General features: G+C 41.6%; 2 protein-coding genes across 2 annotated transcripts; one reads left to right on the plus strand and one right to left on the minus strand.

Moving 5' to 3' along the window:
* Positions 1-1083: 1083 nt before the first annotated feature.
* On the plus strand, positions 1084-80196 carry hk2 (hexokinase 2). Its single transcript, XM_014170942.3, has 18 exons — positions 1084-1392; positions 24415-24577; positions 43678-43826; positions 46535-46654; positions 46786-46881; positions 48960-49059; positions 51800-51983; positions 60609-60770; positions 61067-61300; positions 63346-63650; positions 64746-64894; positions 64992-65111; positions 66842-66937; positions 67184-67283; positions 67462-67645; positions 73506-73661; positions 73975-74211; positions 77387-80196. The coding sequence occupies exons 1-18, from the start codon at positions 1330-1332 to the stop codon at positions 77529-77531; spliced, it is 2763 nt and encodes a 920-aa protein (XP_014026417.1). The 5' UTR covers positions 1084-1329; the 3' UTR covers positions 77532-80196.
* A 33386-nt stretch (positions 80197-113582) lies between these two features.
* LOC106584930 (neuropeptide FF receptor 1) lies at positions 113583-122957 on the minus strand. Its single transcript, XM_045706611.1, has 3 exons — positions 122533-122957; positions 114856-114955; positions 113583-114603 (listed from the first exon to the last, which is right to left on the minus strand). Exons 1-3 carry the CDS (start codon positions 122906-122908, stop codon positions 113583-113585), a joined length of 1497 nt encoding a protein of 498 aa, XP_045562567.1. The 5' UTR covers positions 122909-122957.
* Between the last annotated feature and the right edge of the window lie 21222 nt (positions 122958-144179).

Genomic DNA, 144179 nt, shown 5'->3' on the forward strand with positions numbered 1-144179 from the left:
GTGCACTCCCATAGGGTTCGACAAGGAGTCATAGGAGGGAAAGTTTCAGATGGATGGAGAGGAATACAATGGATGGATGGAGAGATACAATGAGGATGAGAATTGGCAGAATGACCAGTACACGGCCTGACCACTGCGTAGGTACTGACAAAGAGATAGGCATACTTCAGCCAGTAGGTTTGCATTGCTCTGGTGTGACAATAGTGGCTGTTGGTGTGGCATTTCTTCTGGACAATAGCTGCTATGCAGCAGCAGTTTGGAGTTAGATCCCAATGTTCTGACCTTGTGATCTGTTTTATTGTATCCAACTCAGAGATTCTATGAGCAGCACTGTCTGAGTCACACCATTATCTGAAGGTTATATCTATAGTCCATGCTGAAATATCAAGATCACAAAAAACTTTCTGAATTGAAATATAACTGACCCCAACCCTCATCCTCTGAGACAGTAGCCTACTATTGGTCTAATAGAGAAGAATCCTCAGATCACTGTAATGCCTAGTCATTCAGCTTCATGGGAAGTGCAGATGTCAACCAAAGTATTGAGATCTTGTCAGTATGATTTCAGTTGTTACTTGTTGCAGAAAATAACTGACCTTGACTTGGTGCATATAATACATCAAACACACACACCTGAATGGGCTACATAATTGAATGTGGCACCTGAATAGTCTACAGCATGTGCTAAATTGGATATATTGCTACATTGTTGTTGCAATAATTCTCTCCTTCTGTCAATTTCCTGCCTTATTAAATTGTATTCTTCCCCATACAGTTTTTTTCTTCCTATGATGAGATTTTTTTTCTTCTGGCAGTTCTTGTCATTACAGGAACGTCATGTCAATAGATGGAACTGCTTTCTGAAATCAGTTTAATCTGTATTACAAACCAAACTCACTCCTGTTTTATATAAATACGATTATAGTTATATCTCTATGAATAAGATATACTAATATTATATATATATTTTAAAAAAAAGTTGCTCTGAGAGATCAAATAACAATATGTAAGGACATCTTGTGTTTAATTATAGTATTCATCATTATGATAATTTGCTTGTCCTTAGATAAGAAGAGAAGCCACACCTTCCTCGTGGCCAATCGCCAGCAATGACGCGAAGAATATTAAGAATTACTTGTTCGAAGTAGGTGGAAGTTATCGATGTGACTTCTGTAGCCTTCATCGCTATAAAGTTGTCATTACGAAGGCCAGAGAAGATTTTGTTCGACGTTATGATTAGTTTCCGACAACTTTAACGAACAAGCCCTCTAGGAAATAATTACATTGACATAGCTAACTAAGAGGTAGAGAAGGACATTTACAACGACAATGATAGCCTCTCATCTTCTGGCTTACTACTTCACGGAGCTCCACCATGACAAAGTTCAGCAAGTAAGTGCCTAGAAAACATAGCTACATGTCTTTGCTCTTTTTATGTTATAAAGGGACATATTTTACAAGTGATATTGGCCGTTGACCGGTTAGCTAACACTCGAAAGAAGAGGCTAGGTTACTTGAAGTACGCCACACGTGTCGTGTGATGACTCGGATCATATTGGCATTGCGTCAGTGGAGCGTCTAGTTAGTTTCCATTGTGTCGAATTTCCTCTAAGGAGTGGTAGTTAATTCGTTTTCTTTTCCGTCAAATGCCCCACAATGTATATCCAAACGAACTAAGTTGAAGTTGAAGACACTGACGAGATATGCCCAAGAATTATTCACTTTTACTGACTTGTTTAATATGCAATAATTGCGCATCTTCTTGTTTCCGCATTTCAATGCAATGCGAGAGCCGTCGGCCCTGTCCATGGATGGGCAGGGATTCCAAGAAATAGCAGCACTGACCAAGCAATGTTGTGAGAAATAGACGGTTGACATGTCAGCTTGGCTTAACCAGAAATGTAAGACTGTCTACATCACTGACCTAAACAAGACTATCCACATAATTAGACAGGATGCATGCACACTTATCATTACATCAGTAGTAGGATACATGGTTGTGAAAATGAGCCTATCATGAAGTGCTTCTACGTAAATCCAGCCTGGTCTCATAGACTACACGTAACATGGTAAGCGTAAATCCGGAAAAGATTAGTATATGATACATTTGGTATGGTTAAATAAGACAGATGGTTACTTAAGTAGGTTGGTTGGTCGGTCGGGGGTGTAAGTAAGAAACTCATCACGGACAACTTTTGCATTTGAACTAATTAACAACTTTTCAACTACTTACTACTTTTTAGATACTTTGCAACTATTTAGCATGTTAGCTAACCCTAACCATAACCCTTTTAGCGAACCCTTCTAGCCCTAACCTTAACCCTTTTAGCTAGACCTAACCCTTTAACCTAACTCCTAAACTTAACCCTAACCTTTAGCTTAGCTAACGTTAGTCAGTTAGCTAGAATTCCAAGTTAGCTTAGCTAACGTTAGTCAGTTAGCTAGAATTCCAAACATATATGGTTTCCAATTCATAACATATTGTAAGTTTTGTTAATTTGTTATATATATATATATATATTGTAATTAACCTCTATGGGCTAGGTGGGACGCTAGCGTGCCACCCGTGGTGCACTCCATCAACAGCAGGTGCATTTCAAGAGCGGCAAATTTGAATCCAAATAAATGTCAAAATTCAAATTTTTCAAACATACAACTATTTTACACCCTTTGAAAGATAAACATCTCCTTAATCTAACCACGTTTTACGATTTCAAAAAGGTTTTACGGCGAAAGCATAAATTTAGAGTATGTTAGGACAGTACATTTACAAGAGTTGTGTGTAATGTTTTGTCAATTCAAAGACAGGGTCACCAAAACCATAAAACCAGCTAAAATGATGCACTAACCTTTTACAATCTCCATCAGATGACACTCCTAGGACATTATGTTAGACAATGCATGCATTTTTAGTTCTATCAAGTTCATATTTATATCCAAAAACAGCGTTTTACTATGGCATTGATGTTGAGGAAATCGTTTCCCTCCAATAACCGGCAGTCAAGTCAACGTCACAAATTAAATAATTAAAATTAGAAAACATTGGTAAAATATTATATTGTCATTTAAAGAATTATAGATTTACATCTCTTGAACGCAATCAACTTGCCAGATTTAAAAATAACCTTACTGGGAAATCACACTTTGCAATAATCTGAGCACTGCGCCCAGAAAAATACGCGTTGCGATACAGACTAGACGTCATGTTGGGGAGATCTAAAATCGAAAATACTATGTAAATAATCCATTACCTTTGATTCTCTTCATCAGATGTCACTTCCAGGTATCACAGGTCCATAACGAATGTAGTTTTGTTCAAAAAAGCTCATCATTTATGTCCAAAAATCTCCGTCTTGTTAGCACATGATCTAAGCCAGCCGGACTTCTCGTCATGAACGAGGGGAAAAAATATATTTCCGTTCATTCAAACATGTCAAACGTTGTATAGCATAAATCATTAGGGCCTTTTTTAACCAGAACATGAATAATATTCAAGGTGGACGAATGCATACTCTTTTATAACGTATTGGAACGAGGGTACCCAACATGAACTCGCGCGCCAGGTGTCTAATGGGACATTATCGTTCCATGGCTCTTGTTCGGTCAGATCTCCCTCCAGAAGACTCAAAACACTTTGTAAAGGCTGGTGACATCTAGTGGAAGCAATAGGAAGTGCCAAAATATTCCTCAGCCCCTGTGTTTTTCAATGGGATAGGTTTAAAGGCAATACAACACATCAGGTATCCACTTCCTGTCAGAAAATGTCTCAGGGTTTTGCCTGCCAAATGAGTTCTGTTATACTCACAGACACCATTCAAACAGTTTTAGAAAATTTAGGGTGTTTTCTATCCATATGTAATAAGTATATGCATATTCTAGTTACTGGGTAGGAGTGGTAACCAGATTAAATCGGGTATGTTTTTTTATCCAGCCGTGTCAATACTGCCCCCTAGCCCTAACAGGTTAATAACATCATACAAAATGGGTGATGGACAATCACAAATTAATACATACCATATGAAATGTAACATATACTAATTGCTGGATCGAATCCCCGAACTGACAAGGTAAAAAATCGTCGTTTTGTCCCTGAGCAAGGCAGTTAACCCACTGTTCCCTGGGCACCGACGACGTGGATGTCGATTAAGGCAGCCCCCCGCACCTCTCTGATTCAGAGGGGTTGGGTTAAATGCTGGAGACACATTTCAGATGGAGGCATTCAGTTGTACAACTGATTAAGTATCCCCCTTTGCCTAAATGTATTGTCTTGGATTTACGTACAGAATATTACGAAATGATTTGAGACCAGGTTGGTAACTTATCTTTTGTTCACCCTTCTCCACCTCACTCACCTTTGGTTTAGGGTCACTACCCCAAACACACACACTCTCCCTCTCAGCTGTGCTGCATATGTGGCAAGGGCAGCATCAATGAGAGCTTTGTGTTGCTTGTAGCAGGACAGGGCTATTTTGTGTGAAATCTAATATTATGGGTTGCATACACGTATTGAGCAGATGTTGTTGCGGGTGTAGCAAAATGCTTATGTTCCTAGCTCCAACAGTGCAGTAATGTCTAACAATACATTTTAAAAGTAAAGAATGGAATTAAAAAATATAGGAATATTAGGATGAGCGATGTTGTAGTCCGGAGTATAAATACAGTTGAAGTCTGAAGTTTACATACACCTTAGCCAAATACATTTAAATTCAGTTTTTCACAATTCCTGACATTTAATCCTAGTACAAATGCCCTGTCTTAGGTCAGTTAGGATCACCACTTTATTTTAAGAATGTGAAATGTCAGAATAATAGTAGAGAGAATGATTTATTTCAGCTTTTATTTCTTTCATCACATTCCCAGCGGGTCAGACATTTACATGCACTCAATTAGTATTTGGTAGCATTGCCTTTAAATTGTTTAACTTGGGTCAAACGTTTTAAGTAGCCTTCCACAAGCTTCCCACAATAAGTTGGGTACATTTTGGCCCATTCCTCCTGACAGAGCTGGTGTAACTGAGTCAGGTTCGTAGGCCTCCTTGCTCGCACACACTCAGTTCGGCCCACAAATATTCTATGGGATTGAGGTCAGGGCTTTGTGATGGCCACTCCAATACCTTGACTTTTGTCCTTAAGCCATTTTCCCACAACTTTGGAAGTATGCTTGGGGGTCATTGTCCATTTGGAAGACCCATTTGCGACCAAGCTTTAACTTCCTGACTGATGTCTTGAGATGTTGCTTCAATATATCCACATCATTTTCTTTCCTCATGATGCCATCTATTTTGTGAAGTGCACCAGTCCCTCCTGCAGCAAGGCTCCCCCACAACATGATGCTGCCACCCCCGTGCTTCACGGTTGGGATGGTGTTCTTCAGCTTGCAAGCATCCCCCTTTATCCTCCAAACATAATGATGGTCGTTATGGCCAAACAGTTATATTTTTGTTTAATCAGACCAGAGGATATTTCTCCAAAAAGTATGATTTTTGTCCCCATGTGCAGTTGGAAACCATAGTCTGCTCCAAAACCGCCATAAAAAAGACAATGGCTTCTTCCTTGTTGAGCGGCCTTTCAGGTTGTGTCGATATAGGACTCGTTTTACTGTGGATATAGATACTTTTGTACCTGTTTCCTCCAGCAACTTCAAATCAAATTTAATTGGTCACATACACATGGTTAGCAGATGTTAATGCAAGTGTAGCGAAATGCTTGTGCTTCTAGTTCTGACCATGCAGTAATATCTAACATGTAATCTAACAATTTCACAACAACTACCTTATACACACAAGTGTAAAGGAATGATTAAGAATATGTACATATAAATATATGGATGAGCGATTGCCGAACAGCATAGGCAAGATGCAGTAGATAGTATAGATTACAGTATATACATATGAGATGAGTAATGTAGGGTATGTAAACATTATATAAGTGGCATTGTTTAAGTGACTAGTGATACATTTATTATATCCAATTATTAAAGTGGCTAGAGATTGAGTGGCTGCTGCCAACATACAGATTCAATGTTAGTGATGGCTGTTAACAGTCTGATGGCCTTGAGATGGAAGCTGTTTTTCAGTCTCTCTGTCCCAACTTTGATGCACCTGTACTGACCTCGCCTTCTGGATGATAGCGGGGTTAACAGGCAGTAGCTCGGGTGGTTGTTGTCCTTGATGATCTTTTTGGCCTTCCTGTGACATCGGGTGGTGTAGGTGTCCTGGAGGGCAGGTAGTTTGCCCCCTGTGATGTGTTGTGCAGACCTCACTACCCTCTGGAGAGCCTTACGGTTGTGGGCGGCGCAGTTGCCGTACCAGGCAGTGATGCAGGCCGACAGGATGCTCTCGATTGTGCGTCTGTAAAAGTTTGTGTGTTTTTGGTGACAAGCCAAATTTCTTCAGCCTCCTGAGGTTTAAGAGGAGCTGTTACGCCTTCTTCACCACGCTATCTATGTGGGTGGACCAATTCAGTTTTCCGTGATGTGTAGGCCGAGGAACTTAAAACTTTTCACCTTCTCCACTACTGTCCCGTCGATGTGGATAGGGGTGCTCCCTCTGCTGTTTCCTGAAGTCCACGATCATCTCCTTTGTTTTGTTGACGTTGCGTGTGAGGTTATTTTCCTGACACCACTCTCCGAGGGCCCTCACCTCCTCCCTGTAGGCCGGCTCGTCGTTGTTGGTAATCAAGCCTACCACTGTAGTGTCGTCTGCAAACTTGATGATTGAGTTGGAGGCGTGCATGGTCACGCAGTCATGGGTGAACAGGGAGTACAGGAGAGGGCTGAGAACACACCCTTGTGGGGCCCCAGTGTTGAGGATCAGCGGGGTGGAGATGTTGTTTCCTACCCTCACCACCTGGGGGCGGCCCGTCAAAGTCCAGGACCCGGTTGCACAGGGCGGGGTCGAGACCCAGGGTCCGGAGTAGAGGTCAACTGATTAATCGGAATGGCCGATTTCATTAGGGCCGATTTCAAGTTTTCATAACAATCGTAAATCGGTATTTATTTATATATATTTTTTACACCTTTATTTAACTAGGCAAGTCAGTTAAGAACACATTCTTATTTTCAATGACGGCCTAGGAACGGTGGGTTAACTGCCTTGTTCAGGGGCAGAACGACAGATTTTTACCTTGTCAGCTCGGGTATTCAATCTTGCAACCTTACGGTTAACCTCTATGGGCTAGGTGGGACGCTAGCGTGGTGCACTCCATCAACAGCAGGTGCATTTCAAGAGCGGCAAATTTGAAACCAAATAAATGTCAAAATTCAAATTTTTCAAACATACAACTATCTTACACCCTTTGAAAGATAAACATCTCCTTAATCTAACCACGTTGTCCGATTTCAAAAAGGTTTTACGGCGAAAGCATAAAGTTAGATTATGTTAGGAGAGTACATTGACAATAGTAATGTTTTGTCAATTCAAAGACAGGGTCACCAAAACCATAAAACCAGCTAAAATGATGCACTAACCTTTTACAATCTCCATCAGATGACACTCCTAGGACATTATGTTAGACAATGCATGCATTTTTAGTTCTATCAAGTTCATATTTATATCCAAAAACAGCGTTTTACTATGGCATTGATGTTGAGGAAATCGTTTCCCTCCAATAACCGGCAGTCAAGTCAGCGCCACAAATTAAATAATTAAAATTAGAAAACATTGGTAAAATATTATATTGTCATTTAAAGAATTATAGATTTACATCTCTTGAACGCAATCAACTTGCCAGATTTTAAAATAACCTTACTGGGAAATCACACTTTGCAATAATCTGAGCACTGCGCCCAGAAAAATACGCGTTGCGATACAGACTAGCCGCCATGTTGGGGAGATCTAAAATCGAAAATACTATGTAAATAATCCATTACCTTTGATTCTCTTCATCAGATGTCACTTCCAGGTATCACAGGTCCATAACGAATGTAGTTTTGTTCAAAAAAGCTCATCATTTATGTCCAAAAATCTCCGTCTTGTTAGCACATGATCTAAGCCCGCCGGACTTCACTTCATGAACGAGGGGAAAAAATATATTTCCGTTCATTCAAACATGTCAAACGTTGTATAGCATAAATCATTAGGGCCTTTTTTAACCAGAACATGAATAATATTCAAGGTGGACGAATGCATTCTCTTTTATAACGTATTGGAACGAGGGTACCCAACATGAACTCGCGCGCCAGAGTCTAATCGGCCATCACCGTTCCATGGCTCTTGTTCGGTCAGATCTCACAGTAAAAGACTCAAAACACTTTGTAAAGGCTGGTGACATCTAGTGGAAGCAATAGGAAGTGCCAAAACATTAATCAACCCCTGTGTGTTTCAATGGCATAGGCTTAAAGGTAATTCAACACATCAGGTATCCACTTCCTGTCAGAAAATGTCTCAGGGTTTTGCCTGCCAAATGAGTTCTGTTATACTCACAGACACCATTCAAACAGTTTTAGAAACTTTAGGGTGTTTTCTATCCATATATAATAAGTATATGCATATTCTAGTTACTGGGTAGGATTAGTAACCAGATTAAATCGGGTACGTTTTTTTATCCAGCCGTGAAAATACTGCCCCCTAGCCCCAACAGGTTAACTAGTCCAACGCTCTAACCACCTGCTTTACATTGCACTCCACGAGGAGCCTGCCTGTTACGCAAATGCAATAAGAAGCCAAGGTAAGTTGCTAGCTAGCATTAAACTTATCTTATAAAAAACAATCAATCAATCATAATCACTAGTTAACTACACATGGTTGATGATATTACTAGTTTATCTAGCCTGTCCTGCGTTGCATATAATCGCTTAGGTACACGTTGCATAAACATCAATGTCTATCTTAAAATCACTACACAAGTATATATTTTTAAACCTTATATTTAGTTAATATTGCCTGCTAACATTAATTTCTTTTAACTAGGGAAAATGTGTCACTTCTCTTGCAACAGAGTCAGGGTATATGCAGCAGTTTGGGCCGCCTGGCTCGTTGCGAACTGTGAAGACTATTTCTTCCTAACAAAGACAGCCGACTTCGCCAAACGGGGGATGATTTAACCTCTTACACCTGCTCCAATATCCAATGATAGGCGTGGCGCGAATTACATATTCCTCAAAAATACAAAAACTTCCATTTTTCAAACATATGACTATTTCACAGCATTTTAAAGACAAGACTCTCCTTTATCTAACCACACTGTCCGATTTCAAAAAGGCTTTACAGCGAAAGCAAAACATTAGATTATGTCAGCAGAGTACCAAGCCAGAAATAATCAGACACCCATTTTTCAAGCTAGCATATAATGTCACAAAAACCCAGAAGACAGCTAAATGCAGCACTAACCTTTGATGATCTTCATCAGATGACACACCTAGGACATTATGTTATACAATACATGCATGTTTTGTTCAATCAAGTTCATATTTATATAAAAAAAACAGCTTTTTACATTAGCATGTGACGTTCAGAACTAGCATACCCCCCGCAAACTTCCGGGGAATTTGCTAACAATTTACTAAATTACTCACGATAAACGTTCACAAAAAGCATAACAATTATTTTAAGAATTATAGATACAGAACTCCTCTATGCACTCGATATGTCCGATTTTAAAATGGCTTTTTGGTGAAAGCACATTTTGCAATATTCTAAGTACATAGCCCAGCCATCACGGGCTAGCTATTTAGACACCCGGCAAGTTTAGCCTTCATCAAAATCAGATTTACTATTATAAAAGTTTGATTACCTTTTGTTGTCTTCGTCAGAATGCACTCCCAGGACTGCTACTTCAATAACAAATGTTGGTTTGGTCCAAAATAATCCATCGTTATATCCGAATAGCGGCGTTTTGTTCGTGCGTCCCAGACACTATCCGAAATGGTAAATCAGGGTCGCGCGCATGGCGCAATGCGTGACAAAAAAATTCTAAATATTCCGTACTTTAAACAGTTTTAGAAACTTTGGAGTGTTTTCTATCCAAAGCCAATAACCTGTTAGGGCTAGGGGGCAGTATTGACACGGCTGGATAAAAAACATACCCGATTTAATCTGGTTACCACTCCTACCCAGTAACTAGAATATGCATATACTTATTACATATGGATAGAAAACACCCTACATTTTCTAAAACTGTTTGAATGGTGTCTGTGAGTATAACAGAACTCAAATGGCAGGTCAAAACCTGAGAGATTCCTTTACAGGAAGTGGCCTGTCTGACCATTTGTTGAACTTCTTTTCCATCTCTATCATTTACTAAGGATCTCTGCTCTAAGGTGACACTTCCCACGTCGTCCATAGGCGCTCAGAGCCCGGGAAAAAACAGAATGTCGTTGACATGCTTCGAAGTACGGTAATGGAATACTTAGAATTTTATTGTCACGAATTGCGCCATGCGCGCGACACTTCTTTACTATTTCGGATAGTGTCTGGAACGCACGAACAAAACGCCGCTATTCGGATATAACGATGGATTATTTTGGACCAAACCAACATTTGTTATTGAAGTAGCAGTCCTGGGTGTGTATTCTGACGAAGACAACAAAAGGTAATCAAACTTTTATAATAGTAAATATGATTATGGTGAGTGCTAAACTTGCCGGGTGTCTAAATAGCGAGCCCGTGATGCCCGGGCTATGTACTTAGAATATTGCAAAATGTGCTTTCACCAAAAAGCTATTTTAAAATCGGACATATCGAGTGCATAGAGGAGGTCTGTATCTATAATTCTTAAAATAATTGTTATGCTTTTTGTGAACGTTTATCGTGAGTAATTTAGTAAAATGTTAGCGAATTCCCCGGAAGTTTGCGGGGGGTATGCTAGTTCTGAACGTCACATGCTAATGTAAAAAGCTGGTTTTTGATATAAATATGAACTTGATTGAACAAAACATGCATGTATTGTATAACATAATGTCCTAGGGTTGTCATCTGATGAAGATCATCAAAGGTGAGTGCTGCATTTAGCTGTCTTCTGGGTTTTGGTGACATTATATGCTGGCTTGAAAATTGGGTGTCTGATTATTTCTGGCTTGGTACTCTGCTGACATAATCTAATGTTTTGCTTTCGTTGTAAAGCCTTTTTGAAATCGGACAGTGTGGTTAGATTAACGAGAGTCTTGTCTTTAAATGGCTGTAAAATAGTCATATGTTTGAGAAATTGAAGTAATAGGATTTTTAAGGTTTTGAAAATCGCGCCACAGGATAGCAGTGGCTGTTACGTAGGTGGGACGAATTCGTCCCGCCTAGCCTAGAGAGGATAATTATATGCATATTCTAGTTACTGGGCAGGAGTAGTAACCAGGTTAAATCGGGTACGTTTTTTTTATCCAGCCGTGAAAATACTGCCCCCTAGCCATAACAGGTTAACAAAAGCGCATTTGCGAAAAATGCACAATCGTTGCACGACTGTACCTAACCATAAACATCAATGCCATTCTTAAAATCAATACACAGAAGTATATATTTTTAAACCTGCACATTTAGCTAAAAGAAATCCAGGTTAGCAGACAATATTAACCAGGTGAAATTGTCACTTCTCTTGCGTTCATTGCACGCAGAGTCAGGGTATATGCAACAGTTTGGGTCGCCTGGCTCGTTGCGAACTAATTTGCCAGAATTTTACGTAATTATGACATAACATTGAAGGTTGTGCAATGTAACAGGAATATTTACTTATGGATGCCACCCGTTAGATAAAATACAGAACGGTTCCGTATTTCACTGAAAGGAAAAACGTTTTTGTTTTCGAGATGATAGTTTCCAGATTCAACAATATTAATGACCTAAGGCTCGTATTTGTGTGTTTATTATATTATAATTAAGTCTATGATTTGATAGAGCAGTCTGACTGAGCGGTGGTAGGCAGCAGCAGGCTCGTAAGCATTCATTCAAACAGCACTTTCGTGCGTTTTGCCAGCAGCTCTTCGCTGTGCTTCAAGCATTGCGCTTTTTATGACTTCAAGCCTATCAACTCCCAAGATTATGCTGGTGTAACCATTGTGAAATGGCTAGCTAGTTAGCGGGGTGCGCGCTAATAACGTTTCAAACGTCACTCGCTCTGAGACTTGGAGTAGTTGTTCCCCTTGCTCTGCATGGGTAACGCTGCTTCGAGGGTGGCTGTTGTCGATGTGTTCCTGGTTCGAGCCCGGGTAGGAGCGAGGATAGGGACGGAAGATATACTGTTACACTGGCAATACTAAAGTGCATATAAGAACATCCAATAGTCAAAGGTATATGAAATGCAAATCGTATAGAGAGAAATAGTCCTATAATAACTACAACCTGAAACTTCTTACCTGGGAATATTGAAGACTCATGTTAAAAGGAACCACCAGCTTTCATATGTTCTCATGTTCTGAGCAAGGAATTTAAACATTAGCTTTCTTACATGGCACATATTGCACTTTTACTTTCTTCTCCAACACTTTGTTTTTGCATTATTTAAACCAAATTGAACACGTTTCATTATTTGAGGCTAAATTTATTTTATTGATGTATTATATTAAGTTAAAATAAGTGTTCATTCAGTATTGTTGTAATTGTCATTATTATAAATAAATAAAAAAAATCGGCGGATTAATCGGTATCGGCTGTTTCGGTCCTCCAATAATCGGTATCCACGTTGAAAAATCATAATCGGTCGACCTCTCCGGCGCTTAGTGACGAGTTTGGAGGGTACTATGGTGTTAAATGCTGAGCTGTAATTGATGAATCAACATTCTTGCATAGGTATTCGTCTTGTCCAGATGGGTTAGGGTGGTGTGCAGTGTGGTTGCGATTGTGTCGTCTGTGGACCTATTGGGGCGGTAAGCAAATTGTAGTGGGTCTAGGGTGTCAGGTAGGGTGGAGGTGATATGATCCTTGACTAGTCTCTCAAAGCACTTCATGATGACGGAGGTGAGTGCTACGGGGCAATAGTCGTTTAGCTCAGTTACCTTAGCTTTCTTGGGAACAGGAACAATGGTGGCTCTCTTGAAGCATATGGGAACAGCAGACTGGGATAGGGATTGATTATGTCCGTAAACACACCTTTTACTGATATATTCACAAGGTCCTTTGCTGTTATTCTGGGATTGATTTGCGCTTTTTGAACCAAAGTACATTAATCTCTAAGAGACAGAACGCGTCTCATTCCTGAGCGTATGACGGCTGCGTGGTCCCATGGTGTCTATACTTGCGTACTATTGTTTGTACAGATGGACGTGGTACCTTAAGGCGTTTGGAAATTGCTCCCAAGGATGAACCAGACTTGTGGAGGTCTACAATTACTTTTCTTAGGTCTTGGCTGATTTCATTAAATTTTCCCATGATGACAAGCAAAGAGGCACTGAGTTTGAAGGTAGGCCTTGAAATACAGCCACAGGTACACCTCCAATTGACTCAAATGATGTCAATTAGTTTACCAGAAGCTTCTAAAGCCATGACATTTTCTGGAATTTTCTAAGCTTTTTAAAGGCACAGTGAACTTAGTGTATGTAAACTTCTGACCCACTGGAATTTACATTTACATTTTAGTCATTTAGCAGACGCTGTTATCCAGAGCGACTTACAGTAGTAAATGCATACATTTCATAAATTTTTTTCCCCCCGCACTGGTCCCCCATGGGAATCGAACCCACAACCCTTGCGTTGCAAACACCATGCGCTACCAACTGAGCCACACGGGACTGTGGCTCAATCTGTCTGTAAACAATAGTTGGAAAAATTACTTAGGACATCTACTTTGTGCATGACACATCTGACTTGCTATAACTATAGTTTGTTAACAAGAAATTTGTGGAGTGGTTGAAAAACTACTTTTAATGACTCCAACCTAAGTGCATGTAAACTTTTGACTTCAACTATGTGTGTGTATGTGATGTATAGACATGCACAGAATGTGGATAGAATATATAGTATATCTGAAGAATAAGTGGATAGAATTGTATATGTACAGCAATAGATTAATAGATGGCCAAGACTAGAATACAGTATACTATTAGATTACCTGTAGATTTTCATGTTGTCTGTCTGTAATTGAATATTGACTTACATTTTTACATTTTAGTCATTTAGCAGACGCTCTTATCCAGAGCGACTTACAGTAGTGAATACATACATTTCATTTCATGCATATTTTATTTTGTTTTGTTTTTTGTACTGGCCCCCCGTGGGAATCGAACCCACAACCCTGGCGTTGCAAAGACCATGCTCTACCGACTGAGCCACAGGGATGCTATTGGAAAAAAGATTTCAAATCTCAATTAGCCCTTCCTGGTTAAATAAAGGTTACGAAGAAATGTGTAAAACGGTATGTAAACGTTATTAAAGTGACCAGTGTTCCATGTCAATGTACAATAGCCAGCTAGTGACAGTGACTAAGTTCAGGGCTGGGTACTGGGTGGAGACTGGCTATTTTAGTCTGATGGCCTTGAGATCCCAGTATTAATGCACCTGTACTGACCTCACTGAGTCTTCTTCACCACAGTGTCTGTGTGGGTGGACCATTTCAGATTGTCAGTGATGTGTACGCAGAGGAACTTGAAGCTTTTCACCTTCTCCACTGTGGCCCCATCGACGTGGATGGGGGCGTGCTCTCTCTGCTATCTCCTGAAGTCCACGATCAGCTCCTTGGTTTTGTTAACGTTGAGGGAGAGGTTATTTCCCTGCCACCACTCTGCCAGGGCTCTCATCTCCTCCCTGTAGGCTGTCTCGTTGTTGCTATTGCACCAGTCCAGACAAACTCACCAGCTGTGAGTTTGACTTGCTAAGTCTGTAAGGTGTGGCCACAGACTGTACTACTAGCATCAGACTTAAAACATTTTACATTAGGTCAATAAATGTCACATACTTATCCTTTTTGATCTGCCTGCTCTGTCAATGGCTGCTACATTTGTCCTTTTCACCCTTCTGATCCTTTCTCTCTAGGCTAGTCTGCTTTACCCTACTTATGTCCTGACAAAATTGATTCCTGTCCATAGCAACGGGAAGTAGAGGTGCTGCAGCGCCCACTGATAAATTGAAATAATTTTGCCCAAATTATACAATTACTCCTGTCTGAACTCTGACCGAATTTGGGCAGCACTCACACCAAATAGCAAACAACTTGTGTTGCGGTAATAAGAATATAATCCATAGAAGGATTTTGGAACCTCTCACCTTGGAAATTTGACTGGTAAACTCATGGGTTCGCTCAAAATGGCTGCCAGTCCTGAATTTAATTTCTCTTTTCGGTGTCTGTGAATAGCAACATTTTAGCCCCTACAGGATTCGCTGATCACATTTTGTTTTTGCAAAATCAACAATTCCCTGCATATTATGCAAGTGCTTGCAAATTTGACAATCGCTGCATTATTTCTGCATAAAACAGTAAAATAATTTAACAATATCTCATGATACTGACCCATCACCGCAGTACAAAAAGAGGACTCGCAATTTCAACCAATCAGTGCTCATTTTCCGCATTATATGGTTCAATTAGGCCACACGTCAACAAAATGTTTCCCTCGTCAGCGCATTTCCGCTACAAATTCCACAAAATTCTTGCATATTGCCATGCAAAATGTGAGGATTGGCGCAGTAAAATCCAACATTTTTCCCACCAATATCACAAAAAATCCTGGAGGGACTAAAGTGCCTTTCACAAATGTCAAAATACCATCTTGGGAAATGTGTTTTCAAAGCAAATGCCTACTGCTGAAAAGAGAAATCTAATCTCAGTCAATAGAAGCAACAATTCGCAACTGATGAACAGCACTGTTTCAGTAGCTCAGGCCTGTCTTGGAGACGATCACCGGTATGGTGAGAAGCTTAGGCTACGCATATTCATGCCATCTTCATCGATTTAGTCAGTGCTGCTGGAAAGTTGATTTAGTAGCTTATTATTTATATATATATATCACACACACACAGTAACAGTCAAAAGTTGACACCTACTCATTCAAGGGTTTTACTATTTTCTACATTGTAGAATAATAGTAAAGACATCAAAACTATGAAATAGTCCATTGAATCATGTAGTAACCAAAAAATGTGTTAAACAAATCAAAATATATTTTAGATTCTTCAAAGTAGCCACCCTTTGCCTTGAAAGCTTTGCACACTCTTGCATTCTCTCAACCAGCTTCACCTGGAATGCTTTTCCAACAGTTTTGAAGGAGTTCCCACATATGCTGAGCGCATATTGTCTGCATTTCCTTCACTCTGCGGTCCAAACTAAATGCATGCTCTTCAACCGATTGCTGCCTGCACCTGCCCGCCCCACCAGCATCACTACTCTGGACGGTTCTGACTTAGAATATGTGGACAACTACAAATACCTAGTGTCTGGTTAGACTGTAAACTCTCCTTCCAGGCTCATATTAAGCATCTCCAATCCAAAGTTACATCTAGAATTGGCTTCCTATTATGCAACAAAGCATCTTTCACTCATGCCGCCAAACATACCCTCGTAAAACTGACCATCCTACCGATCCTCGACTTCGGCGATGTCATTTACAAAATAGCCCATCTATAATTTAGCCCAAACAACTACCTCTACCCCTACTGTATTTATTTATTTATTTATTTTGCTCCTTTGCACCCCATTATTTCTATTTCTACTTTGCACTTTCTTCCACTGCAAATCTACCATTCAAGTGTTTTACTTGCTATATTGTATTTACTTCGCCACCATGGCCTTTTTTGCCTTTACCTCCCTTATCTCACCTCATTTGCTCACTTTGTATATAGACTTATTTTTCTACTGTATTATTGACTGTATGTTTGTTTTACTCCATGTGTAACTCTGTTGTTGTATGTGTCAAACTGCTTGCTTTATCTTGGCCAGGTCGCAATTGTAAATGAGAACTTGTTCTCAACTTGCCTACCTGGTTAAATAAAGGTGAAATAAATAAAAACTCATCCCAAACCATCTCAATTGGGTTGAGGTCGGGTGATTGGAGGCCAGATCATCTGATGCAGCACTCCATTACTCTCCTTCTTGGTCAAATAGCCCTTACACACCCTGGAGGAGTGTTGGGTCGTTGTCCTGTTGATAAACAAATAATAGTCCCAATAAGCGCAAACCAGATGGGATGGCATATCGCTGCAGAATGCTGTGGTAGCCACGCTGGTTAAGTGTGCCTTGAATTCTAAATAAATCACTGGCAGTGTCACCAGCAAAGCACCATCACACCACCTCCTCCATGCTTCACAGTGGGAACCACGCATGCGGAGATCATCCGTTCACCTACTCTGCGTCTCACAAATCTCCAATTTGGACTCATCAGACCAAAGGACAGATTTCTACCGGTCTAATGTCCATTGCTCGTGTTTCTTTGCCCAAGCAAGTATTTTCTTATTGGTGTCCTTTGGTAGTTGTTTCTTTGCAGCAATTCCTGATTTACGCAGTCTCCTCTGAACAGTTGATGTTGAGATGTGTCTTCAACTCTGAAGCATTTATTTGGGCTATTTCTGAGGCTGGTAACTAATGAACTCATCCTCTGCAGAATAGGTTTTCCTTTCCTGTGTTGTCCTCATGAGAGACAGTTTCATAGTGCTTGAGGGTTTTTGCAATTTCACTTGAAGGAACTTCCAAAGGTCTTAATGTTCCGGATTGACTGACCTTCATGTCTCAAAGTCATGATGGACTGTCATTTCTCTTTGCTTATTTTAGCTGTTCTTGACATAATAGGGACTTGGTCTTTTACTAAATAGGGCTATCTACTTTATACCACCCCCTAACTGATTGGCTCAAATGTATTAAGAAGGAAAGAAATTCCACACATTTAACTTTTTAACAAGGAACACCTTTTCATTGAAATGCATTCCAGGTGACTACCTCATGAAGCTGGTTGAGATAATGCCAAGAGTGTGCAAAGCTGTAATCAAGGCAATGGGTGGCTACTTTGAAGAATCTCAAATATAAAATATATTTTGATTTGTTTAACACTTTATTGTGGTAACTACATGATCAGAAATAGTGTAGACATTGTTAATGTTGTAAATGACTATTGGAAATGGCTGATTTTTCAATGGGAATATCTACGTAGGCACATCAAGTCCTCAGCTGGCAGCTTCATTAAATAGTACCTGCAAAACACCAGTCTCAACCTCCAACAGTGAAGCAGTGACTCCGGGATGCAGGCCTTCTAGGCAGAGCTGCAAAGAAAAAGCAATATCTCAGACTGGCCAATAAAAAGAAAAGATTGACATGTGCAAAAGAACACACACTGGACAGAGGAACTCTGCCTAGAAGGCTAGCATTCCGGAGTCGCCTCTTCACGGTTGACATTTAGACTGGTGTTTTGCGGGTATTATTTAATGACGCTGCCAGTTGAGGACTTGTGAGGCGTCTGTTTCTCAAACTAGACACTAATGTACTTGTCCTCTTGCTCAGTTGTGTACTGGGGCCTCCCACTCCTCTTTCTATTCTGGTTAGAGCCAGTTTGCGCTGTTCTGTGAAGGGAGTAGTACACAGCGTTGTACGAGATCTTCAGTTTCTTGGCAATTTCTCACATGGAATAGCCTTCATTTCTCAGAACAACAATAGACTCACGAGTTTCAGAAGAAAGTTCTTTGTTTCTGGCCATTTTGATCATGCAATCGAACCCACAAATGCTCCAGATACTCAACTAGTCTAAAGCAGGCCAGTTTTATTGCTTCTTTAATCAGAACAACAGTTTTCAGCTGTGCTAACATAATTGCAAAAGGGTTTTCTAATGATCAATTAGCCTTTTTAAAATAATAAACTTGGATTAACTAATACAACATGCCTTTGGAACACAGGAGTGATGGTTGCTGATAATGGGCCTCTGTACGCCTATGTAGATATTCCATTAGAAATCGGACGTTTCCAGCTACAATAGTCATTTACAACATTAACAAAGTCTACAGTGCATTTCTGATCAATTTGATATTTTAATGGCCAAAATAATGTGATTTTCTTTCAAAAATAAGGACATTTCTAAGTGACCCTAATCTTTTGAACTGTAGTGTATATTAATGTGGACACCATTTCAAATGAGTGGATTCAGCTATTTCAGCCACACCTGTTGCTGACAGGTGTATAAAATCAAGTACTCAGCCACGCAATCTCCATATACAAACATTGACAGTAGAATGGCCTTACTGAAGAGCTCAGTGACGTTCAACGTGGCACCGTCATAGGATGCCACCTTTCAATCAAGTAAGTTTGTCAAATTTCTACCCTGCTAGAGCTGCCCCAGTTAATGGTAAGTGCTGTTATTGTGAAAACTAAATGTCTACGAGCAACAACGGCTCAGCCGTGAAGTGGTAGGCCACAGGAGCGAACAGAACGGGACCGAAGAGTGCTGTAGCTTTTGAAAATGTGTGTCTCCTCATTTGCAACACTCATTACTGAGTTCCAAACTGCCTCTGGAAGCAATGTCAGCACAATAACTGTTCGTTGGGAGCTTCATGAAATGGCTTTTCATGGCCGAGCAGTCGCACACAAGCCTAAGATCACCATGCGCAATTCCAAGCGTCGGCTAGAGTGGCGTAAAGCTCGCCGCCATTGGCCTCTGGAGCAGTGGAAACGTGTTCTTTGGAGTGATGAATCACTCTTCAGTTGAACGGACGAATCTCGGTTTGGCGGATGCCAGGAGAACGCAACCTGCCCGACTGCGTTGTGCCAACTGTAAAGTTTGGTGTAGGAGGAATAATGGTCTGGGGCTATTTTTCATGGTTCTGGCTAGGCCCCTTAGTCCCAGTGAAGGGAAATCTTAACGCTACAGTATACAATAACATTCTCAACAATAATGTGCTTTCCTGTTTCAGCATGACAATGCCCCCGTGCACAAAGCGACGTCCATACAGAAATTTTGTTGAGATTGGTGTGGAAGAACTTGACTGGCCTGCACAGAGCCCTGACCTCAACCTCATCGAACACCTTTGGGATGAATTGAAACGCCGAACACCAGGCCTAACATCAGTGCTCAACCTCTCTAATGCACTTGTATTTGAATGGAAGCAAGTCCCCGCTGTAATGTTCCAACATCTAGTGGAAAGCCTTCCCAGGAGAGTGGAGGCTGTTATAGCAGAAAAGGGGGGAACAAGTCAATATTAATGACCATGATTTTGGGATGAGATGTTCAACGAGCAGGTGTCCACGTACTTTTGGGTATGTATGTATGTATGTATTCTACAAGTGGTCTTTTGTCGTTTTTATTTATTATCTGTTTGACAGTGTCAGAGTAGATTTCTGTCATTTGTGTAGTATTTAAAAAATATACTGAGAATGTCTCATGTCATGTAGGCCTTAATGACGTAAAATTGAAGGCCTTCCATTAACTCAAAACATCTTCTCGTGGCTATGGGAGTGTCATAATGTCTCGACCATTCTTCCCTCGCCGCTCTCCCCCTTTTTCCCTCTACCCCTCCCTTTTCCGGTGAGGCTCTGCTTTCTAAGTCCATCTCCAGTTTCAGATTGAATGTTGTACGGTCAGTCTGTTCCAGGTTGCTGCTGGAACGTTGTGTCCTGTCTGTATCAGATATTTATTAATCAGTCTTTTTGCTAGCCAGGACCTTCAGGCCAAGGTGACTTAAGGGGATGTGTCCCAAATGCCACCCTATTCCCTATGTCGTGCACTACCTTTGACTAGAGCCTTCTGGTCAAAAGTTGTGTACATACATACATACATACATACATACAGTGCCATTTGGGACTCAGCCACTGTACCAGGGTCTTACCTTACTTAGTGGCACTGGGCCACGTGATTGTGCAAGGCAGCAGTCTACCACTTTTATCAATGATATCAGCAAGTATAGGCTATGTTGCAGTTTGGATGCTTTTACTGTAGATCAGCTAGGTCTAGCCATTGAGACAAATACAATAAAGCCATAATATTTGGTTTGTGGTTTGCTAGACCTTTTCACTCGTCTCGTGTTACCCCTTCCTCCAGTCATGTGCTCCTTGCTGCCGGACACGTTTTGCAAGTCAGTGAGGTTCCTGGTATTTAGAGTAGTGTGGTTGGGCCATGTGTGAAATCAGCTGCTTGTACAGTACTTATGGCTGCTGCCTAGCAGAGGCATTCAGTTCCTGGAGTTGGAGCCAACCAGTAATGCAGGGGGTGGGGTTAGTTAGCCCTGGGGAAATGTGACTTCCAGTACAATAACATTTTATCCGAGGTTTGAGTTGAGGCCTACAGAGGTAGTCAGATTTGGCTTTGACAGTGAAATGGGTCTAGGGCTATTGTAGACGACGTGCCTAACAAATAAGATAGATAATTATGATTTTCCATTGTGTAGTCTCTGTTGACTGCTTGTCTGTAATGTCACCCAGATTGTGGAAACAGTCACTGTTCAGATTCTGAACCATTACTATTATCATGACAAAGCGGGCATTACCACATGACTGTTGGCATTTCAGCCAGGGGAGATTGTAGTATGATAAGATGTAATGCCACTGTCCCTACTGGCTCCGGTCCATAGCTACACACACACACGCATGAATGCATGCACACACACCAGGGTTTCCGTTAAGAAAATGTGGCGCCGAACAACGTAACCGGGAAGATTTTAATTTACCGGCCATTTGAGAAATTTACCAGACCCATATGCATTGGGTGTGTAACCCATTAGGGCATCCACCCACTGTGCTCAGAATGACAGGAAATACATTTTAGATTATGGTAATTCATCTGAACAGAACATGCAACTCCTGTAATAAAGCAGCCAATAAGACATCATTTTCGAAATATTTGCCAACATTAGAGGGTGAATCTAAAGATGCAACCACTAGGATGGGTCGCTAATATGACTAGGATTGTGCTTTTGGCTTCTGGACAAGGAAAGAAAGTTAATATGAAAACCAATAGAACAGGAGAGAAATGGCATAGCAGCAGGTTCAATAGGCTAGGGAAGTACATTTGAAGTACATTAATTTTGGCTACCATAATTTCCGGACTATTAAGCGCACCTGAATATAAACCCACTGAATTAAAAAAAATATATATTATTCTGAACATAAATAAGCTGCACATGTCTATAAGCCGCAGGTGCCTACCGGTACATTGAAACAAATGAAGTTACACTGGCTTTAACGAAACACGGCTTGTAACAAAATAAATAGGCTTTAACGAAACACGGCTTGTAACAAAAAATAAAAAATTTGCAGTAAGCTTTAGTTGTCTTTTTGCACCGAGTCAATTCCTCACGCTGCTGTTTCCAACGTCTTATCATCGACTCATTAAGACCAAGCTCCCATGCAGCAGCTCTATTTCCTTTTCCAACAGCCAGATCAATCGCCTTCAACTTGAAAGCTGCATCATATGCATTTCTCCGTGTCTTTGCCATGATGAGGGTGACAAAATGACTACCGTAATCAGAATGATGGGAAGTTTGAGCGCTCGATTTAATCTAAACAGTAAACAAAAAAGTTTGACCTTAACCCGTTCGGCAATTTCATTGGTCTAATGAAAGCTTCATGCCGCCAAAAAACTGAGCACGTCACAGAATGTGTTTTAAAAAAAAAAAAAAATCCATATATTAGCCGCGTCATTGTTTTAAGCCGCGATGTTCAAAGCGTGGGAAAAAAGTTGCGGCTTATAGTCCGGAATTTACGGTATATAATTACTCCTGTTAATACAGAATGAAATCATTCAAAATAATTCACCAGAAAGCATGACTTAGTCAGAAGAATCGAGGATCATTAGCTTCTTAAAAAAAAAGGATTGTGGATTGCTTCAAATCACAAGCTCGTAGGCCTATGCCTATTTGGGCAGCGGGAGTGGCAATGGGCCTAGCGGTTTTGAGCTGCGGCTGTCAGTGAAAAGCATAATGCGTCTTGGGTATAATTTTTAAAATGTTGACAAGAAGGGGAGAGGTGTGGAGACGCTATTGGCTGGCTGAGTAGTGATGACTCCGATTGAATTTTCAATTTCTAGTACTGTTTTTGTTTGTCAGCTTGATGTATTTTTACTTAGTTGACATTAGAGGTGATAGGCCTTCTGCTTCATTTGTCTATAGGCTATGAGTTCCATGCGCTCATTTCTTAAGCCACCAATAAATCAGTGTATCAATATGTCCATATGGCAGAAGCTGGTGCTCTCGCATTAGTTGAATTTAGCTTTTTTAGATTGTTATAATTTTAATTCAGATTTTTGTTTAACCGCGTAACAATGATTTTGAGAAACTAAAATTGTATTATTAAAATGAAACTGTTCCACGAATGGGAGGCACGCTTCAATTACCAGTTGAGAAATAAAATTATATTTTCAATCATGCACTAAGGTTTTTAAACACGCTATTGCATTTAGAATTGTTGGGCAGTGAATGGGCTTAGCAACCAGCTAAGGAGCTGCAGGAGATATGACGCTCAAGATCGGCGCTCTGCGCATTTGATAGTTGTGTTGGATAAAGATACATGAAGACTAACAAATACACGCGTGGTAATTTAATTTTAAATTATGCCAATTAACCTATAGACCGATAACCAGTTCTCTGCTGCCAATGACTGGAACAAATTGCAAAAATCACTGAAGTTGGAGACTAATATTCCCCTCACTAACTTCAAGCATCGGCTGTCAGAGCAGCTTACAGATTGCTGCAGCTGTACACAGCCCATCTGTAAATAGCCCATCCAACCAACTACCTACCTCACCTCCATATTTGTTTTTGTTTTTTTTCTGCTCTTTTCCACATCTGTCACTCCAGTGTTAATTGCTATATTGTAATTACTTTGCCACTATGGCCTATTTATTGTCTTACCTCCTTACTTAATTTGCACACACTGTATACAGGTTTTCTATTGTGTTATTGACTGTACGTTTGTTTATCCCATGTGTAACTCTGGTGTTTTTGTCGCACTGCTTTGCTTTATCTTGGCCAGGTTGCAGTTGTAAATGAGAACTTGTTCTCAACTGGCCTACCTGGTTAAATAAAGGTGAAATAAAAAAAAGCATGACGGTCAAATGTATTTCCTGCAATGAATGAAAAGCATTATTTTGCAATGGGATTTTTTTTCTTCCTGTTTTTTTTGTCCAGAAACAGTTTTATCAGCTAACGGAAACCCTGACACACACTCATACTAATTGAACACAACATTATATAGGCTAACTTCAGTGGTAAAGCGACAAAATAGAGAGACAAGCTTATAACCACGTAAGCAAATATCTAGGCCTAAACAAACAGATGTTTGTTCCTTTGCATAGCTACTGATGTCACTGCATGGCAACCCTCATGAGCAATGGATACTCATGTCAGAATAGAAGTCAGACGTAGTTCGTAATCAATAGGGAATATTGGTTCATATTTATCCTAGCTTGCTGTCCAGGGAAGTGCACTGGTACATCAAGCTGCCTCATGCTACAGAGTCAGGAGATCTGCTCCTACCCTATGAGCCTTTCTGGCTCGAACAAGGCTTACTCATCCATCTTCCTCTCTCGCTCGCTCCCTAAATACTTGTTGCACCTCTGGTTGCTAGCTTACTCTAACTTACTCTTTTTCTCAAGGTGGATAAATACCTGTACCACCTGCGGTTATCGGACGAGAACCTGATGGACGTGTCGGTGAGATTCCGACGGGAGATGGACAAGGGTCTGGGCCGTGACTCCAACCCCACAGCCGCTGTCAAGATGCTGCCCACGTTTGTGCGTTCCACCCCTGATGGGACAGGTGAGAGCATCGGGGAAGGGGGTTTGACTGACAGTTGAGTAATTAAAAAAAATGTAGATTGAGTTGTAAATTAAGATGCCAAACCCACTACTTGTGTGCGTTGCCTAAGAACTCTATTTTCATGTCATCTGACCAAAGCACTGCCTGGAGTTTGAAAAACTGCATTGGCACTTGGATTGGAACTGACGCTATGGTCAGATGACGTGAAATGGAGCTCTTCGGTCACGCACACCAATGGTAGGTTTGGTGTTGAAAAACAGAAGCATATGCAAAAAAGTCCCTCGTACCTATGGTAAAATATGGTGGTCGATCTTTGATGTTATGGGTCAAGGGCATCATGAACTTTACCAAATACCAGGAACCTGTTTGCCTCTGCCAGGAGGCTGACACAAGGCCGCAAGTTGATCTTCCAGCAAGACAACCCCAAGCACAAAGAAATGGTTAATTGACCACAAAATCAACCTTTTGCAATGGGCTTCTCAGTATTCAGACTTGAAAACCTGTGGTTTGAATTGAAGAGGACTCCATAAGTGCAGACAAAGGATATCAAGGATCTGGAAAGATTCTGTATGGCATCCCTCCCAACGTGTTCTCCAATCTCATAAAATATTTTAGAAAAAGGCTGTGTTGTTATCCTCGCAAGGGAAGGTGCTAGAGTTTTGAAAACGGGGTTAACAATAATTTTGACCCCTCCGAGGTTTGTTGTATTACTTGTTAAACAATCTCTCTCTCTGAGCAATTGCATTAGTATAATATAATGTCCCTATTTTTTTTTTGGCACGTACAATATAGCTCATTATTATTATTTATTTTAGTCTTTTTTGCTCATATTTATCAAGGGTGCCAATAATTATGGACCCCACATACACTCAATACCAATTGAGTGTATGTGAACTTCTGACCCACTGGGAATGTGATGAAAGAAATAAAAGCTGAAATAAATCATTCTCTCTACTATTATTCTGACATTTCACCTTCTTAAAATAAAGTGGTGATCCTAACTGACCTAAGACAGGGAATTTGTACTAGGATTAAGGTGTATGTAAACTTCTGACTTCAACTGTACATACACCTTAGCCAAATACATTTAAACTCAGTTTTTCACAATTCCTGACATTTAAGCCTAGTACAAATTCGCTGTCTTAGGTCAGTTAGTATCACCACATTATTTTAAGAATGTGAAATGTCAGAATAATAGTAGAGCGATTTATTTCTTTCATTTAATTCCCAGTGGGTCAGAAGTTTACATGAACTCAATTAGTATTTGGTAGCATTGCCTTTAAATAGTTTCACTCGGGTAAAACGTTTCGGGTAGCCTTCCAAAAGCTTCCCACAACAAGTTGGGTGAATTTTGGCCCATTCCTCCTGACAGAGCTGGTGTAACTGAGTCAGGTTTGTAGGCCTCCTTGCTCGCACATGCTTTTTCAGTTCTGCCCACAAATATTCTATGGGATTGAGGTCAGGGCTTTGTGATGGCCATTCCAATACCTTGACTTTGTTGTCCTTAAGCCATTTTCCCACAACGTTGGAAGTATGCTTGGTCATTGTCCATTTGGAAGACCCATTTGCGACCAAGCTTTAACTTCCTGACTGATGTCTTGAGATGTTGCTTCAATATATCCACATAATTTTCCATCCTCATGATGCCATCTATTTTGTGAAGTGCACCAGTCCCTCCTGCAGCAACGCACCCCCCCATGATGCTGCCACCCCCGCGCTTCACGGTTGGGATGGTGTTCTTCGGCTTGCAAGCCTCCCCCTTTTTCCTCCAAACATAACAATGGTCATTATGGCCAAACAGTTCTGTTTTTGTTTCATCAGACCAGAGGACATTTCTCCAAAAAGTACGATCTTTGTCCCCATGTGCAGTTGCAAACTGTAGTCTGGCTTTTTTTATGGCGGTTTTGGAGCAGTGGCTTCTTCCTCGCTGAGCGGCCTTTCAGGTTATGTCGATATAGGACTTGTTTAACTGTGGATATAGATACTTTTGTACCTGTTTCCTCCAGCATCTTCACAAGGCCCTTTGCTGTTGTTCTGGGATTGATTTGCACTTTTGACACCAAAGTACGTTCATCTCTAGGAGACAGAACACGTCTCCTTTCTGAGTGGTATGACGGCTGCGTGGTCCCATGGTGTTTATACTTGCGTACTATTGTTTGTACAGATCAAACTGGTACCTTCAGGCATTTGGAAATTGCTCTCAAGGATGAACCAGACTTGTGGAGGTTTACAATAATTTTTCTGAAGTCTTGGCTGATTTCTTTTAATTTTCCCATGATGTCAAGCAGAGGCACTGAGTTTGAAGGTAGGCCTTGAAATACATCCACAGGTACACCTCCAATTGACTCAAATGATGTCAATTAGCCTATCAGAAGCTTCTAAAGCCATGACATCATTTTCTGGAATTTTCCAAGCTGTTTAAAGGCACAGTCAACTTGGTGTATGTAAACTTCTGACCCGCTGGAATTGTGATACAGTGAAATAATCTGTCTGTAAACAATTGTTGGAAAAATTACTTGTGTCATGCAGAAAGTAGATGTCCTAACCGACTTGCCAAAACTATAGTTTGTTAACGAGAAATTTGTGGAGTGGTTGAAAAACGAGTTTTAATGACTCCAACCTAAGTGTATGTGAACTTCTGACTTCAACTGTATATTTTTTTATTTATTTCACCTTTATTTAACCAGGTAGGCTAGTTGAGAACAAGTTCTCATTTGCAACTGCGACCTGGCCAAGATGAAGCAAAGCAGTTTGACACATACAACAACACAGATATACATTGTCTTCGGAAAGTATTCAGACCCCCTTGACTTTTTCCACATTTTATGTTACAGCCTTATTCCAAAATATATTTAAAAACATTTTTCATCCGTCTCCACAACATACCCCATAATGACTAAGAAAATACAGGCTTTTAGATATTTTTTTTGTTGCTAATTTGTTAAAAAATAAGAAATGTAATCACATTTTACGTAAGTTTTCAGACCCTTAACTCAGTACTTTGTTGAAGCACCTTTAACAGCAATTACAGCATTGAGTCTTCTTGGGTATGACACTACAAGCTTGGCACACCTGTGTTTTGGGGAGTATAGTATTGTCCTCTCAAGCTCTCCGGTTGGATGGGGAGTGTTGCTGCACAGTTATTTTCAAGTCTCTCCAGAGATGTTCGATCGGGTTCGAGTCCGGGCTCAGGCGTCGTCTTGGCTGTGTACTTAGGGCCGGTGTCCTGTTGGAAGGTGAACTTTCACCCCAGTCTGAGGTCCTGAGTGCTCTGGAGCAGGGTTTCATCAAGGATCTCTCTGTTCGTCTTTCCCTCGATCCTGACTATTCTCCCAGTCCCTGACAGTCCCTGCCTCTGAAAAACGTCCCCACAGCATCATGCCAACACCACCATGCTTCACTGTAGGGATGGTGCCATGTTTCCTCCAGATGTGATGCTTGCCATTTAGGCCCAAGCATTCAATCTTGGTTTCATCAGACCAGAGAATCTTGTTTCTCATGGTCTGTGAGTCTTTGGGTGCCTCTCGGCAAATTCCAAGCAGGCTGTCGTACTCAGGACTGGCTTCCGTCTGGCCAGTCTACCATAAAGGCGTGATTGATGGAGTGCTGCAGAAATGGTTGTCCTTCTGGAAGGTTCTCCCATCTCCACAGAGGAGCTCTGTCAGTGACCATCGGGTTCTTGGTCACCTCCCTGACCGAGGCCCTTCTCCCCGGATTGCTCAGTTTGGCCGGGCGGCCAGCTCTAGGAAGAGTCTTGGTGGTTCCAAACTTCTTCCATTTAAGAATGATGGAGGCCACTGTGTTCTTGGGGACCTTTAATGCTGCAGAAATGTTTTTGTACTCTTCCCCAAATCTGTGCCTCAACTCAATCTTGTCTCGGAGCTGTACGGACAATTCCTTTGACTTCATGGCTTGGTTTTTGGTATGACATGCACTGTCAACTGCGGGACATTATATAGACACGTGTGTGCCTTTCCAAATCATGTCCAATCAATTGAATTTACCACATTTGGACTCCAATCAAGTTGTAGAAACATCTCAAGGATGATCTGTGGTAACAGGATGCACCTGAGCTCAATTTCGAGTTTCATGGCATAGGGTCTGAATACGTATGTAAATATGTTATTTCTGTTTTCTTTTTTAATCCATTTGCTTAAATGTCTCATCTGTTTTCACGTTGTCGTTATGTGGTATTGTGTATCGATTGCTGAGGATCTTTAAAAAAAATGTTTTTGTCATTGCAGGCAATCCATTTTAGATAAAAGCTGTAAAGTGTGAAAAGTCAATTGGTCTGAGTACTCTCCGAAGGCACTTTATTTATTTATTTATATATATATATATATATATATATATATATATATATATATATATATATATATATATATATATATATATATATATATATATATATATATATATATATATATATATATATATATATATATATATATATATATATATATATATATATATAATCTCGCTCTATCTTTATAGCTAGCTAGCTCTGGCCCAATCCGAAGTGTTATTTAGCCTGTATTTAACTAGGAAGTCCCATTGGTGTCAAAAGACCTCTTTCTCCAGAGAGACCTGGCCTTCAAGCCTTGGACTTGTAATGCACTGTAATTGGATTATTCAACGAAATGGCACAACCCATACTCTGAGTTGCTATTGACAATTACCGTACCATGGGGGAAACACAGGGGAGTTCTCATAGACTGGTTAGCTGACGTCATGAAAACAATGCACACACTTCAGTGGGGCAGAAGGCAGTGTGTTATTGGGATTCTGGATGGCCAGATGGCGGCAACTTATTGTTGCTAGCCATTTGGGAAATTGTAGGTGGCTCGTTTCAGCTAGATTTGTCTTTTTCTTGATGCCATGTCTTTTGACTGATGTCACGTCTATGCTAACATGGTCACTAGCTAGCTAACCAATAACTGTAACGATTTGAGAGACAAGTGCTCATTGTGCAAATGTATTTGTTTTCAATAAATATTAGATACGAAATATAGTTTACATGTGTCAACAATCTAAGCCAACCCCGTCTGTTGTGCACACGCCGGTTTTGTTGTTAAACAACCAACCCGTCTACAGACCGGCAGCAAAAAAAATGCATTTACATGTTGCATTTACATGTTGCTTATGAGTGTATTTCACACACATTTTGGATTATAATTGGATTGAAATATCCTGCTTAAAATGTTTATCTTTGCAAATCAACTGCATTATACCAATACAAATAAACACTTCATCTAGTAAAATGGCACTTTGGCTAACTTTGCTACCAGCCTATATCAATGAGCGTTAGCATTTCAGCAAACAACTGCTGCATCCAAAATAGGACTTTTGCAACTAGCACGACCAAATATAATTTTTGCAACTGTTCAAGCAATAATCAAAACTACATAAACCTATGAGAACCCCAGGAAGGGTTTTTGTTTGGAAGTAATGATCGGTTGAATGGGTGCGGATTGTGAACGGAAGTTTTATTTTTTTCACAGTGGCCGTTGTACTTGTTTAGGACATGATTAGCGGCTTGGAGTGTGCTTAAACATTTCAACTATGGACAGTTCTGTAATTTGCTGAGATTAATAGGTTGTCGGAGTTTTCTGATTGATTAACCCCTTTTTAGATGTTTTAGGATGCCCGATTAGCTGACTCCATAAGGACATCTAGTCTTCTTGGGGTCCGACTCATAACTAAAAAGACATTACAGACCAAAATATTTCACAAAAATCTAATTTACATTCAATGACCAATTTTAGCTAATGAGAGTATGCTGGTGAAGAATGGCACATATAACATCTGAGCTCTGTTACAATATCCATCCACACTAGTGTACCACTAAGAAGGTAACTGTGAATTGGGCATGCACTCTACCGGTAGGGCTATGCTGCATGAACATTGTAATGTGAAGCCTTGAGTCCCAGCTGCGTTTTCCCAGAGTTAGACCGGTGTTAGTGATTTGTGACCGGGGCAGGTGGCATATCAAAGACATTCTCAGAGACTGGGGAAGGTGATTTATCATTAGTGACTGAAGAGGTGACCAGGCCAAACCTATTTGCCCAGCCTGTTGACTCGGGTCATTATTGGCACGTTAAACCCCAACCTAGCAGATAAGTGTCTATCCAACTGAACCACTTATCTCTCTCTCTCTCACTCTCAACTCTCTCTCTCTGCCCCACTGTCTTTGTTCTCAAGTCATGGTTTTATTTTCTATCTAAAGAAATGTTCCTTAAGTTGAGACTGACCTTTTGATCAAGTATTCCTCAGTTTGAAAATGACATTCAAATTAAAGGGCATTGAAATGTTAGGCTAGTCACTTAACGAATGTGACAGGATTCGAAACAGATTTTATACTTGTTTGAGTTGAATAAAACCTCAGTGTGATAATTAACATTTTGTTTGTCTGGTTGTTATGCATTAAAGCGGAATGTCAGTCCATTGGAAGATTCACCAATTTATCTCATGAAACAGTTAAAGTTGATACACATAATTAAACTTTTTTTGCATTGTAATTTCAGAATGTATAATATAGCTGCAGTACATTTGAGTAATTTAACAGACGCTCTTATCCTAAGCGACGTACAGTTAGTGCATTCATATTAAGATAGCTACGCGTCATAGTAAGTAAATTTTTCCTCAAAGTAGTTATCAGCAAAGTCCGAGCTAGTAAGGGGGGGAAAACATCAAGTGCGAGTGTTTCACGAAAGGCATTTGATTAATTTTCTAGAAATATTTTGGGGAGAGGCAAGGGGAATGATGGTGGAATGAGTGTTTCACAGTAATACATAACTGCCAGTGTTGTGATTGGCTACGATATTTGCCTATTGATTTCTCCCGCCGGCTTCTGTTGTCAAAATGGGAAAGCTGTTCTGTTTTTGACTGTGTTGTCTAGTGGAAACCCAGGGTAAGCTGTCAATGTAGAAATCCCTTTGTCACTTCGTGGTTGCTAAAACTCTACACTGTTCGCTCAATGTCAGTTTGTTGAAGAATACAAGCACTGAATAGTGTAGGGAGTCATTGTACCATCTAAACTGTTTTTAAAGCTGGTGGACCAAAACTGAAAGTAAAAGGCTCAAAATGCAAGTCTCCACTATGTTATGGGGAAGTAGGATGAGGAAGAGATTTTAAGATTGCAGCCTTGTGCTGTTGCAATTCACCTAGCTCCCACAGGGGAGAAATTCTGAGAAATCTGCAGCACATTTAAAGGCCGTGTGTATGTTATTGGCAATAGGTGAAAAGACCAAACACTTTTCATAGAGGAATGTGGTGGTAAGGATTCTATTGCTTCATGGTCAGTCCTCTCTGTGGCTGTAATGAAATTCATTTTAGGCTCACCATGATTCCCTCCCCGCTCCAATTAGTCTAGAGGAGCCAGACCTTGGGTAACGCCACAAGATCTGGGTAGGATGTTAACACTTCCCGGACTTTTAGAAATGAGGGGGATCTCACAGACAATTCTCCCAACAAATCATGAGTTTGGGTAGGTGGGGCTTAAAATGCGGGTGGGAATTGTGCTCATGGAAAAGATTCCCCTTGTAAAAATGCGGACGCAGATGGCTAGCTAGGCTTAGCAGGGAAGAAAGACTGGCAGTCTACTCTGGATGAGGCGAGGAATAATTATGGCACATAAATCATCATACCATTTCAAAATGTTTACAAACCTTCTATACTAAAAGGGTCATATTAGATGACCGCAACGTTTGACAGGTTGCAATCTGGTAGCTAGCAACTTATGCTAGCTACATAACGAGCATTGTTAAGCCCATATTCATCCAGCAAGCTAGCAAGCTTATAATAGCTTTAGCTTGCTTACTAGCCATTGGTAATGTATGTTGTTGTTATAAATTAGCCAGTTAGCTAGCTCTACTACAGGCTAAACGTTTCCCTTCACTGAAGTTATTCATATTTCTGCTTGAATGCCCTGTTCACATAAACCAATCACCCATGCATTCTACTGTAGCATGCTAGCAGATACCCATAGACTTCCAGTTAGCATTGGCTCAAGAAACTACTTCTAACTCCCATCTTCCCAGACAGACAAAAAAATTGTATCCAAAATCCCGAAGTATCCCTGTAATTGGACACAAATTGAAAGGACGTAACCAAAACCAGCAGACGCATGACCCTCCATGAATTGAGTGACACCCCTGATCAAATTCAACATTTAGTAATGTAAAGAGAACTGAGCGCTTGTACAAAAATCTATACATTTTTGGGTGAAATTGAGTGAATGTGTTTCTGTTTTCATCCTTTGTCGCCTGGTGCAGTGGAACAATTATTCAGCCTCAGTAGCATAACTCTGGATAGCTGGCATTCTGTAAACAGTGAAAGGACATTTTCAGACTGGATCTGACATTTTGAAACATATCTTGTTAAAAACTTCCTTTGCACAATATAACACCCCCACAACCGGCATCTTCATATTCAGCATCACACTCTGGTTTGGTTCCTAACCTTCACAAACCAGGCCGGAAAGTAGTGCAGCCTCAACCCAGTAAGCGTGCACATTTTCTGACTTATGAAATTGAGTTAGGAATATGTACTGTAGCGATTGTTTGCACATTGGCAAGATGTCACCTGGATGTAAGAATAACCTTTTGATCCCTAGTCAACGTATGCCATTGGAGATCTGTAGCATCTCACCCTTGTTGACTTTGTAGAACCATTCAGTTGAGTGCATTTGTGGCACAACTTGGGTGTGAGTGGGGGCCGGCTGACTTGGGTCTGTCATCCACATTACCATGGATGTAGATGAGTTGTCACAGCGGTGTAGTATTACTGATATTGATTACTGCATTGTTGGGAAAGAGTTGGCAAGAAAGGCATTTCACTGTACTTGTGCACATGACAATAACTTAACTTCTTGAACGCTGCCTTCGTCTCTGCATCCTACAGCAGTAGAGATGGAGAGAGAAAGAGAGGGGAAGAGATTACAATTTGCATGCAGTGCTGGGTGCCATGGTGATGGTAGGCATCGCCATTGCTCCTCCAGGGGCTTCTGCTGCCACTGTATAGTGAGTGGTCTGTTTTCATTCTCCTCTGTCCCCTGGTGCAGTGGAACAATTATTGTTCAGCCTCAGTAGCATGATTCTGGTTAACTGGTGTTCTGTAAAACATAAAAGGACATGTAGATGGGACAGTTTTCAGACTGGATCTGTCATTTCGAAATAAATCTTTCTGATTTAAACACTGCATTTGCATACTATAGCACCCCCACAACCTCCATCCTCATACTCCAGTGTTTTCCATTAGCGCTGGCTGCCGGCTAATCAGCAGTTTACTTTTTCCACTTCATATTAGCTAGGCTACAGTGCATTCGGAAAGTATTCAGAACTCTTGAGTTGTTCCACATTTTGTTACGTTACAGCTTTGTTAAAATTGATGAGAAAAAAACAACTATTTAATCAATCGACACACTACGCCGTAATGACAAACAAAAACAGATTTTGAGACATTTAAAAAAAAAAAAGAAAAAAACATTTTATTGGTCACATACACATGGTTAGCAGAAGTTATTGCGAGTGTAGCGAAATGCTTGCGCTTCTAAACTCAGCAAAAAAAGAAACGTCCTCACTGTTAACTGCGTTTATTTTCAGCAAACGTAACGTGTAAATATTTGTATGAACATAAGATTAAACACCAGACATAAACTCAATAAGTTCCACAGACATGTGACTAACAGAAATTGAATAATCCCTGAACAAAGGGGGGGGGTCAAAAAAAATCTAAAGTAAGTCAGTATCTGGTGTGGCCACCAGCTGCATTAAGTACTGCAGTGCATCTCCTCCTCATGGACTGCACCAGATTTGCCAGTTCTTGCCGTGAGATGTTAACCCACTCTTCCACCAAGGCACCTACAAGTTCCTGGACATTTCTGGGGGGAATGGCCCTAGCCCTCACCCTCCGATCCAACAGGTCTGAGGGGTGCTCAATGGAATTGAGATCCGGGCTCTTCGCTGGCCATGGCAGAACACTGTATGGCTGGTGGCATTGTCACGCTGGATGGTCATGTCAGGATGAGCCTTCAGGAAGGGTGCCACATGAGGGAGGAGGATGTCTTCCCTGTAACGCACAGCGTTGAGATTGCCTGCAATGACAACAAGCTGAGTCCGATGATGCTGTGACACACCGCCCCAGACCATGACAGACCCTCCACCTCCAAATCGATCCCGCTCCAGAGTACAGGCCTCGGTGTAACGCTCATTCCTTCGACAATAAACGCAAATCCGACCATCACCCCTGCTGAGACAAAACCGTGACTCCTCAGTGAAGAGCACTTTTTGCCAGTCCTGTCTGGTCCAGCGACGGTGGGTTTGTGCTAGAGGTCGACCGATTAATCGGAATGGCCGATTTTACTTAGGGCCGATTCCATGTTTTCATAACAATCGGTAATCTGTATTTTTGGCTGAATTTTTTATTTTTTTTAACTAGGAAAGTCAGTTAAGAACACATTCTTATTTTCAATGACGGCCTAGGAACGGTGGGTTAACTGCCTTGTTCAGGGGCAGAACGACAGATTTTTACCTTGTCAGCTCGGGTATTCAATCTTGCAACCTTACGGTTAACTAGTCCAACGCTCTAACCACCTGCTTTACATTGCACTCCACGAGGAGCCTGCCTGTTACGCGAATGCAGTAAGAAGCCAAGGTAAGTTGCTAGCTAGCATTAAACTTATCTTTATAAAAACAATCAATCATAATCACTAGTTTATCTAGCCTGTCCTGCGTTGCATATAGTCGATGCGGTGCGCATTCGCGACAAAGGTTGCTCCAACTTGTACCTAACCATAAACATCAATGTCCTTCTTAAAATCAATACACAAGTATATATTTTTAAACCTGCATATTTTAGTTAATATTGCCTGCTAACATGAATTTCTTTTAACTTGGGAAAATGTGTCACCTCTGCAACAGAGTCAGGGTATATGCAGCAGTTTGGGCCGCCTGGCTCGTTGCGAACTGTGTGAATACTATTTCTTCCTAACAAAGACAGCCGACTTCGCCAAACGGGGGATGATTTAACAAAAGCGTATTTGCGAAAAAAGCACAATCGTTGCACGACTGTACCTAACCATAAACATCAATGCTTTTCTTAAAATCAATACACAGAAGTATATATTTTTAAACCTGCATATTTAGCTAAAAGAAATCCAGGTTAGCAGGCAATATTAATCAGGTGAAATTGTCACTTCTCTTCCGTTCATTGCACGCAGTCAGGGTATATGCAACAGTTTGGGCCGCCTGGCTCGTTGCGAACTAATTTGCAAGAATTTTACGTAATTATGACATAACATTGAGGGTTGTGCAATGTAATAGGAACATTTAGACTTATGGATGCCACCCGTTAGATAAAATACGGAACGGTTCCGTATTTCACTGAAAGAATAAAGGTGATAGTTTCCGGATTCGACCATATTAATGACCGAAGGCTCGTGTTTCTGTGTGTTATTATGTTATAATTAAGTCTATGATTTAATAGAGCAGTCTGACTGAGCGATGGTAGGCAGCAGCAGGCTCGTAAGCATTCATTCAAAATAGCACTTTCGTGCGTTTTGCCAGCAGCTCTTCGCAATGCATTGCGCTGTTTATGACTTCAAGGCTGTCAACTCCCAGGATTAGGCTGGTGTAACCGATGTGAAATGGCTAGCTAGTTAGCGGGTGTGTGCTAATAGCGTTTCAAACGTCACTCGCTCTGAGACTTGGAGTAGTTGTTTCCCCTTCATCTACTTGGGTAACGCTGCTTCAAGGGTGGCTATTGTCGATGTGTTCCTGGTTTGAGCCCAGGTAGGAGCGAGGAGAGGGACGGAAGCTATACTGTTACACTGGCAATACTAAAGTGCCTATAAGAACATCCAATAGTCAAAGGTATATGAAATACAAATTGTATAGAGAGAAATAGTCCTATAATTCCTATAATAACTACAACCTAAAACATCTTACCTGGGTATATTGAAGACTCATGTTAAAAGGAACCACCAGCTTTCATATGTTCTCATGTTCTGAGCAAGGAACTTAAAACGTTAGCTTTCTTACAAAGCACATATTGCACTTTTACTTTCTTCTCCAACACTTTGTTTTTGCATTATTTAAACCAAATTGAACATGTTTCATTATTTGAGGCTAAATTGATTTTATTGATGTTCTATATTAAGTTAAAATAAGTGTTCATTCAGTATTGTTGTAATTGTCATTATTACAAATAAAAACAAATCGTCCGATTAATCGGTATCGGTGTTGAAAAATCATAATTGGTCGACCTCTAGTTTGTGCCCATAGGAAACCTTGTTGCCGGTGATGTCTGGTGAGGACCTGCCTTACAACAGGCCTACAAGCCCTCAGTCCAGCCTCTCTCACCCTATTGCAGACAGTCTGAGCACTGATGGAGGGATTGTGCGTTCCTGGTGTAACTCGGGCAGTTGTTGCCATCCTGTACCTGTCCCGCAGGTGTGATGTTCGGATGTACCGATCCTGTGCAGGTGTTACACGTGGTCTACCACTGTGAGGACGATCAGCTGTCCGTCCTGTCTCCCTGTAGCGCTGTCTTAGGCGTCTCACAGTACGGACATTGCAATTTATTGCCCTGGCCACATCTGCAGTCCTCATGCCTCCTTGCAGCATGCATAAGCACGTTCACGCAGATGAGCACAGACCCTGGGTATCTTTCTTTTGGTGTTTTTCAGAGTGAATAGAAAGGCCTCTTTAGTGTCCTAAGTTTTCATGACTGTGACCTTAACCTGTTGGGGGTAGGGGGCAGTATTGACACGGCCGGATAAAAAACGTACCCGATTTAATCTGGTTACTACTCCTGCCCAGTAACTAGAATATGCATATAATTATTGGCTTTGGAGAGAAAACACCCTAAAGTTTCTAAAACTGTTTGAATGGTGTCTGTGAGTATAACAGAACTCATATGGCAGGCAAAAACCTGAGAAGGTTCCTTACAGGAAGTGGCCAGTCTGACAAGTTGTTGTTCATCTTGGCTCTTTTTATTGAAGACTGAGGATCTTTGCTGTAACGTGACACTTCCTACGGCTCCCATAGGCTCTCAGAGCCCGGTAAAAAGCTGAATGATATCGAGGCAGCCTCTGGCTGAAACACATTATCGCTTTTGGCAAGTGGCCGATCAGAGGACAATGGGCTTAGGCGCGTGCCCGAGTCGACCCCATGCTTTATTTTCTTTCGTCTGTTTACCTAAATGCAGATTCCCGGTCGGAATATTATCGCTTTTTTACGAGAAAAATGGCATAAAAATGGATTTTAAACGGCGGTTGACATGCTTCGAAGTACGGTAATGGAATATTTAGACATTTTTTGTCACGAAATGCGCCATGCTCGTCACCCTTCTTTACCCTTTCGGATAGTGCCTTGAACGCACGAACAAAACGCCGCTATTTGGATATAACTATGGATTATTTGGGACCAAACCAACATTTGTTATTGAGGTAGAAGTCCTGGGAGTGCATTCTGACGAAGAACAGCAAAGGTAATAACATTTTTCTTATAGTAAATCTGACTTTGGTGAGTGCTAAACTTGCTGGGTGTCTAAATAGCTAGCCCTGTGATGCCGGGCTATCTACTTAGCATATTGCAAAATGTGCTTTCACCGAAAAGCTATTTTAAAATCGGACATATCGAGTGCATAGAGGAGTTCTGTATCTATAATTCTTAAAATAATTGTTATGCTTTTTGTGAATGTTTATCGTGAGTAATTTAGTACATTTTTAGTAAATTCCCCGGAAGTTTGCGGGGGGTATGCTAGTTCTGAACGTCACATGCTAATGTAAAAAGCTGTTTTTTTATATAAATATGAACTTGATTGAACAAAACATGCATGTATTGTATAACATAATGTCCTAGGTGTGTCATCTGATGAAGATCATCAAAGGTTAGTGCTGCATTTAGCTGTCTTCTGGGTTTTTGTGACATTATATGCTAGCTTGAAAAATGGGTGTCTGATTATTTCTGGCTGGGTACTCTGCTGACATAATCTAATGTTTTGCTTTCGTTGTAAAGCCTTTTTGAAATCGGACAGTGTGGTTAGATTAACGAGAGTCTTGTCTTTAAAATGGTGTAAAATAGTCATATGTTTGAGAAATTGAAGTAATAGCATTTCTAAGGTATTTGAATAACGCGCCACGGGATTCCACTGGCTGTTACGTAGGTGGGACGAAATCGTCCCACTGGCCCTAGAGAAGTTAATTGCCTACCGTCTGTAGTAGAGGTCGACCGATTAATCGGAATGGCCGATTTAATTAAGGCCGATTTTCACGTTTTCGTAACAGTCAGTTATCTGCATTTTTGGACGCCGATTATATTGCAATACACGAAGGAGACTGCGTGGCAGGCTGACCACCTGTTACGTGAGTGCAGAGAGCAAGGAGCCATGGTAAGTTGCTAGCTAGCATTAAACTTATCTTATAAAAAACATCCAATCTTAACAATCACTAATTATCTACACATGGTTGATATTACTAGTTTAACTAGCTTGTCCTGCGTTGCATATAATCAATGCGGTGCCTGAAATTGCGTCACTTCTCTTGCGTTCAGGGTATATGCAGCAGTTTGGGTCGCCTGGCTCGTTGTGAACTGTGTGAGATCCATTTCTTCCTAACAAAGACCGTAATTAATTTGCCAGAATTTTACTTAATTATGACATAACATTGAAGGTTGTGCAATGTAACAGCAATATTTAGACTTAGGGATGCTGCCCGTTAGATAAAATATTGAAACGTTCCGTATTTCACTGAAAGAATAAACATTTTGTTTTCGAAATGATAGTTTCCGGATTTGACCATATTAATGACCTAAGGCTTGTATTTCTGTGTCTTTATTATAATTAAGTCTATGATTTGATAGAGCAGTCTGACTGAGCGGTGGTAGGCAGCAGCAGGCTCGTAAGCAGGCTCTATGCTTGAAGCACAGCGCTGTTTATGACTTCAACCCTATCAACTCCTGAGATTAGGCTGGCAATACTATAGTGCCTATAATAACATCCAATAGTCAAAAGTATATGAAATACAAATGGTATAGAGAGAAATAGTCCTATAATAACTACAACCTAAAACTTAACTGGGATTATTAAAGACGCATATTAAAAGGAACCACCAGCTTTCATATGTTCTCATGTACTGAGCAAGGAACTTAAACGTTAGCTTTTTTACATGGCACATATTGCACTTTCTTCTCCAGCACTGAATGGTTCATTGAACAAGCATGGGAAACAGTGTTTAAACCCTTTTCTATGAAGATCTGTGAAGCTATTTGGATTTTTACGAATTATCTTTGAAAGATAGGGTACTGAAAAGGGACTTTTTTTTTGTTGCAGAGTTTATCTATCTCACTCACTACCGGTCAAGATTTTTTAGAACACATACTCATTCAACGGTTTTTCTTTATTTTTTTTACTATTTTCTACATTGTAAAATAATAGTGAAGACATCAAAACTATGGTAACTACATGATTCCATGTGTTATTTCAAAGTGTTAAATCAGAATATATTTGAGATTCATAATGCTGGTGAGTTGCTGCCGCGCTGATATCCAAAAGTTATTTCTGGCTGTATGAAATAACACAAACGTTCTGTGCTAATAATGTAAGAAATGACACAAAAGCAAAATACTGTATAGTTGCTTAGGAGCTAGAAGCAGAGCTGCCATGTCTGTCAGCGCCATCTTACTTCATTATCCAATAATTTCGCTGTGAATTTCGGATGTAATGAAGACATTCGAATGTACCAGAGGCCGGCTACTCTATGCAATTGTGAAACACTGATATTCAGCATAACACTCTGCTCCCCAGACTGGCTGTGGACCAGAGGTTATAGCGTGACATAACCGGGTAACTGGAACAGAATGTACAGGCCCGTACTGTTCCTAAACTGTCATTCAGTCTGAGGAGCATACACAACTTAGAACAGCCAGTTATTACCCAGAGGTTATAACATGACACAGCCAGTTATTACCGAAACCTTCACCTCTAGGGTGTTGGTGTCGAGCTGACACGCCTACTGCACCGCATCATGAAACGTCTCCTCTGTGGGTTCCTGCAGTGTTGGGCATTATACCATCACCCCCTAGAAAACGCCAGCAGAGCGAACCTGGGAAACAGTCAGGGATGGGGTCTGGGGTTAGATATGACCACACCAAATGGGTGTAGTAGAATGTACATATTGAACTTAAGGAGTAGCTAATAGTGTATTCTGTTTGCAACATCACTGGTTTGCTTTGCCATTTGATTCATTGCTCCTTTTTTGTCAGATTGTTGTAGAAGAGAAAGATCTCAATGATTTACCCATTTTTAAATAAAGGCAAAAAAAATGATCACCTTCTGTGAAACTTGAAGTAACTTTCACTCTGTCTGTAAATTTCCTCTTTGAAACACTTGACTAACATAAGTAGAATTAATTTATTCTCGGACCTCCTATATCCGTGCCCCAACATTTTATCTGCCTAATCATATAGTTACATATAGAATCCCTATTAATTCAATAGGATTTCTCTGGGCCTAGTCGTAAAGATTTGTCATTTAACTTTTTCAAATATATTACCTTTTTATTGTGGCATACACATAACTGGTCATTATGTTTTTCATCTGATTTGTCAATCACTTCAAAGGGCTCCTTTTTACTAGGCTACCCGTGCACGTTCATCCACTTGCAGTGCCCAGTGCTAGACTTGGACAGGAGCTCACCTGACCTGAGAACCGATGTAACCGATGTGAAATGGCTAGTTAGTTAGCGGTGGTGCGCGCTAATAGCGTTTCAATCGGTGACGTCACTCGCTCTGAGACCTGAAGTGGTTGTTCCCCTTGCGTTGCAAGGGCCGCGGCTTTTGTGGCGCGATGGGTAACGATGCTTCGTGGGTGTCAGTTGTTGTGTGCAAGGGTCCCTGGTTCGAGCCCAGGTTGGGGCGAAGAGAGGGACGGAACCTACACTGTTACATTGATGCTGTTGACCCGGATCATTGGTTGCTGCGGAAAAGGAGGAGGTCAAAAGGGGGGTGAGTGTAACCGATGTGAAATGGCTAGTTAGTTAGCGGTGGTGCGCGCTAATAGCGTTTCAATCAGTGACGTCACTCGCTCTGAGACTTGAAGTAGGGTTTCCCCTTGCGTTGCAAGGGCCGCGGCTTTTGTGGCGCGATGGGTAACGATGCTTCGTGGGGTGTCAGTTGTTGATGTGTGCAAGGGTCCCTGGTTCGAGCCCAGGTTGGGGCGAAGAGAGGGACGGAACCTACACTGTTACACCGACACATAAAATATTTCTGCTGCTTGAGCTCTTGTTCCTCTTATAGAATATTAGCTGAAAAGTACCAGCACCTATGTCAGTCCAAGTCAAGCACTGATCCAAACTGGTGAATGGAAAGAGACATCTGTTACACACAACACCACAAAGTGTAGACCAGAATTTATGCGTCACCTGTTGTCCGCGAGCGTCTCGGTGTCAGCCACTCATCTCTGCTTTGGCCAAATTTGTTTTCATCTAATCACATCGCATTTTGGAGTGTAGGCTATTCCACCAGTTTAAGTCCAGTCACAAATGTTTAATGCCTCTGACATGCGATAATGATACAAAATGTTGTAGTAGCCTACAGTTTTCTGGACATTTTGTTTTAATTATTGTGACGGGCTCATGTTTTACTGGTACGGTGTACCGGACCGTACCGCTTTAATTTCACCCCTGGAGAGAGGGATTTGTTTACCTGACTGTGTTGTGATGCAGCTGGTCCCAGATGAGGCCAGCTTACTCTTCAGCTCCGCCAGACACATCCAACTGTGCCCCAAACACATGCTTGCTACCTTGGGGGAGAGGGAAGAGCCAGAGACTAGGGTTACTTAAACCTTCAATGGGGCATTCAAAGATATTTGGCTATTTTGGTACCATAGAATTAGAATGAATAGAACAGACATTACATTTCAAAGCCGATGTCTGGTGAGGGCTCTTGCGACTCGTATTTGACTAGTATTGTTCCGAGGGAGGGAGGGAGAGAAACTCCAGCAGCCATTGCAGCCTCGTTTGTTTGTTTGTTTGTTTGTTTACCAGTGCAGGAGTCTGAGTCGGGAACTCTTTTAACGCCTACTGTACCTAGAACTGAGGGGGCAACATTATTATTTTTTTTTTATAGGTGTTAAGTGTTGCATATGTGTTTTTTGCTAAATCGCCTGTGCAACTACTTGTTGAACACAGATTGTTTTCATAAGCCTTTTTGTAGACTTTCCTTATCATTTCACTGTATTCCCTTCCCTGCCGTTTGTAATCCTTTCCGATGATGGCATGCTGTTAGACAGGGGACATGCAGGGGAACTTTGATCGGGCTCCAGACAGTGTCATCTCAAGCAGCCTCTCTGGCTTATCAGGCTGGTGGGCAACCAGGGGCTGGAGCGGAGGCAAGAGAGTAGGGTTAGCCTCATCTTCACCCCACCTACTTTGTTCTAAGTGTTTGTATCTGATATCACAAATAGAAAATTATACCAAACTGTAAATGCTAGATAACCTTGGCACTGGTTGGTTTCAAATACTACTAGTGTTAAAACTACTCTTCACAAAACAGTCATTAAATACAGTCATTAAGAACAACCTCTTATGTCCATCTTGCTAGCTACTAGTTCCTCTATGTTGTTAAGGGGATGTTTACGGTAGGGCAATAAGTAGAAAAAGCAGCGACGTCAGAAAGACGGTATTTCTAAAATTGTGTAAGTCATCTGGCTCGAGAGACTTGGCTTCAATCACATTCTTGCTGCTTGCGGTCATATCTGTTTGAAGCTATGCATCTTTGATAGGCTGTGATAGAAACACACACGGTTTTTATAAAAGATCCCTAATTCATTAAAAATACCATTTAGGGCTAGTTGTGGTTCAGGCTATTTGGAAGACTTGTAGTATATTTAACTAGACAAACACCACATTCCCACTTAAATCTTTGGTAGCATATATTTGTATTCTTTACCATCTCTATTGCAATTACCACTGTAGTGTGTGTGGTGTGATTTAAAAAAAAAAAAAGTTGTATTGCTTTACAGCAAGTTGTGAAAAATACATGTTTTAGGGGCCAACCTTCAGTGTGTTTTTATTTATTTTTTATAATTTTTTTATCCACCAGAAAAGGGAGACTTCCTGGCTCTAGATCTGGGTGGGACCAATTTCCGGGTCCTGCTGGTGAAAGTGTCTGACAATGGGAAGCAGAAGGTGGAGATGGAGAACCAAATCTATGCCATTCCTGAGGAGCTGATGAGGGGCAGCGGCTCAGAGGTGAGTGGGGGGAGTGGAGTGGACCATGTCCCTGACAAAAAAATGATCGATTGGTCAACATTTTTTATGGATTTTTTTTCCCATTCCATTTTTTTAACCTCTATGGGCTAGGTGGGACGCTTGCGTCCCACCTACTCAACAGCCAGTGTAATCCCGTGGCGCGATATTCAAATACCTCAAATGCAAAAACTTCAATTTTTCAAACATATGACTATTTTACACCATTTGAAAGACAAGACTCTCGTTAATCTAACCACACTGTCCGATTTCAAAAAGGCTTTACAACGAAAGCAAAACATTAGATTATGTCAGCAGAGTACCCAGCCAGAAATAATCAGACACCCATTTTTCAAGCTAGCATATAATGTCACATAAACCCAAACCACAGCTAAATGCAGCACTAACCTTTGATGGTCTTCATCAGATGACAACCCTAGGACATTATGTTATACAATACATGCATGTTTTGTTCAATCAAGTTCATATTTATATCAAAAAACTGCTTTTTACATTAGCATGTGACTAGCATTCCGACCGAACACTGCCGGTGAATTTACTAAATTACTCACGATAAACGTTCACAAAAAAACATAATTATTTTAAGAATTATAGATACAGAACTCCTCTATGCACTCGATATGTCCGATTTTAAAATAGCTTTTCGGTGAAAGCACATTTTGCAATATTCTAAGTAGATAGCCCGGCATCACAGGGCTAGCTATTTAGACACCCAGCAAGTTCAGCACTCACCAAAGTCAGATTTACTATAAGAAAAATGTTATTACCTTTGCTGTTCTTCGTCAGAATGCACTCCCAGGACTTCTACTTCAATAACAAATGTTGGTTTGGTCCCAAATAATCCATTGTTATATCCAAATAGCGGCGTTTTGTTCGTGCGTTCAAGACACTATCCGAAAGGGTAAATAAGGGTGATGAGCATGGCGCATTTCGTGACAAAAAAATTCTAAATATTCCATTACCGTAATTCGAAGCATGTCAACCGCCGTTTAAAATCAATTTTTATGCCATTTTTCTCGTAAAAAAGCGATAATATTCCGACCGGGAAATCGTTTTTATTACAAAGAGAGTGAAAGTAAAAGCATGCTATCCCCTCATGCACGAGCTTCAGTCTAATGGCCCTCTGATAGAGCACTTGCCAAACGCGCTAATGTGTTTCAGCCTGGGGATGGAATTACATCGTTCAGCTTTTTCCCGCCTTCTGAGAGCCCATGGGAGCCGTAGGAAGTGTCACGTCATGCCAGAGATCCCCTGTATTTGTTAGAGATGATCAAGGAGGGCAAGAAATGGTCAGACAGGCCACTTCCTGTAAGGAATCTTCTCAGGTTTTGGCCTGCCAAATGAGTTCTGTTATACTCACAGACACCATTCAAACAGTTTTAGAAACTTTAGGGTGTTTTCTATCCAAAGCCAATAATTATATGCATATTCTAGTTACTGGGCAGGAGTAGTAACCAGATTAAATCGGGTACGTTTTTTTATCCGACCGTGCAAATACTGCCCCCTAGCCCCAACAGGTTAAATAAAATCAACTACTGTACCAGTCAAAAGTTTGGACACACCTACTCATTCATTTTTATTTTTAGGTAGGGGTGTTTATACAAAAGATAGCCCTATTTGGTAAAAGAGCTAAGTCCATATTATGGAAAGAACAGCTCAAATAAGCGAAAAGAAATGGAAGTCTATCATTACTTTAAGACATGACCCAATTGAGATTTGGGATGAGTTGGACCGCAGAGTGAAGGAAAAGCAGCAATAAGCGCTCAGTATATGTGCAAACGCCTTCAAGAATTGGAAAATAATTCCAGGTGAAGCTGATTGAGAGAATGCAAGGGTCCTCATTCAACATTGACTGGAGTGTTTCGAACAAAAGACAATAAATTGACAAAACTGATAAATGGAATGAAATTTTTGTTTACCATAAATGTTCTCTACCAGGAAATACATGATCTAAGACAATTGATAGTTGGTATTCAGCATTCATAAAACTAGGCCTTTATTTACTTTTGAAGAACTACTAAAATAGTGATTTTTGTCAGAGCATAGACAGCAGCTCTATAGAGATGAGTTGACTTGGAATGAAATGTCATCAAATGAAACAAATGTAATAAACACAATGGAATATGTTATTAAAGTAATGTGAATAATAGTTGTGATAAGCAGTAATGGGCAGTCACTACCATCATGGGACTTTTAATGCTTGTTTTATTCTGTGTTACCCACATAATGCATAGTGCATTTCATGCTTTACAAAAAAAAAAGCATAAATCGAGATAATTTTTAAATAATCGAACCAAAACCGAACCGACCTCAAACACTAATCGCTCACCACTACTAGGGATGTATGCATGCAGGGTTGTGTTCAGTAGGCACAGAATTGAGAGAACTGAAAATAAAACAATTTGTTTGATATTCGACAAGCACTACCTCCTCCGTTTCAAACAGTTTTCTCCTGTTTCGTGCCTGTTTTGATGCTCTTAATTAAGCTCTTAATTAAGGTTGTCAGATTTATCTCAGTGGTGTTGGTGAGGGCTATAAAGTAATATTTTACCGTAACATTATAATTTCGCTATTATACAAAATAAATGGGGTTTGAAAAATAACCAATCAATGAGCTGAAGGGTTTTCTAGCACATTGACCAGTTTGCTGCTGTATGTTAACACAGAACACCCCTCTCTTTCTCCCTAAGCTCTTCGACCACATTGCTGAGTGTCTAGCTAACTTCCTGGAAAAGCTGGGGATAAAGAATCAGAAGCTTCCTTTGGGCTTTACCTTCTCCTTCCCCTGCCAGCAGACCAAACTGGATGAGGTGAGGAATAAGAAGGGTGACCATTTGAAGACCGCATTGGAAAGTTAAAGGGAAAAAAGTCACTGATTACAGAATGCTCCAGAAGTTTTCATTGCCTGTGTGTGTGGCCGTTTGTGTGCGTCTTCATGCAGAGTATTCTGGTGTCATGGACCAAGGGCTTCAAGTCACACGGGGTGGAAGGGAGAGACGTGGTCAGCCTTCTGAGGAAATCCATCAAAAAGAGAGGGGTGAGTCGATAGAAAGTTAATAGGCCAAGGTTATGCACTGAGTAGCCATTGCAGTAGCAGCACTCTGTGCCTACTAAATTGCCACATCATGCTGTTTCCCCTATACAGATCATTTCTGGACTTCTAGGAGCTTTCCAGATATTGTGTGCTACACACATCATTTGACCCACTAAGGCTAAGCGGAAAGTATAGCATGAAGGTGTTAGACCAGCACTATTATGGCTAACTGAAACCGTGTTAATTCAAATTTAGAAAGATACCATCGCACTCAACCCACTTGGGGGTTTAGAAGTTATTCATTGGTGCCTAAAACCGGTCCCAATAAGAGATGCACGCACACAAATGTATAATAAATCCAATAAATTATATATATTTTTATAACACAATAGGCAAATAACCCAAGGTTCTTCTGTGTGATTTAAAAAAGTATATATTTATATTTAATAACAACAGGCAGGGGAACCACATTACACACAGAATGTGAGTTTCTGTTCCCGTGCTTGCTGTTTTCACAAAGAAAATCCATAAATGTTTTTACCCATTTTAGTACGTGACCATTAAGTTTAACTCTTCATATTGAGCTTTACAGTAGTTCTCCTGAGGGTGTATTCAAAACAAGTAGTTGTAGCCCACTTTTTTGCTTTATTGATGTAATCTGTTTTGTGTGCCTCACAATAAACCACAGTGGGAGCATACAATACAAGAGTTACACAACACTCATTCCTTTATAATGTTTTCTTTGGATGTGCATATCTTTTTTTCCCTTGTATACAAAAGTCTGGATGTGTGACAAAAGCTGTTGTTCAGAGCCAGTCTGCTCAGTCATACATCAAGGGGCATTAAATGGGCTGGTCTCAAGTATCCTTGGTAAACACTCAATACCGTAAGATAATTGTGGGACTCATTGGGGGGGGTGATGGGAATGTACATTTACAGTAACATTTTGGAGAATATTATGGGAATGTACATGGAAAAATGATAGGCATGCACCTGGAGTGTATAGAGGGCTGTTTGAGGCCCTAGAGATGCAGAGCGTGCTATTTGTCAGCCAAGCTATTCACTATACGTTTCTGTTTATTTGTTGTTTGTCTGATGATGAACTAGTCGCTTGCTGAATGCAGGGCATGCACCGTCCACATGTCTTGCTTAGTCTACACTATGCTTGGTGGGAAAGATGGGATTGGAGTGTTTTCTTGTGCTTTGTGCTTGTCCTGACCGCTGCCCTGATCTATAATGGAATTACTGTGTTTTCGTCCTTCCAAGAAAAGCACCAAATTATATTTGAATAGGTCATCATTATATTGTGTACTGTCAGCCATGGATTTCCGAAACTAACACAAGTTGTTGATTTCTTAAGAGATATTTGCTGAAACACAGCTACTTTCCCAGCATGTAGCAGAAGTACCAGCTCTGTCAGAGACCTCTGGGCTGAACAAGCTAGCTGCTCACTCTCAAATGCAACCCAGAGGTTCACATTTTGTTGCTTTGACAACATGTTGTGCCACCGTTTTCATTTAGATTTCAGTGTCAATTCAGGGCATGTTCAGGGCTTGTTTCCCCTGCTCTGCAAGGGCTATGGAACGTTAATGCTGCTTTGTGACGGTGTTGTTGGGATTAGTTGCTGGTTCCCGCCCAGTGCTGGACAGGGTCCGGACCTATTCTGTTGCACTTGTAACTTTTCTTCATTAATATATGAAGCGAAACTCTTGAGAGATGTCTTTTTGTTAAGTAAATCAAGTGTTAAATGAGATGAATAGGAGGCCCCCCAAAAATATAAAACAGATTAAATTAGCTGCTTATAACATCGGAGTAGGACTGCTGATTTGATTTATTTTTTTATTTTTTTTAGGATCAGTTTAGCCTTTTAGATCTTAATGAATAAGATTACATGGACAGAAGGGAACTTATCCTAGAACAGCACTACTACTCAGACGCTTTCTGAATACGGGCCCTGATCACACCCTGCATCTTGACTTGTTGTTTCTCATAGGAGTTGCATCATGCGTAATGGTTTCAGTCATTGCACGCTGGCCAAGGGAGTCACTTGTTAATTACGACATGTTTTTATCTTTCCTAAGGACTTTGACATTGACATTGTGGCCGTAATCAATGACACTGTGGGCACAATGATGACTTGTGGATACGACGACCATCACTGTGAAATTGGCCTCATTGTCGGTGAGTCCCTCTCCATCCTAACATGTATGGGGATTAGTTGGATTTTGTGTAATCCAACACAATGCTCTCGATCCAAGTGTTTTGAGCGAGGTACTGAGCACTCCATCATGAATGCAATCCGTACACAATCAATAGGACTCACTTCCAATGTTCTGGCTTCCTATTTCCTCACCGTAGAATTACATATAGAACACTGAATTATTATAGGGTCTCTTGGTGCTCACTTTCACTATGTTTTGATGTTTATGAAAATGTGTTTGCTGAGAGGCCTCCATTGTGTGAATACAGTCCATACATGCACTCTCCTCCATATGTATTTGGACAGTGAAGCAAAACATTTTTTGGGGGGGTTTCAGATCAGAATTTTTGGTTTCAGATCAAGTATTTCATATGAGGCAACAGTACATAATGTGGATGGATTATCTTGGCAAAGGAGAAATGCTCACTAACAGGGATGTAAACTCTTTTATTTGAGAGTATTTTCATACATATGTTTTACTGTTTAGAAATGAAAGTCCTCTGTAGCTCAGTTAGTAGCACATGACTCTTGCAATGCCAGGATAGTGGGTTTATTCCTGGGACCCCCCCAATACGTAAATAATGTATGCACGCATGACTGTAAGTCAATTCTGCGAAATGGCTATTATATTATTTATATATCTAGTCGCCACCATGTGAAGTATTTGGACAAATTCACTTTTACAGTATTAATTACGAAATGACTACATAAAGCTTGTGACTCTACAAACTCGTTGGATGCATTTGCAGTTTGTTTTTGTTGTGTTTTGGGTTTTTCCTAATAGTAACTGAATGGCGACTGGAGTAATTGTCTTTCTAAATGAGTAGATAAGATGTTTCTAAACACGTCTACATTAATCCTGATAATGCCATGATTAGGAAAATCATGAATAATGATGAGTAAGGAGGGTAGAGGCTACAACAAAACATGCTAACCTCTCACCATTACACATAACAGGGGAGGTTAGCATTTTCTTGGGGGGGGTTATGATCATGGTAGCATCCATATGAATGTAGAAGTGAGCAGAAACATCTTCTATTCTTACAATAAAAGTGACTCCAAAATGACACAATTCATTATTGACTTCCTATTGGGCAAAGCATCCGAAACACAACTAAAACAAACAGCAAATGCATCCAATGAGTTTGTAGTCACATAAGCTTGATGTTGTCGTTGCATGCTAGGAATATGGGACCAAATATTAAACTTTTGACTACATTAATACACTAAAGTGACTTCTTCACATGGGGGATTAGATAAAGTGCTTTCATTTCTAAACAGTAAAGCATACACTGAACAAAAATATAAATGCAACAATTTTACTGAGTTACAGTTCATAGAAGGAAATCAGTCCATTTTAAAATGAATTCATTAAGCCCTAATCTATGGATTTCGCATGACTGGGATTACAGATATGCATCTGTTGATTACAGATGCATGCCTTTAAAAAAAAAAAGGTAGAGGCTTGGATCAGTGACCATTTGCCTCATGCAGTGCGGGATCTCCTTCGCATAGAGTTGATCAGGCTGTTGATTGTGGCCTGTGGAATGTTGCCCCACTCTTCTTCAATGGCTGTGCGAAGTAGCTGGGTATTGGCGGGAACGTCGCTCTAGAGCATCCAAACGTTCAATGGGTAACATATCTAGTGAGTGTGCAGGCCATGGACGACCTGGGCCATTTTCAGCTTCCATGAATTGTGTGCAGATCCTTGCAACATGGGGCAATGCATTATCATGCTGAAACCTGAGGTAAATGCAGCGGTTGAATGACATGACAATGGGCCTCAGGATCTTGTCACGGTATCTCTGTGCATTAAAATTGTCATAGATAAAAATGCAATTGTGTTCATTGTCCATAGCTTAACCCTGCCCATACCATGACCCCACCACCAACACAACGATGACATCCGCAAACCGCTCGCCCACCACATACACGTGGTCTGTGGTTGAGGCCGGTTGTATACACCGCCAAACTCTCTAAAATGTTTTACACAGCTTCTGGTAAAGAAATTAACATTAAAATCTTTGGTAACAGCTCTGATGGAAATTCCTGCAGTCAGCATGCCAATTGCACGCTCCCTCAAAACATCTGTGGCGTTGTGTTGCGTGACAAAACTACACATTTTAGTGGCCTTTCATTGTCCCAAGCACAAAGTGTGGCTTTAATGATCATGCTGTTTAATCAGCTTCTTGATATGCCACACCTGTCAGGTGGATGAATTATCTTGGCAAAGGAGAAATGCTCACTAACAAGGATGTAACCAAATTTGTCCACAAAATTTGAGAGATACGTTTTTTGTGCGCATGGAACATTTGAGATCTTTTATTTAATCTCATGAAACCAACACTTAACATGTTGCATTTATATTTTTGTATATGTATGAAAATACCCTCACATAAAAGCTGACATTCTGTACTTTCGCCTAATATGAAACAAAATGTCCACTGTTCAAATACATATGGAGGGGAGTATAATCAGTATGTAAATAATACACAAACTGTGGGTTTATTGTGACATGTTCAATTGTGCTGTTGATTATAAGAAAGGCTTAGCATTGAAACCTCTGTACACATCTAAACCTTAATTAGATTTTGAAGCGTGATTGTTGAGTCAATATCCACATATGCGCTCCAGAGGTTAATTTTCTTTGTCATCAGATTAGTCAGTCCTTATGTCCCTGTTGCCAACAGTATGACCTTTTGTCTGTCGCTGCCCCCCTAGGTACCGGCACTAACGCCTGCTACATGGAAGAGATGCGTCACCTGGAGCTGGTGGAGGGGGACGAGGGGAGGATGTGTGTCAACATGGAGTGGGGGGCGTTCGGCGACGACGGCGCTCTGAATGACCTCCGTACAGACTTCGACCGGGAGATCGACGCCGGCTCCCTCAACCCCGGCAAACAGCTGTGAGTGAAAGGGCAGACGCATGGCCCGCCCTCTACTTCTACTGTACTGTCTATTACGCTAGTCCTCTTTGTCTATTGCCCAATGCCACCTGGAAAAGATATCAACCTCCAGCTGCCATGTAGATCTGGCTTGTTGTTGAACTGTAATTTTCACCTTGTTAACTCTTTGGACCACGGTAGAATTCTAGAATAATGCTGTAGATTACTGAGGATTTTCAACTAATTTTCTCACATTTCAAACAGACATAGCTCAAAAACAGAGAAATTACAATTACAAGTTAACTCATCTTTAGTATGATACCACATTCATTTCAATAGGAATAACACAAATTTTGTCTCCAATTGTGTACAGACACTCACTATAAAAAAAGTATTAACATTCCACACAACAAAGAAATTGAGTATTTAAATTGTAGTAAATTTGACCAAATTTCCCAATTTACAAACTATAACACATTATACTTAGAAATATTATTTACGTATACATATTCAAAAATGTATCAAAAAGTTGACCGGAGGGCACTACTCAGAAATTATTTCAAAACCCACTCTCCCACTCTTTGCCCTGTGTCCACTCCGGATGTACACCACACACCCTCTCCTGCGCCCTCTCATAATTTTTGTTCTGCTTTCAAATTATGAGTTACAACTCGGTCCACACCCCTGGTGCCACACTCTTGGCTCTCCATTTCCTGCCACTTTATCCATCACAAAGCCAATGTGCAATTTGCATTTTGAATGCCTTCAGGGACAAGTGCCTGCGGTTTCTGGGAAGGGGTCTTTGCAGGGTCCCCACACAATGTAAGCATTAATAATAGCAGTTTTGAGCATCCCTCAACACATACTTCCACCATTTTCCTGCCTGTCCATCCAACATTCTAGTAGCTCCTGAGCTGGTTGAAGTTTTATTTTTTTATTTCACCTTTTATTTAACCAGGTTGGCCAGTTGAGAACAAGTTCTCATTTACAACTGCGACATGGCCAAGATGAAGCAAAGCAGTGCGACAAAAACATCACAGTTACACATGGGATAAACAAATGTACAGTCAATAACACAATAGAAAAATCTATATACAGTGTGTGCAAATGTAGTAAGATTAGGGAGGTAAGGCAATAAATAGGCCATAGTGACGAAATAATTACAATTTAGCAATTAAACACTGGAGTGATAGATGTGCAGAAGATGAATGTGCGTATCATCAAGAGATACTGGGGTGCAAAGGAGCAAAAAAAACAATATGGGGGATGAGGTAGTTGGGTGGGCTATTTACAAGTGCAATGATCGGTAAGCTGCTCTGACAGCTGATGCTTAAAGTTAGAGAGGGAGATATGACTCCAGCTTTAGTGAATTTTCTTATTTTTTGCAATTCGTTCCAGTCATTGGCAGCAGAGAACTGGAAGGAAAGGTGGCCAATGGAGGAGTTGGCTTTGGGGATGACCAGTGAAATATACCTGCTGGAGCGTGTGCTACGGGTGGTGCTGCTATGTTGACCAGTGGGGGCTTTACCTAGCAAAGACTTATAGATGACCTGGAGCCAGTGGGTTTGGCGATGAATATGAAGCGAGGGCCAGCCAACCAGAGCATACAGGTCACAGTGGTGGGTAGTAAATGGGGAAAAACGGATGGCACTGTGATGGACTACATGCAATTTGCTGAGTAGAGTGTTGGAGGCTATTTTGTAAATTACATTGCTGAAGTCAAGGATTGGTAGGATAGTCAGTTTTACGAGGGTATGTTTAGCAGCTTGAGTGAAGAATGCTTTGTTGCGAAATAAGAAGCCGATTCTAGATTTAATTTTGGATTGGAGATGTTTAATGTGAGTCTGGAAGGAGAGTTTACAGTCTAACCAGACACCTAGGTATTTGTAGTTGTCCACATATTCTAAGTCAGAACCGTCCAGAGTAGTGATGCTGAACGGGCGGACAGGTGCAGGCAGCGATCAGTTGAAGAGCATGCATTTAGTTTTGCATGCATTGAAGAGCAGTTGGAGGCCACTGAAGGAGTGTTGTATGGCATTGAAGCTCATCTGGAGGTTTGTTAACACTGTCCACAGAAGGACCAGAAGTGGAGGTCGACCGATTTTTAATTAGGGCCGATTTCAAGTTTTCATAACAATCGGCATTGTTGGATGCCGATAATGGCAGATTACATTGCATTCCACGAGGAATCTGCGTGGCAGGCTGACCACCTGTTACGCGAGTGCAGCAAGGAGCCACGGTAAGTTGCTAGCTAGCATTAATTAAACTTAAATATCAATCGTCACATAATCACTAGTTAACTACACATGGTTGATGATATTACTAGTTTAACTAGCTTGTCCTGCGTTGCATATAATCAATGCTGTGCCTGTTAATTTATCCTACTTCGCCAAACGTGGGATGACTTAACAAAAGCGCATTCGCGAAAAAAGCACAATCGTTGCACGAATGTACCCAACCATCAACATCAATGCCTTTCTTAAAATCAGTACACAGAAGTATATTTTTAAACCTGCGTATTTAGTTAAAAGAAATTCATGTTAGCAGGCAATATTAACTAGGGAAATTGTCACTTCATTGCACGCAGAGTCAGGGTATATGCAACAGTTTGGCCCGCTTGGCTCGTTGTGAACTGATTTGCCAGAATTTTACATAATTATGACATAACATTGAATGTTGTGCAATGTAACAGCAATATTTAGACTTGGTTGTCACCTATTCGCTAAAACACGGAACAGTTCTGTATTTCACTGAAAGAATAAACGTTTTGTTTTTGAAATGATCGTTTCCGGATTTGACCATATTAATGACCTAAGGCTCGTATTTCTGTTTATTATATTATAATTAAGTCTATGATTTGATATTTCATAGAGCAGTCTGACTGAGCGGTGGTAGGCAGCAGCAGGCTCGTAAGCATTCATTCCAGCTTTACTACGTTTGCCAGCAGCTCTTAGCAATGCTTGAAGCACAGAGCTGTTTGACTTCACGCCGATCAACTCCTGAGATTAGGCTGGCAATACTATAGTGCCTATTAAACATCCAATAGTCAAAGGTATATGAAATACAAATGGTATAGAGAGAAATAGTCGACGTGTCATAATTCCTAGAACTACAACCTAAAACTTCTTAACTGGGAATATTGAAGAACTGGGAATATTGAACCACCAGCTTTCATATGTTCTGAGCAAGGAACTTAAACGTTGCTTTTTTACATGGCACATATTGCACTTTTACTTTCTTCTCCAACACTGCGTTTTTGCATTATTTAAACCAAATTGAACGTTTCATTATTTATTTGAGACTAAATAGATTTTATTTATGTATTAAGTTAAAGTAAAAGTGTTCATTGTTCATTCAGTATTGTTGTAATTGTCATTATTACAAATATATATAAAAAGCGTCCGATTAATCGGTATCGGCTTTTTTGGTCCTCAAATAATCGGTATCGGCGCTGAAAAATCATAATTGGTCGCCCTCTAGCCAGAAGTATACAGAATGGTGTCGTCTGCGTAGAGGTGGATCAGAGAATCACCAGCAGCAAGAGCGACATCATTGATGTATACAGAGAAAAGTGTCGGCCCGAGAATTGAACCATGTGGCACACCCATAGACTGCCAGAGGTCCGGACAACAGGCCCTTCGATTTGACACACTGAACTCTGTCTGAGAAGTAGTTGGTGAACCAGGCGAGGCAGTCGTTTGAGAAACCAAGGCTGTTGAGTCTGCCGATAAGAATGCAGTGATTGACAGTCGAAAGCCTTGGCCAGATGGGCGAAGACGGCTGCACAGTATTGTCTTTTATCGATGGCGGTTATTGTTTAGGACCTTGAGCGTGGCTGAGGTGCACCCATGACCAGCTCGGAAACCAGATTGCATAGCGGAGAAGGTACAATGGGATTTAAATGGTCGGTGTTCTGTTTGAAGACTTTAGAAAGGTAGGGTAGGATAGATATAGGTCTGTAACCTTGGGTCTAGAGTTTCTCCCCCTTTTGAAGAAGGGGATGACTGCGGCAGCTTTCCTATCTTTAGGGATCTCAGACGATACGAAAGAGGTTGAACAGGCTAGTAATAGGGGTTGCAACAATTGTGGTGGCTAATTTTAGAAAGAGAGGGTCCAGATTGTCTAGCCCAGCTTATTTGTAGGCATCCAGATTTTGCAGCTCTTTCAGATCGTCAGCTATCTGGATTTGGGTGAAGGAGAAAAGGGGGGAGCCTTGGGCAAGTTGCTGTGAGGGGTGCAGGGCTGTTGACCGGGGTAGGGGTAGCCAGGTGGAAAGCATAGCCAGCCGTAGAAAAATGCTTATTTGAAATTCTCGATTATCTTATAGATTTATCGGTGGTGACAGTGTTTCCTAGCCTCAGTGCAGTGGGCAGCTGAGAGGTGTTCTTATTCTACGTGGAATTCCTGGTCAACCCGGCCCATTTTTTTAATTGTAATCCAGGACCAGCTCTGGATCACACGAGTACATTCTGCCCATGTTTTGATACTGGTTTTAGGGTATCATTCCCTGAGCTGTTAGGACATAGAAAGTACACATCTCGTTTGTCCCTACAGTAGCACGCTTTAAGATTATCTGCACACCGTTTTAGACTGACCTGTATGGAGCTTGCCTTCATTATGGCCTTGGGTAAATTCTTTCTATTGGGCCTCACTGTGCCACAAAAGTATGTCGACATGAAGAAGATATCTCACCAGAGGTATGGCTGGAAAGTTGTCATCAGCATAGACATGGTGTTGTGATGAGAGAGCTCCTCATGCGCTCCATGACAACTCTGCAGGCTAAGCCAAGTTCAATTGCTTGATCCCCCCGACCTATGTACACACTGAAAGCTAGGCAGTAGCCAGTCAAGGAGTCAGAGACACAATATTTTACCCCCCACTTTACTGTTTTTTTGGGGGGGCCTATGCTGCTTCCACAGTAGTCTACTGTCAAGTTGTATCATAGCTTTATCCACTGAGAGGGCTTGCCATAGGTGAAGTAGTTTGGGTAAATTCTCTTGCAGTATTTTGATAATAGTCCTGACTTTGTCTGCCACTCCTCCCCCTTCACTCTTCTTTCTCCTCCCCCTTCACTCTTCTTTCTCCTCCCTCTCCCTCCATTCCCTTCTTTCTCCTCCCTCTCCCTCCATCATTCCCCTCTCCCTCCATCATTCCCCTCTCCCTCCATCATTCCCCTCTCCCTCCATCATTCCCCTCTCCCTCCATCATTCCCCTCTCCCTCCATCATTCCCCTCTCCCTCCATCATTCCCCTCTCCCTCCATCATTCCCCTCTCCCTCCATCATTCCCCTCTCCCTCCATCATTCCCCTCTTGATCCTCACTCTATCCCTCCAATCATCTCCAACTCCTCCTCCCTGCCTTCTGGTGCTGAGCCATGACTCTCCCAACCACTTCCCTCACTCCTGTCATTGACCTAGAGTAACGGGGGGGGGAATATATCTCTCTCTCTGTCCCTCTCAGACTTGTCTTGCTCTCCCTCTTTTTTTTCCTCAACTATACACATACTTTCTTCCTAATAATCAACTGTTAGGGGTTTCCATAATATTTTGTGGTACAGTTACACGCCTCCCATCTCACAGTAAACAGTATCATCATGATGTCATACAGCACTTTCAGTCAATCAATTAAAATGATTTCATGAAAACCTTAGTGTCCAGATTTTCTCAGTTCATGGCGTGCATACAGTACCAGTCAAAAGTTTGGACACACCTACTCATTCAAAGGTTTGTCTTTATTTTGACTCTTTTATACATTGTAGAATAATAGTGAAGACATCAAAAATATGAAATAACACATTATGGAATCATGTAGTAACCAAAAAAGTGTTAAACAAATCAAAATATATTTCAGATTCTTCAAAGTAGCCACCCTTTGCCTTGATGACAGCTTTGCAAACTCTTGGCATTCTCTCAACCAGCTTCACCTGGAATGCTTTTCCAATAGTCTTGAAGGAGTTCCCACATATGCTGAGCACTTGTTGGCTGCTTTTCCTTCACTCTGTGATCCAACTCATCCCAAACCCTCTCAATTGGGTTGAGAGCGGGTGATTGTGGAGGCCAGGTCATCTGATGCAGCTCTCCATCACCTTCTTGGTCAAATAGTCCTTATACATCCTGGAGGTGTGTTGGGTCATTGTCCTGTTGAAAAACAAATGATGGTCCCACTAAGCATACACACTTAATATGCTCATGGATGACCAGCGGGGTTAGATTATAACCATAAAGGCTATATAGGGTAGAGGTCGACCGATTAATCGGAATGGCCGATTAATTATGGCCGTTTTCATAACAATTGGAAATTGGTATTTTTGGACGCCGATTTGTCCGATTTTTATTATTTTTTTTATTTTTAATATTTTTGTAACTGAATTTATTTTTTTACAAAATTGGGATTTTTTTTTTTTTTTTTTAATTGGACCTTTTATTTAACTAGGCAAGTCAGTTAAGAACACATTCTTATTTTCAATGACCACCTAGGAACGGTGGGTTAACTGCCTTGTTCAGGGGCAGAACGACAGATTTTTACCTTGTCAGCTCAGGGATTCAATCTTGCAACCTTACGGTTAACTAGTCCAATGCTCTAACCACCTGCTTTACATTGCACTCCACGAGGTTACGCGAATGCAGTAAGAAGCTAAGGTAAGTTGCTAGCTAGCATTAAACTTATCTTGTAAAAAACAATCAATCATAATCACTAGTTAACTACACATGGTTGATGATATTACTAGTTTATCTAGCCTGTCCTGCGTTGCATATAATCGCTTAGGTACACGTTGTTCCAACCATAAACATCAATGCCTTTCTTAAAATCAATACACAAGTATATTTTTAAACCTGCATATTTAGCTAAAAGAAATCCAGGTTAGCAGGCAATATTAACCAGGTGAAATTGTGTCATTTTGCGTTCATTGCACGCAAAGTCAGTGTATATGCAACAGTTTGGGTCGCCTGGCTCGTTGCGAACTAATTTGCCAGAATTTTACGTAATTATGACATAACATTGAAGATTGTGCAATATAACAGGAATAACGTTTTGTTTTCGATGATAGTTTCCGGATTCGACCATATTAATTACCTAAGGCTCGTATTTCTGTGTGTTATGTTATAATTAAGTCTATGATTTGATAGAGCAGTCTGACTGAGCGACGGTAGGCAGCAGCAGGCTCGTAAGCATTCATTGAAAATAGCACTTTCGTGCGTTTTGCCAGCAGCACTTTGCAATGCTTCAAGCATTGCGCTGTTTATGACTTCAAGTCTGTCAACTCCCGAGATTAGGCTGGTGTAACCGATGTGAAATGGCTCGCTAGTTAGCCGGGTGCCCGCTAATAGCGTTTCAAACGTCACTCGCTCTGAGACTTGGAGTAGTTGTTTCCCCTTCCTCTACTTGGGTAACGCTGCTTCGAGGGTGGCTGTTGTCGATGTGTTCCTGGTTCGAGCCCAGGTAGGAGCGAGGAGAGGGACGGAAGCTATACTGTTACACTGGCAATACTAAAGTGCCTATAACAACATCCAATAGTCAAAGGTATATGAAATACAAATCGTATAGAGAGAAATAGTCCTATAATTCCTATAATATCTACAACCTAAAACTTCTTACCTGGGAATATTGAAGACTCATGTTAAAAGGAACCACCAGCTTTCATATGTTCTCATGTTCTGAGCAAGGAACTTAAATGTTAGCTTTCTTACATGGCACATATTGCACTTTTACTTTCTTCTCCAACACTTTGTTTTTGCATTATTTAAACCAAATTGAACATGTTTCATTATTTATTTGAGGTTAAATTGATTTTATTGATGTATTATATTAAGTTAAAATAAGTGTTCATTCAGTATTGTTGTAATTGTCATTATTACAAAAATAAAATAAAAAATCGTCCGATTAATCGGTATCGGGGTTTTTGGCCCTCCAATAATCGTTATCGGCGTTGAAAAATCATAATCGGTCGACCTCTAATATAGGGTACTCGCACTTCAAGACCCATGGTCAGATTACTTTTCATAGATGGTAAGAAGTCAAAGTATGTGGCAGAACTGTTTACAGATTCAATTAGTTACAAAGCTGGGACAGTTTCCAAATGAATAGCATCGGTAGAAACGGGACAAAACAAGCAACTTGTTAGCTGTCTATGCAAACAAATATCACTGCAAATCGATATCATATGAGCTCCACTGTGCGGGCTTCTACCCTAACCCGACAGCTAAGGTGTGAAATTTTAGGATAACAGTGAATATCTGTACCTAGCAAACATGAAAAACCATAACCTAAGCCTAACAGATAAACAACATTACTCTGATCTCCATTTTGGCAGCTAGTTAGCTGGTTGTCTGCATGGCTAGCTAGTGAAAGTGACAGCTGAAGTTGACACTCCGCAAGTCAGGCCAAATTTACCACCAAACAACTGTTCTGACCAGACAGATTAGCTAGCTAGCAAGCTATAGCAAGCAGCTTGGGCTGTTTTCCATATGAATTACATCGGTAGAAACAAGATTGAACAACCAACTAGTTAGCTGACTATATACAGCTAAACACAAACTATTTCCATGAGACCGAGAGCAATCATTCGAGCTCCACCGCTGACGTGCTCACCTGTACCAACCAAGTAATCATGACAGGATTTGCGTGCCTGTGTGTCTGCGTGTGTAGGTTTGAGAAGATGATCAGTGGGATGTACATGGGGGAGCTGGTGCGTCTGATCCTGGTAAAGATGGCCAAGGAGGGCCTGGTGTTCATGGGTCACACCACTCCTGACCTCCTCACCACAGGACACTTCCAGACCAGCTTCGTCTCCGCCATCGAAAACGACAAGTCAGTAGTATGAGTGGTCAATATATGTGTGAGACTGTGGGCCTATTTAATCAAAGTATAAAATAATAGATGACATGGCTCTTTCTTTGACTCCGTCTTGTATCTTGATATAACTTGGTTGATGATCATCAATATGATGCTGCTGCTAATGATGATGATCATGAATATGATGCTGATGATGATGAATATGATGATAGTGTGAGGATGCTGCTGATGATAATGATGAGCAAGTACCAAACCTAATGTTATACTTTTTAAACCAGTATGTAACTGAGGTGGTGCTCTCTTTCTGACAGAGACCAGCAGGGTCTGGTGAGTGCGGAGAAGGTGCTGAGGGGGCTGGGCCTGGACCCCTCTGGGGAGGACTGCGTGGCCACTCAGAGGGTGTGTCAGGTGGTGTCGACGCGGGCCGCCCACCTGTGTGCTGCCACGCTAGTCTCTGTTTTGAGACAGATCAGAGACAACAAGGCTGCGGAGAAGCTGAGGACAACCATAGGAGTGGACGGCTCTGTCTACAAGAACCACCCACAGTGAGTGGAGCAGTCTTTGTGCGTCGCGTGTGTTTTAGCCCAAGTGTGTGTGTGAGCTTTGAGATGTTGTACTCTGGGGTTATCTCTAACAAGAGTGGGGATCAATGACATTGTTATTGTGGCTCCCGCCAATTCAGGATAGAACAGATTAAGGGTTGTACTTGAAATGGCACGTATTTTACTAGATACTCAGGCAATCTACATCTTCTCTGTGACACCACTGTGGGTTACTACTCACTGAAGTATAGAAGAAGTGCTCTTACTTCTATGGCATTAGAATGAACTAAACTAGACTGCACTGTGTAATTACAGTGGAACTGACCCTCCTCTCAAATGCCAGTCCAGAATTTGGTTGGCTTTCAGTTCATCCTGTTCTACAGATGTTGGATTTTAATTTGATCGCGCTGTTGTTTCAGGAAATTTCCTGCAGCAAACTTTTAGTGTATTTGTTTAAAAAGGCTTAGTAATTTCCACTTGACTTTACAAAAATGTATCCATCCCAACAAAAATGTATATTAATTATAATTCCCACACTAATTCAGATTTCCTGTCTCTGCAGGATTTTCCTGCTGTGAGAAACTGGTCAAATTTAAGATTCTACGCCATGTAAAATAAGACCTTCAAATCAAGTGCCATCATTTCCTCTATCCCTTGTGGACACTGTAGATCTTATGCAGCGCTAGGCTCAAATACACTACTACTCCAGTGCTTTCACCACATCAAAAATTAAATGCAATTGCACAATATCACATTTCTTCAAATGTATTCAGACTCAATTTGACACTCAATCTACAACTCTGCGTTTCACACCAGAGCCATGACTCACTGAAGTATAGGAATTTTCCTAGAATAAACTATTGTTACTTTACTTTCATTAATCTGACTGTTATTTATCTAATCAACTAACGATGTTTAATTGTTACCGATTTAAAAAATAAAATAAAAAAATGTATCATGCAAAAATTAACTCATTAGGAATTGGGACACCACGAGAGCGGTTTATTTGTATTTTTTTTAGTTAACTTTAACCATCTCCCAAATTAAACTCTAAAGGTCTTTACCTATTATATCCATAAACGGTAAACTCATTGATCATGACATCATATCGTCATTCTGAACAGTCGTAACCTCCATCTGCAAAACCCCATCCTTATGATTCAGTACTACACATTGGTTGAATTATTTGTTTACTAGCTAACTAAATGATAACACAGGATAAACATACACACTTAATACATTAGAAACAGGTCCCTAGCAGACTGACACAATATTGCGGCTTGTTATGAGAGACCGAGAGAATACTTTGGTACATTTAGAAACTACTCTCACAGTAGTCATATACTTTTCTCACGAACTGTCGCCTGTTTGGACTAAGACCTCATTCATTTATTTCTCTACCATAAGCCACCTCTAACGTCGTTTTAGGAAAATGTGGCACTATGTCCAACCGGCTTCACAATCACAGACCATGTGTATGGCGTCGTGTGGGCGAGCAGTTTGCTGATGTCAATGTTGTGAACAGAGTGCCCCATGGTGGTGAGGGATTATGGTATGTGCAGGCATAAACTACAGACAGTGAACACGATTGCATTTCATCGATGGCAATTTGAATGCACAGACATACAGTGAAGAAATCCTGAGGCCTATTGTGTGGCTTTTAAAAATAAATAAATGAAGGTGTCTATGGCCAACAGCTGCATATCTGTATTACCAGTCATGTGAAATCCATAGATTAGGACCTAATGAATTGATTTCATTAGAACTGACTGATTTCTCATATGAACTGTAACTCCAGTAAAGTCTTTGAAATTGTTGCTTTTTTATATTTTTATTTAGTATAAATTATACTGGATGAGGGGAATTACAATGGAAATCACCCTTAAATCTCAAGTGCCAATTAAATTTACAGGACCAAGTAAGGAATGGTTTATACACATGTATTCACTAAGAAACATGAACAAATTATATTTAATTTACCAACAGCTAATTAAACCTTTACATTTTTTTATAAGCTTAAAAGTAAAGTCGTGCCTCTCCTCGCCCAGGTTTGCGCGGCGGCTACACAAGATGGTGCGGCGGCTGGTGCCGGACTGCGATGTGCGTTTCCTGCGCTCAGAGGACGGCAGCGGGAAGGGGGCGGCCATGGTGACGGCGGTGGCATACCGGCTGGCTACCCAACATGCCGAGCGGCAGCGTATCCTGGACGCCCTGCGTCTGAGCCGGGAGCAGCTGTTGGAGGTGAAGAGGAGGATGGGAGAGGAGATTAACAGAGGCCTGGCCAAGGAGAGTCATGACCAAGCCACCGTCAAGATGCTGCCCACCTACGTCCGCTCCACCCCCGACGGCACAGGTATAGGTTCAGCATAGGAATGGGTGGTATCTACGGAAGAATCTCAATTTCAGTTCCTCATGTTCTCTCGGCTCATTCTCAAAAAACATTGGATTAGAAGGTCAGAGGGGAGGGAGATGGGAGGAGTGTGTCTGGGAGGAGATGGAGCCGTACGATGTTAATTGAAGGGTACCTGTCACGAGAATTTTCAATCCCAATAATGATAATTAAACAATTTAATCTTTGACCAATTTCCCGAGGTTTGTAAGACCCTGGGTTCAATAATAATTGGGCAAAGTCTCAGATTTTGTAAAATGTTCGTTGTAAAAATTCACGAGAGCTCTAAACTAAAAAATGAGGACCCAGTACCTTTTATAATACACACTCACATTATCTTTAGGCTACTCCCTGCTCAAACGGCCAGTATTTTTCCACTAACCACATTATAGAGAAAGAACCATCAATCTTGTCACATTCTTCAAGGCTTTCACTTCCCCTCCCCCTCTTGGTTTGTAAACCTCAAATGGTTTTCAATTATCTGTTTTTCAACTTCTCTGCTTACACCCCTACTAAAGAATATAATACCCTAGTATTAACATTCTAACAGATCTACACACATCCTCATTTTAACACTATTATACAATTTCAGAGTGGAACACTTTAGCCATTATCTTAAAACATAGACTAATTTGTATCAGTACCCCCCAATGGGCCTTACATTTTAGAATTTTAGAAAGCCTTTGATTGAACATCCTGGAAAATAGACAAGATGTCCTTGGAAGGACTATAGCAGGAGACTGAGGAGTAGGATGTAACCTTAAGCCGTTACATGTAGTTAAGAATTTACCAAATCAATACACCAATTCCACCTGTACCTAGGATGTGTGGGTGGGTGGGTGGGTGGTCAGCCAGCAATTAGAGGGTTACCGGTTGGAAATTCAGGGCTGACAAAGTCCGCCAGGATGTGAATACCTACTGCTGTTCTTAAACAAGGCACATGACCCCCAAGCTGCTAAAGGTAAACAATTAAATAAAAAATATGTTAAGTTAAATGTAGGAGTGTTTTCGCGCTTGCTTAGCTACCTTCCCTATTGTCTGACTCATTGAACTTATCAGAGCACGGTGACTTCTTGGCCCTTGACCTCGGTGGGACCAACTTCCGAGTTCTGCTGGTTCGCGTGCGGGGCGGGAAGAGACGCAGCGTGGAGATGCACAACAAGATCTATGCCATACCCCAGGAGGCTATGCAGGGCACTGGAGAGGAGGTAATCCGGAAATGTCCGTCTCAATGTCTGTTACGTCACAGTCCCAGTCCACTGCATTGGTCATTTGACACATCTCTCTCGGTCTGTTCTCTGTCAGCTGTTTGACCACATAGTGCACTGCATCGCTGACTTCCTGGAGTACATGGGTATGAAAGGAGCTTCCTTGCCCCTCGGCTTCACCTTCTCCTTCCCCTGCCATCAGAACAAACTGGACGAGGTAACAAAGCAAACTCGCACACGCAAAACTCGTTTTAAACATCGTTTTTGGATGGCTTGAACCACTGAACCTCTCTAAGACAAAACGTTAAACACTTGAGAACAGTCAATGTGCTCTGTCTGCACCTGTTCATTCAAATGGCAACGCTTGGAAGGACAAGTGCTGACAGGAGTGGACGAAGTGCATCACATGGTCTATTCACACATTCTATAGGCGTCTGTAGTAGAGGTCAACCGATTATGGTTTTCCAACTCCGATACCGATTTATTGGCGGACCGAAAAAAAGCCGATGCCCATTTAATCGGCTGATTTTAATATATATATATATTTGTAAAAATGACAATTACAACACTGAACACTTATTTTAACATAATGCATTAATCTATTTAGTCTCAAATAAATAATGAAACATACTCAATTTGGTTTAAATAATGCAAAAACACAGTGTTGGCGAAGAAAGTAAAAGTGCAATATGTGCCATGTAAAAAAAAATGAACGTTTAAGTTCCTTGCTCAGAACATATGAAAGCTGGTGGTTCAATATTCCCAGTTCTTCAATATTCCCAGTTAAGAAGTTTTAGGTTGTAGTTATAGGAATTATGACACGTCGACTATTTCTCTCTATACCATTTGTATTTCATATACCTTTGACTATTGGATGTTTAATAGGCACTATAGTATTGCCAGCCTAATCTCAGGAGTTGATAGGCTTGAAGTCATAAACAGCTCTGTGCTTCAAGCATTGCTAAGAGCTGCTGGCAAACGTAGTAAAGTTTGTATGAATGCTTACGAGCCTGCTGCTGCCTACCACCGCTCAGTGAGACTGCTCTATGAAATATCAAATCATAGACTTAATTATAATATAATAAACAGAAATACGAGCCTTAGGTCATTAATATGGTCAAATCCGGAAACGATCATTTCGAAAACAAAACGTTTATTCTTTCAGTGAAATACAGAACTGTTCCGTGTTTTAGCGAATAGGTGACAACCCTAAGTCTAAATATTGCTGTTACATTGCACAACCTTCAATGTTATGTCATAATTATGTAAAATTCTGGCAAATTAGTTCTCAACGAGCCAGGCGGCCCAAACTATTGCATATACCCTGACTCTGCGTGCAATGAACGCAAGAGAAGTGACACAATTTCCCTAGTTAATATTGTCTGCCAACATGAATTTCTTTTAACTAAATATGCAGGTTTAAAAAAAATATATACTTCTGTGTATTGATTTTAAGAAAGGCATTGATGTTTATGGTTAGGTACATTCGTGCAACGATTGTGCTTTTTTCGCGAATGCGCTTTTGTTAAATCATCCCTTGTTTGGTGAAGTAGGCTGTGATTCGATGATAAATTAACAGGCACCGCATCGATTATATGCAATGCAGGACAAGCTAGTTAACTACACATGGTTGATGATATTACTAAGTTAACTCGTGATTGTGACGATTGATGCTAGCTAGCAACTTAACTGGGCTCTTTGCTGCACTCGAGTAACAGGTGGTCAGCCTGCCACGCAGTTTCCGCGTGGAATGCAATGTAATCAGCGTCCAAAAATGCCGATTTACCGATTGTTATGAGAACTTGAAATCGGCCATGCCAATTAATCGGTCGCCCTGTAGCCTGCGATCCTGACATAGTATAGACTAACCAACACTCTGCTCAGGGCCAGGTAAAGATGCCCATCCCCCGCCCTCCTAATGTGATGTCCATTCCTCCTCCTCCTCAGGGTATCTTGCTAAAGTGGACCAAAGGTTTCAAAGCTACCGGCTGCGAGGGAGAGGATGTTGTGTCTCTACTGAAGGATGCTATCCACCGCAGAGAGGTTAGAGGTCACACCCACCCACTGGGCTTAGTCACAATCCTACACTGCCCAGAATCAAAACGCTGTTACACATTACAGTACCTGTAGGATCTCAAATCCATTTTAAATTGCATATGATACCATGAAAGTACACCAAACGTAACTTTTTTGGAATTTGATATTATAGTATACCAATCTGAAATCCTTCGGTTATGAGAAGGGTTCCATGTTAGTGATCCATAAGTCCTTGTGTTGATGTTTTTGTAGGAGTTTGACCTGGACGTGGTTGCCGTGGTGAATGACACTGTGGGCACCATGATGACCTGTGGCTACGAAGACCCACTGTGTGAGGTGGGCCTCATCGTAGGTGAGTCTCCAATAGCCTACTGTATGTTCCTTCTGGATCACAAGCACAGTCTGTAAGAAATCAATAACTGCCTTCCTTTGAGTGTCTGTCTCTCTCTCTTTCACCACACACACACACACACACACACACACACACACACACACACACACACACACACACACATTTCCCCTCTCTCCAGGTACTGGCACCAATGCCTGCTACATGGAGGAAATGCAGAATGTGGAGCTGGTGGAGGGGGACGAGGGGAGGATGTGTGTTAACATGGAGTGGGGGGCCTTTGGGGACCACGGGGAGCTGGACGACTTCAGCACAGAATTCGACAGAGCCGTGGACGACTGTGCCACCAACCCTGGCAAACAGAGGTAGCCTATTACTGTTTTATAATGGTGTTGAAAGAAAAAGAAGGAGCACACCTTTAGTTGGGGTGCTGATTTACGGAGGCTGAATTAAACAAATTAAATCTCCTTCCTGTGGATTTATTGGACTGTTTGTTAAAGTTGATTTATGCGTCTTTGGAGGCTGGGATTAGGTTTGCAAAGGGAGGGTATATTAAAGGAATCTTTCTAAATTTACCAGTAAACTACCAGAATTTGTGTAATCTATCACAAAACATCTAGTGGCCATTTTGGGTACTTCAGATTATCACAGGTGTCTGTAATTATCTCTGGCCCTCTGTGGCTTTATCAATATGAAATATATTAAATTAGATTATTTTAAAATAAAAAGTGACTGCTGTAAAAAAAAGAAATCGAAATATTAACCAACTTAGTGAATACCATTGGTGTTTAATATGAGGGTTTTAGCATGAAATATCCTTCATTTATTGAACTTATTTTGCTATGTCAATGTATTTGTTAATGTTTTGAAGTTAAACAGGTAGCAGTTGTGATTAAAGTAAATAGTTGGGAGTTGCGGTGTTAATAGAAAATAATGACATTGTTTTTCGATTTATTTTTTAAATTTATTATGCTATTTTCTCAACATGGGCTATCGACTAGGCGGCGATAATAAATGAATAATACACTGAAAAAGTATTAATGCAACATTTAAAGTGTTGGTCCCATGTTTCATGAGCTGAAATTAAAGATCCCAGAAATGTTCCATACACACGCAAAGCTTATTACTCTCAAATTCTGTGCACAAATTTGTTTACATCCCTTTTAGTGAGCATTTCTCCTTTGCTAAGATAATCCATCCACCTGACAGGTGTCATATCAAGAAGCTGATTAAACAGCATGATCATTACTCAGGTGTACGACTCTCTAAAATGTGCAGTTTTTTCACAACAACAGTTTTGAAGGAGCGCGCAATTGGCATGCTGACTGCAGAAATGTCCACCAGAGCTCTTGACAGAGAATTTAATGTTAATTTCTGTACCATAAGCAGACTTCAAAGTCGTTTTAGTGAATTTGGCAGTACGTCCAACTGGCCTCAGAACCGCAGACCACTTGTATGGCGTCGTGTGGGTGAGCGGTTTGCTGATATCAACGTTGTGAACAGAGTGCCCCATAGTGGCAAGGGGTTATGGTATGGGCAGGCATAAGCTACGGACAGCGAACATCATTGCATTTTATCTTTGGCAATTTGAATGCACAGACACTGTGACAAGATCCTGAGACCCATTGTAGTGCCATTCATCCGTCGCCATCACCTCATGTTTCAGCATGATAATTCATGGCCCCGTGTCGCATGGATCTGTACACAATTCCTGGAAGCTGAAAATGTCTGTTCGATGGCCTGCATACTCACCAAACATGTCACCCATTGAACTTGTTTGGGATGCTCTGGATCGAAGTGTAGTACAGCGTGTTCGAGTTCCTGCCAATATCCAGAAACTTCACACAGCTATTGAGGAGTGAGACAACATTTCACAGACCACAATCAACAGCCTGCTGAACAATGCGAAGGATATGCGTCGCGCTGCATGAGGCAATGGTGATCACATCAGATACAGACTGGTTTTCTGATCCACGCCACTACTTAAAAAAAAGGTATCTGTATTCCCAGTCATGTGAAATCCATAGATTAGGGCCTACTGAATTTATTTCATTTGACTCATTTTCTTATATGAACTGTAACTCAGTAAAATCTTTGAAATTGTTGCGTTATACATTTTTGTTCAGTGTGTATGTACAGTGCATTCGGAAAGTATTCAGATTTTTGCAAATCTATTAAAAATATCACATTTACATAAGTATTCAGACCCTTTACTCAGTACTTTGTTGAAGAACCTTCGGCAGCGATTACAGCCTTAAGTCTTCTTGGGTATGAAGCTATAAGCTTGGCACATCTGTATTTGTGGAGTTTCTTCCATTCTCTGCAGATCCTCTCAAGCTCTGTCAGGTTGGATGGGGAGTGTCGCTGCACAGCTATTTTCAGGTCTCTCCAGAGATGTTAGATCGGGTTCAAGTCTGGGCTCTGGCTGGGCCACTCAAGGACATTAAGAGACTTGTCCTGAAGCCACTCCTGAATTGTCTTGGCAGTTTGCTTACGGTCGTTGTCCTGTTGAAAGGTGAACCTTCACCCCAGTCTGAGCGCTCTTGAGCAGGTTTTCATTAAGGATCTCTGTACTTTACTCCGTTCATCTTTCCCCCGATCCTTACTAGTCTCCCAGTCCTTGCCATGGGAAAACATCCCCACAGCATGGTGCTGCCACCACCATGCTTCACCGTAGGGATGGTGCCAGGTTTCCTCCAGACATAACGCTAGGCATTCAGGCCAAAGAGTTCAATCTTGGTTTCATCAGATCAGAGAATCTTGTTTCTCATGGTCAGTCCTTTTAGGTGCCTTTTGGCAAACTCCAAGCGGTCTGTCATGTGCCTTTCACTGAGGAGTTGCTTCCGTCTGGCCACTCTACCATAAAGGCCTGATTGGTGGAGTGCTCCAGAGATGGTTGTCCTTCTGGAAGGTTCTCCCATCTCCACAGAGGAGATTATCCTTCAAAGATAATTAGTAAAAATCAAAATAACTTCACAGATCTTCATTGTAAAGGGTTTAAACATGGTTTCCCAATCTTTTTCAATGAACCATAAACAATTAATGAACATGCATGTGGAATGGTCGTTAAGACACTAACAGCTTACAGACGGTAGGCAATTAAGGTCACAGTTATGAGAACTTAAGACACTAAAGAGGCCTTTCTACTGACTCTGAAAAACACCAAAAGAAACATGCCCAGGGTCCCTGCTCATCTGCATGAACGTGCCTTAGGCATACTTCAAGGAGGCATGAGGACTGCAGATGTGGCCAGGGCAATAAATTGCAATGTCCGTACTGTGAGACGCCTAAGACCGCGCTACAGGGAGACAGGACGGACAGCTGATCGTCCTCGCAGTGGCAGACCACGTGTAACAACACCTGCACAGGATCGGTACATCCAAACATCACACCTGCGGGACAGGTACAGGATGGCAACAACAACTGCCCGAGATACACCAGGAACGTACAATCCCTTCATCGGTGCTCAGACTGTCCGCAATAAGCTGAGAGAGGCTGGACTGAGGGCTTGTAGGCCTGTTGTAAGGCAGGTCCTCACCAGACATCACTGGCAACAACGTTGCCTATGAGCACAAATCCTCCGTCGCTGGACCAGACAGGACTGGCAAAAGGTGCTCTTCACTGACGAGTCGCGGTTTTGTCTCACCAGGGGTGATGGTCGGATTCGCGTTTATTGTCGAAGGAATGAGCGTTACACCGAGGCCTGTACTCTGAATCGATTTGTAGGTGGAGGGTCAGTCATGGTCTGGGGCGGTGTGTCACAGCATCATTGGATTGAGCTTGTTGTCATTGCAGACATCCTCCTCCCTCGTGGTACCCTTCCTGCAGGCTCATCCTGACATGACCCTCCAGCATGACAATGCCACCAGCCGTACTGCTCGTTTTGTCCGTGATTTCCTGCAAGACAGGAATGTCATTGTTCTGCCATGGCCAGCAAAGAGCCCGGATCTCAATCCCATCGACCACGTCTGGGACCTGTTGGATCGGAGGGCTAGGGCCATTCCCCCCAGAAATGACTGGGAACTTGCAGGGGCCTTGGTGGAAGAGTGAGGTAACATCTCACAGCAAGAACTGGCAAATCTGGTGTAGTCATGAGGAGATGCACTGTAGTACTTAACCTCTATGGGCTAGGTGGGACGCAAGCGTCCCACCCGTGGTGCACTCCATCAACAGCAGGTGCATTTCAAGAGCGGCAAATTTGAATCCAAATAAATGTCAAAATTCTAATTTTTCAAACATACAACTATTTTACACCCTTTGAAAGATAAACATCTCCTTAATCTAACCACGTTTTACGATTTCAAAAAGGTTTTACGGCGAAAGCATAAATTTAGAGTATGTTAGGACAGTACATTTACAAGAGTTGTGTGTAATGTTGTGCCAATTCAAAGACAGGTGTCACCAAAACCATAAAATCAGCTAAAATTATGCACTAACCTTTTACAATCTCCAACAGATGACACTCCTAGGACATTGTGTTAGACAATGCATGCATTTTTAGTTCTATCAAGTTCATATTTATATCCAAAAACAGCGTTTTTCTGTGGCGTTGATGTTCAGGAAATCGTTTCCCTCCAATAACCGGCATTCAAGTCAGCACCACAAATTAAATAATTAAAATTAGAAAACATTGGTAAAATATTATATTGTCATTTAAAGAATTATAGATTTACATCTCTTGAACGCAAAGAACTTGCCAGATTTAAAAATAACCTTACTGGGAAATCACACTTTGCAATAATCTGAGCACTGCGCCCAGAAAAATACGCGTTGCGATACAGACTAGACGTCATGTTGGGGAGATCTAAAATACTATGTAAATAATCCATTACCTTTGATTCTCTTCATCAGATGTCACTTCCAGGTATCACAGGTCCATAACGAATGTAGTTTTGTTCAAAAAAGCTCATCATTTATGTCCAAAAATCTCCGTCTTGTTAGCACATGATCTAAGCCCGCCGGACTTCACTTCATGAACGAGGGGAAAAAATATATTTACGTTCGTTCAAACATGTCAAACGTTGTATAGCATAAATCATTAGGGCCTTTTTTAACCAGAACATGAATAATATTCAAGGTGGACGAATGCATTCTCTTTTATAACGTATTGGAACGAGGGTACCCAACATGAACTCGCGCGCCAGGTGTCTAATGGGCCATCATCGTTCCATGGCTCTTGTTCGGTCAGATCTCCCTCCAGAAGACTCAAAACACTTTGTAAAGGCTGGTGACATCTAGTGGAAGCAATAGGAAGTGCCAAAATATTCCTCAGCCCCTGTGTTTTTCAATGGCATAGGTTTAAAGGTAATACAACACATCAGGTATCCACTTCCTGTCAGAATCTGTCTCAGGGTTTTGCCTGCCAAATGAGTTCTGTTATACTCACAGACACCATTCAAACAGTTTTAGAAACTTTAGGGTGTTTTCTATCCATATATAATAAGTATATGCATATTCTAGTTACTGGGTAGGATTAGTAACCAGATTAAATCTGGTACATTTTTTTATCCAGCCGTGCGAATACTGCCCCCTAGCCCTAACAGGTTAATGTGTCTTGTGGCCACACCAGATACTGACTTTTGATATTGACCCACCCCTTTGTTCAGGGACACATTATTCAATTTCTGTTAGTCACATGTCTGTGGAACTTGTTCAGTTTGTCTCAGTTGTTGAATCTTATGTTCATACAAATATTTACACATGTTAAGTTTGCTGAAAATAAACGCAGTTGACAGTGAGGACATTTCTTTTTTTTGCTGAGTTTATTTTAGATTCTTCAAAGTAGCCTTGATGACAGCTTTGTATATCTTTTTGATTTCACACTTTTTTGGTTACTACATGATTCCACATGTTATTTCATAGTTTTGATGTCTTCACACAATGTAGAAAATAGTCAAAAATAAAGAAAAACGCTTGAATGAGTAGGTGTGTCCAAACTTTTGACTGGTAATGTGTGTGTATATAAAACAAAATAGTTATTAAAGTATAAAATGCCAACATATATTTTCTGTTAATTACCAAAATAGCAGAAATTTGCAGTAATTATTTGGTAAATTACCAGTAGCTTTGCAACCCTAGCTGGGACTACTACACGCACCAGTGCAATAATGCTTTCATCCATAAAACCTGAAGTGTGGTTTTCCACAGTAGGATTCTGTCAACTAAACTGTGTAGCAGTAAGCCTCAGGATTCAAGTCTCTCTCTCTCTCTCTCGGTCTCTGTCAGGTATGAGAAGCTGATCAGTGGGATGTACCTTGGGGAGATAGTGAGGAACGTACTGCTGGAGTTCACTGCAAAGGGACTTCTGTTCCGAGGCAAACTCTCTGAGAGGCTGAAGACCAGAGGCATCTTTGAAACCAAGTTCCTCTCGCAGATCGAGAGGTGAGTTGGTGTCAGAGTTTGCTTGTCTGGGAATGTTTGACAATTTATGCCTTCAGTCACTATCTAGTGTTGATGTCTGATGAGCAAAAGGAAGATTTGGAAAAGTGTCACTAAAAAGGCTAACAGCCATGGTGGGAGCAACGTGTGCGTCCCTTTTTCAGGGTATCAAAGCTATTGGATTTCAATATTATGTCCCTCCTAGACACCAATGTCTAGCATAGGATGGAGAACAGTGTTGTGTGCACTTCATGTTCACAAAAATGATTTGTCTGTAACAGTCAGTGCCTGCCTGTCTCAACCCCCCCCCTGTCAGTGACCGTCTGGCCCTGAGGCAGGTGCGCTCCATCCTGCAGCACCTGGGTCTGACCAGTTCTACGTGTGACGACAGTATCCTGGTGAAGGAGGTGTGCAGCGTGGTGGCTCGCCGTGCTGCCCAACTCTGTGGTGCCGGCCTGGCCGCTGTGGTCGACAAGATCCGGCAGAACCGCAACCTCTCCGAGCTCAAAATCACAGTGGGTGTCGATGGAACGCTCTACAAACTACATCCACAGTGAGTGGTGATTAGATAGTATTATCACAAAAAGAGAGTCAGGTTAAAGCTATACTTCAGGGGCTGTATTCATGAATCGTCTCAGAGTACGAGTGCTGATATAGGATTTAGCCTTTTCGATTGCAATGAAAAACATATGCACATTAATTGCACATTTAACTGTAGGCAGCTGGTAGTTTTAGTTTATAGCCTTTACTTTGCTCTTACTTTTTCCTTTTGTTATCTTACTGAATCTATGAATAAAATTTGTGGGTGCCAAAAGGATAAACATTGAAACTCGAACATAAGTTCTTCTTCAAGGCTCTGTTTCCATGGTTTCCATTTCGTGGTTACGTAGGTAAAATGCAAACATCAATCTAGTTAATTAAAATGTTACGCATGGTTTCTTTATGCATTTACAAACCTAATCTCCTTTCAATAATGATAAGAATTTGAGTTTAATTGGTGTGAGAGATTTATATTTATACACACACACACACACACACACACACACACACACACAGTGCATTTGGAAAATATTCAGACCCCGTGACTTTATCAACATTATTTTTACGTACAGCCTTATTTTAAAATTGATTAAATACAAAATATTCTCAACAATCTACACACAATACCTGTTTTCGGTTTGTCATTATGGGGTATTTGACCAAGGACCCGATCGTCACTCTGACAGAGCTCCGTAGTTCCTCTGTGGAGATGGTTGTCCTTCTGGAAGGTTCTCCCATCTCTGCAGCACTCCACCAATCAGGCCTTTATGGTAGAGTGGCCAGATGGAAGCCACTCCTCAGTAAAAAGGCACACGACAGCCCCCTTGGAGTTTGCCAAAAGGCACCTAAAGGACTCTCAGACCATGAGAAACAAGATTCTATGGTCTGATGAAACCATGATTGAACTATTTGGCCTGAATGCCAAGTGTCACGTCTGGAGGAAACCTGGCACTATCCCTACGGTGAAACATGGGGGTGGCAGCATCATGCTGTGGGCATGTTTTTCAGCGGCAGGGACTGGGAGACTAGTCAGGATCGAGAGAAAGATGAATGGATCAAAGTACAGAGATCCTTGATAACGCGCTCAGGACCTCAGACTTTTTAGCGAAGGTTTACCTTCCAACAGGACAACGACCCTAAGCACACAGCCAAGACAACGTAGGAGTGGCTTCGGGACAAGTCTCAATGTCCTTGAGTGGCCCAGCCAGAGCCCGGACTTGAACCCGATCAAACATCTCTGTAGGGACCTGAAAATAGCTGTGCATCGACACTCCCCATCCAACCTGACAGAGCTTTAGAGGATCTTCAGAGAAGAATGGGAGAAACTCCACAAATACAGGTGTGCTAAGTTTGTAGTGTCATACCCAATAAGACTCAAGGCTGTAATCGCTGTCAAAGGTGATTCAACAAAGTACTGAGTAAGAGGGTCTGAATACTTATGTAAATGTGATATTTCAGTTTAACATTTTGCTGAAATGCATAACCTGTTTTTGCTTTGTCATTGTGTGTATATGTTGATATATACAATTTAATCCATTTAAGAATAAGGATGTAACATGATATAAATACATAAGTCTAGCCTCATACCTTTTAACCTCTCTGGGGTATGTGGGACGCGGGACACACTCGCCAACAGCCAGTGAAATAGCAGGTCGCCAAATTCAAAACAAAAATCTCATTCAGATTTCTCAAACATACAACTATTATATCCCATTTTAACGATACACTTCTCGTTAATCCAACCACACTGTCCGATTTCAAAAAGGCTTTACCGCGAAAACATAACATTAGATTATGTTAGGACAGCGCCTAGACAAGAAAAACCACACAGCCATTTTCCAAGCAAAGAGAGTTGTCACAAAAACCAGAAATACAGCTAAAATTAATCACTAACCTTTGATCTTCATCAGATGGCACTCATAGGACTTCATGTTACACAATACATGTATGTTTTGCTCGATAAAGTTCATATTTATATCCAAAAACCCCATTTTACATTGGCGTGTAATGTTCAGAAATGTTTTGCCTCCCAAAACTTCCGGTGAATGAGCACATCAATTTACAGAAATACTCATCATAAACGTTGATAAAATATACAACTGTTATTCAAAGAATTATAGATACACTTCTCCTTAATGCAACCGCTGTGTCAGATTTCAAAAAAGCTTTACGGCGAAAGCAAACTTTGCAATAATCTGAGTACAGCGCTCAGACACCAAAAGAAGCCATACAGATACCCGCCATTTTGGAGTCAACAGAAGTCCCAAATAACATTATAAATATTCACTTACCTTTGATGATCTTCATCGGAATGCACTCCCAGGAATCCCAGTTCCAGAATAAATGTTTGTTTTGTTCGATAAAGTTAATCTTTATGTCCAAACACTTCCTTTTTGTTTGCGCGTTCAGTGGAGTAATCCAAATGCACTGTGCTCGCGCAGTTCAGACGAAATGTAAAAAAAGTTATATTACAGTTCGTAGAAACATGTCAAACGATGTATAGAATCAATCTTTAGGATGTTTTTATCATAAATCTTCCATAATATTCTAACCGGACGATTCCTTTGTCTTCAGAAATGAAAAGGAACACACCTAACTCTCACGGGAGCGTGCGAGATTGAGCTCATGTAATTTTCTCAGTCATCTGACTCCATATGCTCTTTTTCTCTCCCCATTCACAGTAGAAGCATGAAACAATGTTCTAAAGACTTTTGACATCTAGTGGAAGCCTTAGGAAGTGCAAAATGACCCCATTGACACTGTGTATTAGATAGGCAATCACTTGAAAAACTAACCTCAGATTTCCACACTTCCTGGTTGGATTTTTTTCTCTGGTTGTTGCCTGCCATATGAGTTCTGTTATACTCAGACATCATTCAAACAGTTTTAGAAACTTCAGAGTGTTTTCTATCCAAATCTACTAATAATATGCATATTCTACCTTCTGGGCCTGAGTAGCAGGCTTTTTATCCGGATGTCAAAATACTGTCCCCTACCCCGATGAAGTTAATAGCACCTTTTTACAGTGGCTGCATGTACATCTGCCTATGGGTTTGCCTCATTCTCTTGTCCCTGGCCGTATGAACTCACTTCCCCTTTGTTCCCTGCAGCTTCTGGTCCATTGTCTATTCTCAGTAAGAACATTCTAACCTGCCTCTGATCTCTCTCCCTATCTCTCCTCTTCACAGCTTCTCCAGCATCATGCATGAGACGGTCAGGGACCTGGCGCCTCAGTGCGAGGTCACTTTCCTCCAATCAGAGGACGGAAGTGGGAAGGGGGCGGCTCTCATCACGGCGGTGGCCTGTCGCATCCGAGACGCCGGACAGCGCTGAGCGAGGGGACAAGGGTTATGTCCCAATTGGCACCCTATTTCCTAAATATTGCACTACCTTTGACCAGTGTCCTATGCTCAAAAGTAGTGTACTGAATAGGGGGCCATTTGGGACACAGCCATGGGTGGGGGTCACAACAGGGACAGAACAGGACGACAAAGGGATACTGGAAAAGGAGCACAACGGACTTCTTACTTAGGGATTTGCTGTGCCTCATCGCATCTGTTAATCAAAAGTAGTGATGTTCACAACAGCCTGCGTTGTTTTTTTTCTTCAGTTTTTTTGATTCTGGTGTGTGTTTGTAATAGAAGGTACTTGGCTGGTGGGCCACGTTGAAAAGGGACTTGCAGAGAATTAAATATTTTAGTTATGAATATGTTTTCGTTTTCTAACAGAAGCAGAGATTCTGTTTTCTTATGTGAAATGTGATATTGATGACCCTAGCTGTGTTCGATTACGCATACTAACCATACTTTTTGTGACATAAATTGAGTATGTAGTATTCTTATTGGTCACAGTATGGATGGAGTTAGTATGCCAAAAGTTCCCGAGATGTTGTACTAAATTCGCCAAAATACAAAGTATACAAGCAGTGAACACTATTTCTGTGCTTTTAGGGCCCCATAATGCAATTCTTCAGAAAATGAGCATGGCTTCACAACGTTTTCAGATTTGAAGAAAATGGTGGAAAATATGCAGCCGAAGTCAGACGAGAGCAGATGCAAATTCATTGCTTTAACTAATGATGACAAATGTTAAAATGTTAATCAATGTAATAAAGTCATGGCTTTACAAATAAGTTATATGTTGGCTGACAATTTGTTAGCCACGCTATCCTTACAAACCGCATACCATTACAGCAGTACCGGTATGTTAGCTAGTTACCTAACATTAGTTGGCTACTAATACATCGAACTTGCCAGGCAGTAAGTATATTAACTATATGCTATCTATCTACCCAACATTATGGACTTGATTATTCACATCATTCTTAGCTAAGTGGTATAGTAATTGTTAATTCTGGCTATCTACTCTGATTTCAGAGCACTCTCGTCTGAGTGTGCAAGATCACAGAATAACAGATTAATTTTATGAACGCTCAACGCCCGTTGAATATGACCGGTGTCGTCGGCAAAGTAAATGTCGGCAAAAAAAAGCGTAATTAAATTATTGCCAGCAGCACAGTTGGAGTCACCAACGCTCTGGATAACATGAAAACAGTCTAACCAACTCGGCTAGGATGAGTACAATGGTCAGTGAGGTGGTCTCTCATTTGTGTTCGACTGTAGTTAGCCAGTTAGCTTGGGTGCTTGACTGCCGTTGTGAGGTCCGAACGCTCGGATCAACCCTACGCCTTGAACGCTCCGAGATAGAAACACTTAGAATTTACAAATGGACAATCTGACAATGGATTGAATTTACAAACACACCCGAAATCGTAAAATGTCTAGCTAGTCATTTGTTATGCTAACAAGCTAGCAAGAGGTTGCATAGCAACAGCATTAACTTCAGGTAGACAGGCGAAGCACTAGTACGCTCAACTTAAAGGATACCGTTTGTTTACAGTATACTAAAATGAACTAGTAGTGTGTGTATATACTCAATAAATATATAGTATGTTCGTATGGGTATTCGAACACAGCTCATGTCTTCAGAATGGTGACTGCTGTACTAGGAATGAAAGCACACCTGGGTTCAGAATCTGATATTTGAAATCTTTCAAATACTTTTGAGCATTTGCTTTACTCTACCTGGAGTGCCAGGTGGGTTAAGTTGGAACTTTTGGGATTTTTCTATTGGGTCCTTTGCAACAGGCAGCTCAATCAAGCACAGCTAAAGTATTTTAACAGATTTCCAATAGTACTTCAACTCATTAACATAACAGAATATGCCCACAATACCGTACTTATTATGTACCAAGTCCATTAATGCCACTCTGTTAGAACTAGAATGGTACATTAATTTATTTAAGAAATGTATTGTGTTTCATAAAATGCCTCTAACTAATGAAAAGTGGGAGTCTAGTGGTTAGAGCGTAGCCTAGTAGTTAGAGCGTTGGACTCCCTGAGCTGACAAGGTACAAATCTGTCGTTCTGCCCCTGAACAAGGCAGTTAACCCACTGTTACTAGGCCGTCATTGAAAATCTGAATTTGTTCTTAACTGACTTGCCTAGTTAAATAAAGGTAAAATCCAAAGTGAGGCTAAATTGTGAATTCAAACACGGACAATTACCGATTGGAATACACCTTATTTTAGAGTATGTCCTGGTTTGTCTGCAGGTGAAATGGAAAATTAAATGATTGTCCATGGCTCTAATCTAAATTTCTTTCTGCTTTTCCTAGCATTATACAGTATCTTCTTGCTATATTATCAACTGTATTGGAGAAGGTGGACCTGAGGGGACCTTTGACCTTTTGAGAAGGAGTCGAGAGAGGATGCGAGGAATGGAGGAAAGGGGAATAGAGAAAGTGCACATGGTAGATTTCCAATTGGTTTAACGACTGCTCGCATCCTCCTCACCTTTTCTTACCTTTGTCCTTTTTCAAAAGGAGGCAACTTTTGAAACATGTGCTTGTATAAATTGACTCCTCTCTGCTAGTGTGTCAAACGTTTAGAGCAGGTATTCCGTCAGGGGTACGCCAAATAAAAATGTGATTTTCTTTTTTTCGTCTGAGTAGCCTTGTTTCACTTCCAAAAATAAAATGAAACCATCTAGTGTTGCGCGAAATAACACTGTCAAATACAGGTAGCCTTGTCAAATAATTAACATCCAGTCACATTAACTGTTACTCTCTCGCGGGAAACCTTCATTCTTGCGCAGACATTTAGAAACTAAACATGACAATTTCAAAAATAAGCCATGGGAGTTTTGAGCAAGAATAAAGATGACTTTCGAGTAGTAAAAGCAACAGATACCATTAATAAGAAGCGTCTTATATGGTGAGCCACTGAGTGGCTAGGACAGGCAAGCCCCATACTATTGTGGAGGACTTAATTTTCCTGCTGCCGCAGATATGGCTGGGACAATGCTGGGGAAAAAGGCCCCCAACAAACTATACAGACAATGACTTCATCAAACAACACTGTTTCACAGCGCATCAGTGACATGGCAGGAGATGTTTTGAAACAAAACAATTACTGCTTTGCATACTAGCCAGTGAATTATATGTGTTACAGCTGGGTGAATCACCAGACGTGGCAGGCCTGGCACAGCTCCGTTATGTTTATGGGGGGTCAATTAGGGAAAACATCCTCTTCTGGAAACCAGCACAACATGAGAGGATATTTTTCAAATACTGGACAGCTTTGTGACATCAAATGGACTTTGGTGGTCAAGATCTGTTGGAATCTGTACTGATGGCGCAAAAGCCATAACAGGGAGACATAGTGGAGTCGTAACGCGCGTGCAAGCAGTTGCTCCTGACGCCACTTGGGTACACTGCAGCATCCACCGAGATGCTCTTGCTGCCAAGGGAATGCCTGACAGCTTGGAAGACGTTTTGGACACTACAGGGGAAAATGGTTAACTTTGTTTAAGCAAGGCCCCTGAACTCTCGTGTATTTTCTGCATTTATGCAATGATTTGGGCAGTGACCATGTAACGCTTGTTATCAAGGGGCAAAGTATTGACACTTTTTTGTTAATTGAGAGACGAGCTTAAAGTTTTCTTTACTGACCATAATTTTCACTTGTCTGACCACTTCCATGATGACGAGTTTCTCACACGACTGGCCTATCTGGGTGATGTTTTTTCTCGCCTGAATGATCTGAATCTAGGATTACAGGGACTCTCCGCAACTATATTCATTGTGCGGGACAAAATTAAGGCTATGATTAAGAAGTTTGAGCTCTTTTCTGTCTGCATTAACAAGGACAACCCACAGGTCTTTCCATCATTGTATGATTTGTGTGCAAATGAACTCAAGCTTACATTGTAAAATGTGATGTAGTGAAGCACCTGAGTGAGCTGGGTGCGCAATTACACAGGTACTTTCCCAAAACAGATGACACAAACAACTGGATTCGTTCTCCCTTTCATGCCCTGCCTCCAGTCCACTTACCCATATCTGAACAAGAAAGCCTCATCGAAATTGCAGCCAGCGGTTCTGTAAAAATTGAATTTAATCAGAAGCCACTACCAGATTACTGGATTGGGCTGCGCTCAGAGTATCTTGCCTTCCCACGAGCCAGGTTGTGATAAACTTACACTCATTCTTATGTTTAATAAATGTATCGTATAGTGTGTGTGTGTGGCAGGCTTACAATGATGGCAAAAAACAACATTTGAGAGTGCCCTGGTGCTGGAAGGGGTACACAGCTGGAGGTTGAATGTTTGAAGGGGTACGGGAACCACTGGTTTAGAGGATGAATCTCAATAATTGTAGCTAGTTGTGCAAGACATTTTATAGATACAAGGATTGTTTTTTTTGTGTGCATGGTTTTCTCTCGTTACACATGATCGGTTCAGGGCCAGTATGTCCTGCAGTTACCACTGTTTGTATTGCCACAGCTGTGGCTCTCTAGGCCTAGCCCAAACCATTATTTCTCTTCCACCGAACTTTACAGTTGGCACTATGCATTCTGCCAAACCCAGATTCATCCGTTGGACTGCCAGATGGGGATGTGTGATACATCACTCCAGAGAATGCATTTCAATTGCTCCAGAGTGCAGTGGCTGCAAGCTTTACACCACTCTTGGCATTGTGCATGGTGATCTTAGGCTTGTGTGCGGCTGCTCGGCCATTAACTAATTTCATGAAGCTCCCGACGAACAGTTCTTGTGCTGACGGTGCTTCCAGAGGCAGGTTGGAACTCTGTAGTGAATGTTGCAACTGGGGACAAACTATTTCTACGCGCTTCAGCACTCGACGATCACGTTCTTTTGAGCTTGTGTGGCCCACCAGTTCACAGTCGAGTGGTTGTTACTCCTTGACGTTTCCACTTCACAATAACAGCACTTCCAGTTGACAGGGACAGCTCTAGCAGGACAAATTTGAAGAACTGACTTGTTGTAAAGGTGGCATCCTATGACGGTACCACGTTGAAAGTTACTGAGCTCTTCAGTAAGGCCATTCTACTGCCAATGTTTGTAAATGGAGATTGTGTGGCTGTGTGCTCGGTTTGATACACCTGTCAGCAACTGGTGTGGCTGAAATAGCTGAATCCACTAATTTGAAGGTGTGTTCACATAATGTAGGTAGGCTATCATCTAAAAGTGGTAGGCCTACTTAATTTTTAAGAGCGCTTGCACCGTCTGGCATGTAGAGTATCTTTTAAAATTTGGGCATAAAAATGTAATGCTATTGTGGGAGATGCCATTTGGAGCCGTATATACTCTGACATTGTCCTTAACTGTTAGGACATTACATTCTTGAAAGAACATTACAAATTCACCTTTTAACAAACTTTTTAAGAGAACAGTCAGAATGAATGGTGGACACTTTCTATTCTGTTGCAGAATGGAATCAATGGTATTGGTATCCTGAATAGTAAATATACTGCTCAAAAAAATAAAGGGAACACTTAAACAACACATCCTAGATCTGAATGAAATAAATAATCTTATTAAATACTTTTTTCTTTACATAGTTGAATGTGCTGACAACAAAATCACACAAAAATAATCAATGGAAATCCAATTTATCAACCCATGGAGGTCTGGATTTGGAGTCACACTCAAAATCTAAAGTGGAAAACCACACTACAGGCTGATCCAACTTTGATGTAATGTCCTTAAAACAAGTCAAAATGAGGCTCAGTAGTGTGTGTGGCCTCCACGTGCCTGTATGACCTCCCTACAATGCCTGGGCATGCTCCTGATGAGGTGGCGGATGGTCTCCTGAGGGATCTTCTCCCAGACCTGGACTAAAGCATCCGCCAACTCCTGGACAGTCTGTGGCGTTGGTGGATGGAGCGAGACATGATGTCCCAGATGTGCTCAATTGGATTCAGGTCTGGGGAACGGGCGGGCCAGTCCATAGCATCAATGCCTTCCTCTTGCAGGAACTGCTGACACACTCCAGCCACATGAGGTCTAGCATTGTCTTGCATTAGGAGGAACCCAGGGCCAACCGCACCAGCATATGGTCTCACAAGGGGTCTGAGGATCTCATCTCGGTACCTAATGGCAGTCAGGCTACCTCTGGCGAGCACATGGAGGGCTGTGCAGCCCCCCAAATAAATGCCACCCCACACCATGACAGACCCACCGCCAAACCGGTCATGCTGGAGGATGTTGCAGGCAGCAGAACGTTCTCCACGGCGTCTCCAGACTCTGTCACGTCTGTCACGTGCTCAGTGTGAACCTGCTTTCATCTGTGAAGAGTGGCGAATTTGCCAATCTTGGTGTTCTCTGGAAAATGCCAAACGTCCTGCACGGTGTTGGGCTGTAAGCACAACCCCCACCTGTAGACGTTGGGCCCTCATACCACCCTCATGGAGTCTGTTTCTGACCGTTTGAGCAGACACCACTAGAGTGAAAGCACCGCCAGCATTCAAAAGTGACCAAAACATCAGCCAGGAAGCATAGGAACTGAGAAGTGGTCTGTGGTCCCCACCTGCAGAACCACTCCTTTATTGGGGGTGTCTTGCTAATTGCCTATAATTTCCACCTGTTGTCTATTCCATTTGCACAACAGCATGTGAAATTTATTGTCAATCAGTGTTGCTTCCTAAGTGGATAGTTTGATTTCACAGAAGTGTGATTGACTTGGAGTTACATTGTGTTGTTTAAGTGTTCCCTTTATTTTTTTGAGCAGTGTATTTGATGATGGTCCGGGGTAAACGAGACACCATCATAACAAAAGATTTACCATTCAGTATACCAATACCATAGATTCCATTCTGCAACAGAATGGAAAAATGACTGAAGGGTATAAAATCCCCAAGTTCACTGTGATGCATTGGGAAACAGTGTAGACAATGGATAGTGCTGTATGAGTCCCAAACTCAGTAATAACCGTGAAAGGAATCGATACAAAGCAGTATCGTGGTATAACCTGACATTTTTTAAATGACCAACTTTTTATACTGTGTGCCATATTGAGAGTGGACTTAATCATGTTTTCCTCTTACAAATGAGCTACTTGCAGTATACCTAATTTAAGAGGAACTACCCTACCAGGCATTTTTGGGGTTGTATGATATGTTTTCTAATCAACTGTGATATCTGGCATTAATTGTTACAGCTTTAGAAGATTTGTGTGGAGTAGATTGTTACCCTGGAGTCCGGGAATGTTTTAATGATCAATTACTCAATCAAGACCAATGGCCACACTCAATATGCACAGAAGCTCAGGGTCACACACCAATATAATGAGGGTTGCGATGCAGTGTAATAAATGTATTGTTTGTGAGTTGCAAGAGAGAGCATGTTTTATAATGATAAGACATTGGTAGGTTTGAGCTGATTAGCCTTGGCTAGGTTTGTGTTTTGTGCATCTCTTACAAACTGTGTATTCTTGTACAATATGGTTTCATCAAATTCTTGATGTGAATGAATTCCCATCTGCTCGCGATTTGACTACGTATGTCCTTGTCTAAAAGTTTCTATAAAATCTTTTATGTGACATGCACCCAGTTTGAAACACCGTTGTTACGGGATGAATTGTACAAAGATTCCCATTGAACCTTTGTCAGGAAAACCTTTTGGATGAGAAAGCTTTCACATCTGTGCTCGTCTTTCAGCCAAACATATTCAGCTATTGTTGGCTGCATCTGGCTCCTTCGAAGAATGTGAAGACACGGATGCACAGAACTTGCATCTTGGCTAGATTTTTTTGGGGGCATGGCTTACAACTACTGTGCCCCCTCACACCTACGCTGCTGCTGAAATGATAATTTATTTGATTTATTACGACTACTACTCTACTGTTCATTGTTTGCCGTTACCATTAATACCTAACAATATATCCTGCTACTGGTCAATATTACTCCTGTTTACATGTATACATTACCACTAGTATGTTACCATTCGTATTTATATATTCCTGCTACCAGTCACTTTTCATCCCTGTTTAAAATATCAGCATATCACATCTACACTTACACTCTTGCACTTACACGCACACTCACCACCACACACACACACACACCCACCCACCACTTATGCTGCTGCTGTACTGCTTACTATTATTATTTATCCTGCTACCAGTCACTTTCTCCTAATCCCCGCCTACAGGTACATATTATTCAGACCCCTTGACTTTTTCCACATTTTGTTACGTTACAGCCTTATAAAATGAATTTAAATTGGTTTTTTTCCTCAATCTACACACAGTACCCCATAATGACAAAGCAAAAACAGGTTGTTTTACATTTACATAAGTATTCAGACCCTTTACTTAGTACTTTGTTGAAGCACCTTTGGCAGCGATTTACAGCCTCGAGTCTTCTTGGGTATGACTGTACAAGCTTGGCACACCATTATTTGGGAAGTTTCTCCCATCCCCTCAAGCCCTGTTAAGTTGGATGGGGAGTGTCGATGCACAGCTATTCTCAGGTCTCTACAGAGATGTTTGATCGGGTTCATGTGCGGGCTCTGGCTGGGCCACTCAAGGACATTGAGACTTGTTCCGAAGCCACTCCTATGTTGTCTTGGCTGTGTGTTTAGGGTCGTTTTCCTGTTGGAAGGTGAACCTTCGCCCCAGTCTGAGCACTCTGGAGCAGGGAACTTTAATGCTGCAGATTGTTTTTGGTTCCCTTCCCCAGATCTGTGCCTCGACACTCCTTCGTTGGGAGATTCCTTTGACTTCATGGCTTGGTTTTTGCTCTGACATGCATTGTGGGACCTTATGTAGAGAGGCGTGTGCCTTTCCAAATGTCCAATCAATTGAATACTTATTTACATAAGTAATGTTTATTTTTAATGCATTTCCCAAAATTTTGAAAAACCTGTTTTTGTTTCGTCATTACGGGGTGTTGTGTGTAGATTGAGGAACATTTTTTTAATTAATCAATTTTAGAATAAGACTGAGGTAACAAAATGCGGAACGAGTTAAGGGATCTGAATTCTTTCCGAAAGGCCTATCTACCTTACACTCCAGTATCTGCCATTGTACATTTGGTATTGGCACTGACCCTGTTTATAGCTTCAGGTCATTTATGTTTCTTTTTTTTTATATATATATATATATATATATATATATATATTGATTACTGCACTGTTGGGTAGAGCTTGGAAGTTTAATTAATTCACATCCCTGTTAGTGAGCATTTCTCATTTGTCTAGATAATCCATTCACCTAACAGGTGTGGCATATCAAAAAGCGGATTAAACAACATGATTATTGCACAGGTCACTTTGTGCTGGGGACAATAAAAGGCCACTCTAAAATGTGCAGTTTTGTCACACAACATAAGCCACAGATGTCTCATCTTCTGAGGGAGTGTGCAATTGGCACGCTGACTGCAGGAATGTCCATCAGGGCTGTTGCCAGAGAATTAAATGTTCATTTCTCTACCAATGTCGTTTTAAAAAATTTGGCAGTACATCCAACCGGCCTCACAACCGCAGACCACGTCTAACTTCACCTGTGGAATCGTAGTCCAGCCACCCGGGCAGCTGATGAAACTGAGGAGTATTTCTGTCTATAATAAAGCCCTTGAAAAATGTATTCTTATTGGCTAGGCCTGGCTCCCAAGTGGGTGGACCTATGCCCACCCATGGCTGCGCCCCTGCCTAGTCATGTGAAATCCATAGATTAGGGCCTAATTTATTTATTTCAATTGACTGATTTCCTTATGAACTATATTTTTGTATAGTATCGTCATTAAAACATCTGCATGAGTCATCAAGACACCTACTTCTTTTAATCGGTCTCTAGAGAAGATTATTAATAAATATATTTTGCTGCATATTTACATTTTATTAATTTCTGATATTGCTTACTGCTGTATACTGCTAACATTTCTTGTTCAGCTAGTGGACTGCCCTATGGCAACACGAGTTCATTTGTACAGATCTGTGTTTTTGCATTTTTCAGATTGCGGTAGCAACTTATTAAATCATTTTATAGAAAAGCTGCTTACCATTTACCTTTTTAGTATTTATAAAAACTCATCTTTCATCGAAGATGTCTCTCCATATTGTAGATAAAGTAATTATCATTGCAAGCAGAGAGTAGATGTAATGTAGTTAAAGACACACTTCCCCTGATGAAGCTCTTTTTTTATTATTTAACAATACTCAGAAGCTTTTTTTGATTTATTCAACAGAGCAAAAAGCATAAATCTTATTGGGTAATTATGTGTATACCACTCAAATCTATCTTTTAAACACAGAAATAACTATACAGGTGAGTACTTCTTAGTTTTAGTGATCTGAAAATTCTTAGTCTTATTTTATTCTAGCTGTTAAAGCAAAAAGCCAACCAAAGCTGGCAAGCAAACTGATTACCAGCTATACTTTGGCATGGGTCCTCAGAAGGTTCTACAGCTAGACCATCGAGCATCCTGACTGGTTGCATCACTGCCTGGTATGGCAACTGCTCGGCCTCCGACCGCAAGGCATTACAGAGGGTAGTGCGTACGGCCCAGTACATGACCGGGGCTAAGCTTCCTGCCACCCAGGACCTCTATACCAGGCGGTGTCAGAGGAAGGCCCTAAAAATTGTCAGACTCCAGCCACCCAAGTCATAGACTGTTCTCTCTGCTACCGCATGGCAAGCGGTACCGGAGCGCCCAGTCTAAGTCCAAGAGGCTTCTACCTCCAAGCCATAAGACTCCTGAACATCTAATCAAATGGTTACCCAGACTATTTGCATTGCCCCCCCCCCCCCCCCATTTTACACTGCTGCTACTCTATTATTTATGCATAAGTCACTTTTAATAACTCTACCCACATGTATATATTACCTCGACTAACCGGTGCCCCCGCACATTGACTCTGTACCGGTATCCCCTGTATATAGATAGCCCCGCTATTGTTATTTTACTGCTGCTCTTTAATTATTTACTACTTTTATTTGTTATTCTTATATTCAAAATGAGTTGGACAAATAATTTGGCACACATGACATGGGCAAAAGCCAGTCAAACACCACCCTCTGGATCCATCTATATGCCAAATCACCTTCTCCTATAAGTACTTCACAGGTAATTACTGTATACAGGAATAGTAGAGTACAGATAATTACAAACCATTAAACAATTTAGGGTCCCCAACCTCTACACTAGGACCCTCTTAATATGAATTTGCTCGTAAACGGTTCAAGTTAGGAGCCATTAGGGATAATTGCAGTGCGATATACTGTGTCCAGTATGTTGAGGTGGCTGGGGTATTTTAACCAATGCAAAGGATTTTAAACAGACAGACTGTGGACTTTCTGGGAGGGGCTGGGGACAGGCTTTGGCAGAGGTGTTAAGAGGGGTAAATAAATATAAAATTAGGCAAAACTGATTTCCAGTAAGCAATTTATAAAAGCATAGAATAAAATAATTCACTCAATTGTAGCCTCAATTATTCCATGCATCACCACAACTGTGTACCCTACCAAAGTAGCCGGGGATAAAATGTCCCTACCCCCAAGAGGCTCTCAAAACAATAGATTAAATGAGTAGAAGCTCTTCCGTCATTATCTAATCAGTCTGGTTTGATTTGTGCAATCATTGTAATTGGGGCATTTGTTCTTGACAGGAGACTTAATCCATCAAGTCCATTGTCTTTGCTGCTGCTCTAATCTATCCATTGAAAATGACTGATTTCCAGTAGTTTGGTTTGCTCGAATTATCAAACCATGTAAATCCTCTGTCAAGTGTATTCTGTAGGGAACCGGGCTATCATTCATCTACTGCAATGGAGGACTAGGTGAGGAATGACTACTGCAATTTATTTTTGTTTTATTTGTTTGGCAGCATGTGTAGGTGTACTGCAGAGGGAGACCAGAGTACTACAATTGTGTTTGCTTTACTCTATTTTCATCCAAATCTACAGTAAATAAAAGTACAAACAATTGAGTTGAACAATATTCTTTCAAAATATGAGATGTAAGGGATACAGGATGAAGATACTGTGTTGACTTTAATGTCAGTCTTGAAATTTGGATCCATTTGAATCCCATGACCTTTTACACCCCAATTAAATTAACAATTGCAGTCTATCACATACAGTGCATCCTGACCGGTTGCATCACCACCTGGTATGGCAACTGCTCGGCATCTGACTAAGGCACTACAGAGGGTAGTGCGTACGGCCCAGTACATCACTGGGGCCAAGCTTCCTGCCATCCAGGACCTACAGTTGGTCGGAAGTTTACATACACCTTATCCAAATACATTTAAACTGTTTTTCACAATTCCTGACATTTAATCCTAGTAAAAATTCCCTGTTTTATGTCGGTTAGGATCACCACTTTATTTTAAGAATGTGAAATGTCAGAATAATAGTAGAGTGATTTATTTCAGCTTTGATTTATTTCATCACATTCCCAGTGGGTCAGAAGTTGACATACACTTAATTAGTATTTGGTAGCATTGCCTTACAATTTTTTAACTTGGGTCAAACGTTTCGAGTAGCCTTCCATAAGCTTCCCACAATAAGTTGGGTGAATTTTGGCCCATTCCTCCTGACAAAGTTGGTGTAACTGAGTCAGGATTGTAGGCCTCCTTGCTCGCACAAGCCTTTTCATTTCTGTCCACAAATGTTCTATAGGATGAGGGTCAGGGCTTTGTGATGGCCACTCCAATACCTTGACTTGGTTGTCTTTAAGCCATTTTGCTACAACTTTGGAAGTATGCTAGGGGTCATTGTGCATATGGAAGACCCATTTGCGACCAAGCTTTAACTTCCTGACTGATGTCTTGATGTTGCTTCAATATATCCACAATTTTCCCTCCTCATGATGGCATCTATTTTGTGAAGTGCACCATTCCCTCCTGCAACAAATCGCCCCCACAACATGATGCTGCCAACCCCGTGCTTCATGGTTGGGATGGTGTTCTTTGGCTTGCAAGCCTCCCCCTTTTTCCTTCAAACATAACGATGGTCATTACGGCCAAACAGTCCTATTTTTGTTTCATCAGACCAGAGGACATTTCTCCAATAAGTACGATCTTTGTCCCCATGTGCAGTTGCAAACTGTAGTCTGGCTTTTTTATGGCAGTATTGGAGCAGTGGCTTCTTCCTTGCTGAGCGGCCTTTCAGGTTATGTCGATATATGACTCGTTTTTACTGTGGATATAGATACTTTTGTACCAGTTTCCTCCAGCATCTTCACAAATAAAATCAGAGTTTTATGTCACGTGCGCCGAATACAACAGTTGTAGACCTTACAATGAAATGCTTACTTACAGGCTCTAACCAATAGTGCAAAAAATGTGTTAGCTGAACAATGGGTAAGTAAAGAAAAGGCTATATACAGTAGCAAGTCTATAAAAGTAGCGAGGCTACATTCAGACACCAGTTAGTCAGGCTGATTGAGGTAGTATGTAGATATGGTTAAAGTAACTATGCATATATGATGAACAGAGAGTAGCAGTAGTGTAAAAGAGGGGTTGGTGGGTGGCTGGACACAATGCAGATAGCCCGTTTTAGCCAATGTGTGGGAGCACTGGTTGGTCGGTCCAATTGAGGTAGTATGTACATGAATGTATAGTTAAAGTGACTATGCATATATGATAAACAGAGTAGCAGCAGCGTAAAAAGAGGGGTGGGGGGGGGGGTCCCACACAATGCAAATAGTCCGGGTAGCCATTTGATTACCTGTTCAGGAGTCTTATGGCTTGAGGGTAAAAACTGTTGAGAAGCCTTTTTGTCCTAGACTTGGCACTCCGGTACCGCTTGCCATGCGGTAGTAGAGAGAACAGTCTGTGGCTGGGGTCTTTGACAATTTTTAGCGCCTTCCTCTGACACAGCCTGGTGTAGAGGTCCTGGATGGCAGGCAGCTTAGCCCAGTGATGTACTGGGCCGTACGCATGACCCCCTGTAGTGCCTTGCGGTCAGAGGCCAGGTAGGCCTTGAAATACATCCAAAGGTACACCTCCAATTGACTCAAATGATGTCAATTAGCCTATCAGAAGCTTCTAAAGCCATGACATCATTTTTCTGGAATTTTCCAAGAATGTTTAAAGGCACAGTCAACTTAGTGTATGTTAACTTCTGACCAACTGGAATTGTGATACAGTGAATTATAAGTGAAATAATCTGTCTGTAAACAATTGTTGGAAAAATGACTTGTCATGCACAAAGTAGATGTCCTAACCGACTTGCCAAAACTATAGTTTGTTAACAAGACATTTGTGGAGTGGTTGAAAAACGAGTTTTAATGACTCCAACCTAAGTGTATGTAAACTTCCGACTTCAACTGTACAGTCGTGGCCAAAAGTTTTGAGAATGACACAAATATTAATTTTCACAGTCTGCTGCCTCAGTGTCTTTAGATATTTTTGTCAGATGTTAGTATGGAATACTGAAGTGTAATTACAAGCATTTATTATGCGTAATTACATGAAGTTGATGCAAAGAGTCAATTACATTTACATTTAAGTCATTTAGCAGACGCTCTTATCCAGAGCGACTTACAAAATGGTGCATTCACCTTATGATATCCAGTGGAACAACCACTTTACAATAGTGCATCTAAATCTTTTAAGGGGGGGGGTTAGAAGGATTACTTTATCCTATCCTAGGTATTCCTTAAAGAGGTGGGGTTTCAGGTGTCTCCGGAAGGTGGTGATTGACTCCGCTGTCCTGGCGTCGTGAGGGAGCTTGTTCCACCATTGGGGTGCCAGAGCAGCGAACAGTTTTGACTGGGCTGAGCGGGAACTGTGCTTCCTCAGAGGTAGGGGGGCCAGCAGGCCAGTGGTGGATGAACGCAGTGCCCTTGTTTGGGTGTAGGGCCTGATCAGAGCCTGAAGGTATGGAGGTGCCGTTCCCTTCACAGCTCCGTAGGCAATCACCATGGTCTTGTAGCGGATGCGAGCTTCAACTGGAAGCCAGTGGAGAGAGCGGAGGAGCGGGGTGACGTGAGAGAACTTGGGAAGGTTGAACACCAGACGGGCTGCGGCGTTCTGGATGAGTTGTAGGGGTTTAATGGCACAGGCAGGGAGCCCAGCCAACAGCGAGTTGCAGTAATCCAGACGGGAGATGACAAGTGCCTGGATTAGGACCTGCGCCGCTTCCTGTGTGAGGCAGGGTCGTACTCTGCGAATGTTGTAGAGCATGAACCTACAGGATCGGGTCACCGCCTTGATGTTAGTGGAGAACGACAGGGTGTTGTCCAGGATCACGCCAAGGTTCTTAGCACTCTGGGAGGAGGACACAAGGGAGTTGTCAACCGTGATGGCGAGATCATGGAACGGGCAGTCCTTCCCCGGGAGGAAGAGCAGCTCCGTCTTGCCGAGGTTCAGCTTGAGCTGGTGATCCGTCATCCACACTGATATGTCTGACAGACATGCAGAGATGCGATTCGCCGCCTGGTTATCAGAAGGGGGAAAGGAGAAGATTAATTGTGTGTCGTCTGCATAGCAATGATAGGAGAGACCATGTGAGGATATGACAGAGCCAAGTGACTTGGTGTATAGCGAGAATAGGAGAGGGCCTAGAACAGAGCCCTGGGGGACACCAGTGGTGAGAGCGCATGGTGCGGAGACAGATTCTCGCCACGCCACCTGGTAGGAGTGACCTGTCAGGTAGGACGCAATCCAAGCGTGGGCCGCGCCGGAGATGCCCAACTCGGAGAGGGTGGAGAGGAGGATCTGATGGTTCACAGTATCAAAGGCAGCAGATGGGTCTAGAAGGATGAGAGCAGAGGAGAGAGAGTTAGCTTTAGCAGTGCGGAGAGCCTCCGTGACACAGAGAAGAGCAGTCTCCGTTGAATGCCCAGTCTTGAAACCTGACTGATTAGGATCAAGAAGGTCATTCTGAGAGAGATAGCAGGAGAGCTGGCCAAGGACGGCATGTTCAAGAGTTTTGGAGAGAAACGAAAGAAGGGATACTGGTCTGTAGTTGTTGACATCGGAGGGATCGAGTGTAGGTTTTTTCAGAAGGGGTGCAACTCTCGCTCTCTTGAAGACGGAAGGGACGTAGCCAGCGGTCAAGGATGAGTTGATGAGCGAGGTGAGGAAGGGGAGAAGGTCTCCGGAAATGGTCTGGAGAAGAGAGGAGGGGATGGGGTCAAGTGGGCAGGTTGTTGGGCGGCCGGCCGTCACAAGACGCGAGATTTCATCTGGAGAGAGAGGGGAGAAAGAGGTCAAAGCACAGGGTAGGGCAGTGTGAGCAGGACCAGCGGTGTCGTTTGACTTAGCAAACGAGGATCGGATATCGTCAACCTTCTTTTCAAAATGGTTGACGAAGTCATCCGCAGAGAGGGAGGGGGGGGGGGGGGGGGGGAGGGGGAGGAGGATTCAGGAGGGAGGAGAAGGTAGCAAAGAGCTTCCTAGGGTTAGAGGCAGATGCTTGGAATTTAGAGTGGTAGAAAGTGGCTTTAGCAGCAGAGACAGAAGAGGAGAATGTAGAGAGGAGTGAGTGAAAGGATGCCAGGTCCGCAGGGAGGCGAGTTTTCCTCCATTTCCGCTCGGCTGCCCGGAGCCTTGTTCTGTGAGCTCGTAGTGAGTCGTCGAGCCACAGAGCAGGAGGGGAGGACCGAGCCGGCCTGGAGGATAGGGGACAGAGAAAATCAAAGGATGCAGAAAGGGAGGAGAGGAGGGTTGAGGAGGCAGAATCAGGAGATAGGTTGGAGAAGGTTTGAGCAGAGGGAAGAGATGATAGGATGGAAGAGGAGAGAGTAGCGGGAGAGAGAGAGCGAAGGTTGGAACGGCGCAATACCATCCGAGTAGGGGCAGAGTGAGAAGTGTTGGATGAGAGCAAGAGGGAAAAGGATACAAGGTAGTGGTCAGAGATTTGGAGGGGAGTTGCAATGAGATTAGTGGAAGAACAGCATCTAGTAAAGATGAGGTCAAGCGTATTGCCTGCCTTGTGAGTAGGGGGGGAAGGTGAGAGGGTGAGGTCAAAAGAGGAGAGGAGTGGAAAGAAGGAGGCAGAGAGGAATGAGTCAAAGGTAGACGTGGGGAGGTTAAAGTCACCCAGAACTGTGAGAGGTGAGCCATCCTCAGGAAAGGAACTTATCAAGGCGTCAAGCTCATTGATGAACTCTCCAAGGGAACCTGGAGGGCGATAAATGATAAGGATGTTAAGCTTGAAAGGGCTGGTAACTGTGACAGCATGGAATTCAAATGAGGAGATAGACAGATGGGTCAGGGGAGAAAGAGAGAATGTCCACTTGGGAGAGATGAGGATTCCAGTGCCACCACCCCGCTGGCTCGATGCTCTAGGGGTATGCGAGAACACGTGGGCAGACGAAGAGAGAGCAGTAGGAGTAGCAGTGTTATCTGTGGTAATCCATGTTTCCGTCAGCGCCAGGAAGTCTAGGGACTGGAGGGTAGCATAGGCTGAGATGAACTCAGCCTTGTTGGCTGCAGACCGGCAGTTCCAGACGCTGCCGGAGACCTGGAACTCCACGTGGGTCGTGCGCGCTGGGACCACCAGGTTAGAGTGGCAGCGGCCACGCGGTGTGAAGCGTTTATATGGCCTGTGCAGAGAGGAGAGAACAGGGATAGACAGACACATAGTTGACAAGCTACAGAAGTGTTGTTTCTTGTATTATTGTCTCCTGTGTCTTTAGAGAACTGTTTCACTTTGATATCCTTTTTCTTCTGTCCTGATTTTCTCTTTCTTTTCTTCTGTTAACTAGATATTCTTTGTTGTTCTTCGTTAGCTAGCTAGCTTCTTCCAAAAGAGTCCCTAGCAACTGCTTAGCAACTGGTAAACAATTCAGCTTGCTAAGATAACTACAATTTTATGAAAAATAGTTATTTTTCAAAAGCCTATCTTCTTTGTTTGTTGCTTGTTTTTTCTCCTATTCAGTCTTGCAGTTTTCTTTTGCTTTTTTCCGATGTACTTCACTCTAAAAACCATGTAAATTTCAATATTTGTAGGAGCTCATTTTTCAGCTGCTGCCAATATTTGCAGTGTTGACCCTTCTTTTTCAAGACCTCTGCAATCCGCCCTGGCATGCTGTCAATTAACTTCTGGGCCACATTCTGACTGATGGCAGCCCATTCTTGCATAATCAATGCTTGGAGTTTGTCAGAATTTGTGGGTTTTTGTTTGTCCACCGGCCTCTTGAGGATTGACCACAAGTTCTCAATGGGATTAAGGTCTGGGGAGTTTCCTGACCAAAATATCGATGTTTTGTTCCCTGAGCCACTTAGTTATCACTTTTGCCTTATGGCAAGGTGCTCCATCATGAAGGAGGCATTGTTCGTCACCAAACTGTTCCTGGATGGTTGGGAGAAGTTGCTCTCGGAGCATGTGTTGGTACCATTCTTTATTCATGGCTGTGTTCTTAGGCAAAATTGTGAGTGAGGCCACTCCCTTTGCTGAGAAGCAACCCCACACATGAATGGTCTCAGGATGCTTTACTGTTGGCATGGCACAGGACTGATAGTAGCAGCCACCTTGTCTTCTCCGGACAAGCTTTTTTCCGGATGCCCCAAACAATCGGAAAGGGCATTCATCAGAGAAAATGACTTTACCCCAGTCCTCAGCAGTCCAATCCCTGTACCTTTTGCAGAATATCAGCCTGTCCCTGATGTTTTTCCTGGAGAGAAGTGGCTTCTTTGCTGCCCTCCTTGGCACTAGGCCATCCTCCAAAATTCTTTGCCTCACTGTGCATGCAGATGCACTCACACCTGCCTGCTTCCATTCCTGAGCAAGCTCTGTACTGGTGGTGCCCCGATCCCGCAGCTGAATCAACTTTAGGAGACGGTCCTGGCGCTTGCTGGACTTTCTTGGGCGGCCTGAAGCCGCCTTCACAACAATTGAGCTGCTCTCCTTGAAGTTCTTGATGATTCGGTAAATGGTTGGTTTAGGTGCAATCTTACTGGCAGCAATATCCTTGCCTGTGAAGCCCTTTTTGTGCAAAGCAATGATGATGGCACGTGATTCCTTGCAGGTAACCATATTTGAAAGAGGAAGAACAATGATTCCAAGCACCACCCTCTTGAAGCTTCCAGTCTGTTATTCGAACTCAATCAGCATGACAGAGTGATCTCCAGCGTTCTCGTCAACACTCACCTGTGTTAACGAGAGAATCACTGACATGTCAGCTGGTCCTTTTGTGGCAGGGCTGAAATGCAGTGGAAAAGTTTTTTGGGGATTCAGTGCATTTGCATGGCAAAGAGGGACTTTGCAATTAATTGCAGTTCATCTGATCACTCTTCATAACATTCTGGAGTATATGCAAATTGCTATCATACAAACTGAGATAGCAGAGTTTGTGAAAATTAATATTTGTGTCATTCTCAACTTTTGACCACGACTGTATATACTAGACGGTGTCAGAGGAAGGTCATAAAATTTGTCAACGACTTGTCACCCAAGTCATAGACTGTTCTCTCTGCTACTGCACGGCAAGTGGTATCGAACCCCACCCCCCGCTTGTTTTTACGCTGCTGCTTGAGATATAGTGACACACAATACCCCATGACATCAAAGCAGAATTGTTTTTCAACATTACACCTAACATCAGTGGGATCATCCAAGACCAGCCACCCGGACAGCTGATGAAACGGTGGGTTTTCACAACCGAAGAATTTCTGCACAAACTGTCCGAAACCGTGTCAGGGAAGTGCATCTGTGTGCTCGTCGTCCTCACCAGGGTCTTGACCTGATTGCATTTCAGCGTTGCAACTGACTTCAGTGGGAAAATGCTCACCTTTGATAGCCACTTGCACGCGTGTGCTCTTCACGGATGAATCCTGGCTTCAACTGTACTGGGCAGATGGTAGACCGTGTTGTGTGTGGGTGGACAACGAACACAATTGCATTTTATCGATGCCAATTTGAATCCCCAGAGATACTGTGACAAAATCCTGAGGCCCATTGTCGTGCCATTCATTCGCCTCTATCACCTCATGTTAGAACATGATAATTCACGGCCTCATTTCGCAAGGATCTGTACACAATTCCTGGAAGCTGAAAACGTCTCTGGAGTAATGAATCACGCTTCTCCATCTGGCAGTCCGACGGACGAATCTGGGTTTGGGAGATGCCAAGAGAATGCTACCTGCACGAATGCATAGTGCCAACTGTAACATTTGGTGGAGGAGGAATAATGGTCCATAGTGGTTTTTCATAGTTCGGGCTAGGCCACTTTAGTTCCAGTGAAGGGAAATCTTAATACTACAGCATACAATGACATTCTAGACAATTCTGCACTCCTAACTTTGTGGCAACAGTATGGGGAAGGCCCTTTCCTGTTTCAACATGACAATGCCCCCGTACGGTTTGCAACTACACATATGGACAAAGATCGTACTTTTTGAAGAAATGCCCTCTGGTCTGATGAAACAAAAATAGAACTGTTTGGCCATAATGTCCATCGTTATGTTTGGAGGAAAAAGTGGGAGGCTTGCAAGCCGAAGAACACCCTCCCAACCGTGAAGCATGGGAATGGCAGCATCATGTTGTGGGGTGATTTGCTGCAGGGGGTACTGGTGCACTTCACAAAATAGATGGCATTGTGAGGAAGGAAAATTATGTGGATATATTGAATCAACATCTCAAGACATCAGTCAGGAAGTTCAAGCTTGGTCACAAATGGGTCTTCCAAATGGACAATGACCCCAAGCATACTTCCAAAGTTGTGGCAAATTGGCTTAAGGACAACAAAGTCAAGGTATTGCAGTGGCCATCACAAAGCCCTGACCTCAATCCTATAGAACATTTGTGGACAGACTGAAAAAGTGTGTGCGAGCGAGCAAGGGGCCTACAAACCTGACTCAGTTACACCATCTCTGTCAGGAGGAATGGGCCAAAATTCACCCAACTTACTGTGGGAAGCTTGTGGAAGGCTACCCGAAACGTTTGACCCAAGTTAAACAATTTAAAGGCAATGCTACCAAATACTAATTGAGTATGTAAACGTCTGACCCACTGGGAATGTGATGAAAGAAATGAAAGCTGAAATAAATCATTCTCCTATTATTCTAACGTTCTTAAAATGAAGTGGTGATCCTAACTGACTTAAAACAGCAGATTTTTATTGGGATCAAATGTCAGGAATTGTGAAAAACTGAGTTTAAATGTATTTGGCGAAGGTGGATGTAAACTTCTGACTTTAAGCCTACCGTAGGCAGCATGAGTCACTAGTGTTGAGTAATGTGCTGTTAAAAGTGGTGTAAGTCTTAAGTTAGAAGCAATAGGATTTGAAGCAATAGCCTACCCACTGTAGTCAACTATTTCAGAACCATTTCGCGCTGCTCTGAGACAAGCATTGGGACTGGTCTTGATAAATCAATTCGGTTTTTATTTTCACTGAATCTCCGTTTGGGTATTGGTTAGACTACAATTAGGGTGTGGAAATGTTATGTTCTTAGTACTGTAGCCTACTCCTGACTGTCACATTTTCCTAACGGAAACCCTGAGGATTTCTTTTTTCTTTTTCTAATAGAAACGCCATAATATTAATCAAATTAATTAAGCTACATTTCTTAAAATCAATCCCGCATACTATGTTCTTATAAAAAAGGTACACTTTCTCTAATATAGCCAATATTCAAGACTATCAAATGCTTCTCAAAGATGCCCTCTGGTGGTCAAACTAGCATTAATGGCAACAATGGCAGACAATTTAAATAACGTGCCATAGAATTCTGCGGCAGCCCGCAAGGTGTGCTGCAGTATGACGCAACTTTTACAGGAGGAACCACTGTAGGTTCTAGTTCATGTGGTTTTAGATGATTCATAGCACAGCTGGCATACACTAAGTACAATTAAAATCAGCTCTGCATAAACAACTGCACATATATCATGCTGTTAAGGTAAGTCATACCATGCTGTTCTTACAAACAGTTTAAAAACCAAGATTTAGAGAATTCAGCCACACAGCACTCAGCAGATTGCATGTCCCTACAGGTAAGCTAACTGTAAGCCTGTGGCGCATTTAACAGCTTGTTCTGCAGCCTTCAGCATATCCTGTATATTCTCCTCCCTGCACTGAATATATTTTACATTTCTGAAGACCTCCCTACACTGAGAACTATATCCATAGATAAGGAATATTACTTCAGAGGTGTGTTGCTCAGTATGTATGAGTTTAACACTGGTAACATCATTGCATCACCATGGATTCAATTCCTGCAGCGATCACATACATCTAACAGTAATTATAATTTTTTGGGGCAGAGCAACTAGTACATAGAAAGGCAAAAGCAGACAAAGAAAATAGGTCGCAAAAACTGCAATAGCTCAGTTTGTAATACGCAGGCACTCACACGAAGTTGACAGAAGTATACTACTAAACATCTTTATGCCTACACAACATTTTAGCAAATTGACCTTGAAAGATACTCTGCCCTACCAAGCAAAAATGCAGTAACTGCTCATAGTGTGTAACTGAGAAAAATGACTTATTTACACAGAACATTTATGCAGTTACTTCTAACATGACCCCCATTTTCTCCAAAACACAATACGAGGCAGGATACTTGTCCACATGATTAAGCATGTATTTAATGTAGCAAAAATGACTACCGTAATTTCCGGACTATTAAGCGCACCTGAATATAAGCCGCACCCACTGAATTAAAAAAAATAATATTATTTTGAACATAAATAAGCCGCACATGTCTATAAGCCGCAGGTGCCTACCGGTACATTGAAACAAATGAACTTTACACAGGCTTTAACGAAACACGGCTTGTAACAAAAATAAATAGGCTTTAACAAAACACGGCTTGTAACAAAAATAAATAGGCTTTAATGAAACACGGCTTGTAACAAAAATAAATAGGCTTTAACGAAACACGGCTTGTAACAAAAATAAATAGGCTTTAACGAAACACGGCTTGTAACAAAAATAAAAAATTAGCAGTAAGCTTTAGTTGTCTTTTTGCACTGAGTCAATTCCTCACGCTGCTGTTTCCAACGTCTTATCATCGACTCATTAAGACCAAGCTTCCGTGCAGCAGCTCTATTTCCTTTTCCAACAGCCAGATCAATCGCCTTCAACTTGAAAGCTGCATCATATGCATTTCTCCGTGTCTTTGCCATGATGAGGGTGACAAAATGACTACCGTAATCAGAATGATGGGAAGTTTGAGAGGGCTCGATTTAATCTAAACAAAAAAGTTGTTTGACCTTAACCCGTTCGGCAATTTCATTGGTCTAATGAAAGCTTCATGCCGCCAAGAAACTGAGCACATCACAGAATGTGTTTTTTGGAAAAAAATTAATTGAAAGCGGGAAAAATCCATATATTAGCCGCGTCATTGTTTAAGCCGCGAGGTTCAAAGCCTGGGAAAAAAGTTGCAGCTTATAGTCCGGAATTTACGGTAACTCATTTTTGACCAAATGAGCAGTTACTGCCTTCTTGCTTGCTTGGTAGGGCAGTATAGATTACACTTAATTGACCCGGCATGCCTTGTGGTGCATTATGACCATTGGCCACCCTGCTGCAATATAAATCAAACAACATTAGAACATTATTAGTACATTAATAATTAGTACACAATTGTTTCATTTACCTGTTGCCTAAAGATAAGTATAATTGGAAAATGTTTCACTTAAGTGCAGATCATTTAAAAAATACAATAACTAATTCAATATTCCTCCACCCACTTTAGACCATTTAATGCAAGGCACCATTTTAAAACTCATGGTGGAGTATCAATTTACATGTAGCCAAAGAACCAGTAAGCCCCTTTACTCCCATTTATCATGTTCCAATAGATTCAATTAATGTAACTGATGACTTTCAGTTTGATTTGATGTGATTAAAACATGTAATGAGTCATTTTGACTCTCTCATTGCAACATGAACTCAGGTTTAACATTTATAAAACAATTACTCCCATAACACCAATAATATCAGGATACATAAACATGAAATTACAAATACCACTCCCATTACAAATAGATAAACACAGTAGTTTGACAATCACTAGTCTGAAAATCATTTGAAGCAGTGGTTCGATCATGCATTGCAGTATTTACAAAGTGGCTCTAAAATACACAATGGTATTTGGTCATTGTAAAAACCTTCTACAACATGGTAGGCTTCCCTCACATGGGGAGGCTTCCAGTTGTCAGAATAATACATACCTGTGTCTGACACAGACAGTACTGCCTGCAAACTACATGCAGCACAAGCACTGCTATCACAATTGGAGTCAATTATATTTCCATTTAAATTCTTAAGGTAAACTGAAAGTCCAATTTTCCTCAAGGTTTACAAGTGAGGTATGATCTCCAAAGTGCACAGGGAATGAGGGCTTAAGGTTGACATTGGATTGGCCAGAGTTTATCTGGTGCCGGCCATTTCCTACCCTGCCTTTTGTTTCCTTCTGTTTATATCTCAGATAGGTGGTGGGCCGTAGCAAGCTGTCTGCTTTAGTTTGAGATGATCAATCTCTGTCGAAGGAGCTGTTTTTTTAATTGTGTATATGTATTTATTCTGAACACATCTCCGTTTGTTAGCAATGCCAATTTTTGCAAATATAAAAATAAATCTGTTAGCTAGCTGGACAGGCAAACGCCGCCCAGTACTAAACCTGTGTTCTATCTCTGCTGATCATGTTATCTGTATCTAAGGTAGTAGACAGCTGGTGACAAACTGCTATCAGGTTTTTTATTTATTAGTAATCTAACTATTTAGTTATAGAAATGTGATACCATCAGTGGGGCGGCAGGGTAGCCTAGTGGTTAAAGCGTTGGACTAGTAACTGAAAGGTTGCACGTTCAAATCCCCAAGCTGACAAGGTACAAATCTGTCGTTCTGCCCTGAAGGCAGTTAACCCACTGTTCCTAGGCTGTCATTGAAAATAAGAATTTGTTCTTAACTGACTTGCCTAGTTAAATAAAGCTAAACAAAAAAAATGCAAGCTATAAAATGACTCCCAAAAGAACACCGCAACCCTAGCAATGTAGCTAGCTAGTCACAAGTACTGTATATCTGTTTCTAGTTAGCAGGAGCAGATATCTTTATCACTCTCCTTGTCATTCTGGGACAAGGAGAGTTTTAGCTATCAGTTTATTCCAAGTAATAATTTAAGACTACAAAAATCTAGAGCACAAGTAGTGTAAAATATAATAGTCATTAAGGCACCACCCACTATTTTCATTCATACTAACAAATAAGGAATGCCAAATTATCCCTGTCTATATTTGGAGTAGGATGATTGCAGAGCACTCTGCCTCAGACTGTCAGGATGTTCATTTTCTAGCTCTTAAACTACATTCCTGTAATGTGATTTATTTGACAAATTCTTCTCTCACATGATCTATTCAGCACTCCCGTGTCCTGCTCCCAGAGATCAACCAAGTGCTATTCACCAAGCCTGGGTTGACTCACTCACCTGTGAGAACTATCCTACTACAGTTTGAATTAGCCCTGCCGTCACTATTTATACATCAGAATGCAGAAGAAAGAAAATTGCCAGCGCTGAAGAAGTCCTATATCGGTCCACTAATACAGAACTAGTAAAGGCCCAGTGCACTTCTTTTATGAAAGAAATTGTAAACTAAACGTATGAGTGTTAACTAGCATATATAACTTGAGTCTAATAATTATCTGTACAAAAGTTAATCTGATAATACTTGTGGAATATAAAATGTTTTCCAGTTTCTTGAAATACTTTGCAAATGCAACTGATTTCTATGTAAAATCTGAAATGGTCTATTTCCTATTCCATTTTAGTAGACACTCTTATCCAGTGTAAATTACAGCAGTTAGTGCATACATTTTCATACTTTTTCCCAGTGGGAATTGAACCCGCAAGCGTCATGCTCTACCAAATGAGCCACATCATCACAAATCACTTGATGTCTCAACTTACTCAATTACTGTATTGTGCATTGTTTTTCTTCATGGTGATGGAAAGTCTACAGGTACAAACCTAGATGACCAGACTCTGCAAAATACAGTAATGTACATTAAGTAAATCAATACTGCACAAAGTGGTTTTCTATGTTATTTGATAGAGAAATACACTGCTCAAAAAAATAAAGGGAACACAATGTAACTCCAAGTCAATCACACTTCTGTGAAATCAAACTGTCCACTTAGAAAGCAACACTGATTGACAATAAATTTCACATGCTGTTGTGCAAATGGAATAGACAACAGGTGGAAATTATAGGCAATTAGCAAGACACCCCCAATAAAGGACTGGTTCTGCAGGTGGGGACCATAGACCACTTCTCAGTTCCTATGCTTCCTGGCTGATGTTTTGGTCACTTTTGAATGCTGGTGGTGCTTTCACTCTAGTGGTAGCATGAGACGGAGTCTACAACCCACACAAGTGGCTCAGGTAGTGCAGCTCATCCAGGATGGCACATCAATGCGAGCTGTGGCAAGAAGGTTTGCTGTGTCTGTCAGCGTAGTGTCCAGAGCATGGAGGCGCTACCAGGAGACAGGCCAGTACATCAGGAGACATGGAGGAGGCCGTAGGAGGGCAACAACCCAGCAGCAGGACCGCTACCTCTGCCTTTGTGCAAGGAGGAGCAGGAGAAGCACTGCCAGAGCCCTGCAAAATGACCTCCAGCAGGCCACAAATTTGTCTGCTCAAACGGTCTAAAACAGACTCCATGAGGGTGGTATGAGGGCCCGACGTCCACAGGTGGGGGTTGTGCTTACAGCCCAACACCGTGCAGGACGTTTGGCATTTGCTAGAGAACACCAAGATTGGCAAATTCGCCACTGGCGCCCTGTGCTCTTCACAGATGAAAGCAGGTACAGACTGAGCACGTGACAGACGTGACAGAGTCTGGAGACGCCGTGGAGAATGTTTTGCTGCCTGCAACATTTTTGCTGCCTGCAACATCCTCCAGCATGACCGGTTTGGCGGTGGGTCAGTCATGGTGTGGGGTGGCATTTCTTTGGGGGGCCGCACAGCCCTCCATGTGCTCGCCAGAGGTAGCCTGACTGCCATTAGGTACCGAGATAAGATCCTCAGACCCCTTGTGAGACCATATGCTGGTGCGGTTGGCCCTGGGTTCCTCCTAATGCAAGACAATGCTAGACCTCATGTGGCTGGAGTGTGTCAGCAGTTCCTGCAAGAGGAAGGCATTGATGCTATAGACTGGCCCGCCCGTTCCCCAGACCTGAATCCAATTGAGCACATCTGGGACATCACGTCTCGCTCCATCCACCAACACCACGTTGCACCACAGACTGTCCAGGAGTTGGCGGATGCTTTAGTCCAGGTCTGGGAGGAGATCCCTCAGGAGACCATCCGCCACCTCATCAGGAGCATGCCCAGGCGTTGTAGGGAGGTCATACAGGCACGTGGAGGCCACACACACTACTGAGCCTCATTTTGACTTGTTTTAATGACATTACATCAAAGTTGGATCAGCCTGTAGTGTGGTTTTCCACTTTAATTTTGAGTGTGACTCCAAATCCAGACCTCCATGGGTTAATAAATTGGATTTCCATTGATTATTTTTGTGTGATTTTGTTGTCAGCACATTCAACTATGTAAAGAAAAAAGTATTTAATAAGATTATTTCTTTCATTCAGATCTAGGATGTGTTGTTTAAGTGTTCCCTTTATTTTTTTGAGCAGTATATTTAATTTGATATGGATATTTTCTTTGCCCATAACCTTGAGCCTTTTGAGGACAGGGTTTTGTTCTTTACTGATTCCATTGGAATAACAATCACACAGAATGGGACAGGGCAACAACTCTTATAATTCCAACTATTGCATCCTGAAAGATACAATTCTTTATTATACATCTCTCCAAAGTGGAGATGCTGGAAAAAAATGTGTACCTGTGCTACAGACAGCTGTCCACTAACACTAAAAGCCCAATGCACTACTATTGTGAAGAAAAAAACTTTTTAATTCAGATTTTTCAGGTCAGCACCCCTACCTCCCGTGGCTATGGCAATTGAATTCACTGACAGTGCTATAGCTAATGAAACACAAATTGGTATTTACAGTAGCTGGCTAGGCTAGTCAAACTAACATTGGCTAGCTTTCAATAAACTGGCTAAAGCCCCTTTTCCACTAGCACTTAATTGCCAGCTGCAGTCACATATTGTCTACCTAGCAACATGACATGATTTCTAATATCTGGAAGTAGTGGAAATGCAAGTTGAGCTAGCTCACTAAGGCCAGCCCAACCTGGGTTGACTTCAAAGTGCCTTAATAAATGGTCAACGGAGTTACCTTTTTCATACGATGTATTGTATTGCATGCTGCATACTTCAAATGCACTCAAACATATATTTGATCTTATTTCATTCTTTGGGAGCTAGTTACAGTGCATTCAAGTATTCAGACATTGACTTTTCCACATTTTGTTATGCTACAGCCTTATTCTAAAACAGATTACATTTTTTCCCTCAATCTATGCACAATACCTGATAATGACAAGGGCCTTGGTCAGGGAGGGCCTTGGTCAGGGAGGTGACCAAGAACCCGATGGTCACTCTGACAGAGCTCCAGAGTTTCTCTGTGGAGATGGGAGAACCTTCCAGAAGGACAACCATCTCTGCAGCACTCAACAATCAGGCCTTTATGGTAGAGTGGCCAGACGGAAGACACTCAGTAAAAGGCTCATACATGACAGCCCCCTTGGAGTTTGCCAAAAGGCACCTAAAGGACTCTGACCATGAGAAACAAGATTCTCTGATCTGATGAAACCAAGATTGAACTCTTTGGACTGAATGTCAAGTGTCAGGTCTGGAGGAAACCTGGCACCATCCCTACGGTGAAGCACGGTGGTGGCAGCATCATGCTGTAGAGATGTTTTTCAGCGGCAGGGACTGGGAGACTAGTCAGGATCGAGGGAAAGATTAAAGGAGCAAAGTACAGAGAGATCCTTGATGAAAATCTGCTCCAAAGCGCTTAGGACCTCAAACTGGGGCAAAGATCCACCTTCCAACAGGACAATGACCCAAAACACACAGCCAAGACAACGCAGAAGTTTCTTTGGGACAAGTCTCAATTTCCTTGAGCGGCCTAGCCAGAGCAGAGACTTGAACCCGATCGAACATCTCTGGAGAGACCTGAAAATAGCTGTGCAGCGACGCTCCCCATCGAACCTGATAGAGCTTGAGAAAATCTGCAGAGAAGAATGGGAGAAACTCCCCAAATACAGGTGCGCCAAGCTGGTAGTGTCATACCCAAGAAGACTTGAGGCTGTAATCACTTCCAAAGGTGCTTCAACAAAGTACCGAGTACAGGGTCTGAAAACTTAAGTGTAAAAACCTGTTTGCTTTGTCATTATGTGGTATTGTGTGTAGATTGAGGGGGAAAAATAAATTAATCAATTTTAGAAGAAGGCTGTAACAAAATGTGGAAAAAGTCAAGGGGTCTGAACACTTTCCGACTGCACTGTATATCTGAATGCAGTTCGTATTTTCACTAGAGGCTGTGTTTACATCGTAGATAGAAGCAGGCCATTGGCTGCCTTCATCAGGCGGGGTATGTACGGGAGTTCTGATTTGGTTTAGCAGTTCGGCAAATTTGCCTGAGCAAACAGTGTTAAAAAATATACTTCTTATGAGAACATTTTATAGTCATAAGAATGTTTTGAGCGTCGTACAATAAATCTGCTCCTCCCTCCACGAGAATCAATCAACTTCATGTTTTTCGGCTTTGCCCCAACACCTACGAAAAGGCTTGTTCTGACAAGCCTTTTTCAGTTTGAGTCCAACGTTTATTAAATGATCTGAGAAACCAAAACAAACTTTAAATGCATCCAACAAGTTTGTAGAGTCACAAGCTTGATGTCATTGCGTGCTAGGAATATGGGACCAAATTCTAAACTTTTTACTACTTTATGTATAAAAATCCTTAGGAGTACCAATTTTCTTGTAATACAATTGCTCAGAGAAAGAGATTTTGTTTTAGTATAATTTCAATTTTTTTATACAGTATAGCTCAATATGAATATATTCATTATTGCTAATCTTTATCAAGGGTGTCAATCATTTTATACCCCACTGTATATACTTAACACAACACATATGGAGGATTTCAGTGCACCAATGCAGTATCATGCCATTGCAACAGTCAATACAACCATTGTAACACTTGAACATGATTCAGCAGATCTTATTGCAAGCAACTTTGATCTTTAAACAGTTGCAAATGAGTTCTCTTTTGCTAAATTGTATCTTATCAGCTTACGGTTTGTTATCTTGTATTCTATGAAATATTAGCTAGATTTAGTCTTTAAAAATCATAAAGGGAATTAACAAATGAGCCACGGAAATCCAAAAAAACAAAACGCATTGGGTCCCAAACATAGGTTCCGAATGGCATCCATGGGGGTGCTGGGCAAGCAACTCCAGTTGAGTCCTAAAAGATCCCCACCATGGACACCCACTGGACTTGCCTGAGATCCGACAAACCAAAAGAAACAACCCAAACCAATTTAGTATAGGGAGCGAAAACAAAAGTGGCGCAAACTCAAATATGGGAAACCAAAGGCAGAGGCTCTGTTCAACAACCTAAAGCCAAGTGTAAGTGCTAAACAGAGGAGTAGCTCTCTCCCTACCTCTGCGGAAGCACAGTTCCCGCTCAGCCCAGTCAAAACTGTTCGCTGCTCTGGCACCCCAATGGTGGAACAAGCTCCCTCACGACGCCAGGACAGCGGAGTCAATCACCACCTTCCGGAGACACCTGAAACCCCACCTCTTTAAGGAATACCTGGGATAGGATAAAGTAATCCTTCTAACCCCCCCCCCCCCCCCAAAAAAAAAAGATATAGATGTACTATTGTAAAGTGGTTGTTCCACTGGATATCATAAGGTGAATGCACCAATTTGTAAGTCGCTCTGGATAAGAGCGTCTGCTAAATGACGTAAATGTAAAATGTAGCTCTTCCAACAACCTTTCGGTTACTGGCCCAACGCTCTAAATGCAGCATCTAGTTTGTCTACAAATAAATGCTTGATATGTTACATTTTTGGTGAAGATGGAGACATCAATCTAAGTTTTTAAAATAGGACTAAATCAAACTTTATTTGAAGTGCATTTAAAGTTTTTGATTTGATTTAGTGCTATTCTTTAACTTAGATTCACGTTTCTATCTCAACCAAAAATCTAACATGTCAAGCATTTATTTGTAAACAAACCAAATGTTGCGTTTAGAACGTTGTGCCAGTAACCGAAAGGTTGTTGGTTCAAATGCCAGAGCCAATAAGGTGAAAAACATGTTGATGTGCCCTTGAGCAAGGCAGTTAACCCTAATTTGCTCCAGGGGTGCCGTACTACTATGAGTGACCCTGTAAAACTGCACCTAGCCGGTGTGACAAAAAAAGATAACGTGCAATAATGACTGTACAAAATAAATCATTCAAATACTGAGCTATATTGTATGCTGAAAAAAATGGGTATATTATTTTATAGTAATACAATTGCTCAGAGAAAGAGGTAATACTTTTTTTTCTCTAAGGTAGGGGTAAAAATGTACACCCCTAAAGATTCTTATGAATAAAGTAGTCAAAACTTTAGTATTTGGTCGCATTATTTCTAGCACACAATGACTACATCAAGCTTGTGACTACAAACTTCTTGGATGCATTTGCAATTCTTTTTGGTTGTTTCAGACTATTCTGTACCCATTAGCAATGAAGGGTAAATAATGTATTGCCATTTTGGAGTTACTTTTATTATAATTAAGAATAGAATATGTTTCTAAATACTGGGGTGGCAGGGTAGCCTAGTGGTTAGAGCGTTGGGCTAGTAACTGAAAGGTTGCAAGTTTGAATCCCCGAGCTGACAAGGTACAAATCTGTCGTTCTGCCCCTGAACAAGGCAGTTAACCCACTGTTCCTAGGCCGTCATTGAAAATAAGAATTTGTTTTTAACTGACTTGCCTAGTTAAATAAAGATAAAATAAAAAAACGAGTACATTAATGTGGATGCTCATAGCAGCGGGAAGTAGGGAAGCTGAGGGCGTTGCAACACATGTAGAAACCCCCAAAAATTGTTAAACAAATCAAAATATATTTTATATTTGAGATTCTTCAAAGTGGCCACCCTTTGCCTTGATGACAGCTAGTTGAAGACCAAGTCCATATTATGGCAAGAACAGCTCTAATAATCAAAGAGAAACGACAGTCCATTACTTTAAGACATGAAGGTCAGTCAATCCGGAACATTTCAAGAACTTTGAAAGTTTCTTCAAGTGCAGTCGCAAAAACAATCAAGCGCTATTATGAAACTGGCTCTCATGAGGACCGCCACAGGAAAGGAAGACCTCTGCTGCAGAGAATAAGTTCATTAGAGTTACCAGCCTCAGAAATGGCAGCCCAAATAAATGCTTCACGGAGTTCAAGTAACAGACACTTCTCAACATCAACTGTTCAGAGGAGAATGCCTGAATCAGGCCTTTGTGGTCAAATTGCTGCAAGGAAACCACTACTAAAGGACACTAATAAGAAGAGACTTGCTTGGGCCAAGAAACACGAACAATGGACATTAGACCGGTGGAAATCTGTCCTTTGGTCTGATGAGTGCAAACTGGAGATTTTTGGTTCCAACCGCCGTGTCTTTGTGAGACGCAGAGTATGTGAACGGATGAGATCTGCATGTGTGATTCCCACTGTGAAGCATGGAGGAGGTGGTGTGGGGGTGCTTTGCTGGTGACACTGCGTGATTTATTTAGAATTCAAGGTACCCTTAACCAGCATGGCTACCACAGCATTCTGCAGCGATATGGCATCCCATCTGGTTTGCGCTTAGTGGGATTATCATTTGTTTTTCAACAGGACAATGACCCAACATACAGTACCTCCAGGCTATTTGACCAAGGAGAGTGATGGAGTCCTGCATCAGACGACCTGGCCTCCACAATCACCCGACCACAACCCACTTGAGATGGTTTGGGATGAGTTGGTCCGCAGAGTAAAGGAAAAGCAGCCAACAAGTGCTCAGAATATGTGGGAACTCCTTCAAGACTGTTGGAAAAGCATTCCAGGTGAAGCTAGCTGAGAGAATGCCAAGAGTGTGCAAAGCTGTCAAGGCAAAGGGTGGCTACTTTGAAGAATCTCAAATAAACAAATCCAAATATTTTAATAACACTTGGTTGGTTATTTCATAGTTTTGATGTCTTCACTATTATTCTACAATATAGAAAATGAAAAATAAAGAAAAACCCTGGAGTGAGTAGGTGTGTCAACTTTTGACTAGTACTGTATATCACCTTAAAAATTGTTTATTTACTATCTCTGGGGTTTAACATGTTGGGCAAAGTGGTATAGGAGAGTCTGACATATAACCCCTAACTTGAGTTCAGTCTTCATCAATGAGAACCAAGAGAGGCCTACTTCGTCCTTCACGACTGGGAAAGGACTCGATTCTAGGCCGTAGAAAATCCTACTTCCATCTCATTAGATCAGACCAGGATGGAACAACAGTGATTCATATTACTGGTTTGCATCCTAAAAAAGGATAGTTGTTTTTTGTTGCATAACACACTTCCATTATTTGTTTACCCATATGATGTGGATCATTGTTAGGTTATTAGATATTCACGCTTCAGTAACAAAACACCACCATGGTTGTAATAACACTTTAAACAGGTAGTTAGTAAATGTGTAGAATGTGTTTTTGTTTTGGGTCCACACTGGTAAGTTAACTTATGTAAATTAGACAGTCACAGAGGATTTCCTTCTGAATAACTAGTCAGGGCATAGCACTTTCCATTCAGCTTCAGGCAACTTTGATGTAAGGCTTGATCACGGTCCGCTTGTGGAATATAAAATTGTTGCTTATCCATTGTTCACTAGATATATCAATGTAATTACACCCAACACAAATGTTGAAAAACAGAACGCTTTCCACCACTAGATCACATAATTAGACACGAGCTGGATGTGATCCCGACATTGCCACCGATGTAGTGGAAGAGTGAAAGCTGCAAAAGGGACTTTAACCACGGCACACCAGTGGTCCCGTGTGGCTCATTTGGTAGAGCATGGTGTTTGCAACGCCAAGGTTGTGGGTTCGATTCCCACGGGGGACCAGTACGGAGAAGAAAAAAAAATGTATGAAATGTATGCATTCACTACTGTAAGTTGCTCTGGATAAGAGTGTCTGCTAACTTACTAAAATGGAAATGTCATACCTAGAGCTTACTTTTTTTCCCTAACAGCCATTGCCATGGAAACCTAGTAAGCCTCTGGGCAAAGCCAGTAGGCCTACAATGCTGGCATATACCTTGTTACAATAGCCTATGTACCGTAATAATCATAATGAAATGGCCTTGGAAGTGCCATAAGTGTAAGCCAACATAATTCATTATTTTATATGAACCTGTTTAACTGCATTTATGGCTTGATCATAGTCCAGACTCATTATAGTTGCAAACATAGCACCAGTATCCCAAAGTATTAAGCAAAAACAAACAGAAAACAGCATAGGCATTAATCAAAAAGATTCCAAAAGTATTTCGGTGACAACCTGGTTGATTAACAATATTGGGTTGCTAACAGTTTTTTTTATATGAATAAATGTGGGACACAAAAGGCAGTGTAGAACAGCATTTGTCAAAATGCATTGCTCCAATAACTTTCAAAGATTGTTCTTCAGTTTGCCCCCGAAATAAATGTATTTTCCTATGAACGAAGTCACACAAAAATGTCTGTATTTTCACACAACTTAAGCCTCACGAAAACGCACAATCTGCTAAAATACTTTTTGTACATATTTGCATGAATATAGTGTGAGATTTTGTTGGTATTGAACATAGGCTCTTCATCTAGGTTTGTACCTGTAGATGTTCCATCGCCAAGAAGAAAAACTATGCACAATACAGTAACTGAGTACATTGAGACACGAAGTGGTTTGTGATGAGATTATGCGGCTCAGTTGGTAGAGCATGGTGCTTGCAATGTTACAGTTGTGGGTTCAATTCCCACCAGGGACCAGTAATGAAAATTGTATGCACTCACTACTGTAAGTAGCCCTGGATAAGAGTGTATGCTAAAATGGAATAGGAATGAATAGACCATGTCAGTTTTTACATAGAAATAAGTTGCATTTGCAAAGTATTTCAAAAAACTAGAAAACATATCAAGAAAGTATTTTTATATTCCACAAGTATTATCAGATAACTATTTTGTACACAATTATCAGACTCAAGTTGCTGGTAAACACTCAGATGTTTAGTTTACATTTTCTTTCATAAAAGTAGTGCACTGGGCCTTTACTAATTCTGTATTAGCGGACCGATATAGATGCCTTCAGCTCTGGCAATTTTTCTTTTCTGCCTCTTTTCTACAAGTCATGGTTGTGAATACTTATGTAAATTAGATTTCTGTATTTCATTTTCAATAAATGTGCAAAAAAATATTTGTAATGATGGTGTACTGTGTGTAGATGGGTGAGAAAAATATATGTTTAATCCATTTTGAATCCAGGCTGTAACACAACTAAATGTGGAATAAGTCTGGGGGTATGAGTACTTTCTGAAGGCACTGTATGTCTAATCAAAGATGAATTTCAACATAATTCCAACCACCCAAAACAATGTATATTGAATATACGATGAAAAAGATTAACATTTCTATGTAGAATTTAACCCAGTTTAAAGTAGACATAGTTCTGATGATAATGTTGGAATTAGATTGACATAAATTTAACAACCTGTTAGTCAGGTTATGTATTTAAGTTTGTTTTAATCTAATTTCAATGTTTACAACGCTGGTTTGAAATTTGATAAACAGTGCTGGTTGATGACTTTGAAAAAAAAAAATCCTACGCATTTTCTACGTTGATTCAACAGCACAACGTGTTGACAAATTACTTTGAAACAACGTTGATTCAACCATTTTGCGCCCATTGGGATGTCTCTATTCTCAGCACTTATTATGACCAATTTTCTATTCAGACACTTTGTGGATACGGGCCCAGGTTTTTTTTAGTGGTTGGAGTCTTAGAATGACTCCAAGATCAAAGTTTGTCATGTGGTCTAATTTAATGTTGACATGAGTCCACATACCAGACCATCTGAAAGACAATAAATAAGACTGTGCCTATCTTTTCTATTCATACGGGATGCTGAAAGCACCTCCATGGTTTCAATCCCCACTAATGATCCCAGGCCTGACACACTCCCATTGGGCTGGTGGGCTCCTCAACATGAATCCCCTTTTTGTTCATCACATAGCCAATCCCCATTCCTCCACTCGCCCCAGTCCCCCTGCCCTCAACATGGACCGTGTTGCTTCCCACCTTAGAATTCTTCTTCAACTCCAGCTCAAGGAGCACAGAGTCTGCCACATTACCATCGGTGTATACTTTGTTTCTTGCCCCAAACAAGAGAGGATTGGGGTTGCTTGTGGGATCCCTCAGTCCGCCTCCATCCAATCCACCATTACCCCCACCTCTTGCTCTACCTTCCCTAGTTCCCCTTCCCGTTACCTCATCCCTATTCCCTGTGGGGCAGCAAGAGTTGGTCTGGCAGACAGCCTGGAAGCCCCTCTTGAAGTTCTCATTGAAGTATCCGTAGATGATGGGGTTGACAGAGGAGTTGGAAAAGGCTAGCCAGTGGGCGAAGGGAAAGATGTATCCAGTGAGGAGCTCCAGCTGTTCCTCTCCCAGCCCGCCATAGTCCGTCAGCAGCATCAGAGTCCACAGCGGCAGCCAGGACAACATGAACAGCAGGGCCACCACGATCAGCATCTTGATCACCTTGATCTTCTTCTGGGAGATCTGTGGCCTTCCCCCCTCGTGCCTGGCTGGGGGGGGAGGAGGTGCTGCATCCTGAGGTTCTCTGCTTGACACCACAGAGGTGTAGAGCTTCACCCCGATGCGCCCGTACATGACGATGATGAGAGACAGGGGCACCAAGTAGATGTGGGCGAACAGAACCGTGGTGTATACCTTCCTCATCTTCGGGTCAGCAAAGTTCTCATAGCATGAGTACAGGGGGTAGGTCATGTTGTAGTTCTGGCTGTAAACCATGTAGTGATCAGCCACCTCCTCCACGGTCAGGGCAGCTGCTGAGGGACACATGATTACCACAGCCAGAACCCAGATCATCGCTATGGTCGCCTTGGCAACTAGGAGGGTGAGTTTGGGCTGAAAAGGGTACACAATGCAGCGGAACCTGTGGAGAGTGGAAATGGAGAGAGGAAAAGGAAGAATGCTTGCTGTTTTTTTGTGCCAAGGCACTATACAAATGTGGTCAAATATATTGGGCACCCAATGTTCTGTTTTTTACTTTCAAAACTGGTTAAATGGCTATTTCTACACTGTAGGGCACCCTCAATCACAGGTGAGAAATTACACAGTAAACAAGAATCATTGCCTCCAACCAAATTCCCTCCCCGGCCTCACTGTAGAGCTACATCATACCAACCTGTCCACTGCGATGGCCACCAGGGTGAAGACTGAGGCAGCCACAGACATCCCCTGCACCAGACCACTCAGTTTACACACAGTGTTGGTAAACGGCCAGCCTGTTGACAAAATCCATGACAATTACCAACAACTACAAAGAGACAGCAGCCATATAGTTCAATTTACTTGGTAAAATAAGGACAAATGAAAATATATAGACTTTCCCAGCTGCAATTTCCTAGGCCTTGTACACAGTTGTCATATGCACTAACAAGTTGATGGCACAATATTTACATTTACACAGACACAATCACTCAACCTACAGATGGAGATAAACACTGGTTAAACATCTATTCTGTTTGTTTTGAAGGACTTGATGAATAAGGCATAAGATGGTAATGAAAACCAATTCGATTGTGTCTGTAGAATGGGGAATCATAAGTATAATTTGCTATTTGGCTGTAATTTGCTATCATGAAATTATATAACTATAGATGAGCCATTCTCTATATGTATAACAGTTATACAACTAGTCTATAAATTAGCAATTTACATTCCCCCATTTTCCATCAGTAGAAAGTGCATAATGACAGTCTGAAATGAACATGATGAAATATGCATTAAATAAAACTCAAAACAGTGTCTAAGATTTCTAAATTATGTTTGAACAAAGCTCTTCATCACACCAAGCTCAGCAGGGTATTGGCACAATTTATATCCTGTTGCCTAGAGAAATTGCAGAAAATGTATATTAACAAGAAGCAATGATTTTCTGTTCATTAGATTGCTTTCTACAAAACACTTTAGTTCAATAGTAATTTAATTTCCTCAAATGAATGGGCATGCAAAAGGTTAACATTATGAATAATGAGGACAAGAGGATATGTACAAGAGGATATGTACAACCATTCTTATAGGGATGGTTTCTCAACAGAGAATGTAGAGAATCAGGATCTGATCTTTGTCCACGAGGTGCTACTCTTACCCATCATTAATGTGAATTAAATCTCATTATGACTCTACATTGTCTCAAAGGAAAAAGAGGATTTGGTGCTCAAACAACTGCAGTAGTGGTACTACTCTGTCTGATGAAGGTTGTTGACCGTAATGTCATGCTAGGTTTCTAACTTTGGATACATTTTTCATATATTTTTACAGGGGTGCAACTTTCACTGGGGACGGGGGTCATGCAAAGCTTCTGGAAGGCTGGCTGGATCAGCACGCAAGAGTTGAGCATAGTTCAGTGTGTGTGTGTGGACCTCTTTCACCGAGTTGTAAACGCAAGTAGAGCAGAAACTGGCTACTCTTTAGTTGACTGATATAGCTGGCCAGGTAACTGCTGTTTAACTTTACAGAAAAAAACTAAACTAGTTTTTATTCGCAGTTCTGAGCTAGTATTGTAACTGACATGTAACGTTAGCTAATGTTTCATCCCCTCTCGACTGAGGTGAATGAATTAGCTACGCTAGCTAGCAGTTACCACAGCCAGGTCAGCTCTAGCCTCTAGCTATCTGTGAGATAGCGATATAAGGTGGCTATTATTACTACTATCTAACAGCAGTTGTTTGTATGGAAATGTTTTGTAGCCTTTGTTTTGTCCCATTTCAACAGAAGTAAATTCACTTGGCTAGCTTTTGCCAGTTGATGTACCATTAGAGAGAGAGAGCTTGCCAAAAGTTGGCTAACTTTAGCTATTATTTTTGCCTCAATCACACTAGACCTGAATCAAATGATGAAACCATCAGCCAAACAATTGAAGATTGATATTCAGAAGTTTTTTTCAGTGCAATGTGAGCTTTTATTAGTCTGTACGTCGATGTAACATTATTGATCTGTCAGTTTCCCTAGCTAATTCCCTACTTTTCACACTGAGACAGTAATAAACAGCACTAGCATTACAGGCATTACGGTCATGGTGCAAAGTAGAGGTCTGCACCGCATCCACAGCTTTTCATATCGCACTCCGCCCGCACCTGCTGGACTCCCTGGTCCCAAACCCAACTGCAGTCCCGCAATGTTATTTTAGGCGTATGTGACACAGCTCACTTGCCAGCCATGGTCCCAGCAATTTTGCGCCCTATAGGCAATATCAAATGCGCAAAAATAACTTTATAAATTGTTTAAATTAACAGAGATTCTCACATGGCCCTTATATTAGGCTACCTGTATTACTGGGCTATATCAGCCAATATGCTAGATGTAGTTTGAAGAGAGCAGAGTAGGAGAGACTTGCACTTTCTATTGAGCTATTTTTATAGCCTAGCTTTTAGGAGTTCAAAGATTTTCAGACTGAGAAATATGGTTGATCAATATTTAGGCATATTTCTAGGCAATGTAGTAAAGTATTTAGGAAGTAAATTTCCTTGGACAGGTAACTTCCCTGTGCTTCTACGCCCATGCATAGGCTATAGCCTACTCTATTTAATTGAGACCACACCCGCACCTGAACTCGCAGTTATGGCTACTGAACTTGAAGCAGCAAGAATGATGACAGCGACACTTGCTACGTTTTGCATAGGCCTATAGCCTGCCTTTTAGGAGGATGATTTGCAGGCAGAGGCATAAATGGGTAATCAATTCTTATTGAAAATGAAAAGGCGTAACACTCGCTCGCCATAGTAGCCTAACCTATGTGCGCAGTGATTTATCAAGACCAGTCCCCATGCTTGTCTCAGAGCAGCGCGAAACGGTGCTGAAATAGTGGACCACAGCGGGTAGGCTATTGCTTCATATCCTATTGCTTCTAACTTCAATATGCTTTTTAAATAGATAAGACCTACATCACTTTTAACAGCACATTACTCAACACTAGTGAGACTCTTGTCGCCTACAGTATATCAAAAAAAAAAAATTTCAATGACGTGACTTCACCAATAATTAGATTTAGAGGATTCTAAATTAATATATCTAAGGGGCATTTTTTGTTAGGGCAAATCTGATCTGTGATAATATCTCAGGCTACTGAAGTTGAAACAGCATATTCTGAGTGTGTGAATAATGCGAAAAATATGTGTTTTTAATACAATAGGTAGGCTAACGCATACAACGCAGAAAGAGGACAGTTTCCAAATAATCTGTGGGACAAAAAAAAGTCATCCCAAAGTCGTCTGTGTATCCGCAATGATCTCTGTCGGGACCCTTGGCCTAACACCCGCAGGTACCACAGGCCTCCCGGGGGAATGCAGCCCTCTAGTGCACAATCAGTACTCAACACTGCTCACCATGTCTTAGCAGGATCAGATGGTGACAGGGGTTCCATCTTGAATTGATAGGTAGACCTAAAGTAGCTATAGGACAGCAGCTTAATCTTAAAGCTATAGTCTTGGTTCTGGGAATAATGGTCATTTCAATTATTGAACCATTATATTATCCAATAATATAATTAATGTAACAATGTACACCAAGGTAATTCTTTGACACGCCTCATTTTAGGAGGATCAGAGGGTGACAGGGCTCTCAGCAGGGTCAGGCAACCAGGGAAGACCAGTCTGTGACGGCGCTTAGGTGAATTTGTCCAGATACAACACTTTATTCTCTCTGTGCTATTTTAAGGCAGTCTGACAAACCTCCAAAGTTAATTTCCAAACTGTATCAAGGGATGATAGGCTTTCCCAATGAGACAAAACATGCAAAACAAAAATGTGAAGAAGACCTGGTAGAAGATATTGATGACGATGAATGGATAGAGATATGTTTGAATGCCCAGTCATGTTCATATAATCTCAGACATAAATTGCAGCAGTTTAAGATCATCCATAGAACATACTATATGCCAGTGAAACTGAATATCATGCACTCAGAAATGTTATTCCTCTGCTGGAGGTATAAAACACTGAAGGGGACATATTTGCATATGTTATGATCTTGTGAAGGCTGGCTGAATTCTGTATGTTCTTTTATCACAGCATGTCTACAGATTCTCCCTTCTTCCTGTTTTTGTTTGCTTGGAAATGCTGCTACTGGAGACTTATCTGAAGAAACTGTGTAACCAAGCATTTATAGCAGCTAAGACATGGATTGCCATTCATTGGAAGGTTGGTTATCCTCCCACAATGTCTAGTTATGTATCACTAGATTTGATTTATTACAAGATTAAAGGGTATACTGGGCAACTTTCATAAGGTCTGGATGCCTTATATGGAATACAGTATGACTAAAGGAGTCTGCATTGAAAACATGCCCACGTCAGGGGAGATACCCATTTAGTCAATCCCTAGCTGCTGGGCTGCTCAGTGGGATGTGAGTGACTGGGATGTGTTAAGTTGGGGCGCTACAGGGTGGTGAACCCCTATGGAAAGGACAGGGCGACCCAGCTATATTGTGTGCAAGTAAAAAGAGCTCTACAGTACTATTAGGCCTATGAGATTAATTACATGGAGGATTTGCTGTTTCTGTCAGTTAATGTACAGTACCAGTCAAACATTTTGTTAAAAGACCGAGTCCATATTATGGCAAGGACAGCTCAAATAACCAAAGAGAAATGACAGGCTGATAACTCTAATGAACTTATCCTCTGCAGCAGAGGTCTTCCATTCCTGTGGTGGTCCTCATGAGAGCCAGTTTCATCATAGCGCTTGATAGTTTTTGCGACTGCACCTGAAGAAACTTTAAAAAGTCCTTGATTGACTGACCTTCATGTCTTAAAGTAATGGACTGTCATTTCTCTTTGCTTATTTGAGCTGTTCTTTTATAATATGGACTTGATCTTTTACCAAATAGGGATATCTTCTGTATACCACTCCTACCTTGTCACAACACAACTGATTGGCTCAAACGCATTATGAAGAAAAGAAATTCCACAAATTTACTTTTAACAAGGCACACCTGTTTATTGAAAAGCATTCCAGGTGACCATCTCATGAATCTGGTTGAGAGAATGCCAAGAGTGTGCAAAGCTGTCATCAAGGCAAAGGGTGGTTACTATGAAGAATCTCAAATATAAAATATATTTTGATTTGTTTAACACTTTGTTGGTTACTACACGATTCCATATGTGTTATTTCATACTTTTGATGTGTTCACTATTATTCTACAATGTAGAAAATAGTAAAAAAATTAAGAAAAACCCTGGAATGAGTAAGTGTGTGTTTTGACTTGTAATGTATGTCCACTGGCAGGGTTTGGCCTTTACATTGGGTCTTGGGGGTGACGAAAAGATAGTGGGGTGGACCAAGGTTAAAATGTTCAATGCTTATGGGCATACATGGGTCCCGCCAATATCCAAACCCAGTGATAAAATATTAATACTTATGTAAATTGAGTTCTGAAGTAGCCAAGTTTCCTATTTTTTTTGGTCCTGCTTTTGGAAGATGAAGAAAATGGCCAGTGGTAAGTGGTAAAAATACAAACTCATGAAAAGCATTCAGCAGGAAGGATCTCTGACAATATTTCTCACTCTGTTATGTCTCCTCTGATCATTTAATGTTGCCTGCAGCAACACTGTTTATATTCATTATAACAATGTTTCTGTTCTTTGTTTTTGATGAGTCATTCAGTAAATTCACAAATTACTAAAGACACGCTCCGGAACTTTGCTATTAAGTATTTTTTTTACCTCCCGCTGTGGTCTGGATGTGTCAATGTGTAGTTCATACATGCATAATCTATGAGCAGAATGTCTTACTTCAATTAGCAACAAAATCCCTAGTTAAAATCAACAATTGTTTGGGAAGCTGTGCTGCACCATTTTCCCCCACATTGGCCAGCCCCCTAACAATTTGAGTTCCAGCCAATAAGCTTCAGCCCCTGCCATTTGCATGATAGTTAGCAAGATGCACACACAGCAGAGCGAGACAGAGACAAATGACACGGTGCATTCAGAAAGTATTTAGACCCCTTCACTTTTTTCACATTTTGATACGTTACAGCCTTATTCTAAAATTGATTAAATTGTTCCCCCCCCCCACATCAATCTACACACAATACCCATAATGATAGAGCAAAAACAGGTTTTTAGAAATGTTTGCAAATGTATTACAAATTAAAAAAATTATATCACATTCACACAAGTATTCAGACACTTTACTCACTACCTTGTTGAAGCACCTTTGGCAGCAATTACAGCCTCGAGTCTTCTTGGGTATGATGCTACAAGCTTGGCACACCTGTATTTGGGGAGTTTCTCCCATTCTTCTCTGCAGATCCTCTCAAGCTGTGTCAGGTTGGATGGGGAGTGTTAATGCACAGCTATTTTCAGGTCTCTCCAGAGATGTTCGATCGGGTTCAAGTCCGGGTTCTGGCTGGGCCACTCAAGGACATTCAGAGTGTCACGTCCTGACCAGTAGAGGGTGTAGTTGGGTCAGGATGTGGCCGAAGGGAGTGTGTGTTTTATTGTTTCATTGATTTTGGCCGTGTGACTTCCAATCAGGCACAGCTGTAGAGGGTTGTGGTTGATTGGGAGTCACACATAAGTTGCCTACGTTTCCTTTGTGTTTCGTGGGTAATTGTTCTTGTCATTGTGGTTGCACCTGACAGGACTGTGTTGGCTGTCAGTTTTGTTGTTTTTGTGAATTGCATAGTGTTCGTTGAATTAAATATGACGAACCCTAACTCCGCCGCATTTTGGTCCACTTCTTCCTCAGACAGCCGTTACACAGAGACTTGTCCCGAAGCCACTCCTGCGTTGTCTTGGCTGTGTGCTTAGGGTCATTGTCCTGTTGGAAGGTAAACCTTTCTCCCAGTCTGTGGTCCTGAGCGCTCTGGAGCAGGTTTTCATCAAGGATCTCTCTGTACTTTGCTCTGTTCATCTTTCCCTCAATGCTGACTAGTCTCCCAGTCCCTGATGCTGAAAAACATCCCCACAGCATGATGCTGCCAACACCATGCTTCACTGTAGCGGCTTCCGCCTGGCCACTACGATAAAGGCCTGATTGGTGGAGTGCAGCAGGAATGGTTGTCCTTCTGGAAGGTTCTCCCATCTCCACAGAGGAACTCTGGAGCTATGTCAGAGTGACCATTGGGTTCTTGGTCACCTCTCTGACCAAGGTCCTTCTCCCCCGATTGCTCAGTTCGGCCGGGCATCCAGCTTTAGGAAGAGTCTTGGTGGTTCCAAACTTCTTCCATTTAAGAATGATGGAGGGCACTGTGTTCTTGGGGGATCTTCAATGCTGCAAACATTTTTGTTGCTCTTCCCCAGATCTGTGCCTCGACACTATCCTGTCTGGGAGCTCTATGGACAATTCTTTCGACCTCATGTCTTGGTTTTTGTTTTTACATGCACTGTCAACTGTTGGACTTTATATAGACAAGAGTGTGCCTTTCCAAATCATCTCTAATCAAATGAATTTACCACAGGTGAACTCCAATCAAGTTGAAGAAACATCTCAAGGATGATCAATGGAAACAGGATGCACCTGAGCTCAATTTCGAGTCTCATAGCAAAGGGTCTGAATACTTATGTAAGTAAGATATCTTTTTTTATTTTATACATTTGCAAAAATGTCTAAACCTGTTTTTGCTTTGCCATTATGGGGTATTTTGTGTAGATTGATGAGGAACATTTTGTTTTTAATCAATTTTAGAACAACACTAACGTAACAAAATGTGGAAAAAGTGAAGGGGTCTAAATATTTCCGGATGCACAGTATCTGTACATATGTGATGTAGTAGACCAGTTTTGGTTCGCCGGCTCAGACAAAGTTGCATTCGCCACCCCATACAGAGTTGCATTCACCAGGTCAGTTAAACCATTACCTACCTGTGATGAGGTTATCCACCAGCGTTGTGGGGATGCAGAAAATGCCCACCAACAGGTCGCTGACCGCCAGGTTGAGGATGAAAAGGTTGGTGACGGTTCTCATGCGGCGGTTCCCCAGCACGATCAGACACACCAGCACATTACCCACCATGCACAGCAGGAAGATGAACAGGTAGGCCAGGATGAAGCTAGCAGCCACAGGGAGGGAGTGCTGATAGTAAGGGAAATAGGTGATGTTGTTGGTGGTGGTGTAGTTGGTGTGGTTAGCAGCATCATAGTAGAGGTGGTGGCTGGAGGAGTTCATGGCTATCATGGTGCCTTTCAAGCCCTCCAGTTCAGTCAGACCCTTTTCTTCTTCGCTGCTCCACACCTCCATCACTCCTCTCTTTTTCAGGGTGGGGCACGCAGCCACTCACACACACCACTCTGCACCTTGGGACACAGACAAACAGAAGCAAATAATTTCCTTATGAAATTCTAGCAGATTCATTGTGTATCCATACAGAGTATCTCCAGACGTTCTAATTATTCAGTCATTTGAATTTTTCATAGCCTACTTAGTGGCCAATACACTTCATACTTGGTAGTGCACAAGTTTGGATATTGGGACAAAGACACTGTAATAGACATTCGATCTGACTTGAGGACATTGCTTTCAGAATAAATAACAAGGATCTCATACAGTGGGGGAAAAAAGTATTTGATCCCCTGCTGATTTTGTACGTTTGCCCACTGACAAAGAAAGGATCAGTCTATAATTTTAATAGTAGGTTTATTTTAACAGTGAGAGACAGAATAACAACATAAATATCCAGAAAAACGCATGTAAAAAATGTTATAAATTGATTTGCATTTTTCTGAGGGAAATAAGTATTTGACCCCCTCTCAATCAGAAAGATTTCTGGCTCCCAGGTGTCTTTTATACAGGTAACGAGCTGAGATTAGGAGCACACTCTTAAAGGGAGTGCTCCTAACCGCAGCTTGTTACCTGTAAAAAAGACACATGTCCACAGAAGCAATCAATCAATCAATCAGATTCCAAACTCTCCACCATGGCCAAGACCAAAGAGCTCTCCAAGGATGTCAGGGACAAGATCGTAAACCTACACAAGGCTGGAATGGGCTACAAGACCATCGCCAAGCAGCTTGGTGAGAAGGTGACAACATTTGGTGTGATTATTCGCAAATGGAAGAAACACAAAAGAACTGTCAATATCCCTCGGCCTGGGGTTCCATGCAAGATGTTACCTCGTGGAGTTGCAATGATCATGAGAATGGTGAGGAATCAGCCCTGAACTACACGGGAGGATCTTGTCAATGATCTCAAGGCAGCTGGGACCATAGTCACCAAGAAAACAATTGGTAACACACTACGCCATGAAGGACTGAAATCCTGCAGCACCCGCAAGGTCCCCCTGCTCAAGAATACATATACATGCACATCTGAAGTTTGCCAATGAACATCTGAATGACTCAGAGGACAACTGGTGAAAGTGTTGTGGTCAGATGAGACCAAAATGGAGCTCTTTGCCATCAACTCAACTTGCCGTGTTTGGAGGAGGAGGAATGCTGCCTATGACCCCAAGAACACCATCTCCACCGTCAAACATGGAGGTGGAAACATTATGCTTTGGGGGTGTTTTTCTGCTAAGGGGACAGGACAACTTCACCGCATCAAAGGGATGATTGACGGGGCCATGTTCCGTCAAATCTTGGGTGAGAACCTCCTTCCCTCAGCCAGGGCATTGAAAATGGGTCGTGGATGGGTATTCCAGCATGACAATGACCCAAAACACACAGCCAAGGCAACAAATGAGTGGCTCAAGAAGAAGCACATTAAGGTCCTGGAGTGGCCTAACCAGTCTCCAGACCTTAATCCCATAGAAAATCTGTGGAGGGAGCTGAAGGTTCGAGTTGCCAAACGTCAGTCTAGAAACCTTAATGACTTTGAGAAGATCTGCAAAGAGGAGTGGGACAAAATCCCTCCTGAGATGTGTGCAAACCTGGTGGCCAACTACAAGAAACGTCAAATCATTTTATAACATTTTTGACATGTGTTTTTCTGGATTTCTTTTGTTATTCTGTCTCTCACTGTTCAAATAAACCTACTATTAAAATTATAGACTGATCATTTCTTTGTAAGTGGGCAAACGTACAAAATCAGCAGGGGATCAAATACTTTTTTCCCCCACTGTATCATCAATTTGTCATTGTAGTAATGTACGCTTACCTCAGACACACTAAGATGAATCACAATGACATGAAGCACAATTCTTAGTAATAGATAAAGTTAACTCACAAGCAGCTCCCATTGATGAGAGCTAAAATTACATGCCAGTTAGCCCAGTCGTTGACCTCAAAAAATGTCCAGCAACGATCACCTCCTGAATCAAACACTAAATCAGGTTCTACACAGTTCTATATTTGAACCAGTTACTGTAATTCAATTATGTGCACATGATACCCAAATCATCGACAAACGTCTACTATATAAAAAAAAGCCATGCTAACCAATTGCTTATTCTGAGTTGAGTGGACTTTAAATGAACAAGAATTTGGGCCAATGTTTTAGTTTGTTCGATCAACAAACTGCTCGAAGTGAGCTGAATTTGAAAAAGCTTGTTGAGTAAAATGACAAATTCATGTTTGCCTTTGGAAGGCAGTAGAAAAGTAAATTAATCTTTAGTTGTAGGTTAAATCTCAAGATGTTCTCCAATTAAAGGACACATACAATCTTATTCAGTCTAATTATTTTAAGTATTTAATTATATACTGTACATAAAATGTTCTGATATGGCATTTATTCTGCTTCTATAATTCTATTCCAAAAATGTAATGTCTGTCAACTTAACTTTCTGTTTCTTCATACAATATCGGTACACTTAGACATGTAGGATCTTTATTTGAAGGGAAAATCAAGTCTGAAATTTCAAAGTGGCTATTAAACTTCAGAAGCGTTTTTAAACCTCAAAGATTTAAATCTCCTTGTCCTGCAACAGGGTGATCAAATTAAGATCCTACACATTTACATTTACATTTACGTCATTTAGCAGACGCTCTTATCCAGAGCGACTTACAAATTGGTGCATTCACCTTAAGATATCCAGTGGAACAACCACTTTACAATAGTACATCTATATCTTTTTTTTGGGGGGGGGGGGTTAGAAGGATTACTATATCCTATCCCAGGTATTCCTTAAAGAGGTGGGGTTTCAGGTGTCTACGGAAGGTGGTGATTGACTCCGCTGTCCTGGCGTCGTGAGGGAGCTTGTTCCACCATTGGGGTGCCAGAGCAGCGAACAGTTTTGACTACACCTGTTGATGTTTTCATGCCATCTACTGGAAAACCTTTTTATTTTACTTGGTACTCATTTTCGAATGTTTTTAAATGTTTTCCAAGACCACAATCACTTCCCACTATTCCACGTTGTTTCTACGTAATAACGTTGATTCAACCAGTGTGTGCCCAGTGGGTTCCCCTTAGAGACTCACTGTCACTAATCATTTATCTTACATTGCATCTTTGACAGAGTCACGTACAAGGATCATTGTATGCTCTCAGTGAATCGTACAATGAGAGACCTTTACAATAAGTGGCCTTAACCTGAAAATTGTTCTTGTTCTTTTCCTTTCTTTCACAGACGCCTTTTTGAAACAGCATACTGTAGGCCAGGAAGACATTACGTGTGTTATAATTTTAATCTACGAACAAGGCCCTAAAATAATAAGAGCCTGAGAACAAAGAGAGACATGTACAATAAGTGACCTTATCCTGAACCTTTTTCTTAATAAATTGCCTTTCACAGATACTGGAAATGTGTTTTATAATAATTATATTATAAAACAATGAACAAGGCCTTAACTATCATGTGTGCAAGAAGAAAAAAAAAAAATCACACTGCCTTGCAAAAATATTCAGGACCTTTGGATTTCTTCACATTTTATTGTGTTACAAAGTGGGATTAAAATTGATTTAATTGTACTTTTTTGTCAACAAGCTACACAAAATATAAAAAAACGTATTTAAGGTAATAATACAAAAAAAAAAATAGAACTAAAATATAGTCATTGCCTAAGTTGGCCTATTCAGCCTCTTCGTTTAGGAAAGCCTAAATTAGTTCAGTAGTCAAATGTGTCTTAACAAATCACATAAGTTCCATGGACATAGGGAATTAATAGGGGTTGACATGATTTTTGACTGACTAACCCTTCCTCCTACCCCCATACATACAACATCTGTAAGGTTCCTCAGTCAAGTATTGAATTTCAAAACACAGATTTAACTATAGGGAGCTTTTTGAAAGCCTCATAACGAATGGCAGTGACATTACAATACTTATAGAGATAGTCAAAGTTAAAAATTATGATGTGGATTATGTATTAAACACCCCAGACACAAAGACAGTCTTCTTTCTGAATTGAGCTGCAGGACAGGAATGCAACTACTCAGGGACGTTGCAATGAGGCCAAAAACTGGGGAGTTTATCAGGATAAAAATAAACAGGATGTAGCTAAGCACAGGCAAAATCCTAGAGGAAAACCTGATCCAGTCTGCATTACACCGGAGACTGGGAGAGGAATTCACCTTTCAGCAGGACAATAACCTACAACACAAGCCCAAATCTACACTGGAGTTGCTTACCAATAAGTGACTTTGATTGTTACGGAGTGGTCAAGTTACAGCTTTGACTGAAATCTGCTTGAAAATCTATGGCAAGACTTGAAAATCGCTGTCTAACCATGATCCCCAACATCTTGAAGAATTTTGAATATAATTAATGGGCAAATATTGCACAATCCAGGTGTGCAAAGCTCTTATAGACTTACCCAAGAAGACTCACAGCTGCAATCAATGCCAAAGGTGTTTCTAACATGTATTACCTCATGAATGAGACAGAGATGACCGCCTCGCTTCGCGTTCTTAGGAAACTATGCAGTATTTTGTTTTTTTATGTATTATTTCTTACATTGCCGGGAGGAACTATTGGATATAAGAGCAACATCAACTTACCAACATTACGACCAGGAATACGACTTTCCCGAAGCGGATCCTCTGTTTGGTCCACCACCCAGGACAACGGATCGGATCCCAGCCAGCAACCCAAAACAACGTGCCGCAGAAGGGGCAGACGGAGCGGTCTTCTGGTCAGGCTCCGTAGACGGGCACATCGCGCACCGCTCCCGAGTATACTACTCGCCAATGTCCTGTCTCTTGACAACAAGGTAGACGAAATCCGAGCAAGGGTTGCCTTCCAGAGAGACATCAGAGATTGTAACGTTCTTTGTTTCATGGCTCACTCGGGATACGTTATCGGTACAGCCACCTGGTTTCTCCACGCATCGCGCCGACAGAAACAAACATCTCTCTGGTAAGAAGAAGGGCGGGCGTGTATGCCTTATGATTAATGAGATGTGGTGAGATCATAACAACATACAGGAACTCCAGTTCTTTTGTTCACCTGACCTAGAATTACTTACAATCAAATGTCGACCGCATTATCTACCAAGAGAATTCTCTTCGATTATAATCACAGTCGTGTATATCCCCCCAAGCAGACACCTCGACGGCCCTGAAGAACTTCATTGGACTCTATGTAAACTGGAAACCACATATCCTGAGGCTGCATTTATTGTAGCTGGGGATTTTAACAAGGCTAATCTGAAAACAAGGCTCCCTAAATTTTATCAGCATATCGAATGCGCGACCTGGGCTGGCAAAACCCTGGATCAGTGTAACTCTAACTTCCGCGATGCATAGAAAGCCCTCCCCCACCCTCCTTTTGGAAAATCTGACCACGACTCCATTTTGTTGCTCCCAGCCTATAGACTAAAACAGGAAACGCCCGTGCTCAGGTCTGTCCAACGTTGGTCAGACCAATCGGATTCCACGCTTCAAGATTGCTTCGATCACGTGGACTGGGATATGTTCCGCATAGTGTCGGACAATAACATTGATGAATACGCTGATTCGGTATGCGAGTTTATTAGCAAGTGCATCGGTTATGTTGTACCCACAGTGATTATTAAAACCTTCCTCAGCCAGAAACCGTGGATTGATGGCAGCATTCGCGCAAAACTGAAAGCGCGTACCACTGCTTTTAAATCAGGTCAAGGGGACCGGAAACATGACCGAATACAAACAGTGCAGCTATTCCCTCCGCAAGGCAATCAAACAAGCTAAGCATCAGTATAGAGACAAAGTAGTCGCAATTCAACGGCTCAGACACGAGAGGTATGTGGCAGGGTCTACAGTCAATCACGGACTACAAAAAGAAAACCAGCACCGTCGCAGACTACGATGTCTTGCTCCCAGACAAACTAAACAACTTCTTTGCTCGCATTGAGGATAACACAGTGCCACCGACATGGCCCGCTACCAAAACCTGCGGGCTCTCCTTCAATGCAGCCAACGTGAGTAAAACATTTAAACGTGTTACAAGGCTGCCGGCCCAGACGGCATCCCTAGCCGCGTCATCTGAGCATGCGCAGACCAGCTGGCTGGTGTGTTTACAGACATATTCAAATCAATCAATCCTTATCTCAGTCTGCTGTTCCCACATGCTTCAAGACGGCCATCATTGTTCCTGTTCCCAAAAAAGCTAAGGTAACTGAGCTAAATGACTATCGCCCCGTAGCACTCACTTCCGTCATCATGAAGTGCTTTGAGAGACTAGTCAAGGACCATATCACCTCCACCCTACCGCACACCCTAGACCCACTCCAGTTTGCTTACCGCCCCAATAGGTCCACAGACGACGCAATCGCAATCACACTGTACACTGCCCTAACCCATCTGTACATGAAGAATACCTATGTAAGAATGCTGTTCATCGACTACAGCTCAGCATTTAACACCATAGTACCCTCCAAACACGTCATTAAGCTCGAGACCCTGGGTCTCGACCCCGCCCTGTGTACCTGGGTCCTGGACTTCCTGACGGGCCGCCTCCAGGTGGTGAGGGTAGGAAACAACATCTCCACTCCACTGATCCTCATCCTCAGGGTGCGTTCTCAGCCCTTTCCTGTACTCCCTGTTCACCCATGACTGCGTGGTCATGCACGCCTCCAACTCAATCATTAAGTTTGCAGACGACACTACAGTGGTAGGCTTGATTAACAACAACGACGAGGTGAGGGCCCTCGGAGTGTGGTGTCAGGAAAATAACCTCACACTCAATGTCAACAAAACAAAGGAGATGATCATGGACTTCAGGAAACAGCAGAGGGAGCAGCCCCCTATACACATCGACGGGACAGTAGCGGAGAAGGTGGAAAGTTTTAAGTTCTTCGGCGTACACATCACAGACAAACTGAAATGGTCCACCCACACAGACAGCGTGGTGAAGAAGGTGCAGCAGCGCCTCTTCAACCTCAGGAGGCTGAAGAAATTCAGCTTGTCACCAAAAACACTCAAACTTTTACAGATGCACAATCGAGAGCATCCTGTCGGACTGCATCACCGCCTGGTACGGCAACTGCTCTGCCCACAACCATAAGGCTCTCCAGAGGGTAGTGAGGTCTGCACAACGCATCACCGGGGGAAACTACCTGCCCTCCAGGACACTTACACAACCCAATGTCACAGGAAGGCCAAAAAGATTGTCAAGGACAACAAGGACCCAAGCCACTGCCTGTTCACCCCGCTATCGTCCAGAAGGCGAGGTCAGTACAGGTGCATCAAATCTTGGACAGAGAGACTGAAAAACAGCTTCTATCTCAAGACCATCAGACTGTTAAACAGCCATCACTAACATTGAGTGGCTGCTGCCAACATACTGACTCATCTCTAGCCACTTTAATAATTAAAAATTGGATGTAGTAAATGTATCACTAGCCAATATAAACAATGCCACTTTATATAATGTTTACATACCCTACATTACTCATCTCATATGTATATAGTGTACTCTATACCATCTACTGCATCTTGCCTATGCCGTTCGGCCATCGCTCATCCATATATTTTTATGTACATATTCTTATTCATTCCTTTACACTTGTGTGCATACGGCAGTTGTTGTGGAATTGTTAGATTACTTGTTAGATATTACTGCATGGTCGGAACTAGAAGCACAAGCATTTCGCTACACTTGCATTAACATCTGCTAACCATGTGTATGTGACAAATAAAATTTGATTTGAAGGTGAAAACTTACACAACAACTATATTTTAGTCCACTTTTACATTAGAGTATTCTGTGTAGATTGTTGACAAAACATGAGAATTAAATACATTTTTATCTCACTTTGTAACACAATAAAATGTGAAGAAGTCCAAGGGGGTTTGAATTATTTTGCAAGGCACTGTAAATTGTACTAAACAAAAATATAAACAGGATGCTGCCTGGAAGGCCAGCATCCCGGAGTCGCCTCTTCACTGTTGACGTTGAGACTGGTGTTTTGCGGGTACTATTTAATGAAGCTGACAGTTGAGGACTTGTGAGGCGTCTGTTTCTCAAACTAGACACTCTAATGTACATGTCCTCTTGCCCACCGGGGCCTTCCACTCCTCTTTCCATTCTGGTTAGAGCCAGTTTGTGCTGTCCCGTGAAGCGAGTAGTACACAGCGTTGTACGAGATCTTCAGTTTCTTGGCAATTTCCCGCATGAAATAGCCTTCATTTCTCAGAACAAGAATAGACTGACGAGTTTCAGAAGAAAGTTCTTGTTTCTGGCCATTTTGAGCCTGTAATCAAACCCACAAATGCTGATGCTCCAGATACTCAACTAGTATTTCTTCTTTAATCAGAACAACAGTTTTCAGCTGTGCTAACATAATTGCAAAAGGGTTTTCTAATGATCAATCAGCCTTTTAAAATGATAAACTTAGATTAGCTAAAACAACGTGCAATTGGAACACAGGAGTGATGGTTGCTGATAATGGGCCTCTGTACGCCTATGTAGATATTCCATTAAAAAAATTGGCCGTTTCCAGCTACAATAGTCATTTACAACATTACCAATGTCTACACTGTATTTCTGTTCAATTTGATGTTATTTAAATGCACAAAAAAAGTGATTTTCTTTCAAAATCAAGAACATTTCTAAGTGATCCCAAACTTTTGAACGGTAGTGTACACATTGCTTTATAGAAACCAACAACACGTGATACACAGAAGGGTCATTCTGTGTGAAACTGGAACCGAAAAACCATTCACTTTTGGAAAATGTTTAAATGGTCAAATTTGTACCAAACATGATAAAACAAAAATGGTTTACTTGGAGAATGTCCAAAGAATCAACATATAGTAAACTCCAAAGACCTACAGTGGGTGTAATAAAAAAATACAGTTGTTGAATTCTGAATCATATGATTGTGTGAACCTAGACAATATGCTATCCAGCTTGTAAACTCTTGGGTCTCATTAAAAATAAGGTTGGTGAACTCTGGAATGCGCTGGACACAGTATAGTTTTCTATTGATGTTTACACCCAGATACTTAGACTATGTGCTTCTCTGGTGTCATTATGGAAAGCCTCAGGCTAGTTGAAAATGATTTCCTCTAGTGTGTTATTTTGACAGTAAAGTAAGTATGAAACGTTGTTCATCCATCAGACCACTGTACTAACCACTCTGATTCTCGGACCTGTTCACACCTGTTTCCAGATTGCATATCCTTTATAATATTTTAGAACCACAAAGACATCATAGAGACGGTTTCATTCTTTAACTGTGATTTTTGGTCATCACCAAAATATGGACATAGCCTGTGTCAATCTTTGTATTTCATAATTGCCCAACTGGATCTGAAATAAATGATCTGCATAGAAAGCACCCCTTCAGTGCCTCTAATTTGTCCTCAATCCATAAATTCACAGTTTGCTGCTTTCAAGGGCTTTTCGTTAACGTAAAGCCCTTGAGATGAGATGGACAATGTTATGATGACAGTTGGACAGTGCTGGCTAAATACGTTTTTTTTTGCTATCAAGGCATTGTTGATATTTCCATGGCATTTATCTATCTAGGGTTCTGTCCTTATCTATTTGCCATTTAGAATGTCTAATCAATAAAGTGTCATTTGTGCAGCTTCCAAATATGAAATACAGTCAGTTCTGCCATTAAAAATGTAATCTGCACTGTAGCACAGTAAAAGAAAATGCTTCAAAGTGGATGTACTGTAACTGAACCATCAGCAGTATATTTCAGAAATGTATTTCCTTATTACATCAGTTATTGTTAATTGTAGACATTGTTAGGCAGATTTTTCTAACCTGACGTCTTCCTGCAAGAGCTTGTACCTTGCACCACACACACACACACACACACACACACACACACACACACACACACACACACACACACACACACACACACACACACACACACACACACACACACACACACACACACACACACACACAATTAATCCACTTCTGTGGTTCTGTTTAATAGGCTTTAGCAACAATCATGTGCAGGTGTGCATCACAAATGGCACCCTATCCCCTAGTGGACTACACTATACCATAGGGCTCTGGTCAAAAGTAGTGTACTATATAGGAAAAAGGGTGCCATTTGGGAAGCAGTCCTGTTCTGCCATATTGAAGACACGTTTCTATTCTGTTCTCAGATGTATTATTATGGGTAGACTTCTAAATGCCATTGTTAATTGCTGGTGTGTGGGTGGACAGTATTGTGTACTTATAGTCACAAAGGGGAGAAAAAAATCACAGTATACTGTTAGGGTACTAGCTCACAGTCAAGTTTTTCATTTCCCCCCCCCCCTTTATTTAACTAGGCAAGTCAGTTAAGAACAAATTCTTATTTTCATTAACCGCCTTGTTCAGGGGCAGAACGACAGATTTTTGTCTTGTCAGCTCGGGGATTCGATCTTGCAAACTTTCGGTTAATAGTCCAACGCACTAACCACTAGGCTACCTGCCGCCCCAAAGTCTTATTATCATGGCCTTTAGGATGAAGTATTTTCTTCAGTTTTCCTCCACGAACAACTGAACATCTTTAATAAACCCAAGTCGCATGTGATTCAGTTTATCAATGGAACAAAGAAAAAGTGTTCCATTCTATTACATTTAAGTAAAAAGATATGTAATACCCTTGTTTGAACCAGGTATTGAGTTTATTTGTTATAATTAATTGGTTATATATTTAAAAGATGATTGAATTGCTCCTAAACTGTAATGTTGTTAATGTATTATGCTTTTTGAAGAAATATTTATTTAATGTATAAGTGAATAGTTTGTTTTACTTTGAAGTTTAAGTTTTGACCAATAAGGTCGCTTGTTAAGTTGTGGCCAATGGGAGTTGACCTGGTTAACGGGAGACCTGGGAAAAAGAGAGGGAAAAAGACGTTGATGAAAGGATGGACGTTTTACCTTAGGACGGTTGGTGAAGAAAAGTTATAAAAGAAGACGACAGAACTAGAACAAAACCCATACTTACTAAGACATGTTTTATTTTATAAAAGAGTTGTTATAATTTTGTTAAAACTTAGTAAAGACTGAAGCTACCGTCTTGTCGTGGAGGTATTTGCCAGCCCTGAGGTTAGCCTAGCATCGTGTGACACCGGGAGATAATTGCTTGGGAAGCTTAACGAGTTCGTGTTCCCATGGGGATATCGGTTACGGCTAAGGAGTACTGTCTGCATGGGTAGCTGTGCTTGCCTTGGACTTTGTGAGGAAACCTGCATGGAACTGCTATACTTCGCTGAGGGAATATCTACCAAGCAGTGAGTAACCACAACGTGAGGTGCTTCAGGATATTTTTGGGTGTCGTCATTTTTTTTTAGCTCCAACGCGCGCCAACGGTTTATTTAAGCAAACTTGAAATAATTTGGACACGGGTTGTGCATGACTGATTGGGGATTATTTTTTTTATTTCTTTTGATGTTGTGTCTGAAAATGTATTTGTGTTTAAAAATGTTTTAATACACATATGGAACGTTATGTATATTGCCTTGGTGGAGTCATTGATTGTTTCAATTTCATTTAATGCATGGGATGGTTTATCCTGATTCAATAACAGAAACCTATAATCATTTCATCTGAAGTTAATACCCTATTGTCATACCCCTAGATAGTTTACAATAGGAATTCTTATTGGAGATGTCCTTCTCACCTAACATCCCATGCTGCTGAGATACTCTGCATAAGTTAATATTGTGAGAGTCATATTCGAGCCTGGTGAGAGGGTTACAGATAAATAGAAAGAAAAGGGAGATAAAAGGAATATAAAGCTTGATAGAGAGAAAACTAAACAATTAAAGATGGAAAAGGCTTTTATTCAATGTGCTTCATTCTACATATGTGACCGACCACCTTGATTCGGTCTTATGTAGCAAAATTGAGTTTTTTTACTTTGGATAAAAGCAGAGACACAGAGCTACAAAATGGTATATCATACACTGCATTTGATGAACAATGGGAAGGTAATTCCGCTTTGAAAGTTGATAAACTTGTAAGCTCACTTTTTCAGAAAATTGCCTTTTAATATTTTGGTACCTACTGGAGAGCTCTTCTTTGTCTACACCCACTCAGCATTGTTCACACCCTCTTAAGCTTTAGCCCCCACCCAAACTCTGACCATTTTACTCACCCTAGCAGAGCTGGTTAGGCTGTTTTCATGTTATCCAGAGTGTTGGTGACTGTAACTGTAACGATGTGTGCTGTGAGTCGGGAAGCAAGTTCAGGGGTGAGTGTTTTAATAAAATAAACGGAATATAACACAAAACAAAACAAGAAACACTGACAGCACACAGACAAGAAACAGAAACAATGACACCTGGGGAAGGAACCAAAGAGTGACATATATAGGGCAGGTAATCAAGGAGGTGATTAGAGTCCAGGTGAGTGTCATAATGCGCTGATGTGCGCAACGATGGCGACAGGTGTGCGCCATAAGGAGCAGCCTGGTGACCTAGAGGCCGGAGAGGGAGCGCACGTGACAGTACCCCCTCCCCAACGCGCGGCTCCGGCCGCAGGACGCCGACCAAGATGACGATCCCAGGGATCAGGAGCGAACTAGTCACCTCTAAGGCGCAGAAACCTGTCGAACCAGCTGAGGCACGGGAGCATGGCAACCTAGAGCACCGGAGAGAGAGCATACGTGACAGTACCCCCTCCCCGGCGTGTTCTGCTACAGCCGCAGGACGCCAACCACAGGGAAGATCCCGGGGATCAGGAGCGGACCGGTCACCTCCGCTGAGGCGCAGAAACCTGATGAGCCGACTGAGCCCTCCCCGGTTGCCTCGGTCGAGGCACGGGAACCTGTTCACCAAACTGAGGCACGGGAGCCTATCGGGGCCGCTGAGGCACGGGAGCCTATCGAACCCGCTGAGGCACGGGAGCCTATCGAACCCGCTGAGGCACGGGAGCCTATCGAACCCGCTGAGGCACGGGAGCCTATCGAACCCGCTGAGGCACGGGAGCCTATCGAACCCGCTGAGGTATGGAAATCCGTTGAGCCAGCTGAGGCAGGGGAACCTGTCGAACCCGCCGAGGCAGGGGAATCCGACAAACCGGCCTCCCAGGTAGCTCCGGTTCTGACACCCAGACCCGACATCAACCCCCCCCCCCCCAAAAAAAAATACACTCACTGATGCTTCCCTTTGGTGAGGCGTCATTCTGTAACGATGTGCGCTGAGAGTCGGGAAGCAAGTTTTAATAAAATAAACGGAACATAATACAAAACAAGAAACACTAACAGGTAATCAAGGAGGTGATGGAGTCCAGGTGAGTGTCATAATGCGCTGATGCACGTAACGATGGTGACAGATGTGCGCCATAACGAGCAGCCTGGTGACCTAGAGGCCAGAGAGGGAGCACACGTGACAGTAACTGTGCTGCTGGCAACAATTTAATTACGCCCTTTTTGCTGACGTTTACTGACACCGGCCATATTCAACAAGTGTTGAGCGTTCGTAAATTAATCTGTGCTCTGCCACACTCAGACGAGAGTGCTCTGAAATCAGAGTATTGAATTTACGAACGGACCCAAAATGGTTACTTGCATAGTGGAGTCTTTTGTTAAGACATGCAGCTAGCTAAACAATTAACCATAATCCCAACTCATGACATTACTACCCTGCATGAATCTGCAGGTAGCTAACCAACCAGGCTCAATGTTAGCTAGCTATCATTAGGCTATAACTAGCCAAGAAAATGTCTCTGAGATACGAATAATAAGCTGATACACGTAACCTTAGCTTGCGAGCCAGCCAGCTAACAGTACACTTTAACTTGAAATGAAAAGACTTGATGTCAAAATGTAGCTAACTAGACTATCTTACCTCTGGTCTGAAATCGGAGTAGATAGCCAGAGTGAATTTACCAGCTACGTGCATCAACAGTTGTTGCAGTGACATTCTATTGAAATGGATACTTGCATAGTGGAGTCTTTTGTAAGACATGTAGCTAGCTAGCTAGCTAAACAATTACCCATAATCCCAATTCATGACATTACTACCCTGCATGAATCTGCAGGTAGCTAACCAACCAGGTTCAATGTTACCTAGCTAACATTAAGTTATAACTAGCAATGGAAATGGCTCTGAGATACGAATAATAAGATCATACAGGTAACGCTAGACTATCTTACATACATTATTCATGGATGGACGCATCTTCCGGTCATGGATGCCACGGTTGCCCTTAGTTTAAAGATGTAATCCGAAGACATGTTGTACTGACGGGGTTCTGAGTGATGGTTTATGACACTCTTTCATGTTCTCTGTTCCACGAGAACTCTGTCTTGACCTGAAGGAGTGTCCATTAAGTTCACTGTTTTAGCTGACAGATTTGGTACAAACTTCCCCAAATAATTGACCATACCCAAAACATGCTGAATGCCTATCTTTCTCCATCTCCTTAGCTATCCTTCTCGAATTCCAATAATTTCAAAACTCTGTCCTCCAGAAAGTGGAGAGCAACACTTATGCAGTTTTACTACGTGATACACTTAATAAAAAAAAGCTGTGTTAGACAGGATTACCTAAACATACTGACCAGCTCAAATAGACAGAAGCGTGCTACAGTTGAAGTCGGATGTTTACATTCACTTAGGTTGGAGTCATTAAAACTCATTTTTCAACCACTCCACAAATTTCTTGTTAACAAACTATAGTTTTGGCAAGTCGGTTAGAACATCTACTTTGTGCATGACACAAGTAATTTTTCCAACAATTGTTTACAGGCAGATTATTTCACTTATAATTCTTGCTTGATTTTGCTTGATGCTTGATTTTCCAGCCTGGGGCTGCATGCTTGACCAGTACGTAAACACATGGATCACTCAATATCAGACTTGTGTTTAGAGGTTGATAAATTCATGATTGATAGATTACTCATCCATAATTCAATGGCATACTTGTTTTAGAGATGTTGATGGATCAGAAAAACTGCTTACTCATATGAGATAAATAGACAGTACATTTGGGACAGAGATTTTAAAGTCATGCAAAGAATATGGCTAATAAGGAAAAGGTTGATGTTAATGACTGACAAGTTGACAGCCCTTTCATGTTAAGATTTTGTACAAATATTTGCTTCCGCTACTGCAACAAGTTCCTTTTAATTGGCTTGAACTGAACAAACCTTTCTTCCATAGTTATTGGAGACTCCTCTGCATTATTTAATGTCATTTGGACATTGTTACATCACTATTAGCTTATGTTCTGTTGTACCCCCACCGGAACGCTAACATCCAACACATGCAACTCAAAGTCTTAGCCAACAGAGCTAGGGTACTTCCCAAAAATATCACCTTTCTCCTACACTTGTTCACTACATCCCACAGATCTGAAACCATTGGATTGATGGAGGCATGGGATAGTAGGAGTTTACCATATTTCTAATAGCAGTAATTTCCTTTCAAATCAGTGAACAGAAGTGAACAAGTGCACACTTTGGGAGGAAGGAGGGATTTAGCCCAAGAGACTTCTCTGTGACTCTGTGAGCGACCAGTGCATTTAGATCTAAGGGGAGTTTGGATGTACCCGATGAACTTCAGCCAACATGCTACAGGCGAGATTCACATGCATTACAGCAACAAGCTCCTTCTAACTGGCTTGAATAGAATGAGCCCATCATTAGAAGTCTCTACACAGCAAGTTCTGTAATTACAGCCAGTGAGAGCCTCCTCCATTTGTATTAGTGATGTCAATTCAGTACTAGCTAATGGTCTGTTTCTTCCATCCATCAATTTAAATGGAAAAATAAGCAAGCAGATCACACAGTTGTTGACAAATTAATTGTGCTGTTTATTTTAAATTTAACTAGGCAAGTCAGTTAAGAACAAATTCTTATTTACAATGACGGCCTACCCCGGCCAAACCCTAACCCGGACGACACCGGGCCAATTGTGCGCCGCCCTATGCGACTCCCAATCACAGCCGGTTGTGATACAGCCTAGAATTGAACCAGGGTCTGTAGTGACACCTTTAGCACTGAGATGCAGTGCGTAACTCGGGAGCCCTAACAAGACTATAAGTGCTATTGTTAGAATGTCATCACCACCTCCATCAATGCTAAGGACAAACTGGTTACAATCAGTGTTGATCAGAAGTGATTATAGGTCAGGACAACTCCTGTGATGGTAAGTGATGCGAGTACCTTACTGAGTCAGAGCCTCTGGACCCTGGCGGAGTTATTAAATGCAGTTCTTTATGTACTATGCACAGTCCTAACCGTTGTAATGGGTCCAGATACACTATATATACAAAAGTACGTGGACACCCCTTCAAAATAGCGGATTTGGCTATTTCAGTCATACCCGTTGCTGACAGGTGTATACAAATTGAGCAAACGGCCATGCAATCTCCATATACAAACATTGACAGTAGAATGGCCTTACTGAAGAGCTCAGTGACTTTCAACGTGGCACCGTCATAGGACAACAAGCCAGTTCTTCAAATTTCTGCCCTGTTAGAGATGCCCCGGTCAACTGTACGTGCCGTTATTGTTTAGTGTAAATGTCTAGGAGCAACAACGGTTCAGCCGTGAACTGGTAGGCCACACAAGCTCACAGAATGGGACCACAGAGTGATGAATGGCGCAGCGCGTAAAAATCGTCTGTCCTCGGTTGCAACACTCACTACCGAGTTCCAAACTGCCTCTGGAAGCAACGCCAGCACAATCATTGTTCGTCGGGAGCTTCATGAAATTGGTTTCCATGGCCAAGCAGTCGCACACAATCCTAAGATCACCATGCGCAATGCCAAGCATTAGCTGGAGTGGTGTCAAGCTCGCCGCCATTGGACTCTGGAGCTATGGAAGCTGGAGAAAATGGTCAGACATTCAACATTTGATGTCAGCAAGACACTTGTGAAGGTTAGCTTGGTCAATGGGTCGGATTGGTAAATACAGCTGCGTGTCATCTGAATAGCAGTGAAACTGAATGTTATGATTGCGGATGATGTCACCAAAAAAAGTATGGGGCCCAGAATTGACCTGAGGGACACCATAGTGAATGGATGCTTGGGACGATACTGAACCACCCATGCTCACTGAGAAACATTTGCCACATAGATATGACCTGAACCGGTCGAGGGAAACGTTGGAGATTCCCACCCACCTCTGCAACCGGTCAACAAGAATGTTATGATCAATTGTGTCAATCAGGACACTGAGATCCACAAGAACTAGAATAGAGCATGATAGGATGATAGGATGTATCCCAAATGGCACCCTATTCCCTATAGTGTAACAGGTCAAAAGTAGTGCACTATAAAGTGAATTAGAGTGCCAACCGTGCCATTTGGGATGCAAGAATTGTCTTTAATGGCCCCTTCAGTACAGAGCTTTCATCTCTGTAGTGACTCAGAGAGCCTGGAGCAATAGGTGTCAAAGCCAATATCTTCCTCAAGGACAGTGGAGTACGGTAGGTAGCCCATTTTCAGTTGACTCACTGGACTGGCAGAGTTATAAAACGCATTTTTAAAAGTACAGTTGTCAAGTGTAATTGGTGCAGATACCTACCCATCTACTGAACTTTTCATATTTTCCTTGTGTAATATCTGACAATGAGGATAATGGATTTCCCCAGCTAACAAACGTTCCCACAACTTTAGAGAACGTTCCTTTAAGAGTCTCATTAGGTCATTAACTAATGTTTTCATAGGAATGCTCCTGTGATGTGCAAGGAATGTTTCAAAGAGACCATTCCCTTAATGTCAAATAGAACTTACCCAGAACTTTGTTACCATGTTCTCCGAATTTAAGATAATGTTCTGAATCAATTCAAATTGTATTGGTCACATACACACGGTTAGCAGATGTTATTGCGAGTGTAGCGAAATGCTTCTAGACACGTTTCATGGGAACTTGGAAAAAACAATGCGTCCAGTTTTTTCGGAGGGTTAGGAGAATATGCCGTCAACGTTTGACCAAACATACACAGAACAAAAGATATTAAATTACACATCACGTCTTGTTACTGTTGTCGAGCCAATCAAGGCCCTGATTGATGAACCACAGATCCATTCACAGCTCTTTTTCTGTTGGCAAGGTTACCAATACTTGTGAAAAGCACGAGCTGACGGACACCCCAAAAAAACTTGGTAGAGGTGCTGACAAGCGACGTGTAAACTAAAGGCTATAAAATAAATAAAAGAGAGTTCTTAAAGAAGACACATTGATGCCGAAATGTTGGTGGTTTACCCAATAAATTACTGGAAGCATGTATACAGAGTGTGCGACTCTCATTATTTTTAAAGGAACTCACACAAACAGTGCTTTTAAGATAGTGTTTTCAAAATTACATATTTCACGCAGATGATAACATTGTGCATGGTTAATAAAAAAAAAATGGTAGTTATTATTCAACATGTCCTCACCTTGGATTTGAACTCGTAACCTCTTGGTTCACAGTACACCGATATTCCTGCTGCCACCATACCCGTGTAAATTAATCCGACTATTCTCTCATCATTTATTTGATTGACTTATTTCAGCAATTAACCTGTTTGGGATAGGGGGCAGTATTTTCACGGCCGGATAAAAAACGTACCCGATTTAATCTGGTTACTACTCCTGCCCAGTAAATAGAATATGCATATAATTAGTAGATTTGGATAGAAAACACTCTAATGTTTCTAAAACTGTTTGAATGGTGTCTGTGAGTATAACAGAACTCATATGGCAGGCCAAAACCTGAGAAGATTCTATACGGGAAGTGCCCTGTCTGACCATTTCTTGTCCTTCTATAGCCTCTCTATCGAAAATACAGCCTCTGTGCAGTAACGTGACATTTTCTAAGGCTTTCATTGGCTCTAGGAAGGCGCCAGAATGTGGAATGATAGCTCTGCAGTCTCTGGGCGAAAAACAGCAGGGGTTTTGGAGAGTGGTCCTTCTGAGGACAATGACACTGGAGCGCTCGTGCACGAGACGACTCCATTTTTTCTTTCTCTCTTTCAACGAATACGTCGTCGCCCGGTTGGAATATTATCGCTATTTTACGAGAAAAATCGCATAAAAATTGATTTTAAACAGCGTTTGACATGCTTCGAAGTACCGTAATGGAATATTTTTCTAATTCTTTGTCACGAAACGCGTCGGCGCGTCACCCATCGGATAGTGACTTGAACGCACGAACCTAACGTAGCTATTTGGATATAACTATGGATTATTTGTTGTTGAAGTAGAAGTCCTGGGAGTGCATTCTGACGAAGAACAGCAAAGGTAATCCAATTTTTGTTATAGTAAATCTGAGTTTGGTGACTGCCAAACTTGGTGGGTGTCAAAATAGCTAGCCGTGATGGCCGGGCTATCTACTCAGAATATTGCAAAATGTGCTTTCACCGAAAAGCTATTTTAAAATCGGACACCGCGTGGCATAAAGGAGTTCTGTATCTATAATTCTTTAAATAATTTATGTTTTTTTGTGAACGTTTATCGTGAGTCATTTAGTAAATTCACCGGAAGTTTTCGGTGGGTATGCTAGTTCTGAACAAAACTAATGTAAAAAGCTGGTTTTTGATATAAATATGAACTTGATTGAACAAAACATGCATGTATTGTACACTGCTCAAAAAAATAAAGGGAACACTTAAACAACACAATGTAACTCCAAGTCAATCACACTTCTGTGAAATAAAACTGTCCACTTAGGAAGCAACCCGGATTGACAATAAGTTTCACATGCTGTTGTGCAAATTGAATGGACAACAGGTGGAAATTATAGGCAATTAGCAAGACACCCCCAATAAAGGAGTGGTTCTGCAGGTGGGGACCACAGACCACTTCTCAGTTCCTATGCTTCCTGGCTGATGTTTTGGTCACTTTTGAATGCTGGCGGTGCTTTCACTCTAGTGGTAACATGAGACGGAGTCTACAACCCACACAAGTGGCTCAGGTAGTGCAGCTCATCCAGGATGGCACGTCAATGCGAGCTGTGGCAAGAAGGTTTGCTGTGTCTGTCAGCGTAGTGTCCAGAGCATGGAGGCGCTACCAGGAGACAGGCCAGTACATCAGGAGACGTGGAGGAGGCCGTAGGTGGGCAACAACCCAGCAGCAGGACCGCTACCTCCGCCTTTGTGCAAGGAGGAGCAGGAGAAGCACTGCCAGAGCCCTGCAAAATGACCTCCAGCAGGCCACAAATGTGCATGTGTCGGCTCAAATGGTCAGAAACAGACTCCATGAGGGTGGTATGAGGGCCTGACGTCCACAGGTGGGGGTTGTGCTTACAGCCCAACACCGTGCAGGACGTTTGGCATTTGCCAGAGAACACCAAGATTGGCAAATTCGCCACTGGTGCCCTGTGCTCTTCACAGATGAAAGCAGGTTCACACTGAGCACGTGACAGACGTGACAGAGTCTGGAGACGCCGTGGAGAACGTTCTGCTGCCTGCAACATCCTCCAGCATGACCGGTTTGGCGGTGGGTCAGTCATGGTGTGGGGTGGCATTTCTTTGGGGGGCCGCACTGCCCTCCATGTGCTCGCAAGAGGTAGCCTGACTGCCATTAGGTACCACGATGAGATCCTCAGACCCCTTGTGAGACCATATGCTGGTGCGGTTGGCCCTGGGTTCCTCCTAATGCAAGACAATGCTAGACCTCATGTGGCTGGAGTGTGTCAGCAGTTCCTGCAAGAGGAAGGCATTGATGCTATGGACTGGCCCGCCCGTTCCCCAGACCTGATTCCAATTGAGCACATCTGGGACATCATGTCTCGCTCCATCCACCAACGCCACGTTGCACCACAGACTGTCCAGGAGTTGGCGGATGCTTTAGTCCAGGTCTGGGAGGAGATCCTTCAGGAGACCATCCGCCACCTCATCAGGAGCATGCCCAGGCATTGTAGGGAGGTCATACAGGCACGTGGAGGCCACACACACTACTGAGCCTCATTTTGACTTGTTTTAAGGACATTACATCAAAGTTGGATCAGACTGTAGTGTGGTTTTCCACTTTAATTTTGAGTGTGACTCCAAATCCAGACCTCCATGGGTTGATAAATTGGATTTCCATTGATTATTTTTGTGTGATTTTGTTGTCAGCACATTCAACTATGTAAAGAAAAAAGTATTTAATAAGATTATTTCTTTCATTCAGATCTAGGATGTGGTGTTTAAGTGTTCCCTTTATTTTTTGAGCAGTATATAACATAATGTCCTAGGAGTGTCATTTGATGAAGATCATCAAAGGTTAGTGCTGCATTTAGCTGTGGTTTTGGTTTTTGTGACATATATGCTAGCTTGA

The sequence above is a fragment of the Salmo salar genome, chromosome 24, assembly GCF_965601325.2.
Source record: "Salmo salar chromosome 24, fSalSal1, whole genome shotgun sequence".
NCBI lineage: Eukaryota > Metazoa > Chordata > Actinopteri > Salmoniformes > Salmonidae > Salmo > Salmo salar.

Coding starts and splice junctions, on each gene's coding strand:
- hk2 (XM_014170942.3), top strand. CDS start 1,330: ATGATAGCCTCTCATCTTCTGGCTTACTACTTCACGGAGCTCCACCAT. Junction 63,651..64,745: donor CTCCACCCCCGACGGCACAG/GTATAGGTTCAG, acceptor TGAACTTATCAG/AGCACGGTGACTTCTTGGCC. Junction 66,938..67,183: donor ATGCTATCCACCGCAGAGAG/GTTAGAGGTCAC, acceptor ATGTTTTTGTAG/GAGTTTGACCTGGACGTGGT.
- LOC106584930 (XM_045706611.1), bottom strand. CDS start 122,908: ATGGAGGTGTGGAGCAGCGAAGAAGAAAAGGGTCTGACTGAACTGGAG. Junction 114,956..122,532: donor GGTGGATAACCTCATCACAG/GTAGGTAATGGT, acceptor TTTTGTCAACAG/GCTGGCCGTTTACCAACACT. Junction 114,604..114,855: donor GTGGCCATCGCAGTGGACAG/GTTGGTATGATG, acceptor CACTCTCCACAG/GTTCCGCTGCATTGTGTACC.